The sequence below is a fragment of the Pagrus pagrus genome, assembly GCF_965226575.1.
Source record: "Pagrus pagrus genome assembly, chromosome: 11".
Lineage (NCBI taxonomy): Eukaryota > Metazoa > Chordata > Actinopteri > Spariformes > Sparidae > Pagrus > Pagrus pagrus.
The window spans coordinates 11757143-11899482 of NC_140195.1; the positions used below are offsets into that span (position 1 = coordinate 11757143).

At 41.2% G+C, this 142340-nt stretch overlaps 7 protein-coding genes across 16 annotated transcripts; 3 read left to right on the forward strand and 4 right to left on the reverse strand.

Annotated features, from left to right (window-relative positions):
- Positions 1-622: 622 nt before the first annotated feature.
- On the reverse strand, positions 623-60467 carry LOC311265325 (acid-sensing ion channel 1-like). Of its 2 annotated transcripts, XM_084366860.1 has the most exons (10): positions 59277-60459; positions 53057-53252; positions 8540-8690; positions 8222-8349; positions 7148-7298; positions 6970-7026; positions 6653-6806; positions 5810-5901; positions 5634-5713; positions 623-5275 (listed from the first exon to the last, which is right to left on the reverse strand). In XM_084366860.1, the coding sequence occupies exons 1-10, from the start codon at positions 59636-59638 to the stop codon at positions 5156-5158; spliced, it is 1491 nt and encodes a 496-aa protein (XP_084222986.1). In that variant the 5' UTR covers positions 59639-60459; the 3' UTR covers positions 623-5155. The 2 variants fall into 2 exon arrangements, with proteins under 2 accessions (XP_084222986.1, XP_084222985.1); XM_084366859.1 differs by having other exon boundaries at positions 5634-5901; positions 59277-60467.
- Positions 60468-64772: 4305 nt separating this feature from the next.
- On the forward strand, positions 64773-67873 carry spryd4 (SPRY domain containing 4). The gene is made up of 2 exons (XM_084366907.1): positions 64773-65006; positions 66897-67873. Exons 1-2 carry the CDS (start codon positions 64874-64876, stop codon positions 67436-67438), a joined length of 675 nt encoding a protein of 224 aa, XP_084223033.1. The 5' UTR covers positions 64773-64873; the 3' UTR covers positions 67439-67873.
- A 5-nt stretch (positions 67874-67878) lies between these two features.
- Positions 67879-82622, reverse strand: gls2a (glutaminase 2a (liver, mitochondrial)). Of its 2 annotated transcripts, none has more exons than XM_084366905.1 (18): positions 82160-82622; positions 80843-80930; positions 78432-78553; positions 75636-75765; positions 75470-75549; positions 75161-75324; positions 74669-74727; positions 72420-72452; positions 72267-72325; positions 72111-72177; positions 71944-71994; positions 70874-71050; positions 70655-70786; positions 70463-70555; positions 70276-70337; positions 69610-69686; positions 69440-69503; positions 67879-69319 (listed from the first exon to the last, which is right to left on the reverse strand). In XM_084366905.1, exons 1-18 carry the CDS (start codon positions 82369-82371, stop codon positions 69163-69165), a joined length of 1827 nt encoding a protein of 608 aa, XP_084223031.1. In that variant the 5' UTR covers positions 82372-82622; the 3' UTR covers positions 67879-69162. The 2 variants fall into 2 exon arrangements, with proteins under 2 accessions (XP_084223031.1, XP_084223032.1); XM_084366906.1 differs by lacking the exon at positions 82160-82622 and adding an exon at positions 81680-81739.
- LOC311265343 (uncharacterized protein) lies at positions 81775-113163 on the forward strand. 4 transcript variants are annotated; one of them, XM_084366902.1, is made up of 55 exons: positions 81775-81865; positions 83535-83566; positions 91771-91977; positions 93159-93175; positions 93312-93344; positions 94172-94204; positions 94388-94441; positions 95228-95320; positions 95653-95730; positions 96189-96233; positions 96382-96435; positions 96602-96655; positions 97035-97088; positions 97232-97285; positions 97396-97449; positions 97542-97586; positions 97729-97782; positions 97940-97984; positions 98121-98174; positions 98635-98733; positions 98868-98912; positions 99021-99119; positions 99221-99274; positions 99358-99465; positions 99573-99626; positions 99789-99887; positions 100073-100126; positions 101204-101302; positions 101435-101488; positions 101602-101655; positions 101769-101822; positions 101969-102022; positions 102838-102882; positions 103146-103244; positions 104056-104163; positions 104296-104349; positions 104506-104559; positions 104807-104860; positions 105677-105730; positions 105842-105949; positions 106057-106110; positions 106994-107047; positions 107168-107329; positions 107533-107640; positions 108367-108474; positions 108609-108662; positions 108751-108858; positions 108956-109009; positions 109125-109232; positions 109342-109395; positions 110020-110127; positions 110242-110530; positions 110694-110881; positions 110973-111215; positions 111312-113163. In XM_084366902.1, the coding sequence occupies exons 1-55, from the start codon at positions 81822-81824 to the stop codon at positions 111456-111458; spliced, it is 4446 nt and encodes a 1481-aa protein (XP_084223028.1). In that variant the 5' UTR covers positions 81775-81821; the 3' UTR covers positions 111459-113163. The 4 variants fall into 4 exon arrangements, with proteins under 4 accessions (XP_084223028.1, XP_084223030.1, XP_084223027.1 ...); XM_084366904.1 differs by lacking the exon at positions 91771-91977; XM_084366901.1 differs by lacking the exons at positions 81775-81865; positions 83535-83566 and adding an exon at positions 88584-89962.
- Positions 113164-113475: 312 nt separating this feature from the next.
- On the reverse strand, positions 113476-119841 carry aaas (achalasia, adrenocortical insufficiency, alacrimia). 4 transcript variants are annotated; one of them, XM_084365915.1, is made up of 17 exons: positions 119783-119841; positions 119325-119460; positions 118998-119125; positions 117885-117940; positions 117699-117790; positions 117560-117606; positions 116893-116991; positions 116364-116507; positions 115960-116080; positions 115733-115857; positions 115363-115423; positions 115172-115262; positions 114892-114988; positions 114677-114744; positions 114480-114561; positions 114301-114385; positions 113476-113720 (listed from the first exon to the last, which is right to left on the reverse strand). In XM_084365915.1, exons 2-17 carry the CDS (start codon positions 119433-119435, stop codon positions 113565-113567), a joined length of 1563 nt encoding a protein of 520 aa, XP_084222041.1. In that variant the 5' UTR covers positions 119436-119460; positions 119783-119841; the 3' UTR covers positions 113476-113564. The 4 variants fall into 4 exon arrangements, with proteins under 4 accessions (XP_084222041.1, XP_084222042.1, XP_084222039.1 ...); XM_084365916.1 differs by having other exon boundaries at positions 114892-114985; positions 119696-119810; XM_084365913.1 differs by having other exon boundaries at positions 119696-119810.
- A 1602-nt stretch (positions 119842-121443) lies between these two features.
- map3k12 (mitogen-activated protein kinase kinase kinase 12) lies at positions 121444-132629 on the forward strand. Its single transcript, XM_084366950.1, has 14 exons — positions 121444-121686; positions 122928-123451; positions 126063-126246; positions 126337-126528; positions 126620-126778; positions 127003-127161; positions 127328-127436; positions 128471-128580; positions 128780-128896; positions 129010-129144; positions 129260-129983; positions 130078-130145; positions 130254-130551; positions 131666-132629. Exons 2-14 carry the CDS (start codon positions 122989-122991, stop codon positions 131819-131821), a joined length of 2874 nt encoding a protein of 957 aa, XP_084223076.1. The 5' UTR covers positions 121444-121686; positions 122928-122988; the 3' UTR covers positions 131822-132629.
- Positions 132630-134920: 2291 nt separating this feature from the next.
- Positions 134921-142081, reverse strand: LOC311265829 (poly(rC)-binding protein 2-like). 2 transcript variants are annotated; one of them, XM_084367858.1, is made up of 13 exons: positions 141923-142081; positions 140976-141109; positions 140791-140814; positions 140667-140699; positions 140407-140523; positions 140175-140306; positions 139176-139304; positions 138962-139036; positions 138672-138713; positions 138239-138311; positions 138087-138142; positions 137781-137950; positions 134921-136155 (listed from the first exon to the last, which is right to left on the reverse strand). In XM_084367858.1, exons 2-13 carry the CDS (start codon positions 141042-141044, stop codon positions 136119-136121), a joined length of 957 nt encoding a protein of 318 aa, XP_084223984.1. In that variant the 5' UTR covers positions 141045-141109; positions 141923-142081; the 3' UTR covers positions 134921-136118. The 2 variants fall into 2 exon arrangements, with proteins under 2 accessions (XP_084223984.1, XP_084223983.1); XM_084367857.1 differs by having other exon boundaries at positions 138654-138713.
- Between the last annotated feature and the right edge of the window lie 259 nt (positions 142082-142340).

The window sequence follows — 142340 nt, forward strand, 5'->3', positions numbered from 1 at the left end:
CATGAGGATGTTATCAATTTTGAAGTGATTTCGTCATGAATAAAAGCATCAATGGCCTAATTCAATATGATTTCAGGTTCACATTTTTATCTTGTTCCCTCACAAGGAATGTGGGAGCAGTATCACAGTCATACACGTCACATGAGCAAAATGTACATAACATCCCCTAATATGCTGAGAAAATGATCCACAGAAAATATGTTTATGATGTTGTTTCAAAATGAGCACAGACTGAGGGCTCACCCCAGAGAAAAGCACACACAGACAGGCCCATCTTGTGCCGCTCCATCCCGTAATTGTTGGGACATTTCACTCAGATTCAGAAATGTGAACCTCATGGTGACATTCAGCCCAGTTGTGCTGATAAAAACCACTGATACGTTCAAATGTGTTAGTGTCATAGGCTACACTCCATATTGATATTTCTACAGTTTGTGTCATATCATGTTCACATTACACGTTTATGGCCTGACTTTAATATCCGATGGTGGAGTTGCAGTACATATTGTTGCCAAGCCAGTGAAGCCTGGGTTTCAACATTTGTAAGCGTGACACCACTGGCTTTGAGACAATTTCCAGCCGTGTTTGTAGCGACAAAAACATATATTTTGATGAGATCAAATCAAATCAAAACAATTTTATTTATATAGCCCAAAATCACAATCACATTGCCTCAGTGGGCTTTACAATCTGTACAGTGAACAACATCTTCTGTCCTTAGACCCTCGATTCGAGTGAGGAAAAACTTTGCCACGAGAGACGGCACATCTCCAGCTGTGTAGTATTTTAAGCCAAAACTCGATATTTCCTCACCTTAACTAGGGTTGTTTTTGTGTCTAAACCAAACCAGATCTTAAGCACAGTGTTGTCACAACATAAAATAGAAAACTGAACCTAAAGAAACATTGCCAACATTTATTCTGGCGACATTACAGGAAAAAGTCATGGGATGACCAAAGCTGGCCTAATTAGGATACACCATCTGGGAAACATGGATAATAGTAGAAAATCTCAAGGAAATTGATTTAAAAAAAAAAGTTGTTGTGATACCTCCATCCTAAAGAGGTAATTAGGAGGAAATCTGTACAGAAAATGATGCACAGTGAAACAAAGCTATTTCTACTGTAGACTCATCCAGCAGACCCTTTTTGCGGCAGACATTTTGACTTGCCGAAGCAGGAAAAGCACCGGTGGAGTTTATAACATTATTGATAGCCTCATTACATTTAGGCGAGCTAGTTCCTTGCTCACTCACTGACATGGCTTACTGGGGAGATATTTTAACGTTATTGGTCACAGCGGTGTTTTTCACATCCAAAGATGCCTGAAAAAGAAGTGCAGACTGGGTTTAAATGATGACGCAGAACACCTTGAAGCGAATAAAAGTTACATAAAGTTAGCATTTAATCTTTAATATAACAACTGCTTCATTAGATCACCAGACTAAAATAATCATCCTTTCATATTTTAAATGAAAACGGAGATTAAAAAAATGGAGGCAGAAATATGACAAAAGCATGAAAGCATGACTTGTTTTGAGATGCATGACCTCATGCAGTGGACGCCGGAAAAACAATCCAGCAGTTCATCTTCATTTATGGATACAGTATAAGCTGCTGTGACTGTAGCGATACAAAAGAAAAGCCATATACTTCAATACTGTCTTTGATAAATATACTTTTCATATGTACAGAAGAGTTGAAACACACAGCTAGTCTATATAAAATAAATACAACAGATACAACATTAGACGGATCAAACTGTTCTAATACAATAAGATTATTATCAATAGTCGTTGCAATATTTACAGTAAATTACAGTCGATGGTATGATTGTGCTTGATAATAACACCACACAGCTACACAATATACAATTCCCATTCTCAGAGAATAACATAGAGCTCAATGGGGACGAATGCAAGTAGATTATAACCAACAGAATACTGAAATATACTGAAATGGTTTGATTTTTGTAAACAGATTCAGAGTAGAGACAGCATATGAGACAAACCTTTAAACATGCACATGACATGTTTACAGCCTAACTGATGACAGATACAGTGTTCTGGATTTGAGGGCAGCGTTTCCAATTTCCCTTCATCAGCTTCTTAATGAGCACAAACGCAACTAAATACATGCTCACAAAACACACACAGATGTTGACACAAACTGCAGCCAGACGTGCGGGTTAACTGTTCATTGATGGACCACGTTTAAGACGCCCACTGTACAGCGCTACATGCAACTTAGAGCCCTAGAAGATGGAAAAACACATTCAAAAGTTTTATACTCATTTATCTTGCCATGTTAACACACCCGAAAGGAAACTCGTACAGTAAATGTGATGAACAACATCAACATGTAGTCTGCATGTAAAAATGTATGACATTCCCTTATAGTTATGTATTGGAGTCTGTTTTGTACTCTTGCCAGGAAAATACTTTTGATGTCTTCTGAGATTTACTTTATGCTGCGATTGTCACTGAGAGGAAGAAATACAGTATGTAGCGCCTGGCTGCCAGAGAAAAAAGCTTTTTAAATATTTGTTCATAATGTGTACATTTAATCTGTTGCTGTGTATCCATCTGTCGCTGTTAGATAAGAAGATTGACTCTGCTGTTATTTTGTTTGTTAGTTATGGTGCATTCCATTTGAACTGGGAAGTGGTAATTTCTGAGTTCCCAGTCGGCAATTTCACCTGAAACGTCCCCTAAAGTTTGATTTCTAACTTGGAAAAGTCAGATACACCTCATCAGCCCTGACCTTAAAGTCCAAGATGGCTGCTCAGTGCATGTAGATACTGTTTATTAGTTCTTCTGCCTTATTTATGTCTCATTAAATCATTAAGTCTTACACACAGTATTGTCCAACTTCTATCTGTGGACATGTTGCTTCTGTGTTTGTATGCAAAATACCACACAATACATTGTTATCAACTGGACTTGTTAACAGTTGATAAACCTGACTATCTGTTCGTACTCGGGTATGAAGTCCGTCAAGTTAAGTGTCACGTCCGGCTAGCTGAGACCTCTGACTTCCAATGTCAGTGGCAGCATCGCCTGCTTCCCTCTACAAAAGGCCTACGGGATTTTTCAATTGGATTTTGGATTATTGCAGAAAATAAGATCTATGACAAACACAAGTTTATGATACTTACAGGTTTTGTTCACAGATGAACACCACTTTTATGATTCTTGAAGCTGAAATGCAATCACCAGTTGTAAAAAGCTAACGTCAAGCTATAACTGATGTACATGGTGGTTGCATGACTTCCACGTCACGACCACCAGGCTTCCCTCTACGATATAATATACACACTTTACTATAAACTGATCAATGTCCAATTTGGAAAGTTAAAAATCTCCTAAGCGTGTGTTCACCAAAGACCTTATTCAGACATCAAAAATCCATTCAAAAAACCTAGCGTCTTCAACAAGAAGGAACCGGAAGTGCACAAATTCATGCAGCACTCTGTTGTCATTTCCACACTCGGGTTTGTGTACACACTAAACAAATTAGATCAAATGTGTTAATTTGAGCTTTACAGGTGCTGTAGGCAGATTTTCTTATCATTTTCAGTCTTTGTGCTAAACTAAGCTAAGTGGCTACTCGTTGTACCTTCACATATTACAGTTAGATATGAGAGTGGTGTGAATCTTATCTAACTTTCTGCCAGAAAACAACAATAAGCTTTGTCCCAAAAGTCGAACTACTCTCATTTAATTTCTATACAATCAGGGGTTTCGCCGCTACAGCGTTAGCTACTGTTAGCTATTCACCTTATTTTCAAATAAGGAACCAGACACGGAGCACAGCCAGTTTCTGTTTTATTGTGCGAGACTTCCTGCCATGCACTTCCGCCCACTGGCTAGCAATTAGCTAACTCACTTTTCATTGCAGCAGCTAGCACAACAAGCTAGTTAGCTCTGTTAGCTCTCATGAGGGAGCTGACAGAGCAGAAGTGCGGCACAATAACAGGAAGTTGACCAACATTTTACATCCACGTTAAGAAAATAAGGTGAATATGACGGATGCTACTTAGTCAATTTTCTGAATTTATGATTCTCCTACTTGTGAATTTTTAACACTACATACAAGTATTTCACTCTTTATCCTGGATTGTCACTCATTATCAGGGATTGTCCTTTACTTGTGGCCTTGTTCACAGCAGACACTCTGACTTGTTTAGTCAGGAAAACACAGGTGATACTTGTAATCTAGTCTCACAGTAACACATGGCAGTGAGCCAGCGTTCACAATACCAGGAGTCTCAGACCGAAGCAGCTAAATTCAGCCATCATTCAAGTTAAATTTACACCTGTGCTTTTCTTTCTTTTTCTGCTATGACAAGTCAAAATGACTCCTGTCGAAAAGGCCTGGGTCTGCTGTTCAGCAAATGTTAACGTTGCCTCACTTAAATGCCAGCTTGGTTCTTTCATCCTGCTCGGCTAATTTCCATAAAAGAAAATGACCTTTTTGTTATTAATTTGCTTGGCTTGTAAATTCTTCGGGGGGCTGTCACCCTTGCAAGATGAGGTAGTACAGTTTATTGGCAAAATGCTCAGGTTTTTAGCAAGGGAAGACTGTCATAAGATGCGGTTGGATGACATGAATATAAAAATGAAAAAAGGGGGGGGAGTCAAGAACAAAGGAGGAATGATGAAAGCAAGCCACCAAGGACAAAAGTGAAGAAGTGACATGAAGATTCCTCAAAGAAAATTTCCTCCAGAAAACAATTTGCAAGTGAAAATGAACGTCAAAAAAACTCCTTCAAGTTGACAAATGACACAGAGCTGCGATTTCAAATGCTGATTTGCTGAAGAGCCATATCTTAGTTTATGCCCCTATTTACTGTATCTGTCTCTACGTCTTGAAAAGCTGTTTTACAGATGACCATGCAGATATTCTGACATTTTTGAATTCATCACAACATGTTGATCACTGGTTTCTGCCGCCCCCGCTGTCTGTGTGGCTTCTCCTGATGTCGGCCACACGCTGAACTCACCTCGCCCGCTCACAAACCTTTAACCAGGCACAGTTCACACACTTGCTCTGTTGCTCCTGCAGTCTGAAAAAACTGCAACGAGCAAAGTCCACCAACACCGCTCAGAGACAAGAGAGTGCAGCGGCTCCCTCCCTCACACGGCTGCAGAAGCCTAGTGAAAGTTACTGACGTGACACTTGACGTCATCTAAGCTCAGCACTGTTCCCTGGTCGTTGTTGTTGTTGTGCTTGTGCTTGTTATCAGAGCAGCGACACAGCTTGTACTTGATCACCTGAGGAGATAAACACAGTGTCAAACAGTCTAGGTTTCAGAAACGCTGATGCCAAGTCTCCGCAGAACAACTTGAAATGTTTCTAATTATTTGGATTTTTCATATTATATTTAGCTTGTTCGCTTAACTCTTCAATTATATTTTCTGTAAGTCTTATTTCCAAACACCAAGGTCTAAATGCTGTTTCAAGGCCTTCTCTACAGTCAGGAATAAAACATTGGTGGGAAAATACTGCCTCCTTTTCTCTGTTAATTATTTGGCCTGTATCTCACTAGAGGAATCTACGTATAAAAATATAGAGGACATGATCACAGATAGTAGCTACAGCTATTATTCTTCTATCTAATCACTTTCTCACCTCATAAAGGTAGTCGAACAGCTCCAGAATGGTGAGTATGCTTGCCCCAATAAAAAGCCCCATCTGACCACCGATATCACCTGAAATAAGAGAATGTAAATGTATGAGAAAACATAATCTGCTATAAGGACTGAAAGATCGTCCAATGTGTGAAGAAAAACTCAATAAATCTCTACCTAAAAGTCCAGCCACTTCATAAGCCTTCTTCTGTTCAATAGTTTCATAGTTGAGAGCCTCAAAAAAGATGTCTAAAACCAGGATGTTCTCCCTGTGGAGGAAAAGGGAAAACATTGATATTCAATTTTAGGCCACTAGGGGTCTCTCTATCGAAACAAAAGGGATGTGACAGTGTTGTGTTGTGGAGAGAGTCTGGTGCAGAGCCAGACCTTCTGGAGGAATAAACACCAGAGCTGTTTAACAGGAGGAGAGCGCAGAGATTACTTTTAAAATGTTGGGCTTGAAAAGTGGATTCATCTTTCGCAACCTGACTACAGCAGCGATCCGCAAAGATGACCTCCACTGACGGGTGTTTATGTTTTACTTCATGAACGTAACGTTACATGGAGGAGAGCGAACCGGAGTCTCTGGTGAGTGCTGAGCTTAGTGAGAGGTTGACCTGCATTCAAACACATAAACACAGGTTGCTACCTAGTTTACGTCTAATGAACAGTAGAGTAATCCGTCTGTTTGGGGCATATAAACACTTGATAAACAAGCGGTCAAACTTGCATGAGTAAAGCATGACCACACTATTAAACAACTATCATAACTGGTAGAAAATCTATCTGGCATGACTCGGACAAGGGGAGTTTTGTTCTATTTTCTGTTTTATTTTATTTATGTTTTATTCACGTTGTGTTCCTCATTCTCTGACTTAATCCTGGAATGAATAATTGTTTTTAGACATTTTTTAATGCAGAAATCTTACATGTTAGATCTTTAATTAATGTCTTGGTCAACATCTACAACATCTAGATAAAGTAAATGTATACTGTACAGTCTGTATGGTTGATCCTTACTTAATATACTGCTCAGATTTGTTGTATTTCTTTGCCAGATATTTAGCCGAGGCCTTGCTGGGGATCTTGACGAAGGAAAGCTCTTTGCTGTATCTGGTCATGTTGCACGGCGTCTCGCACACACAGACGTCGTTGTCTCTCTCCACCAGGAAATCTGGAGAGAAGAAAACCAGAGCTCAGCCTGACCTTTTCAACGGATCTGTGCTGCTGTGACTTAAAGATGTCACGAGATGATGGTAATGTGTGTGTGTCTGTGTGTGCTTTCTGTATCAGTTCCTCAAAGATTCACACCACACGTGAACGAAGCCTTTTCTTACCAAGAGCTGGGTCAGCACATTCCTTGTAAAGCTCGGGGGTGCAGTAGGGCGCGTCGCCTGGAGCAAAAACAGCACACACTCACATCAATTAGCTTTCTTTGAAGTGCCTACAGTAGTGTTTCGCCGCAGCATCATTAATGTGAATGTGATACAACACACAGTAAGAGCTGTTTCCTACCAGGCATGTGCACCATGCGACAGTTGCAATTGTCCACCAGGTAGCGCGTTTCACAGTCGATGCGACAGGCTGTGATGCTGTAACTATCAAAGAAGTCTGACTCCATGGCCGTCACCTTACAGTCTCCCCAGGGTGGAGGAAGATATATCAGCTGCAACAACCACAAACCATACATCACATCGCTTATTAAACACAGCCACACTTATGAATAGGATATTATGTAGAAAAATAAACGTACTGTCTAATGTTGTTTTGACAACAGAAAATTAAGGAGTTTTTAAAGTTTTAAACATTGTACTTGTACTGGATCATTGCTCATTTATGTTTTAAATACTTTGTATATTTTATCATCAAAATCTGGACACATTTCTTTCATTTTTCCCCTGCTAAAGCGTTTTTTTGGAGTTACTTTCTCCTCACATGAATCAAAGGTCCAGGGACAGAGGATGTCGTACACTGTGCAGACTGTAAAGCTCACTGAGGCAATGTGATTTGTGATTTTGAAGAAGACACATAAAATCCTGAGGATTTACTGGGGAACGATCGAGGAGCGGTTTGACTTGATAATTGATTAATCAGACTGTATCTGCCAAAGCGTCTGCCAAATGACTAAATGTTAGTGGGCGACATTCGGTTGGAAAAAGGTTACATCATGTACGTCCTCGCACAAATCAGAATGTAGTTTGAAATGAAATAGGATGACAGTTTAACTGTTGTTGCTTATGCTTACCAAATCAGATCAAACCACACTCACACAGTCCTGATGAAGATTAATTGACTTTTTAACTGTTAAACTCTTAATAAATAATCAGGAATGCATTTTTTAATTGTTTTTTTAAAACAATATAACTTGGTTGTGGCTTGTTTAGTTACAAGCATCATGTGTAAAAAATAATTTAAAGCTCCTGTGAAATGGCTCGTGGAGCGCTGTTTGCCTCAATATATTTACGGACAATGGCAGCGTACAGGTGAGATATAGAGCAAGACGTGATAAAAACACTGAGTTTGACTTCATGGGAACTTTAAGATCTCAGGTGCTTTAACAAATGCCACATGTATAAGGATGATTTATACCCTCTGTTCCTGGCAGGAGACAAATGTCTGAAACCCGGGTGCCACTCCGAATCCGAGCTGGTCAATGAAGGACGGCTCGTCCTGACTGTGGATCTGAACTTTGACCCCAGCTTCGAAGGACGTCTCGTCTGCAGGAAATCAAAGAATGGGGGATCACAGCAACACACTTTAAACATGTGTTTCACCAACGAATCCAGACACTCGGTTCATGTCTCTGAGTTTTTCACTCTGAGGTATTAACACACCCACATGCTGCTAGAGCGTGACAGATAACCAGACATGGCAGCCACTGATTGAAGTGAATGATGTCCCCCTCACCTGTTTCTCCCCAGACAGGCAGGTATTCATCCTGCTGAATGTCTAGCATGAGCTCGAGTCCATTACCCATACCTCCCTTGGTGGTGATGAGGGGAGGGCGTCCATCTTCGCCGGAGTTAAAGGTGTAACACTTCCCATAGCGAGTGAAGACCTGAGAGACACGAGAGAGAGAGATTTTTTTTTAATCACAGGGCTGCAAAACTGCAAAGGGTTTCTTAACTACTCTTTTCCACTGGGGGTCAGTGTTTGACTCAATTTCTGATGTCAGTGTGTGTATGTGTGAACATGTGTGTGTACGACGGAGATAGCATGAGAGGAAATGTGTGACAGTAAGAAAAAAAAAAAGAGGTGAGACAAGGACAGTGGAAGAGAAAAAGGGGAAAGATGGAAAGGAGATCTTCCTTCTGGGTTTGTGTGTTACACAATCAACCCAGTGAGGTGATGGAGACTGGCAGACCGGAGATTTAACGTTCCCTCTCATGCTCTTTATTGTACTTATAATGGACCTGATGTTACCATGGAGACCAAGCATGCCAGCAGGGAAATAATTTAATTAATATTTTGAGACAATGTTTAAGGAAAGAGGCACAGATGTTAGATTGAAGCTGTGAGAATATCAGCGAAAACACACATGACATGTTTAATCAAAACGTGGGAACGTGTCAGTGTGGAGCATTTCTTTGGCCAAGAGTTAATCTTGCATTAGAGCGTTTAGTGCTGTATGAGTCACATAACCCATGCGGGGAGAATGAGAGAGAGTGGGAGAGCAGGGAGCAACGAAGATCAAGGATGCAAAGTGAAAGAGACAGAGGCAGAGGGGGGGCTTTAGCCGCTAACGCTTGGAGCAGGCTATTGTTCAGCGTTATGGCACGGGATGACATATCTATGATTAGAAAGAACAAACCAACCAAGTAATTGTTGAGAAAGAGTTTGGGTCCTGCCAAGGGCAGTTTAGACATTTCGGCCATCTATCAAGCAAGCAGCAAGAGATTGCTGGTTGCAGAAGCAGACATCAATCTGAGTTGGGAAAAAAAAACACTCAGCGCGATCAAGAAAAGGCAAATGAAAGGCACGACGAGCCACGAACGATATATGTGCACACATTTCGACTCACAGTGACAAACCCGAAGGTAGTTTCCTTTCTTTGGGAGGAAGTGTTTGTTTCATGTGATAAGAGTCAGCAGCTCTGTGAGGCTGTACCTGAGGCTCCAGTATACTTCATCAGAACTGCTTGTCGGACGGTTCAATAGCTTCAGAGCCTCTACCTCCCATTTCTTTAACTTTCTGAGACCAACAATCCAACATCGACAACAACTTCACACCACGGAGGGCCAGCTGTGTGGAGGTGAGAAAGGAGCCCGGCTAAGTAAAGCGAGGTCAGCCCCGTTATTCTTCATGACATATCTTATAGTGAGGAATCGTGGAGGCCGAACCTTTAAAATGACTATAAATTCAATAGTCTTACTACAAGAACAAATTCCCACCTTATAAAATTTAATGACTTGTTTTATGATAATATTATGCTAATAATGTTCACAGCAAAATCAAAGTCACTCCCAGACTGTGTACAAAAGTTCCTCTCAATACAGGAGAGCAAATATAATCTGAGAGGTGCTTGTAAAGAAAGATAAAAAGGCAAAAAAACAAAAAAAGGACATGCATTTCTATTGTTTGGGTTAAATTATGGAGTGAAGCCAATTTTAGTTTAAAAATGTGTAATTTGATTCTGGTTTTCAAGAGAATGGTTTACAAAGGGGGTGAATGACTTTTTTGACTCTACTTAATACAGCTGGCTTTGTTTCTGCTGTCTGTACTGTTTACATTTATTGCATTATGTGTGATGACTGACTTTATGACTTATAGAACATTTCCACAGGGGCATTTATCGGTGCGAGAGGTCACACTGCTTCCCCGTATCGATCAAATGAGAAAACACCCTCTTACACCAGATTTCATTTAGTTTGGAAGCTTTCTCTTAAATCATGAAAACAATTCACTGAAATGTGTTTCTGAAGACATTTAAGGCAAAAAAAAAATAAATAAAAGTAAGTCATGCAGTTACTCAATCTGTCTTCTTTTTAACTCAACAACAATTCATTTTGTTTTCGTTTTTCAGGAGTTTCCAGGGGCAGGCAAATCATGCTGGGCGGCCCTGATTTGCATTAAGTAGCTTAGACCTCAATTTCATGCAAATAAGGAGCAGGTAACGCAACAACCCTGCTCCTGCAAAGCAACACTGCGCTACCAGAATGCATTTCATGGCTGCTTATATTGACAATGAATAGTGAGCGTGTAAATGACAGATCCTGTGGACATGTACTGCTACTAAGTGAGGAATTAATCTCTTGATAGTTTACCGACTGGCTGTTGCTCTTTCAAAATGACAAAACAGTCTTCCACTGCTGTACCCCTTCAGGAGCACATTGATCACCTAGTCCAGTCCTTTACTATGTTTCAGCCTATTGTTCTTCATTTCTTGATTGGGGAAGTTGCAGTGGAGACGGGTCTCTGTAAAGATGTGGGCACAACAGTCGCTTTTCCAGCCCATTTTGTCAATTTCACTTCCCTGCGAGCAGACACTGTCCAGGAGAAGCCAAGATGGATTAGCATGGCTCTTATCCCAAGTCTCTTCCTCCCTTGGCTTGTCAGGCTGGATGTCCGAAAGATACCGTTGGCAGGCGCTGTCTTAAAGTCTGCTGCTGGGAGTCCAAAACTTGCGCTTTCTCCTCCAGTGCTGTTGATTTTTTTGCTTCCATAGGCAATACGTGTTACAGTAGTAAAAAGGTATGCTATCAGCCACTGCATCTGTATGCTAACTTGCTGATATTTAGGTGTTTGGCATGACTTGTGACATGGCTATTTTCTAGTAAGCACAGCTGAGGTTATTTGTGCATAAACCAAAGCATTGGACACAGTAAATGTTGACCCGGTCTGGCCTCAAGATGAAAACTTAGGAACACCAAAAGAACTGCAAGTCATCCTGAGGGGGGTATGCATGTGTGGATGGCAATCAGTCCAGTAGTTGTTGAGCCATTTAACTCAAAATGCTAAACCATAATCCTGGGGGCACTACAGGAAAAGTGAGAGGATCATTAAAGTCATTAGGATTCATCCTCTGAGGGCCACGAATGCTTGTACAAAATTTCATTACCATCCATTTTAGAGTTGTTGAGATATTTCAGTCTTGGCAAAGTGGCTAACCAACAGGCTGACATTTCTTGAGCTACAGCAGCGAGCATGACTTAAAAAATATCCAGTAAACACAGCTTTGGTTAAACTACACAGTCTTTCTGTTTCCTTTCTAACCTTCACTGAACATTCATCCTCACTTATTGATCACAGACTCTGTGAACTCTGCTGGTCGGTTTAACATCCGAAAGAACTTCCCGAGCTGTTGGAAAGGCGCTCCCTTTTCTTCACAAATGAAAGCATAAATGTGTCAGATCACACAGCGGCTGCACTTACTGTACTTCATAAATAAATCAATCATTACATAAACGTTAAATCCATACGGGGTCACGGTGTTTAACAGCATCTTAATCGATACACAGAATTGAGGTGATGTCAGGTGGCATGTGTTGTCTGTCTCTTGTTGAATTGTTGTTGCAGAGGTTGTAGGAGTAAAAACACTGAAGATGTATAATGCACAAAATCTGCTCAGTGTGCATGCTGTGGCTGCTTGTTCTGCTTCTTTATGAGGTATGAATAAATTATTGTGCACATATGGAAAAGGTTCTCCGCAGCAGAAATCATATCAAACATGAGTGAAGCTAAGTGCTATGAGAAAGGGAAATTCTGACCTCTGAGAGCGGAAGTGTGCGCTCCCAACACTCTTCTGCCGCTGTCAAGGTACTACAAAAACTGAAGTGATCCCTTTCCCGCTGAATTTAATACATTACTTACCGACTCCAGTTTACACAGGCTATAATCTTCAGAGCTTTGTGATCAATAAAGCTGTCACTCACGCACAATTTCCCATGTATTGAAAAGCACTCAACAGAGCTCTACTGTAATTAATCATTATGCACATAATTATGCATATCTGTTTTTAGAGACACATCAGATTTCGAAAAGAATCTCTAAATCACAAATCCGTGCACTTTTACCACCCACTTACTGAGGTCTTCAGTCTTGCAATCTGTGCGCCGCTAAAAGACGTCTCAGTAGGATGAGTTCAATCCATTAGTGCTCTGTTGTTTTATGGGAATGTTTTCAAAGACTTTAAAGCAGTCTTGGCTAAGTGCAAACACTTTTACTGTTATTATGCTGCAAGCTTAAACAGCTATCAGAAGGGAAACGCTATTTTAATGCAACAGCGAGCAGACAAGCAGCCCACGGTGACCAGCACTAAACTACTGTACTGTATGTGCACTTGTGTTGTATCGTATTGTGCAGCTCGTGTAATTAAAGACTGTAATCCTATTTCAGGTGACCTGGAAAAACTATACTAGATATCTTCATGCATGAATAAAGTCCAGGAACATAAATAAAGGGATTAATATTAATAAGACTAAGAGTCTTCAGCCATGCTAGCAGCTCTGTGAGATTGTACTTAGACACAGTAGTGCTTAAACAAAAGCACGCTAACATGTTCACAATGCTAAAATGGAGAAGTTTTACCATGTGCATCAAAGTGCCACAGGAATTAGTCCTAAAACCCAGAAATCAGTTCACATCTCTGCACGAGGTTTACTCATCTCCAACTCATTTGGTTTTTTGAATGGGTTTTTAGCAATAGCGATCCTTCCAGCAGAGAATTTTCACTTGCCAGTAGGACACCATGGGGACAATGAATATCTCTACAAAATGTCGTATCTATCCATCCATTAGCTGTTGAGATGTTTGAGCCTGAACCAAAGCGGTGGGATGACCAACAAACAGACCGGTACGGCTGCTTCTAGAGCCAAACCGCCAGCGTGGCCAAACTGCCCCTGCGTGATTATTTAGACAGCCTGCAGTGTGTTAAAACCAAAGGAAAGAAATCAGCACAGCGAAAAAGCCAACAAATTTGCCAGCATAGTCTGTTCTGTGAAGGTGACTGATTACAGTTAACAGTCACTGTGATGGGTGATCTTGGAGTCTGATCACAAATGTTGGCAGCCCAAAAGTAAAAATAATTGAGGAATAAAAGCATCAAAGCCAAACAATCCCCCTCCTCCGTTTGGTTCTGAATGAATAGCTGACTCACCACACTAATAACCAGTCTTGGGTGGAAAAGAGAGCCACTCCAAAGAGAAAAATAAAGTAAAGCAAGGGACTGAAAGCCAGAGGCACAATGGACTTTGTTTCTGTTTTCGAGTGTGCGTGTGTAATAATGATGCCCTGGACATGGAATCAAACCCTGAGTCACTGGTTGTCAAACTGAGTCACTGGTTGTCAAAATAAAGAAGTCATGACAAGAGGCAAACAACAATAGGTAGAGTAGAGGTGAACCACAGGGCTCCTTGGGGAGAACGGATAAATAAAAGGCTTAATAGAGAAACTCTTTTGCTTAATTGGAGTGAAAAGACCAGATGACGGCCTGTCAAAACATTACTGACATACTGCCCGCATAGATATCTGCCAATTTGTGCCTGTGGTCTGAGAAGTGAAAACATACAAGTGACTGCTTTACATTTATATTTTATCTGTATTTCCAGCCACAGTGCTGTAGCTGTAGCTCCAGGGATGGCTGTCGGTCGGTTGCTGCCTTGAAATATCACAACAAATATTGGATGATTTGCTATGAAACATTCATGGTGACCAGAGGACGAATCGTGATGACATTACCTCCAACACCACCAGCAGGCCTTTTTTTTCTCCCAGTGAAACATCCCTACAACTATCGGACTGAATTTGGAACAGACATTCATGGTCCCCAGAGGATGCATTGTATAAACTTTGATGCCTTGCCTTGACTAACTTTGTGATCACCTCTCATCCAAGAGGTTTCTTCACTTCTAACTAACTGGACGGGAGTTGCAGGCTTTTAAACTGTGTGGGAGCGTCCTAACAGAGTCATTAAGGATAAAGCACTTAGAATTTATGACCAATACCTGCAAATCCATTCCCAGCAGCCTCAGCGCTACGACTATAAGTTAGACTAAGATGGTGAACGTGGTTAAAAAAAAAAAAAGCACACTTGCTAAACATCAAGATGTTTGCATGGTCATTGTGGGCGTGATAGTATGCTAACATTAGCATTCAGCTCAAAGCACAGCTGTGCTTAGTACAGCCTCAGAGAGCTGCTGGAACAGCTGCGGAGTCCTTGTATCGTAATTCATTTCAGGGATTTAGCTCAGTTCAGTTTTGTTTATTTAGGAAGTGCTAATTAATGAAACACATGGGAATATATGAGTAAAAATACCAGAATTAGTCAAAAGGTTATTTGTCTGCAGACTAAATTATTGAATAACTTACGTTTCGTCATCTGCTGCCACTTTAAAATCTGATATTTCTTTTAAAACTGAGCACTGATGGAAGTACTTTTATTCTTTATCCAGTGCTTCTATCGCTTGTCTGTACAGTAATTGAAGTGTTTTCCGCGTGTCGGTGCTCGCCTGTGACCAGTCTGAGCAACAAGAATTCAGATGAGTGAAAATCACAGAATTAAGAAACGTCTTGGCAGCCTCTGTAGACATTTAAATTTCTAATGAAGTGAACATTTTCAAGATGAAACCACTTTACAGAATCATTTAACATGGGTCTGGAGGAGAGGTTAGAGTAAATTAACACCACAAGATATTTCAATTCACGCTTGACCTGTAATTCTTTCATCATGCTGGGTGTTTAAGAGATATTTAGTTGGAGGCAACACTCTTTCAGCCATGCTGTAACCTGATGAGCTTAGTCGCAACATCTGCTTTTCTTCTCTGCCACGAACAAATAAAGCTAGACTTATATATTTTAATTGGTTATTGTCCAGAAATCCACCAACAATGTGTAGTAATATGTTCTGACCTGCTTAAAATTGTTTGAAACAGGATTGATAACATGCCAGTGTTTCATCTATATACACAAATGAAATAACCTGCAATAGCAACGGACTGACACTCCTTAAACATGTGGATGGCATGGCCTTGGTGGCCTGTTTGATAGATGAGCACTCCCTGTCCACACACAGGCAGTTTGTGGACACCATGGCCCTCTGGTTCCAGAAGAGCTCACTGGAACTAAACATCTCTAAAACCAAGGAGCTGTGCAGCGGGCGGCATCTGACACCCCCCACACTCCCTCTGGGCCGCTCAAGCTGGAGGGGCAGGTGGTGGAACAAGTCGATGTCTTTAGGTACTTGAGCACTGAGATCAACCACCGCCTGTCCTTCACACATGCATGCACACGGGGTCTACAAAAAAGCCCAGCAGCGCATGTTTCTCTGAAGGCCGAGGCTGAAAAGTTTTAACGTCAGGCAGGACATTTTAACAACAATATACCAGTCACTCACTGAGTCAGTCCTTAAATTTAACATTGCATCCTGGTACAACTTTCTCACTGAAAAAAAGCAAGAAAAAACTCATCAAACATGCAGCTTAGATCACCGCCACCACTCAAATACAACTTTACAGTTGTGCAGTAAAAAAGAACAGCAGTTTGCATCACAGAGGACCCTTCACACCACCTTCACCACTCGTTTCAGCTACTCCCTTCAGGCAGCCGTTTCAGAGTACCGCTGGCTGAAAGGAGAACTCACAAGAACTCTCTTATTCCCGCTGCAATATGCATTTTAAACAAGGCAAAATAGACACTACTCTTTTAATGTAGCTTTGCACATGCGCTTCTATTGATTTATGGAGTTGTTGTGTAATTTTCTCTCATGGGTGTGAATGTTTTTCATGTTGCTTGAGCCCTAACCGAAGCTATTTTTCCATCACTATGTGATGGACAATAATGTTTCTTAAATGTTGAATAATATGACGTAACCACTATTTGTTGACACATTTACATGCCAGGGGAACAGTCAAGATCATTAGGATTCATCCTCTGGTGACCATGAATATCTGTGGCCAATCAGCTGGCCTAAAGAGGCTGAAACAGTTTTCAGCAATCGTACCTGAACTGGAATAAATAGTGTATTTGTATTTTCAGTATTTTTAAGTTATCTATATCAAGCTTTGTTTACACAGTCTACTCGTTAGTAGGATAAATTCTGAAACTTTAGAATAAAACCCATTTTTTCCTTTGAATATTTGACCGGTGTTCTGCAGAACTGTAGCGCACCATTTTACCAAATCATTGTATTTATACTGAAGGTCAAAGTCAGAATAAAGAGTGAGGATTGATCATGCAAATCAAGACCATTATGTCTAGTGCATTGATGTTTGACGACACCTTGGGGCGGCGCAGGTTGTAGGGGACAGCCGTGTAATGATCACCTAATCGTTTCGGACGGCCAGTCCTGCAGACATTATTGACAGCAGAGGAGAAAACCTTTGCAGTGCTTGAGGAAAGTTCATGTGTATCTGAAATCACTTTAAATGTGAGAACTCAATATTTTTGGGAAACTATCATCAGTCTCTATCCCGTGTTACCTGCTGCGTTATAGATGAAATATCATAAAACCTCCTCCACTGTTGTGAGGGGAGTTTCCATCTATCATATGTGGGATTTTAACCACCAGCTCCCACACAACTCTTTTCCCTCCTATGTTTCCTTCCTCCCTGGTCCGCACCGCTCTTCCCTCGCTCCCTTGTGTTTCCTGAACTCTGATGTTCATTCCCCTGTGGACTCCTCTCCATCTCCTGTCGCACTTCCCCACCCGCCCCTGCTTCATTTGATGAATATTTCACAGGCCAGTAGAGACAGTCCTCCTCCTCTCTCATCCTATTCCCAGACACCGTCCGTGCTCTCAGTACCTATCACCTTCAGAGACGATAGCATCGTAGTGCTGGGTAAGGTGCACCTCAGGAGACCCGAGGAGAGCGGGGAGCATATCATATGAAGAAAAGTGGAAGTGTGTATTCACTTAAGTTGTATATACCTCAGAGTGCTGCCTCTATCTAAAAGTCAGAAGTGTGCTGACCGGAGCACTATCACAGCATGCCAGAGTGAATGTGAGATACAGGTTAAATTGGGAAGGTGTTATCGTACAAGAAGACAGGTGAGAAGAGGTTGTTTATACCACGTATAGATGCATTATGATATCACCCTGTGGTGGAAGAAGCGTTCACACGAAAAATAAAATACCGATACAACGATTATGCTCGGGTTAGGTTAAGGCATGAAAACCACTTGGTTATGTTTAGGAAACATCATGGTTTGACTAAAAATACCTGTTTTGGTCAGCACCAACACGGCTGGAAATGTCCCATGGTCTCCTTCAAAACCCTGGTTCTCTCGCTACAAACAAGGCTGTGTAACATATCCGGTTTCGGTCCGAGTTCTACTTAAAAATATCCAGCGGTGGCACGTTTATAACTGTTGAGACGGCGTGGTCTCTCGTCAAAAATATGCAACAGCCGAAATTCAGACTCAGACTGCAGTTGCCCATTTGGCAGGTTTTCTTTTGAGCAAAAGGGAATACCACAGCTCTTTTTCACAGCTCGCAAGGGACATCTGTCCAGCAGTGAAATATGTCTTTAAGTAAAAGTATAGAAATTTACTTTTAAGTATCAAGTAAAAGTAGTCATTCTGCAGAAATATGGCCCCTGTGACTTATATATTACTATGGGTATAAATTGCATTATCGGATTGTTAATGCATCAGTGTTTACTTAAAGAGACAGGAGCTAAAACAGAGCCTTTCAGACAGAGGGCAAATACAGTGCTGCAGCAAGTATGAACAAAAAACAATGTGTTTTTTAAGCATTAGAGCATGTAAACCTATTTAAGTAGTTAATTGTGAACCTGAAAATGAGCATAATATGCCTCCTTTAGTGTAAGTTAAAATTAAAAATCAACGGACTGGTCCACACAGTAATGACAGTGATGGGAGGTGAGGGAGCATCCCTCCTTCCACATGCTCTTTGAGAAGACTATAGTTAAGTAGGCGAGGAAAATTACACCTGACCTCTCTCCTGCCATGCATACAGAATACAAACTGCTCCTCTCTGGGGGACAGTACAGGGCTCAAATCAAATACAGCCTGAACAGGTATAAAAACTTGTTTATCCCTCTATCAGTAAATCTCCTAAACTCAGGACATAAGTAAAGTGTGAAATAAGGGTCGTTGTTGCATGTACTGCACTTATATCTGCACTCGTCTGCTACAGTATAGCATACTAGTGTATGTTGGCCTCCTTATGTCTGCACTCTGCCTGTTTTTTACTGTATGTATGTATTTTCATGTAGCAGGATTTATGTCCAAAGCCAATAACAGGATAAGTGAAGTCTGTATCTTACTTACATTTTTTCTGCCATTACCTCCTGGATATGATGTTGAGGCTCTCTGTGACATCAATGTTTCAGTAGTGAAGCGTCTGTTCTTCAGCAGCCACATTATTTATATAGATGAGAATTGACTTGCTCACTTCCTTCATGTGTTACAAGCATTACAACACATTTACAGCTCATTTAGATCAAGTCAAAGATGCTTTGCAGCTGCACTGGGATATGACAACCTTCTGTTGCCCCTAACCTTCTCTGTCATCACTCTTAAACATCAATATAGCGGCTCTTATAGCGCTGCTGTTCAACATATTATGAGCCTCAATCAAACAAAAACAATCACACATCACTGACATGCTGATTTGTACGGTACTAACATTACCACATGACCTCTATGTTTGGTAAAATGTGGTGGAATTTTTACTTTACAAATTACAGATTAAGATCAGAGACGTCCACAGCAATTATTACAAATAACGAGAGGTCCCCAGGTAATACTAGTCCCGTGTGAATAGGGCTCAAGACAAATTTCCCTTGGGACAAATGAAGTAATCTTGGCTCCTGTATTTTCATAAACTCTCACTCTTAAGCTATTTTCCTTTGTTACTAAAGTGCATTTTTGGCTTTTTGCATGTCATTTAACACCCTCTGCATCAAGCTTTTCACTTGTCATTTGAAACACAAAAGTCATCGAAAAAATACCGTATTGTAGTAAGAAGAGTGGGAAAGTCCACACATGGAGGTGGATGGATGGATGGATGGATGGATGGATGGATGGGTCAAACAAACAATAAGGAGGATGGCGTTTGTGTCCTTGACACCAAATGTCAACGTTGACTTAGTTTTAACCTAGGTCCGTAAATAAACGTGTAATTAACTTCCCTCAAGTTATGTCAAATATTTAATGTAAGTTAAATCATTTTAACCCAAACCAAAATCTTTTCTTAAACCTAAAGTAGTTTTGTTGGTTAAACCTAACCAAACAGCGGCCTTCATAAAATGTTAATCACATTGTTATTACTGTTACCCAACCGTGACAACACCACATTAAATGACACGGGAGAAGCTTAAAAATGCATGAGATGACACGTGGAATGCTATTTATACTCCATCTCATGAGATCATGTTGCTTATAACAACTCAAAGACACCAGAACTCAAAACTGACACGTGATCAAAAAGTCACAAATGCTACAAAGTTAGAAGAAAAGAGGGAATTTGGGGAATTTATAGCCCACATTTTTAATCAGTAAATCAAGAAAATAATTGGCTTATTAATCATCTACAAAAATATTCAAATGAAAGCAAATTGCACCAACTTTCCCTGTAATTGTCGCTGGATGTGGCACACAGGCATCCCAATCAGCAGAGAATTAAAGAGAAACCCTTTTCTGAGGAAAACAACTGAGGAGATTCACAACAAAACAACATAAATGATCAAGCGGAGGCAGCAGAGCCTGCGAGCCACTATCTGTCTCTGAGGGCAATTAATTGTTGGGATAATACAATCCCTGGTCTCTCTGGTGGATGGACTTGCAGTGGTACCACGCAGTGAGAGGAAATAACACCCTGAGGGAAGGTTCCCTGTTATTCCCTCCACCTGTGTGTCTGCTATTCACTGAAATGAAGAGTGAGGGAAAGTTTAGTGAAGAGCTCGCTTTAATAACCACAGAAAAATGATACTTTCAGATTCCTCCTGTGCGGACCCTTCTCGGTGAATAATGGAAATGGTCTTGTGAGTTTCGATGAGAGACATAAATGTCTATTCTCATTTATTCAGAGCTGTTCAGCTTTCTATAGAGGCTCATGCAGTTTGTCGACAGCCTCTTATTCTCCACAAGTGAGCAGAAGTTGACTGGTGTGAGATGGCAAATGGCTGCTTGGAGGAATAAGACACTATTAGCTCCTGATATATAACTCTGCAGCTGTATTACTGTGATGCAGTTATCCAGTGCATTTTTTATAATATAATTGTATTTAATTAAATAGTTATATGGCAGCTTAGAAGAACTTGCACTGCTGGCAAATTGTGACTCGTAACATTAATCTCAGCATCGTTACCCCTCCCTCTGTCCTCTCTCTATCCCCTGAGCCGAACCTTGATATGCAGAAGATCCATATGGGATATAAAAACCTCCTCCTCTGCCCGCCTTTTCCCTGCATGTCGCAGCCATCACCGTCGCCTACAAATTTCCATCCCGCCTGTTTGTGCCAGCCATGTGGAGAGCCCACGCTTTGCTGTGAGAGAAACCCAGGCAGTCAGAGAGGCCATCACAGCGGCAGCTAGCTGTGCTGTATTACTCCAGTGGGCACCGCCCTCCGGTCACGCACAGCTGAGTAAACATCGAGGGGTAAACAGCCCCCGGCCCAGTCAGCGGGGCAGAGGCCTTATACAGCTGATGGAACCGTAAGTGACAGACAGCGGGGTTAACTAGGATTAAATCCTCATGTGTGAAGTATGGAAAGCAGTGTTTTACAATGTCTTATCTATCTATCCATCTATCCATCCATCCATCCATCCATCCATTGGACTGAGCAATTATTTGAAATCTAACCAAATCAAATCGGTCGACTGTGAAAGCAGCTTCTTACGACCCATATTTACGGTTCTTGTTAGGCGGCGACCTTTAGAGGCCACAGTAATTATTATGGCAGCAAAGGAGTCAGATGACGTTCTATAAAAAAACGACAAGTCCTCACCGAGACGAAGTTGGGGACGGATGGTTGGGTCAAACAAGCACAGGATTTTCATACCAGGAAATCGCTGTTTATGTCAGATATGAAAGCTGAAGTCAACTGTGAGTTATTTGGACTTTACTGTAGTGAAGTTATGTCACGTACATGATGTACCTGAACTGCACGATATTCGAAAAACAAGACATGTTTTGTTTGTTAAATTGTTTGAGAAGGATCGACGCTCACAACCATGTATCAAAGATCCATTAAATCGGACTAGATTATGCAATATTAGATGTTAGGGGGTTAGACGTCTAACCCCCTAACCCTAGCCCTAAACCAAACCACAATATTTTCCTAAACCTAACCGAGTAGTTTTGTTGCCTAAACCTAACCAAATGTGAGTGAATGTCTCTGGTGCCCTGCAACAATCATGTTGTTTTGGAAACGTTGCTATATGTTAGGGTAAAATGTGTCAGAACATGTCATTATAAATGAAGCATTTTGGTGCTACAGAGATGATCCAGCCTACAAATCATATTCTCAGGGCATACGGGAACATGCTTCTTTGAGACAGACCCCATATTGCAATTGCTATACCTGTCTAAATAAGTGCAATAAGATATTTCTTTGCATATCAGAGGAATCACCACTTTCAGCTGCTGCCCACAGGGCAAAGATACAGAGTCCCCTGTGCTCAGAAAAACATCTCTAGAAAATTGTTTGTCCCTGTTGCCAAAAAATATCTTAATGAGTAAGGACAGCCACTTTTTAAGCGAGCCAACTCAGCAAACACCGCTTTATATCCTACTTTTTCTGATTCAGTCGTAAATGTAGAGCACCTGGCGCTTTTTATTGTAGCTCCATTCAATCTGAATTGGCTTTATTGGCCAACTTTGTGTACATTTACAAGGAATTTGTTGGTAAGGAATGGTTTTACATTGTCCTCGGTGTACTCTGAACGAGGACAACAAGAATAATATAAGAAATGAAGAATAAAAGAATAAATAATGATGAATGCTCAGGACCATAGTATGTGAAAGGAAAGCAGGTGAACACCAGGACCAACACCATAAATGTCCGTGTGCTGATCTTTCTGTCGGTCACGGAGGCTACACCAACATCAATAACCATCGGGAGGCAGACAAAACAGGGCAGTAGCATGCGCAGACGCTTTAAGAGGCAGGGGCAAAAATGAATGAATGAAGGAAAACTAGATGATGAATATTAGTTTATGTCAGAAATTCACACAGTATTCAACATAAAAGTGCTGCTGCAGGGTACTAATTTATTTTCATTCTTTAAAAGTCACCAGAGTGCAGGAAACAGTCTCTGACACCCAGGTCCCCGCTTTGAAATCCATTCTATTTTTGAGATCTCAGGGTTGGCAGGTACTCAGCGAATGATGATATGTACAAAAACTGCATTTTAGACTTCCCATCCATCTGTCTGTTGCTATACTGCAGCAGTCTAAGTGAACTAACTATACTGTTCATCTCCGCGCAGATGGGTCTCTATGAATCGTGCCCGAGCGGAGCCTAATAATGACGAGTCATTTAGGGTGAGTTTAAATTAGTCTCTGGCGTTGGATGATTGGGTGTCTGTCTGGCTGCATAGACCGAGATGAAAGGTTAGCTGTGATTAGCTGTAATGGGGGTGACGACGATGATTGGAGTGTTTGGAAGGTATAGTACAGTATGTGTCTATACGTTGTGATCGCTTGAATGCATACATTTGTGTGGCTGTTTCCTCGGTGCATGTCAAATAATATGCAATGTATAAAAAAAGAGCTGTAATCACCTTCCAGCAGGATGGAGGAAAATTCATTCAGGAGAGCCAACAGCCTGTCACTGAGCATTTCACTCGGCACCTGACTTGAACTCACTAATTGCCCCAGAAGTCTCTCCAAATTGCATGTTTAACTTTGCAAGTTCATCCGGGCTCTTCTCATAATTTACACCGACATAAATCGATCCTGTCCTCACCCATTTAATGAAACTGTGCGTCATGATTAAAGTTAGTTTTAATTAGTTTTCTATGTCACCCGAATTGATCCAAATAAATGACATTAAAGGAACATTTCATCCAATGAATAGATATTGACTGAATTTTCATCCTTATACCTGGTCCCAATCTTTATGAATGTAAATGATTCATAATTACCAAAAGTTTTGTAATCGATTCAGTAGATCACCTCAGTCGGCAGGCTGTGCCACAGCTTCAACCTCAGTCAGTGGCAAAAACAAGCAGTTTGAGGACTGTTGTGCTTGTATTTTACTTGTGGTTGTTTAAGACAAACGTAAAGCAAATTGTGAGCTGTAGTTGCCCCGGTAATCTCACCACTATGACTGGCTGTCACAGCCGCAGTGTCTCTGGGCTCATCAGGTAGAGCGGACAGGCCAGGTGGCGGAGCAGTTGCAGGGTAGCCTGGCAGCTGTCCGCTCTACCTAACAAGCCCAGAGACACTCTGACAATGAAGAGAGGCTCAGGACGAGGATGAGTGACCCCGAGAGGAGCAGCAGAAGACCGGGAGAGAGGCCGAAGAGGTCGGTGTTCTTACAAATCTCATCAAACGCAAATCTACAGCTCAAAAACTGCTGAAAACGGACATTATCAGAGCTACTGTGTGAGTTAATAGTTTGAGCCAGGCATAGAGAACGCAACCAATGAAGCCAACCAATCAGAGGCATCCGTGACATAGCTGTGTTCCCCCTCAAAGGCTTGACACATAGTTGGCCGGCGACTTATATTCAGGAAGCTAGCTGCGCTATATCACTCCAGTGTGCTGAGTAAACATCGAGGGGTAAACAGCCGCGGGCCCAGTCAGCGCGGCAGAGGCCTTCGTTCAGATGATGGCACTTTCAGCAGATTTAACTAGGATTACATCCTCATGTGTTTAGCAGTTTTCCGCCTCAGGAACTTGAAACAAAGTTAGCCGGCTAGTTATATTGAGGAAGCTGAACATGAATAACAAGGGTGCAGTTGAAAGAACGACATTAACAGTGGCCAGCAGACAAGAAACACTGCAGCTGCCTATGTAACTGAGCATCTTCGGTTCACCTTACTGTGCAGGCTTGATTATAAACGAACATGGAGACGTAACATTTGTGTACTGAGCAGCAACAAACTTCTTTTGATTTTTGTCTCCCATATTTCACAAACACCAACAACTCTGAGGGAACACACTACTTTATTGTGCTCTCTGGTGAGGGGGGCCTTTTAAATCACAATGTTACGATGGTCAGGGCTCAGATTTTGATGACTGACAGCCATCTGCGATGGATGATGCCATCGTCTATTAGCCTAACCACGGTACTTATTCATCTTTCGCGCACCAAAACATGTAAAAATAGGATCCAGGCTTAAAAATACCAGAATTCCCCTTTCAATCTGATCCACAACCATTTTCCTCACAGTGTTGCCATTGTGCTGTGAAAGCTTAACAAAATGGACACCTCACAAGAAGAAACACTGTGGATGCAACAGTCAGACCGCTTCCGAGGAAAAAGCCACATTAATAAGTAAAGTGCTTTATGTTCTGTGGTGAGATGAAGACAATATGTAAGTATGAACATATGGTAATATGTCAGAAGGTTACAGTACTCATACTGAACATGCAGAGATGCACAATGGACAATGCGCTGACAGATGATGCGTGACATACATGCATCTCCGTTCCCTCTGGATACCTCTCATGGCCCAGTTACACAATAGAGTACTTGTAGATATATTTTAGGAGTCTCTCCATGATTCAACATCTGAGTGGCAGAAATAAAGCAGTTGAGCTCCTGAGGGGGATGAGCTGGGACCAGCTCGTATACTAGATCTGCCTCGGGATGGAGAATGGACAGCAGGAAGAGTCACTGCAGCCAGCCCCGAGCTTTTGTTTACTGACCATTTTGATCACCGGAGACTGCATCCCAACTGAGGAGAGGGAGGAAAGCATTCCCCTCATTAGTAAGGAAACATCAAAAGACAGATAGAGTCTCCGCTGGAGCATGCTCCCCTCCTGGAGAAGAGCACCTTGCTGCTTCTGTGCAGCTTACACACCCGACTTTCATCAACTGTCTTTCATTTTGCTATTCCCAGAACACCACCCAGCGAAGGTGGGACGAACCTCAATTAATGAATGCATTCATTACCGTGACTCCTGTCACTTTTTGGTGCAGTTTAGAGGGCGGGAAAACTGTCAGGAGGGAAAAAAGGCCCTGCAGCTCTTCCCCTGGAGTGAACCTCCTCCGTGTGACAAATTTCACACTCTGCTGAGAGAAATCCGCTGAGGCTTTAGATTTCCCAGCCTGTCACATGCTGTTGCTGAATACCAAGAGATTAATTCATTTCGCAGATGGTGCATGTAAGCAACTCCGACTTGCAAACACGCAGCGTTAACGCCATCACTACCTGCCCAATCTCAAAGCGACAACAAGGGAAGATCCAAGCTGGCAGGCAAGATAACAGACAGCGCACACACACACACACAGACAACATAAAGGTCAACATGTCGAACAAAATATCCTGTTTGTCAAACAAGTCCTGTGTAATATACAGAAGATTGGATGGCCTTATCACCAAGTCAAACTAATTTAATTACATTGAAATTAAATTATATGAATGAAGAATCCTTTAAAGCAGCTATTATCAATATTTTAATGATTAAATGTATCTATCTAATGTATCTACGTGGGTTTACAGCGAGTTTAAAGGTCACTAGCTGTCTTGTCTGAATCCTGTTCAGGACTTTCTCATCCACTGCACAGGAGAAAGTGCCGGATGGTTGTTGGATGCTGCTTGTCACTTCTGATACAGTTTAAATCTCACCTTTGTGTCAGTTGTCACTCTGTTTTTGGCTCATTGTTTCTCCTTGTGGCACCAAAGCCGTGATTCTCAGTGATACCCCGTTCACACTGGACAAATAAACCCACTGTTCATCGGCTCCAGCTCGATCAGCTGTGATGGCAACACAATACCTGGGGGGATGTGCTTATTTTTTTGCCCCTTTTCAGGCGTGATGCTATAATGTACGTTTGAGTTAAGGCCGCTGGCTTGTTAATATTTTTCCATCGTTCAGTCGGAAAGACAGACTAGAGCAAAAGATATTTCAGCAACTGTGGTTTCAACATCAGATGATGATGGCGACCGTCTCGACTGTTCTCATTAGGCTGAAATCCACGGGTAGGCATTGCTTTTCATGTTGTCATTCATATAATTAATTCTCATTGCTTAGTTATAGTTACATCTGCAAAACAGGAAGTACGTTTTACTTCATGTATAAGACCACATGTTTGTTAATGAATAGTTCATATTAGCTTGATCTTTTCTTCATTCAGTGCTGAAGGTCTGTACTGCATTTGGCACTGAGAATTAGTTGAACATAATTCAGCACTGTGCGTTTAATGTTTCGATTTAATTGCCCAATTTGTGGCCGTTCGAAAAAAAATGTTCCCCACCCCTGCATGGAACAGAATCTAACTACTGACCATCGCTCCTCTGAGTCCTCTATCAGTTGAAAAGCAGAGCTGAGGGGAGTTTTTTATTAAAGGCATCATCATGCAGAGCAGAGCTCAAGCAGTGGTCAAACTTTATTAGTGGATAAGTCCAAAAAGTCTTTGGTGAATGTTTCTACTTTTGAAAGATACATCAGTCGCCTCCATGTTCATACACTCTGGCCAGCTCTTTCCAATTCTCTTTTGGAGAAACTGAAAGGAAAATATGTGTTTGTACTGTAGCCGTTTCAAAAAGACTGAGCCAGCGTTCATTGGTTTCTTTGTTGTGCACAGTGTTTTAAGAATCAATTCTCTTTTATTTGCCTCACACTGTGTATTTCTTTGGTTGGCTGGATGGCTGTGAGTGCGCGTACGTCAGGAGGGCAGGAGGGTTGGTGTGTTTACTGTGAGGACAGAGAAATAAACACTCAGAGCGGTGGACTCGGCCACCCTGCTGTGTCCTGTGAGAGAGAAAAGGACAGCAGGCAATAACACGAGCACCACAGCAAACATATACTTCACACACACTTTTAAAGTCCATTTAACATTTGCAGGTTAGTTTATTGACTGTGTGCATTTCAAAGTGTCAGCGTGTGTGTGTGTGTGTGTGTGTGTGTGTGTGTGTGTGTGTGTGTGTGTGTGTGTATGTGTGTGTGTGTGTCACTGCCTGCTGTCCTTTTCTGGCTGTCAGGACGCAGCAGGGTGACTGAATTCACCATTTCAGCAACAGGGAAGTGCTCCATTTTTATTTTTTTTCCACCCTGAAACACAACTTTTTAAACATCGACCGCTGTTTACACCGTGATGCTAATTACATCAGTTCTCCGCCACATGAAGTATATATTATAGTTTATACACAGCTGGGTGAAAAGATGTGTTTTAATCCATTTTGATTGATCAGATCCGACACCAACAAAGGCTAAAAAATCTGGTTTAGAGAAAATAATGCCGGTAACATAATTACCTGCATCACTGTTTAGATAAGTTAACATCAGAGCTGTGTCACCATAGAAACACAATGTGAGCTAGTTGTGAGCTATACAGTGTATTGTCTCTTTAATCTAATGTCTGTGGTGTTAGGCTTGGCTGGACGTTTGTTCTGAACTTTTAGAAAAGAGTTTGAACTAATGAGGATCACAACGTCTCTCTTGTGGTTACGGTTCAGTACTAAAGACACCAACAGCAACCAAAGGTCAATATGCTATTTAATGTGCGTCCTGCGTCACACACGGAGTGTTTTGTGCCTGATGCGATACAAGAAAACTGTTTTTTGCATAACATTATGATGTCACAGTGAAGTTGACCTTTGACCTTTTGAATATAAAAAGTCATCACTTCACAATCTTATCTTGTTAGACAGTTTGGGAGAAGCTTTGTCACAGTTGAGACTCATCTATGCTCACTTTACATCTGTTTTCAAATGATATGACCGTCACTGCCCAACTATTTATATGCGTCCTTCATGTTAAGCAACAACTACTAGAGGGCTCCGCTTAAATCAAATCTCTCTCACACGGACCTCCAATTTTCCACTGTTTTGTCTCTGCGTTCGGGCGAAGTAACATCATACAGATGTTTAAAACTTCTCACCAACTTTTAAAACATCTTCCTCTTGTCCTCCGTCCTTGTGCGTATCCAACGTTGAGCATGAATAAGCCTTTTGTATATGAATTCTTGAGTGTTGTGTGAGGTCACAGTGACCCCCAAATTATAATCAATTCATCTTTGAGTCCGCAAAGATGTTTCTGCCAAATCTGAAGAAATTCCCTCCAGCATAAAATCGTCTTTTGGTTATTGCAGGCTTTTTCTCAAAGAAGAGCACATGGCATGCAATTTACAGACTAGATTTATCAGACTAAAAACAACTGAGTTGCACTTGGGCTAACAATTACATCTGCGCTGTCAAATCAGTCACAAATAAAGTCAGAAAAGCTGCCACGGCTGGTGGCTTAAAGCTGCAAACAACCCTGATGTGAAGTCACACTAACAAGGAGCAGTAAAAACAAAACGCCGCGGATGTGACTGTGCGTGAAAGACTGAGTGCAAAATAAAATGGCAGAACTCTCCGGGCCCATTTGCAGAACATTCAAAAATAATTTGAGCCCGCTGAAAACAAGAAAAAGCATTTCAAACAATATTTTACACAACCAGTAAATGATAGAGGGGAGCAATCACAAACAGAGGCGTACCAATCTGTGACAAATGGATCTGAAATAGATTTGCATCTGTAAACGACTGGCTCTTATAAATTATGTGTCCAGATTATTCTCTCCAGCTATTATGGATTTTAATTCTTTCCTTATCAGTTAGAAATGGTGGATAAAAATGCTTTCTGCTGCGGTGCTTTTATTAGTTTTTCCTTTTTTTTTTACTGGGAACTGGTTCAATTTAGAAGTCCCACTGAGCAGTAAGTGAGTTTTGCCCACGAAAGTTGAGGGTCAGCAGCCTCCTAACTGGGTGAGGTTGCCATGGTGACCTAAAAAAAAAAAAAGGGGACAGTGGGAGGCTAACAGCTTGTTCAGACACTGTAATCCTAAATAACTATCCGACTATAGATGGCATCTTCCTCTACAGACTCGTGACAGTGCATCCGTGTGCTGATTTTTTCATTTTCTGTGAGTAAACATGTTTTCAAGGTATCCCACAAGGACGGAAGAGAGAAAGAAAAACAAATACTGCAGTCATCTCCTTTGTCTAAGGGAAAACAGGCCGGGTCTGAGGCGGTACAGCTAATGAGAGGCATCATTCAAGGCGATGGCATCTTTTTTTTATCGAAAATACACGATGCAATCAAATGATGACTCGATGAGCGCCTCGCTGCCTCACAAATCAGTGAGAAAGCCTGAGACGGAAACACACACAGGACTCTTTCTGGAGCGGCATCTGCATATTGACATTTTGCAACTGCACACAAGATACCAACTGAACTGAGGCACGTCTGAAACATGGGGGAAGTTTGATTTTGGCACTTACTAAAAACACCGGGAGCCAACAGTTATATTGTTAATTCCAGCAGCGAGAAAACGAGCTCGGTACCGCTGATTATTGGATTTGATTTGGGGTGCGGGAAAAAAGAGATTTTAGAAACATATTAGCATGTTCTTACTGGCCTGGCTGCATATAAATCACCTTTAGCGTTTCCACTTCCAAGTGTCTCCTTGAGTCATGTTTGTATCATTAAAGCTGGTTGGTAAGATTGTAGAAGTCAGCGAGAGCAAGCTACATTTTTGAGGTATCCAACCAAAAGAAATCACACCCAACCCCTGAAGGCCTCAATCCACAGACACCGACTGCCCCGTAGCTCTGAGTTATTATGGATCCCACTCATGTTCTCACAACTGGTGAAGAGCGGCTCTGGATGGAGGATGAGTGAGGATGAGTGACCCCGACAGGAGCAGCAGAAGACCGGGAGATGGGCCGAAGAGGTCGGTGTGTTTACCCGCAAAACTCATGCTCAGTGAGTGAGTGGCGAGAGTGCGTAGGTAGGTATTTAGACAGACAGGTAGCCTGTCCAATCATTTCAGAAAGGGACAAATGAGATTATTGGATGGTCTTATTAGAGGCTAAATGAGCTTCTAGATGAACTTACCAACTCTAGCTGTAACTGTTCCTCACTTTCGCCACATTGCCATTCTGTGAGCGTTAGAGAGCAGCGGTGCTCAATCACCATCTCCCTGGTCATGAGCTGGTCCTGCTGCTTGTTTGAAAACCAGAAACTTTTCTGAAAGTCATTTTTGGACTACTGATAGGTGTTTCTTCTAAGAGATAGGTTTTTGTTATACATTCATGTTCTGTGCAGTATGGTGGCTCAGTGGTGCCTCACAGCAAGAAGATCCTGAGGGTATCACAATGCATGCTGGGATGTGTGTTGTGTCCTTTCTCTGACCGTGAATAAGAAAAAGCTGTTTGGATATACATGATTGTTCAGGCATTGTTTGCTTTCAGCTTAATCCTCTTTTTATGTAAAGGCCTTGAACACCTACATGTTTCTCACTTATCCTGGCTGGTGAAAACTCTCCTCTGGTTGAAGATTGGTGACGTAATGTTAAGAACAACCTCAGGACATCATACTCCATGTGCTGATGGGGTTGCAAAGTAGGAGAAGCTATTTTGGGTTCTGGAAGTAAAATTCCCATTAATTTTCTCTTTAGACAATGTAAGGTGACTCACAGTTGGGGAGTCATCAATACAGAAAATGGATAGCATTAGAAGATATCCGGCTCTGTGCACACCTCGTGCCTCTGGGTGGAAGTTAAAGATGACTTTGTTGAAAGTTAAAAAACTAAAAAACATCGCCTGCACTAAACAAATTAAGGTTCACTTCCACAACTTGATAATGGTGCGGATCGTTTCTGTATCACCAATTGTTTGGGTTTTTTGGTCTTTTTTTTTTTTGTCCCTTTTTCTTTCTCTTTTCTTTTTTCCCCTCACACCCATGAGGAGTGGGAGGACGCGGGCATTGTTCTTGTTTGCTGTCTGTATGTTTCTTTGAAAAAGTCAGAAACAAAATATTGGTGCAGACAGAAAATTCCCATCCCAATTATTTCTATGTCACAGTCGCTTCCTGTCCTGAACTGACAACACCTTTAATTCAACGTTGACCTGCGAATTCACACGACTCTCTAATGCCCAGCCAGTGTAAGAGAGGGTCTGGATTAACCTCTTAATAAGGAAATATTGTGTGTTTATATTCTTGCCTCATGACTGCATGGCAAAGGGAAGGATGACGCTTTGCTGCAAGTACAGTGACAGAGATTAATGACTAAAGTGTTTGATGAGAAGCTATTAAATTTACAAACTTTGTGGACTGCTCCTGTTAGCCTGCTGTGGCCTACTGAGCGCTAAATACACCACTGTGTTCTTGTTTAAAAGCACAAATCAGAGAGTAAAGTTCATGTTAAGGTAGCGTATCCCATGTACAAAAAGGTACAATTCCTACCTGCGACCCTTTGCTGCATGCCGTCCACTCTCTCTCCTCCCTCTCTTCCAAAATCTTTAGCTGTTTTTATCCAATAAAGGTACAAAAAGAGCCAAAAAATCTTTTTTTAAAAAAGGTAGAAACTGGATTTTAGAGCAGGAACGATCTAACGTTTCTCTCACTTCACTCCTCTCTCTTTGTTCTCTTTCTACCCGGCGTCTCTCCTCCATCCTCTGCTATTTGTTATGCAGCGTTTCTCCCCTTTTTCTATCTGAACCTGCGCAGCCCACTTTCACAAAGTGGAACTCATTTGTCTGTCTTCGAATGCTAATAGAAGACATAATGAATGCCACTCAAAATGATCTCCTCTCGCTGATATCAGTGTATAATTAAAACAACACTGTCCTTAATAAGGTGTCAGGGGTGATAACACAGAGCGCTGATAACTCTTTAAAGAAACACACGTACACACACACGCACCCAATCACTCCCTCGTTACCAGGCAACAATGGGGTTATAATGAGAGGGACCACCAGGCCAAAACTAATTTCCAAGTATAAGGACTAATGCTGTGACTGCTCTGTGCCCTTCCATAAGTAGGTTATTGTCTTTAGTTATTTATTATTTTTAATTAACCTTTTTTTTCCCTCCACACATAATTTCTCTGAAGCATATTTTACATTATGCTGCAGTTAATTGGCTCAACAGTTTAATTTTTAAGCTTTTTTCTCATGCTCTATATAAAGAGCTATAATCAGTATTTTTATGTTGACAGTAGATCACATGACTACTTGTACGTGTGCAGCCGCTCTTGGCTTCACTGAGCTTTTTAAGGATGCTTTCAAACCGAACCTGTTTGGTTAAACTGGACCCTGATTCACTTTCCTGATTGGTGCTGTACATTTGGGCTGGTGTGAAAGCAACAACCGGACCGAGACTGCTTCCAAACGAGCTCTGGTGCGATCCATTTGTGGTGTGAAAGCAGGCGGACCAATATTGTTAACAGATATGTGATGTTAGCATGAAAAGCTAAGTTGTGACTAAATCCATCTGCTGATCATGAATTCCTCAGTAAGTGAGCTTAGATAAACAGGATGGCGGCGCACACGCGGTCTCAACAGCTCATGGCTCCCAGTAGCTGTGCATTTTTTGTGTGCTTTTGCTAGTTTATCAATCATTGTCAAGCAAATATTTTTTCGGCTGTAGGCGTTCGGTCACTAGTTGTGTCTACTGAGGCTGTTTTTAATCCTGTGAGTTTTTGAGTTGTTGTGAGCTTTTACCACACTGATCAGGACTAGTGCTCCTAATTTCATTGTATTCTGTAAAATGACAGTAAATGCTTTCTATCATATTCTATTTTTTTTGCATTATTAATCTGTTTACTATAAGCCTGTTAGTATTTATGTCTAATAATGTTTCAGTAACATGTAGAGTATGTCAGCGTTTTTATTTTGCCCGACTAAATAGGTCAAAAGCTCTTAAAACTGCTTGTCATAATGTATGAGAGGCCTCTTTTTCATCCTGTCTCTCCCTGTTAGTCATTATTCACAACATGCGGTTAATTTGCCGTCCAATAATACTGCTAATGCTTATTTGCTTGTGAGCTATTTATGATACCGAAGAACATAGACAGCTTATTTACATCATTAAAGGAGTCATGCTTCTTTGTTTTTTCCTTTCCTTCAGTGTTTTATAGGTTCTTGTGCATGTAAAAGATTTCGAAAGTTAAAAAGGTCAAAGCCTGCGGCAACAGAAGCTCCTCTCTCCCACGGAAAACACTGCTCCTGAAACGCCTCGTCAGTAGTCCCGCCTTCCATTATTTGACTTGTCTTTGTGACATCACACTAGGTCACCATGTCACACATTTTTGCCCAGCGTTGTTAACAGTGCTGGGACGGCGGGCCTTTAAGAGACAGTGTGAGAAAACTGATGTGTTTTTTGAGCTTTAAAGCATGTAAACCTAATCTAGCAGTAACCCAACATAAAAGTATGAACCTGAAAATGAGCCTAATATGTCTCCTTAAAGTGCTGTATAAACTGCTGGAGACTTTGGTAATTTAATTTAAAAAAAAACAATCTATCTTATTTTATTGTTTGTTCAATAACTGTTTTTCAGCCACATTTAATGAACAGCATTTCCCACATGCCCCAGACCATCACAGGCTAAATGTCACGGCTCCATGGGCGAGTCGATTGGTTGCAGTTCAGCTCAGACGTGTCCGTAATAACAGAAAGACGGAGAGGACTGAACGCTGAAGAAGTTTTTAGACAGCAGAGATTACAGCTAGGAAAAAATAGTGTTAAACTTTATTTAATGGCTATTTCATTGTTAACAAACAATGAAATGCTTTATAAACCATTTATTAATTAACTGTTTATTGTAACATGTCAACCCTTTTTCATTGCGCCTTCCCAGTTCCTCCCGGGGTCACAATTTTCCCGTATTTCTCTCAGTTTATGACAATTTTTCACCTTTCAGTTATCTCAACCCGGCTCTGGCACTATGCAGTGTGGAGTCTGCTGTACTGTTGCACCTCGTCCACCTCAGTTAGTGAGAGACGCACAGAGAAATGGAGAGGAGAAAGAATATTTAAACAAATTTCAGACACTGTGGAGAGAAGAATTGCACATTCAGAGGCTGACAAACACAATGAATGAATGAATGAAAAGTGATGAATATTACTTTAGGCCTCAGATTTATTCAGTTTAGAGGGTGAACTTTTCTGAGTTTTCTGAGAATTAAAGGTTAAATTAAAATGACTTGACATAAAAATGCTTCATGTTGCATTTTACTTATTATTTTGTTATTTTCAGTCTTGAAACACAGTCCTTGAATGTCAAATATTTTCAAGGGTTGGACCTTGACAGAGGGTTTGTAAAGCATATCATTGTTTCTTAACAGCCAAATAACTATTTAATGAACTATACATTCACCATTTACTAATGATGGTTATTATAAAGTGTTTCCAGTGTTTTCTGCTTTAGTGGATACCGATTTGTCCTAAGTTATGGAAAGCAAACCTCAGGATCTTCCTTCACACAAAGGCTGATGAAAGACATCAGAGATTGTGTTGAGTTACAGAAGCGTCATGACATCATGACTTCAGTCCTCTATAACCTTCTCCTTTCAGGTCGTCTTGGGATGTGTGTATTTTCTTGCATCACCTTGCTGACAAACTCTTCCTGGTCTTTGAAGTAAAAGGCTGCTCACAAGAGCTGAAAGCAACAACCTGAGCCTGTCTGAGAAGTGTGACTTCACCTCCGTCAACCTTGTTTTCTGCTCGTCTGACCAAAAACATATTGCCTGTTCCCTTAATTGAAGCACTGAGGTGTCACTGAGGTAGAAAGGTGGGAGAGTGGCTGGACCGGCGAGGTCGCGCAGGGCAGACAGCAGCATCTGCACGCAGCGGAAGCTGACGACTGGAGGAGAATAGCAAGTTTCTGCTGCTACTTTAAACAGGTGTGTCCCTGTCAACCCGAGGACGCATGGAGAGAGAGAGCCGGGCCAGACAGCACGCCTGCCAAGTCGGCCGCAACTTCAACGTCAGCTCTGCTCTACTTATCAGAGCGGCAGAGAAACAATGACCATCAGAGAGTAAACAAAGAACGAAAAGCCAATTTACCTTTTAAGATATACCTGTCACTCTCCACCGTGGCCACACTCCACGGTGACGGATGTCCTCTCTTCTGGGTGGTTGTCTGAACATCACTCACTAAGTGGTAGTGCCTGTTTTACCTAATGCCCAACGAATAGCAGCATGAGTGATGGGTTTAATTTCATTTCATTACATGAAGAGGACGGTTTCATCATGTTTACTGTGAGTGTGTGGGAGGTAAACAGAGAAAAATGGTCATTCATCTTGTTTAATATCAAGAGAAAAAAGGACAGAGTCTTTTTCCTCTCTGTTTGTTTGTAGCTCACCTTGATGAAAGAGGCGATCCTTACCTCTCTGATGAGCCCACTCGTCAGGTCTGAATCAGCCGGTAATTAAATATTTATCCTCAGCGCCAACAGCTCTTCACATCTGACATTATAGTACAGCATGAAGTCGCAGGATAATCAGTGATATTAGCTTGTTAAACTAGCTGTACAGAGAGAGGTTAAGTGGCCTTCACTGTGGTGTTAACTTTCTGATACACATGATGTGATATTGAAACAAACAAGTACTAGCAATGATCAGAGTTAGAGTCAAAATCATCTTTGTAGAGACTTTCTCAGCTGCTCAATCACCTTATTGCATCTTATTTGCCTTTATTCAATATTGATTTTTGGACTTGCAAGCTGTAAACATGCCACCGACACAAAAAAAAGGTGTTATATCAATCCGGATCGATATATCGATTCAATGATTAATGATCCAACATCATGCAAAGTGAAAACATCGATCCATATCATCATCTTTAAGATACATCTTTATTTTGAAATTCACAGTCTCTGTCGTCTTTCCCATCCGAACACACCTCCTTCCTAAACATTCAAACGGTGCTGACGCCAGGCAGGTAATGACAAGCAGCCAACAACAAGGTAAGTGTGTGGAAATGTTTTGGACTTCGGCGAAAAGACAGACGTCTCACTCAGCGGTCCACTAACACGTTGCTACCAATATTTGCTCTGCTTTAACAATGAGGAAGAAACACCAACAGAGGCTGAAATTCAACCTTGTGATTCTGTCAGGAGACAGTGAACTTAAACCAAAGGTAAGAAAGAAAAAGTAAAAATAAAACATTTAATTTCTTGAGCTATGAGTAGAGGAAAAGTCCCCTGTGTAAAATGCCTAAGATATAATAATCTAACTCTCCTTGAGCCGAATTTTATAACTAAATGTTCTTGTTTTTAAGCTATTCTTTATGTATTTAGAGTAAACTCTTCTGCAATTAGCCAGTCACAATTATTTCTAATTATCTACCATATTTATGGCCTACAGCAAGAAAGTGCTGGCAGCATCTGCAAATATTGAATCATAGCCCAAAGAATCTATACAATATCGTAACAGGATGAAACTGGTGATTTACACCCCGAGGATTTGCACATCAAGCAGACACAGCGAAGCATCATCAGCATTTATTTGCAGTCCTTATTTGAAGTTTTAAAGACCAAAATTAACTATTTTTAGGCTCAGTTTTTGGTCTCCACCAACTCCTGTGTGAAATATCCATCACTTAAGACTCCACTGTGTTTACCAGCTAACTGCGAACTGTGTCTGTTGTCCGTTTGTTGCTGTGGAGGCAGCGTACGGTCAGTTTTGAGCTTTTCTTTGTAAACAGCCGCCTGCTGCATCAGAAAACAACACCAAAATCAAAGCACTGAGCTAAAAGAATCAATAAATAAAATATACACCAAACGGGTGTAGATTTGCATTTATACTCAAGGTGTATTTAATGATATATAATTTTTTAGATTCACATGAGGAGCAGTTAACACCAGCAAAGTGCATGAAGTCAGTCCAATTTTTCAGGTAAAGCTCAGTAACTTCGAGTTAATACCGTTTGAGTTCTGCTGCACTTAATAAATAAGAACATTTCTTTCTCGGGAGGTAATTTTTAATCGAGTCTATGAGTGAATTCCAGACGTTATTCACAGTTATTGAACAGTCTTGTCCTTTCTCTTCCCTCCTGTCCTCCTCCTCCCTGTCAGCCTGTAAATGTCTCTCTATCTGTCTCCCAGCTCTCCTGTCACTCTGCATCGTATTGTATTCTGTGCTGTTACCATAAAATGTCATAATGATAATCTTTCAAGAAAGTGGAGCATCCAGAGGAGCCAAGGTCTCAACAAATCAACAATGCACACACATCCACACACACACATCCACACACTATACATCAGCCAGTGAACTCTTATTTCTGCAGACGTGCCATTATTTCCCGCCGACACATTAAAAAAAGGAAAAACAACTGAAAGAAATGTCGCCTAAACTCAGGCTGCAGGCCAAGCAGGAGCCATCGCCGGTTAACTGATTAGCTCAGTAATTGCGATGGAAATGCCAGTCTGAGGTTGATATAAAAGTGCAAAGGCACATCCTGGAAATACTAATCAGTCTCCCGGCTGTTCTCCCAGGAGGCTGCTTTGTTGCTGTTGTTGCGAATGCCACTGCTTCCTGCAACAACACTTATCAGTGTGTAACTTTGTGTTTCCGTGCAGCCCGGTCGTCAGGATGAAATGTTGGCAGTTAGCGGTAAAACGTTCCTGCAAGCCACTGATACGTTCATATATCTACCTGTCGTAGGCTACGTAGCATACTGACATTTCTACATGACACCACCTGGCAGAAACTTGATTTTTGGGGCCGATTCTGATGCTGATATTACTGAGAAAACATTTACGATACCAATATATCTGCTGATACACACACATTTTATCACAAACACTTGTGACAAAGATATGTAGAGGACACAGCATCATTCTTCTGCATTATAATCTCAAACTAAAGTTTTTATATCAGCACATGTCGGACAACATATGAGGCTTATTGATACACATGTGCAGGACTTCCTGCTTGACGGTGCGTCTTAAACTTATGACGCACATGTCTTGAATCAGCGGGGCGGCTGTAAACACTCTTCCTCTCAATGGTATTATCAAAAAATAAGCACTAATAAAGTTCTGCTATTAGTTAGAACCATGTTTCCTTTCCTATAAATTCTTCACAATAAAAGTCTGTAATTATTTTCGTTATTTAAAAGCTTTTATTAGGAATCAGCAAAATCAGAAACCAGCAGTTACTTAACACGACTCCTGAACAGCTAAAAGCGAACATGATGAAATGAAAGGACAAACAGGGACGCAGGAGTGAAACTAAACTTCCAGCCACAGAGATTCAGTGAGAACCGTGGGCTGACTGCAGTCGCAAGACGTCAGCGAAGGCCCCACACTAAAGGGGGTCCATGTCAGGTGTGGATCGGCTCAACTCGCCGCGCTACAGCTGGTAATGGAAGTGCAAATCAGTGTGGCATGGACAAAACATGATTTTTTTCGTGGTCACAAGGAAAAATTCAAAATTTTATCTCAAGAAACATCAAGTTTCAACATAAAGAAATGTAAAGTTTCAACATGAAGAAACATTAAGTTTCGATATATCCGTGGTTTGAGGAAACGTCCTCTCCAAACATTAATTCCAGTGATTGGGTTGTTCTGTGTGTCTAATATTACTAGCAGGAAATTAATATCTCCAACTCTCCCCTTTGTTTCCCCTCAGACAATAATAAAAAACCTTTAATATGAGCAGAGTAAATTTGGGCAGGATGTTCCTGCATATTAAAATAAATGAGTCATTATAGCCGTGTCAGACTAAGACATGCAGAAAGAGCCGTCCTCGCTCCCTATTTGTTCCCCTCTCCCGCTGCTCTCTCCTTCCATTCAAAACCTCCTCATTATAACCCTCATTTTAGTTCTAACATGCCTCCAGCTCATTTCTTGTCTTCTCTCCCCTTTCTTTCATCCATTTGTCCTTGCCTCGTTCTGAGCGAGTTCAGTTCTACGCTGTGTTTCACACCTACAGTGATACAGCCCGCATTCCTCACCTGTCACTACAACTGCTTCCATCTGTCTTTTCTCACATCGTTATGCCCCGCGTCCATTTCTCCGACCCCGTCGCACACGGAGTCGAGTCTGTCTGCTCGCAGTTTTTGTGCGGTTTACTCCAAAAGGCAAACAAAACATAAAAGCAGGTTGTTTTGAAAGAAAGAAAGAAAGATGAGTGTAAACCCAGCAGGTGCATCGCTCTCCCTCTCAGTGTGTTTGTCTCTGTCAGCGCTGTTTGTACCGTGGCAGGATTATTTGATTGTTTACAGGTTTCAGAGCCTGTCTGCTATCATTCAGCTGTGTTTACAGTGCGTGTACCCTGACAATGCAGGATTATGAAGACGCGTGTGTGTGTGTGTTTCTTGGGCATCTGAGTGGATAACCTATTTTAAATGTTCCTTTAAAAGTCCAGTCCGCTTTCGTTTTTTACACTCTGTTTAACAATATCTCGTAGATTCTGCCTCTGCATGTTTCTGCACTTCATTAAAGCAATATCACACTCCTACTGAGTGAAATATTAAAATCCAATCTGTCATGTTTTCATGGCCGCATCGTTAACATCAAATGAAAAAGCACCCTGATTGTGATTTGGTCCGACATGGGAACCATGGAAACATTAAATCCTGACTTGAATTTAAAGCAACAGATGAAACTTTCTGGAGAAAGAGAGTTGATTGTCGAGTCTCATCACGTGGTCGTTAAAGATTTGACGCATGAAGCATCAGTATTTCTATTTCGACTGCGGGAAGAGACTTCCTACAGAAAGCTATGTTTTGCTTTTTCAACTGAATCTTCAGTGAGTTTAACTCCAACAGCCTGCACAGCACGACAACCCTCTCCGAGATTTTAACCGTCTTGATCCATTTGATAAAAACACACCACACTACCAGCAGTGTTGGAAGAAGTACTCAGATCTTTTACTTAAACTTGCATGAGATAACTTTTTTGCTTTAAAACAGCGTAGCACCTGTAGAAAAATGGCACCGTCCACGTTTAGATATCTTTCCTACGAACCTCTCTTGTCCGACAGTGGGCTAAATTTTTACCTGGAACAAAGAAGATCGAATGAGACACAATGGAACAGGAAGAAGCATTGTTTTCCCTGAACGCTTTCCCCAGGTAACGCTGGAACAACTGGAATAACTGTGGAAACTCTACACTGCAAAAGAAAACAGCCCCGCTGATGGAGGAGCAGGAGAAAGAGTGATTAAAAACTGAGGTAAATTAAGAGTGAACGGACGGGCATAACATCAGTGCTGCATTATCCACACAATATTATCATGTGTAATGTTTACACAATATCAATATTTCATTTTCTAACATCACGATTATCGTCAATACCTCTGGACATCAGTATATCTTGACCACCCTACTTCTGAGCACATACTGTTTTTTCATGATTTTAACTGAAACATTGAGTGCTTCAACTACCCCGGGCATAAAAAAGTTGTTTTTTCAGAACCTATCTGAGAAGTTCGGATGGAAAGTATCTCTTTGGTGGAAAAGCCAACAAATATACTCCTTTTCCACCAACATAAAACCAGTTCCGATTCTGTTCATGCATCTCATTTTAAAGTGTTCAGAGCATTTTGACAACAAAGAATTGCTTGTTAACCCAAACAGGTGGTTACAAGCTGGATCCAACAAAAACAGCAGGTTTTCCTCGGTCTGAAGTGTGAACCAAAGTGGGTGTATCATATTTTACAGGTCGTGTTTTGTTCAACACCCCCCATTGATGACATATCCTTGTTTACAATATGATTCACTGATTACTGAAGAAGGTTCAGAAGACTTGGACGTCTTATGCTGAGGCATTTTTCAAAGAGTATTTAACCTTTACCAGACTTAAAATACTTTCTAAGTGTCCAAATAAGGTTTGCTCTTCACTCACCGATACATATCTAAGGATACTACTGGGTTCAAACAAGAAACTGTGCTTACCTAAGTTAGCCAAAGTCACATTGTATGATCCTCACGTGTAATACACTCCAATAAAAGACAGTCTGTCTATCTGAGTGAATTATATCTCTTGGCCTTGATTGCCCTGGAGACAGATGTGGCACTATTGTGACAGCTGCCCTAATCAGTCATCCTTAGGAGGCACAGAGGTGAACGAGCTCAGAAAGAGACATCTTTAGCCTGAAGAAGGAAAAGTCCTTCACAGGTTCGCCAGAAACTACAGAGGTTCAAAGAATATTAAACAGAACCAGCAGCTATTAGTAAAACAACAAGAAGACTCACGCACGCTGCTGTGTGTGAGGAGTCACGAGCAAAACAGGTCAGGGAACTCTGGTTTGATCTTTAACACTGTATTTAATACATTTAATGTAAAATCTAAATTTGAACTTCTAACTCAAGCTGCCAGACAAAAGTATTTCTCTTTGAAACGTAGTAAAGGCACTTCAAAATTGCACTCAAGTAAAGTAATTGAGTAAATGTAATTACTTACTCTCCACCGCTATCTAACTGAGGCCATTGTGTCTCCCAGCCAACCTCGGGAAACACAATTACCCTGATTTGGGGTCAGGCCAGTGCAGCCTGAATGCGGCATCATTCCTCTTCTGTCTCTTCCTCCTAAACTCCATCCAGCAGTCTGAGTCACAGTTAGCTGTTTGCCAGCCTCCCTCCAGCCCACACAGAGCCCGGCCCTCAAGTCACCTGCACTAATCCTCAGGATAAATAAACCATGGGCAGAGCAGTGCAGCCAACCCGGCTATTTTCAGCCCCGCTGTGCTTTTTTTTCTCCCCCTTCCCCAGTCCGAAATGTCTTCATAAAAAGCGTTTCCCCCTCTCAGGCCCGGGCAAATAGAGCGTGCTTGAGCAGCATTACTGATCCGTCTAGAAACCAGCTGGAGTCATGGAGACGCTGTGTGGCTGTTCGCCCTTTAACAACATGGGAGAAGATATCTCCGGGGTTTAAGAAAAGCAGATCTTTGTGTGGGGTTATTAAAGTGGCCATTACAGTTAGAGCATTGCAAAGAGTGATTAGGCTATTAGTATGCTAAAACAATTGGTGATGTTTTGAAGCTCGGTGATCGCAGACGATCAATCTCCCAGGAAAGCTGATTTTTTTTTTTGTCTTTTGCTCCCTTGTGGCAAAACTGCAGCCCTCCACTCTTCTTTCTCTTATACCTGCAGTTAATGATCCTTTGAAATTACCCCTTACTCGTCCTAAAAACCCTCTGTGGGTCAGTTTCTCTGGTCTCAAAGGGTTGGACTCTCTAATGGCATGAAACAAAAGTGCTTTTATGCAATGGGGGGAAACAAAGTAAGCGATTAAGAGACAGAAATGGAGAAAGGGAGGCAGAAGAAAAGGACAGTAAGTGTGTTCCCTTTCACCTGTTTTTATCTGCATTTTTAATCTGCACGTAAAAAAAACAGTGAAAACACAAGAATTGTCTTTCAGGCTGAGGTGGAAAAGTGGGTGTATAAAAAAATGCATCTAAGTGAATGGAGAAAGGCTTAGCCAATAAATCATGATGTACTGGAAGTGTGTGACTGAAGGCCCAGACACACAAATCCAAGATCAGAGAGCTAGCGTCGACGAAAGCTGACCAAATAGCTGCACACCTCAAAGACTACAGCCGACTGCCAACTAGCTTGTACGTTCTGCTCCTGCTTGCTTTGGTCCAGCAGATATATAAACCATTGTTATGATAAAGCAGCTTTTTGTGACACCACTTCAAATCCCGGATATGTCTGATAATAAGTTTCAAATGTCACTGGTGAAGAGGAGGAGGCGAAAAATAATGAGAAGCCTCAAAAAATGGGTTAAATCATGCATAATACAGCGGCAGGCTCAGGGGGCTTTCCTTTTCTTTTTTTCCGTCACTCTTCTTCTGCACCGAACAGCCAATCAGAGTGATTTTTCTCACCGACGGGCACGGCTGCTGATTCAACACTCTCAGTCGACTGAACAGCAGCAAGGTGCCAACGGTGCAGGACACACTTCAAAAATTAGAGCCACGGACGTACAGCAATCTGTGCTGAGCGACGAGGAGACATGAGCTCCTTCAAAATCTTACGTTATCACCGTTATAACCTTTCCTACATTGTTTTTCATTGTTTGGGATTTGATCACAGGTGTAGTGCTGCTGGAGCACTTTTCCTCTGTGAGGAAGTGGGGAAATAAAATGTTCCCAATTCACATAATCCGGTTGAAAGTCATATACATTATAAGCGCTTGAAGATCCAATCATCACTAAAGAGTCTGTCATGCAAGAAAGTAAGAAAACAACAACAAAAACACCCGCACAAAAGGAATGGTCAGAGGTGTCACATTGACGTATAGCTAGCTAACATTGGCGAGCAACGAAGAAAAGCCAGCACAACATCCTCTCATTTTTTCGAACAGCTAAAAAGGTAAGTTATTATACAACAAGTGTGAATGCAATCATTCAGAGCAGAGGTTTTGACTGATCGCCACATTATATTCTCAACATGATGAAATCAGTCTCACATTTAATCGAGTCGTTCAATCATTTAATCATGTGGTCAGTAATAACTGACTCGTATGTAGGAACAGCGCTTACTTGTCCTTCGAAACGAGCCAGAACATAACCATGTGCATGCACACACGTGCTTCTTACGTGTGCTCCATTACTTAAACAAATAGCGCTCTAGCCCTGGATTTGACTGTTGTTCTGCGATCTTCTTCCAGACTGCACAGCTAGAGGCATTTATCAATGAACAAACTCCTAATATTTGCATGACAGTAGTGAATGCATTCATACGAATCTTCTTAGCTGATTTTCTGGAAATTCAGTTAAAATTTTAGCCACATTTTGATGGAAACTCGAGTTTTGGGTTTCACTGAATTGATTCGAGGCCTTTATAGTTGTGTGCATGACGATATGCGAGGGTTTAATCTTTGGGGGATGTAAGGGAGGTGAATGTTTATTAAAGTTCCCGCTTTGAAATACGCTCGACTGAGTTGCACTTGAGCTCTCCTGCTGTGTTTGGCAGTTTCACTGCTGACAGAGTCGCTCCATTATGAGCCCTGAGTATTCACCTGCTGATCTGGGTAATGTGGTTACTCTGCCCCTCAATCAGTCTTTGTAGGTGGTCAGCACTAAATACCCCTCGTTCAGCACAGTGGGGCGAATATTAATTTAATCCTCTAAGTGTGTTCATATGTTTATCGCAGTGGGGATACATTCAAGGGCTGTTTAAGTGATTTACTGTGCTCTTAACATCTCCACCGATCCTTTCTTTTTCAAGTTTTTTTGTTTGTTTTTTCTGTTTTTTTTTAAAACCAGCGGCTCCTAAGTCTGGGAGCGATGGGAGCAAAGAGAACAAAGGAGAGGGCATAAGAGTGAAGGAGGCAAAGGGAGATAGAGGGAGAGAGGCGAGAGCATGACATGAAAACATAATGAGGATTGTCATGCCCATGGGGGTTGATGTGAGGGATGCACTGCGCAGGGGTTGAGATGAAGGAGGAATGCAGAAAATCTCTCAAGAAAAGAGGAAGATGGGGAAAAACAGTGAGACTGAGAGGTGACATAACTTTGCTGCCTCAGCACAGGAGGATGCGACTGCTTCAGGATTCAGGATGAGGTGCGCAGCTGTGCTGACCCACAAGCTGCTGGACGATGTGGGTGGTGGCTGCGCCTCATCTCTGTCGCTTCAGGCCACAAAACCCAGAGGAAACGCAAGCTTAAGTATACTCTTGCCAAGGGAAAGAGGGGCTGCTCCGTCCCCGCAAAAGAGTCTGGTTGTTTTCCAGCTCCCAGCACGGCCGGAGATGTCAGAGAAATCTGAGCGCTGTGTCACCCTCTGGGCTGCTTTTAGAGACTTCAGGGTGGGGCACTAAAATCAGACCGGATGGTGCACGGGATGTGTTTTTTAACTGCAATGAAAACATCACAGTGCAGGAATAAAACTGTATCTGGGATTTCAAGGCAGCACAGTGGTGGTTTTGTATGATTTATTCAGTCCCTAGACAGTTTTTTTTTTACACTGCTGCAGAGCATTTTCCAAATCATATACCATACATTTTAGATTTCCTTCCTTCTAGACAGCCATTGGATTCACGTCATGCCTGCACAGTTTGAAATTCGACTTGGAGAAACTTTAAACCTGCTTGAGAGAAGTAATCCATCACTTGTAGCCATATATTTTTGTGGTTATGCAACAGTGACTGCTTTAAAACTGCACTTCTTTGGGAAATGGTCATTAGTAATGAAATTAAGACGGAGGATTTGAAGCCAACAGGCTAAAAAATGCTGAAGTTGTTTTCGTTGAGGGTTGCATAACTATTACTAAAACAGAATTTTTTTGACACGTTTACAGCCGCACAGCTTGTAAATGATAAAAGCGAGACAAAATGCAGTGATTCTCATCCCACCAAGCTGTCTCTTCTCCTAGGCACACCATGTTTTTACAGTTTGTCTGCAAAATCTACAAATGCACGTTGCCTCCTTGAGACATGACAGCTGCGATCAGAGTACAGAAATTATGACACAACTGTCACGACAGCAGTGTGCTGGGGGCTGGCAAACACACATCTATTCCCCGGGTGGAGCTGTCAAGGCCCGAGTTTGACAAACAAAAAAGGGCCGAGCATCAGACCACGGGAAGTGCTCGTTGGAGTGGGACTCTCGCTCCGTTCTTCTTTACTGGTGTTCACTGGTGAGTGGGTTTTTAAGTGAGCACAGTTTGCTGTCTGCTTCAGAAAATGCCTCAGAGTCCAATTAGCAGAGATGATTCTCCTCCGCTGAGGAGCAGAGGGGGAGCGCTGGGTGCTTTCGATAACTCCTTAATAACTGCTAGAGCCATTTATCTGTTTCTCATAGTGCTTCACTGAGCGAAGGAACACAGTAACGTCTCACATGAGTCTGATTGGTCTTCCTATTTACTGCCTTAGAAAATTAAGTCCATTAACCGAGAAATATCATGTAAAAATGTATGAAAACCACAACATCAGCAGTAAGAGAGCGATTCTGCCTAACAAAGCTGTAATGAGGTATACAGTAAAGAAAAGCTGGGCACTTCCTCGCAGAGAGTTAGATAAGAAGATTAATGCCACTGTCATGTCTGTACAGTGAATATGAAGCTACAGCCAGCAGCCGGTTGGCTTCCTTAACAAAGAATTTAGTTTTTTGTACTTTGGTCAGCTGCCAGGATAAAGTGTTGACGGTTAGCGCTGCTGCACACATAAAAAAAGAAAACTGGACCTAAAGAAAAGTGATGTTGCAACATAAAGAAATATTAAGTTTCAGCATATCCGTGGTTTGCCGACATTCATGTTGGCGATTGGGTAGACTTTGGTTTAAATTAACATGATATATAACATGTTATGTATTAAGTTTGAGAGGGGCTAGCATTATTTATGTTATTATTTAGTGAAGTAAGACGTAACAAGTGAGAGACACAATGAGGAAAAATGACAGGATAAGCACATTATGGGAGGGCAAACAAACACTGAATACAGAGACGGCAACATTTGTGGCAGTCTGTGTGTGAAGGTGTGTGTGTGTGTGTGTGTGTGTTGGAGAACAATAGGGGGGAGTAGTTTAGACAGCCGGAAAGCGAAAAAATTTGGAAAAACTTTTAAAAACAATTATGGCAAGTCTGAAAAAAAGCAAACAATCAATAAATACATAAATAAATAATGATAAAAAAAGAAAAATATATAATAGGTTGAGCTTCCTTGCCAGGGAGGTGAACTACTATTATTATTATTATTTTTTCCTTTTCTTGCAGCAAGATTTTAATTTAAACTTGATGATAACTCCGGCTCGTCCTTACCAGAAAAATAGGCTGTCTGAGCAGCTGATTATGACCCATTTTTACGTTTGTTGTTGTTAGACGGAGAGCTCGAGCCGCTGTACTAATATGGGTGAATGGGCCAAATTCAACCAAACTGTCACCTCAGAGACGCTCGTGTCCAATGTGAAACCAAAAGCTGATGTTGCATGAGCAGGGGGAGGAGAGAAAGTATTACAGTGACTGATGTTGTAATACAGAGCTATTTAACACTTAATTTAATGCTTACAGCAGCTTAAACATGTTTTGGTGCAAGTTTTTTTTAGAGAGGTATTGTTATATTCAAAAGAAGCGATGCGGTCAGATCAGTTCAGATTCAGACTCACTGAATCTGCATTCTCATCACAAACGGCCTGAAAATAGTTTCTTATCAGCTTCTCTGTTTTTTCTTTAACACGTTTGATCTTCTCACAAAGAACGGTCAGTTGGGATATTCCTCTTTCCTTATTCATCAAGCACTTTACAATGAAACAATGAAAAGATTAACAATGCGATGCATCAAAGACGGTCTTCAAAGGAAGTGCATTTTCCAGTTTTCTTGAGCTGTGCGGTGATGCAGATAACAAAGGGAAGTTGAGAGGAGAGAAATAAAGGCCTTAAACCTCTCCAGGGGAAACACCTCTCTGCTGCCACTATGTTCTGGCCAGATGCAATTTCCTGAGCAGCGCACTGCTCTTCAAAGAGAAGAGAAATTGCTCTATCATAGTAGGCACTGAAGAGAGTTGAGAGAGGAAACAGGACTTGGACTGGTGAGCTACATAAATTAACTTCTGCATAAATTATCTTTCCCCCTCAAACTAGAGAGAAACACGGAAAGGTCAATAAGATGCTTGACTGGGTGTCAGGACTTAACAAACACACATAATCAGCTGTTTACAGGCTCAACATGTGTGCGTTACGTATACCAGCGCTGAAATTAATTACCGAGGCAGCACTAGCTAAAATGTTTAGAAGCATGTGCCTCTCGAATCATAGAGGGCGAGCCATGATGCAATGTTTAGGTCGGGGAGAAGGGCACTCAGCTCGGCCAACAACTGCTGCATCATTAAAGCGCCACAGAGCGACAATCTTCACCTTGTTCGGGGAACTTTATATTTTCTCCTCTTCTTCTTGAGCACAGCAAACTCATTAAAGGCTTTGTTGTGTGTCTGTTTGCAGTCTGAGGGCAGGTGGAGAGTTGATCTTAACTTGACCTTTTTCACAGCAGCAGTTTTTACTCATCATTGTGTGAACAACTTGTGAAAGCGCCCCCGTCAGCGACCCAGAAACTAATACAGCTAAGTGTAGTTCAGCCCTCATTATTCTTTTTATTCATACCTATGATTTTCCTCCTGGAAATGGGCAATTTTCTGCTGTGAAAAAAATCTTGCTGCATTTTTGTGTGTTCGGTAAAACTTCTCTTATAAGTTCTCTATGATTGGATGTCTGCTCTAATGAACAACAGGATGTGATGAATATTTATAATGTAAAACATATTTTTCAGACATATCAACTAAAAGATGACATAGTACTAAATGCTTATTGCTACATTTTGACTCAATTTGACTCTATTTGTATTGATATATAGATCAGGTCTTTTTTTCCTGTTTTGGAAATGTCTTGTCTTGTTATGTTGTATTGAACAACCACATGTGGATGACATGTAAGACTGTGTGTAATACTCGTGCCCTTGACACGAGGCTAAGATGAACTGTTCTTTGTATTCGACCTCCGGGAAGTATATATATATATATATATATATATATATATATATATATATATATATATAAGAAAAAGAAATACTAATACATGCTGCACTAAATACAATGCTTACTGTGATGTCTGCTCTCCTCATTCTGATAACATCAAATCTGTGTAAAGCTGCCTTGCTCATGTGCTAAAACTCACTGGGATAAAATAACATTTATCTGATCCCCAGTAGAGCAACGGTACCCAACCTGCACCCATCGCAACCCCTTGTGACCCAATGGGCCGGGTTCACACAAAAATTTAGGTTAGGCCTACTGTTTGGGTTGTCGGGTTGAGTTCGGTCACATCAGTTCACATATTGCTTTCTACTGTCTGTGTTGGGGCTTTTATTATTATATGACAGCAGAACAAGAAATCTTTTAAAGAGGAAAATAAAGCCCTATTTAAAATAATACATACGAAACAAAGAGAAATGAAATGACGTTCGATAGTAACATGCACTGTATAGGCGACATAGCTCAGCAGCCGACTGTACGTTATCACTTTACGATTATTTTTGTGGTTCCTACATCTTTAAATGACCTTTTAATGAGGGAATAATTTACTGTGAACCACTGCTGATCTGACATGGTGCTCTGAGGGGAGCGCCACTGCTTAAAGCAATACAGACTCATTAGAGTAGGTTCACTTTAAAGATTTGATGTTAAAGATTTGTTTGTATTGTGCTAAACACTTCCACCCTGCAGGGATTTTTTTCGTGGTAGAGTTGTGACTCAATTAGAGTCAGACTGAATTATTCTTATATAAGTTTACATGAGGCTGTAGCTATACCTAAGCATAACTTCTCAACTATAACAAGCACTATAGAAGGTGTATTTCCCGACCAATCAGAGTGATTAATAAAGTAATTCGTCAGGAGACAGAATCTCAAAGCCAGAGTCTCCTGTAGTTTCAGTGTGTAGGATTCAGGAGGATCTATTGGAAGACATAGATTCATTATTATGCTTTCATTGGTGTATAATCACCAGAAACTATGAATCTTTGTGTTTTCCTTTCCTTGGAATAAGCCTTTTATACAGCCGTCCTCATCAGAACTACAACCATACAGGTCGACTGTGAAAGCAGCTTGTTCTGATCCATATCTCCTTTCCTGTTTGGTGGCGGCCTCTAGTGGCCGTAGTAATTTTCAACGCAGCAAAGGTGGAAATCAGGTGGAGTGGTATGAAGAACGAAAAGGTCTGCATGAAGAGGAGTTTTGGGATGGATGGTCGGGTTAAAGAAGAACAGGACTCTAATCCAGGAGACTGCTGCTGCATGTCCAGTGTGAAACCACAAGTCGAACAAAAAAATTATAATTTTTTAGCGGCCACTGTAAAGGAGGGTGCATGTTTGATTTGTTGCAATCTACAACCTCAATACTAGATGCCACTAAATCCCACACACTGGACCTTTGAGCCAGAAGTAAGCGAGCACCGATGAGGAGACATCAACCTAAAGGTGATCTGGCGTGGTGGTAACTCTCGAATGTAGAGACAGGTGTCTAATCATGCAAAGTGATCCAAAATTAAACTCTAAATGTAAAGAGGAACCATTGTAAATTAATCATCATTCATCAGATTTGCCAGTTGTTACCAAAGAATGTAATAATTGAGGTAATTTAGACTAATCACATCACTTCAAACTGCATGTGGAGTCAGATAAAAGGCTTCCAGTAGTTTCCCTTTCACTGGGATAGTTGGAGAAATAATAAAATTGCCCATAAGCAGAAATATCACTTCAAAGCTACTTCAATGCAGCTGCTGCAGTAAGTGGCTCATGTAGAGCTCCTCTTTGGTGTCCTTCTGTATAAATGTGTGTATCAACGCTTCGCTGCAGAGAATAAATCTCTTAGGCCGACACATACAAGCTTATTCTTAGTCAACTCTCCTGGTTAAATAAAGGTGAAGCCACACAGTTCACACTGACATGTTATTGATCACACAGCGGAGGGAATATACAAGAGGTTCCTCCACAGACATCCACAGAAGATAAACGGGAGTCCTCTTAGGGGTGAAAAACTACCATTAAATTTAATCTAATCAATTCAGTGACGCTGCGGTGTGGAGTGATCAATGTTCAGCTCCAAATTAAAAACCTCGTCCGATGCCAGTGGCCTTTGGCAACAGTGTCCGGGTACACCAGCAGCAACAGCAACCGCAACAGCAGGGCTCAATAGCTGGGACATTATAGAGAGGCAGCTCTACTTTTTGCTGCAGGGAAAAACTTACACGAGCATCAGTCAGACGCACAAATACAGTAATTTATAATGACTGCGGACTGAATAGATTTCTTTGACCAGCTCCACTGTGTTATTCCACATCTATTCTCCACAAGGGTTTCATTTCAAAGGATGCCGCCCCTCCTCCCTTGTTCTGAAGAAGAAAATGATAACACTACAAAGATGAAAAGGTAGATGTAAACATTTATACAGAGCGCTGGGGATTAAACTAAATAAACAAAACGCTCAAAACAATGTTTGATCATAAATTTTAACAAGACTTGTCGGCAAAGATTCAAAACACACTCTGACGTTGTCATCATAAAACAATCAATAAGAGAAGTGTAAGCCTGACTTTGCTTTGTAAATGTCTGCCTGTGCTTGTGGGAATAACACACAAACATGTTCACACAACAACGTGCGCATGTTCACCGGAGAAGGTTTCGATTCAGAGGAAAAAAAGAACGCAGCAGGTATCCTCAGGTCAGGAAACGACATGTCTTTTCCTTCAGTTCACTCAGAGGTTCGCTCTTTCTCTGCTGTGGGGGGTTCATCATTCTTTTACTCACTATAAATAGATAATCCTATGATTTATACAGTGTCTGTTGTCTGCACAATTGAAACACCACGTAAAATGCACTCTATTTTATAAAAAAAAAGGTACCTTCATTTTAAAGAATAAGCATGAAAAGACCAGGAGCAACAATGTGTTAGTCCACACTTCCCAAACTGATTTTTTCCTTCTGAAGACAAAACAAGTCACAAAAATGCAGTTTTTTTAAAGGCAATAATTTCCTAAAACACCTGGGCACTGTGTTTCAAATTATTTACTTATTTATTTATTTTGCTCAAACAGAATTAAGTAGTTAATTTGTTGGGGACTATTTTTAATGGTGGATTTGCCGGATGAGTATTCATGGCAGCAGGTTGGTGTCTCAGTGCACATGTTCATTGGCTTCATTGATGTATTTTTTAAAAGTAAAACTGCAATTAAAATTTATATTTGCTAGGAAATTGTTTTAGCATAAATTTTCTCTTTCTTACTGGAGTGCTTATTTAGTCACAATAGTAATTACTGACAAGAAAGAAATGGGTAGGCTTTTATTTATATTTTGACATTCTCCATGGGGCATTGATTTTTGGTTCCAATATCCGTGTGAAATTAAAATAGTTTGTCATATTATCTCAATTACAGTGGACACACAGGCGTTTACCAGCTGGAGGACTTACTTTGTCCCAACGTTACTGCATTAATCAACATTACCTCTGCCAAGGAGGTTGTATTTTCACCCATTTGTGTTTGTTAGTTGGTTTGTCAGAAGGATTAAACAAAAACTCCAGAACGGATTTACACGAAACGTACACATTTACACATTTTTTAAAAGGCTTAATCAACATTGTACAATGCGTCAATCGACTACTTTTCAAGAGCATTACAATAACTAGCATGTTCCTACAGAGCATATATTGATATGAATTCACTATATTTCCGTGGTGTTGAGCTAAATACCCTGAGCTACTTTGAATGCTGGATTATAGCTCATGAATTCATACACTATAGAGATTATTGTTGCTTGCTGAAGATGGATTTGAGGGGGTGTCTTGTATTACTTTTAATAAGCTTTACAGAGCTATGACCATGACAATTGACAGTACATCTTCTGGCAACGCCCGCTCTCAAATTTCAGTCAACTGTTGCTATGGGAAATGTCACCATGGAGCCTGAGGCTTAGATGCTGTTTCACAAACGTGCCCAGTCCTTTTCTGGAACAATGTGCACAAGAGCTGCAGTTTCATAACAGTTTATGTTTAAGAGAAATAAGAGAAATTTGTGAGAAGAATCAAACCATTGTTGGCAGAATATTGGCAGATTTGTCCGATAACTATGATTTTCTGGAGACAACTCACCACTTTGAAGTCCTCTGGTCTGCACTCGGTGCCGTGAAAGTGGCAGGAGAGCAGCATGTCATTGATGTCGTGACCAGTGCGGTCGTAGAATTCCCGCATGTTGAAGGGTCGTGGCTTGAAATTGTGGAAATTGGCTTTCACCTTTAGGCTCTCCAGAACGCTCTCCTCCACAAGATGTATGTCTCTGATCTCATACCTGGAAAAACAGGCAGGCAGAGAGGTCAAACCAATATTTCATACATTTTAAAGGCAGATTTTATGGTGCGGATTGATGAACTTCCTTGAACGTCTTCACAGTGAATAATCACTGTCTGATGATGAACTAGACTTCATAAAAAAGTGAATTTCAGCCTTGAAACATTTTTCGCACACTTCAGAAAGGTTTATGAATCTTTATCTGTGAACTTTTTCTTCCATTCAACCAAAGCTAAAAATAATATAGTCCCGAATGAATCAAAAGAGACAGAAAACAGAGAGTGAGATGTTTTTTTCCTGCCATCTCCTGGCCCTGAACTGATAGCATCAGCAGAGTGTAACGCTGTATTGTACAGTACATAATAAAGTTCAGACAGGAGCTGTATGGGCCCATTAAGCCAGCCGTCCATTCATTGTCAATGCAGTAGCTTAAGGCTACACAGTACTTCAACTCAAGTCTCGAGTTATCTGGATACCTGGAGAAAAATATGTTTGTGTTTATGTTGATTGGATTGTTTTGGTGCCGAGACTTTTGAAATTGACTAATAGCCCCATTTAGGTCAGCGAGTCTGACTACAAGTTTCTCGGCTCATTATTTTTGTCAGAGTGAACTTGTTTTTTTATGTTTTTTTGTTAATCATTAGAGATAGACTTGACAGATTACCACTAAATTTGGTCAAAGATCTCACTTACCCTGAGACGTAACTCAACATCAACTACGTGGTTTAGCACTAAATTTGTAGCTTACAGGCATTTACGTTTCCCAGAAGATGAGGGTTTCTCATGACTTTAGTGATGCCTTGACTTTTCCTCTGCTGTCTTAAATACCTTGATCATACCTGCCAACACTGGGCTGTAAAAAAGAGAGAGATTTTCTGGAGGAAGCAGCAAATGTCCCCCCTGCAGAGTAGTGGCAAGAGGACGAGCAAGTGAGACAGGAGGCAAAAAAAAGGGAGGGTCTGGCACCAAGCTGAGTGAAATTGGGGATTGTATTTCTTCTTCTTGGCATCTGTTTCATCAGTTTTCCGAAGCAAACTTGGCTTGAGCGAGCACAGGAACATGAAAGTTCATGAAGTCAATTGAAGTTCTCTTATTAATTTTCTTAAAAACAGCTCCGGTATATATTATGCTGACGTCATTTGGTAATGTCTTATTATTGGATGAATGATCAGAGGAATTTTGTCCAATGTCTAAGCGGTAAGAGACATCTCAAACTGGCCTGTCTGGTCTGATAGTTATGGTTGTTGCTGGTGTATACTTCTTAGTCAGAAAATTACTGTGCAGTTACCAGCAGTTATGGAGCATTCATTGGATTTGTGTTTCCATCGATCTGTCAAATGTAAGGTCCAATACTCACTCTAATAGCTGCTAAGCTCTCCTCTATCTAGTCGCTAACTTTTGGCGTTTTGCTGTTTGATGCTGAGCAGATAGTGTACTGTGAGTTTCCAGCTTTTCTAGCTTGCTGCAGCCAAAAAAGATGCTATGAGAGCAGTGAGATCGGACCATGACAGTAAAATTGCTGAACATACAACTAAGCAAGGAGCTGAAACTCACTCTCAGCCCTGTAAAGCTGAGGGGAGCTGCAGATGCTAACATGCTAAATAAAGATGGTACGGTAGCCTAAAAATTACACCAGCATGTTAGCATTGTCATTGTGAGCATGTTAGCTGAACTAGACCAGTCAGCATAGTGTGCATAATTTTACATTTTTCAACTGTTTTTAGTGTTTGGTATCTATATTCAATATACTGTATTTAGTGTTTGTGTGCATGTGTGTCCATATATGGGCTGGAAAAGTCCACCATTTTTTGATATCTTAATATTCAGACGTTAAGAACGTCTCTTCCTGGTTCTGTGAAGCAGTGCAATGATCTAAATTTATTAGATTGTTCAATGAAGTGAACAATGAACGTCTCTTCAATTTTCATCAGTTTCTTATCACTAATGGTTATGTCTCAACCATTTTCTTGCAGGGTAATTTCTCAATATATGCGCATTATTGATAGCTTGGTATTCACAGTTACATGTCTGTGATATGTAATTTTCTCTGTATCAACAGCTGTAGCCTTTTTTAAAAAAAAAAAATTTAACCACATTAACAATAAAGGCCGCAAGTAACTGGGGGGCGAGACAACCCACATCACAACCAGGCTTATCAGGGGCACTGAGGAATTTCTTTTCATTTAATGGAGCTCACAAAAATGTGGCCACGCTGCCTTGTATTAAAAGAGAGCAGAGTAGCTGTGAATGCACCCACTCTCTACCCTCGCTGTGATCTCCCACCATGCTATTATTAAAAATGTCACAATTTTAATGGACTCACCACAGAGCAGATTGCTTGCAGTTTTTTCCCGAACCGCCTCGAATGAAAAGCCTTTCTAGAAATTTCTCGTATGAATGTAGCCACTCTTATATGACTATGATCTTATATTGATCTTTTGTGTCGCATATTATTGATACACCACGTGTGTTGTTATTGCACGACGCGAAGAAGAATCAGACTCGGGGAACAAAACTTGGAATAAGGTGCAGTGATCCATTTGTTTTTCATTTTTTAATTAGAGCAAAGGAACATTTAGCACTCTAACTCAACTCTTCCAAACATTAAATCAATAATAACTAGCCTCATTTAGATTAAAAAATTACTTCATAGACTTTTTGTGGGACATCAGGATTAGGCAAAGCCCCGTTTCAGACGGGAAGTGTTTTTGTTTGATTGAAGAGAACTTAATTGAGGAGAGGCACCGGCTCCCCGCTGTTTGTGTAGTCGACAAACCTGCCAAGAAGGCACTTATGAGATAAAATCCCAGAGGACCAGCCGACGGGATCGGTGAAGGCTGACACTTCAGCATGTGTGCAGCTTAAATATCATGCCACAAGACATTTCCCAGACCAGTGACTCCAAACATGGGAAGTAGGCGGAGAACAGCCTTAAATGGATTTCATGCCCTGAGCACTTTCATTTCTGGCCAGGGGTATAACAGCTAAGTGTGCCGTTGCATAGCCTCACTACCTTGCCAAGGGAGGCAGGATAATGAGCACTAAACCTACTTCAGAGTGTAAGAGTTGAGATGAGTACATGGAGAAGGAAACTTGGTGGGAAAAATCAGCCCAATTTACGCTTTGGTCTCCAGCTCAGAAGCGTCTTCCTTGTGAACCGCTGCCTGGAAATGTGAGATTAGGAGAAGGATTCATGTAAAAATGTCCAGATGGCAAGTGTTGATTATCAGTCACACCAGCGTCACAGAAAAATTTGCTAATTTTAGTGTTGAGCCTGGGATCTTCATTAAAGATTTAGGGTAGAAGCTGGCTGTATACGCTCAAAAAAGTGATGCCACCAGAGGCCCTCAGCGCTGTACAGTATGCTGAGCCCTGTCCTTGATCTCTGTAACTGACAGCCTGTCAGAGTGCACTTCATTGGAGGTCTACATTTTTTAACTTTCTTCATCTTCTCGATGACACTCTCCTCTCCTGAAATACTGTCCGCCACTACTGTCAAAACGCAAGACACTCAGAGGCCGGCAGGTAAGAGAACAAAAAGCGAGGAGCTTAAATTTAAACCAAAGCTGCAGTTCATACATTTCAAAAGGTCAAAAAGCAAAATCCACAATTCAAAATCAAAATCACAATGCAGGCAAAAAGGTTGGCAACAAAAAAGGAGTAATCCGCAAGCCAGAGGGGCGTCGCTTGACACGAGGCCACGCAACGCTTTCCAGCTTTGCACGCTTCACCAAAACAGACTGCGCCCTCCGACAACCACACAAAAACTTTCTGGCTGCATCCGATTGGACGAACGCCGCTCTTGGGCCGCTGGTCTGGCATTTCAAACCGGACCAACATGGCGGCTCGTTTGGAAACTTTCTTTTATATTACAAAAACAGCTCAGCGAAATGTGTTTCTGAAGACATTTTAGGCGAGAAATAAGCCGTGCAGTCTTCATTTTAACCCAACAATGTTTAGTTTTTACAGTTTTTGAGGAGTTTCCAGAATCATTGCACAGCTTAATATATAGACAATGAACGGGAAGCGTGAAGACGACGGATGCTGTTGACATGTACCTTCAAAAAAAAACCCACAGGCTTAAATACACTGGGAGTGATTAACTAATAGAACACAGATGAAAGCAGACAAAGCCAGGAAGTAGAAAGTAAAACCTGTAACCAATGACGGATGAGGATAAACTCTCAACACAAAACTAAAACTCCATGACAACTGAATCTGGTAAATGACTGCGTCTTGCTGATTCTTTCATTATCGCTGCCCCTGTTGACATTTGGAACAATATTACAACACCGCAGGGTTTAGCAACATCTGTGGCTTTCAAAGCCACAATAAGTCACAGTCTGGCTCTGTGAGATCTTTCCTCATTCTCCTCTGCTCTTTGGGCAGCTCCTTGCATGATCTTCATCACTGAAACACGCTATTCATTTTCTTTAACTATTATCTCTGACAGCTTAGAAACAAATTGGATCTAATGCGCAGGAGTGTTTGATTGCAGCTTATTTAAACGTATAAGTGACATTTCACTTGTAATCAAAAGGAGCAGACTCTCCACATCCTTTCCTCCCGTGCACACAGCGGTACATGCCGTTGCCAGCTCCAGTATCCAGAACCCTCAGCTGCACCAACAAGTCGGCTGGCGCTCTCTGATTATAATGCCTCAGTTAATTCAAGCCTGACAAGCCTGCTCTCCGAGCGCTGAACGACTCAACAAGGTAGAAACTATTAGAGCTTGTCGGATGAGTGAGGCGCAATTGCCAGAGGTGGATTAAGTAGGTTACTTAGATCATTTACAAAAGTAGACGCAGAAATACAGCAATGTCGAAATACTTCACTACGTTGCTAGACGACTAAGTCTTGCAATGTAAATATTACTCCAAAGTAAATATCCTTCTATCTATCCATCTTAAATAAAGATCGTTATAGCTAAAGCATTCATTCATTTTGCAAAGGGAAGCTGAGGCTTCTGCATTATTTCTACATTTAGAAATCTTTTGGTTCAATGTTTTGTGTTTTTATTTAGTAAAATTTGATGAAAAAACATTTTTTGTATTGTTTTTTAATAAAAACCTATAAGCATGGGTTGTACAGGTTTTATGGATGTGAAGCATGTGAAGATCTCCAAGAAATGGCATCACAAGAAGCAAACATACCAATATATTGCAGAGTACAAAGGGTTAAATATGTACTTTATACGAACAATATTTTACAAGAACATCATGGGCGTTTTGTGAATCAATATTAAAGGGTAACTCCACTAATTTTGCACATTAAAGTGTGTGTACAGGTCTTGTGTACAGGGAGTACTACTGCATGTGTGAATTAAGTAGTATAACACCTTTTGTTGCTCCAGTGGAAGCTGCGTGTAATCTGATTAATTAATAGTGATGTCACTCAGTGGCTAAGTGGCATTGTGGGTAATGTAGGCTCCAGGTTTTGAAAGAAAGAAGAATGCATTGAATTAAAAAAGCAATATCTCTGGTCCTGCTGTATCGATTTTGATTATTCATTTTAAAACTGTCCAAAATCAGTCCAACTATATGCCTACATTACCCAGAATGCAACTTAGGTGCTGAGTGATCACTCGTGGCAATTTATCAGATCACATGCAGCTTCCTCTGGAGACAAAAAAGGCTTAATACCACTTTTTTTTCCAAACATGCAGTCGTACTCCACAAGACCTGTGAACACACTTTAATGTGCAAAATTAGTGGAGTTACCCTTTAAAATGCAAATTATTTAACTTCAGCTATCTGAATTGTTGCAGGGTAGAAGTGTAAAGCATCATAAACTAGAAACGTAGCAGTTAATTTGAGTGAATGCAGTTAGTTCAATTTCATTTTCGCGATATGAAACAAATTGATATAGTTTTAATGTCAGGCTAAAAGGAAAAGGGTGGAGAGTTTCCACAAAGAAGTGATTTGATATTTAAGGGACTATAAAATATAGATGCCTGCAGTAGAAACAGATTTAAAGATGGAATTATGTGCTTCATTTGGCACTTCTTACAAAGTGTGGTCATTACCTCTGGTTGAGCAGGGCCAGCAGCTCCCCTGCGTGGTACAGGTCATTGCGCGTCACCCGGCTGAAGCGGAACGCGTTCAGGTTGCAGAAGGTGACCGCGGGGAACGTCATGATCGGGGTCGTGACCTCATCCAGTTTGGTGACGTGCGGGTACTCGAGGTAGAAGTGGATCCGGTCCACGCACACGTACAGCAAGAAGGTGAGGGAGCCCAGGAAAAACACGACCCACAGGCAGCGCTTGATGCAGAACCGCTCGTACGTGAAAATGTGAGAGATGCCGTGCAGTGTCGAGCTGTGCGCAAAAACTTCTATGGGCGGCGGCTGATTTGAGTCCATTTCCTCGCTTTCTACTTTGAGATCCATTGTCACTGTGCAACAAGCTCGATCTGAATGCCAGAGTCGGGGGGGAAAAAAACAAGCTTCAAAACAATTCAAACTGACCTGGTTTTCATTCACCTGTGGCACAAGCTGCAATCATCCACCCAAACAGGTGCAGACGTGTAGATAAGCACTCTTGGACTTGGCGCGGTGTGGTCGCCATCCCTCATGCAGACTGACGGAGAAACATTTCGAGCATCCGCCGCTCATTAAGAAAGTCAGACGAGCAGGAATTGTGTGCAGAAGCGATGCATGTCACATGAGCAGGCGTGCGGGAGCAGGGGGACTCAAACGCGTGCAGAACCAAGGTGTCAAAACGAAGGTCCATCACCGCTGCGCTACAGCGGTGTTTGCAGGTCTCTCCTCGGGTTGCAGTACAGCAAAGAAAGCGGGTTGACAAAGTGTTTCATCAGCCTGCGAAGTCGGTGGTCGATTATGAGTCCAGTGAAGCACGCATCATTCCTGCACGCCAACAAGAAGAAAACCCGGAGACCGAAAAGAGAAAGAAATCCTTCTGACACTTCGGCTCATTTACTAAGAGTTCCTCTGGAGCGCAGCTTTACGCATGTCCTTTTCAATCCGCAGATTTTCAGGTCAAGTCTGCGTGTTTTTTTTCTCTCTCTGCTCCGGGATCTCAAAGCGTGCCTGAGAGTCAGACTGGCTGGTTATTCTGGTCAGTGGTGAGTCGTGAGCTTTCCTCCGCTCTCCTGGTGTCTGCCCGCCTGGCTGTGGTCGGCAGAGGAGAGGAGAGCGCTCTGCTGTTCACCTGTGAGTTACTGTAGTTTCATATCTTCACTACACAGCACCGCAGAGAGAGAGAGAGAGAGAGGGAGGGAGACTCCTTTAGAGACTAGAGCATGTGGTGAGCAGAACTTAAAATGTCCTGTTTGGGTCATAACAAGGAGAGAGGTGGACTGAATCACATACAAATTGTAGCCAAAGACATAGAAATTACCACTGAATATAAACTCAAATCAACCTCTGTGATATGTTTGGATCTAAAGAGGAAGAAATTGAGCAAGACACTAAAAAGGTGTACAGGCAATTTAGTATATTTCTTCAGTAAAGGTGGGGGTCTCACATATGGAGGAATGAAACTGCCAAAATCAAAAATAAATGGCTAGATTAATAAATTAATATGCCATTAAATGCATGAAATATAATATTAATTTATAATAATGTGACAAACTAATAGTTCTGCTTTAATTTGCCTCGTATGTTTGTAAAAACAAAAAAGAAGATATTTTACGAGTTGGGAATGAGACTCAAAAATCAACTTTTCATACAAATAGGTCCTTTTAATTTTCTATTTTATTTATTTATACATACTCACAAGCAACAGAGTAGGAAAAGAAAAGGTCAATTTTGATGCAGCAAAAGCAGAGACATCTTAACTTTTAGTCCGCCTTTTATGAGTCAAGCGCCATCCTACATTTCCCATAATGCAACTCCAACAGAAGTCATGCTGTCATGTCTGGGCGAGCCTTTTTCACAAGCATCTGTAACTCAGTGTAATTTCTCATTTCTCATTTTTTTCATTAATCTTTCTGAAAAAGTAAGCGTGTATAAATACGCATGTACAATCACCAGAAAAACATTTTGGCAATTTACTCTTCTGCAAACCTGTGATGTGTTGAAACTGGACTTGGTTCAGCAGCAGAAATCACATGGCGAGGGTTTGGAAAAGACCATGTTTTGGCTTAAAATACCCGTTCTGGTCGCCACAAACGCAGCTGGAAATCATTCTATGAAAAATATCCAGGGGAAATTTTATCCTGGCCTCTGGGCTGACAGGAGGCGGTGGTGCTTGTACCGCTTTTGTCCAGAGGGGTCGCCAGAATCAACAAAAAAAGACTGTCTCGTAGCAGCTTTAACAAAGTTAAACAGTGATTACCTTATGAACATAAGAAAACCTGAATGTAGTGATGTGTACGGCTATGAATAGACATATTGATATCTATGAGGCTACGTTCAAAGGCTAAAGTTTTACTTATGTACATCATTGATACATTGTTGATACCAGGAAGCTCCCTTCATTAAGCCTTGCCTACCTGCATCTTTCACACTCCACACCCAAAGTTTGTAACTCAGGCTCTCTCAAGCTGAGATAACCCTGATGACATCACCAGGGTTATTTATTTTTTCTTTGAAAAAGCTCCAAGGATTAATGTGACATTTGGTTGAGTGCCCCTTAAACCAAATACAGACTGAGTGACCACTACGACCACTAGGACTGAAGGACCCATTCAAACCTGGCAACCCAGAGTAAACTGACTATGCTGATGTGAGCAGCTGATATCAATTGACAGTCCCAGATAATGACAGGCAATTATGAGCGAGTATGAGTGAGAGGAACGAATGAAAGGATGGTAAAAGAAATAAACTAAGGACTGGGCATGCAAAAGAGTGCGCAGAGTCTTCCCGTCTGAACTTTCACTAGAGCTCCATTTCTGGGGGTAGAAACAGAATAACACTCGCTGCAGCCTGAGCAGCATAAAGACACAAAATAAAACTCAAATACCGAGAATTCAACTCACTGACAGATCAAAAAATAATTCAGTATTTACTGGGTTTAAAAAATTTATTATATTGCTGTGGAATCAAGTTTTTCAGAGCATGTCAAACCCTCAATGAAAACGCTCCTTCAAAGTCTGCCTCCTCTGTATGATTTTTATTTTATCTGTTTTCTTCTATGGTTCTCATCATTGCTGTTACATTATTAAACTATATCTTGTCTTATAAAATATATATATTTGATAGGCCTGCTGAAATTTGGTCCGTGGAATGTCTATAAAATAAAAACTGAATAATGCCGCCTCGCAGTTTCTCAGAGCCCAAATCAAGTCAGTTTGTTTTGATTGATCAACAGTCAAAAACTCAAATATAATCCATTTTTTATTACAGAAGACAAAGAAAATCTAAGAATGCTCTCATTTGAGAGGCTGGAAGCAGAGAATTTTATATCTTTGATTGAAAAAAATGATCCGTCGATTGTGAGAATTGCAGATTAATTTTCGAACGCTTCACTTATCTTTTAATTAGCTAATTATTTCAGCTGTATTTTTTTTTCTTTCCTTATGCTATACCACGGAGAATAGTAATGTTGTGCAGTATAGTTCAGAGGTAAAGGTTTTTTAGTCACGAGAGTCATGAGAGTCCAGTAATGTACAATCAATTTTCCCGTCCATTATAAATTAAAGTCAGACTTCAAGAACAGAGAAACAAATATTTGAACGAATATTCACCAACACAAACTTTGATCAAGAACCCCGCATTTCTAATAGAAAACTCTCCAAAACAAAGCCATTTTCAGGCTTCAGGAAGAAAAATAATGATATGTGCCAGGTTTAGATTGGACCATGAATAAACAATGACATTTAGTCCCCAGCTGGTTACTGGCGTGAAGAATGGATCTGGCTGTGCACCCGGGCTGAATCAAGCTTTGTAAGTACAACAAAATATTTATTACATGTCATGAAAGATGCATTACTCTTCAATCTTAAATGCATCAGCACGAGAAAAGATACTTATCTGTGACATTAAAGAGTGACTACACTCACCACTGTGCCCGGGGGCAGTTCTGATCTTAAAATCCAGCATAAACAGCTATAATGTGTATGGCATTTGATATATTATGGAGCTTAAACAAACCTTTCCCTTATGGTGTATGGTTTTAGACACGTGATTGTGTGATAATGCTCTGTAGGGAGGAATGTGACCAAGCCAGTCAATCAAGTACCGTATCTTTACTTATGTAAATGATCTGAATACGTCCTCCTCCACCAATGAACAGCTCTAACTGAGCGATATTGCAGAGACGAAAAGCTGCTTTTTTGTTCTCAAATCCAAATTTGAGTTTGTAGTTTAAGTATTCAGCAACTGTCCTAACCCACATTCCCTTCATTTGAAGCTGGCACTTAGTATGGATCCCCACTGCTTTGTGTTTACAGCCAAACAGTGAAAATCAACTCTGTGTGAGTTTGAAAAATTAAAGTCATGAGACTTTATGCAGCTGGCAACAGGACACTGAGGTCGGTAATTTTCTGGGATCGTGGGGAGGTCTTTACAAAAAAGGCAAGAGAAAGACAAAAAATTAAACGGCAACGACAGATCCAGATAAAATAATATTGGTGAAAGCTACAATAAGATTACAAATTGAATATACAACAAAAGGCAACATTGTTAATGATAATAAACAAATGCAAAGCAATCCTCTATTTTCAATCTTTAGTGGAAGTGTGTTTGGGTCACCACATACAGTAGCTGTATAGTGAGGCCTGAAGATAAAGCATATTATCTATCGGGAAATTGATAACAATGTTAATTTTGAGACAATTATTTTAGTTAAGAGTTAAGTTAGTTAAGTTTATAAGCAGTTGTTAATTTCCAAAGTACTGATCAATATAGCCCCTTCACATCCAATCTCCTCCATTTTAGTTCCCATCAAGTAGATTTAAGCCTGTGAAAATCTTCTGACTCCACACTGTCTGTACGATATCATGCTAACATTTCCTGGTCCCAGCTTCTCAGTTTTGACAATTTCCTCTTTTAATTTTGTAAATATATTTACACCCCTTTTTCAGCCAGAGTCTTCACTGTAGCTGCTTAGGTAAAAGCATTAGCACGCACCCTGTCTGAAGTGGGCGTAGGAGCTCGACGGCACACCAAGGGTGTAAATAATGTTTGTTTTTTTTTCAAATCATTTTTGTGATTCGGGGCCTTCTGGGGACTTAGATTACGCTGGATGAGCTGTGTGGAGCCATTTTATATTTGTTTTCCTTTTGTTCTTTTTACGTTTTAAAACAAGTCCCCAGCTACTTTAGCTGTTTAGGAGAACGCTGTTTTGCTGTGAAGCTCCTGAAATGTTCTTTGGATGACACAACTTCACCTGGTTGACCATTAGAATGAAGGTGAGTAGATAAGGACTGAATTGTTATCTTTGGGGGGAACTCATCCTTTATGGCTGCACCATTTAATTGAAGGGAAATATTATGTATGTCTACTAGACTTTTTAAATAAAGTTATGTGGGTTTTAACAATGTTTGAATGTGGGCAGACTGGCTGCTGTCCGTGGTGCTGATGAGTGTTACTGGTGTGGCTGGTCTGCGTGTTCCTCTCCAGGCCTGCAGGGGGCAGCAGAGCGCGCTGCTGCTGCGCCTCCGGCAGCAGAAGGAACTGAACATGTGAGCAGCAGCAGCAGCAGCAGCAGCAGTAACAAACATGGCGACTCCCGTCACCGCAGCTCGCCTCTGTCGACTGGCAGGACGGACAGTCACCTCTCTGTCAGTAAGACACAGGCGGGCCGTTAGCCTGCCACAGAGGAGATGCTACATAACATCCTCGACGGGGAACAGTGAGTGAATGTTTTTATACAAGATAACTAAAGAGATGTTAGCTGAGGGTGGCAGCTGCAGCTCAGAGGTCAGTGCTCCCCCCCAGACACAGAGCCTGACAGCTAATGACTAATGATTGTTCTGGACTTTTCTCTTTGTTTCTTCTCAGAACAACAAACTCTGTAACTGGACTGTAGTTAAACTAACAAAGTATCTGTTAAAACATATTCATGGTGAAACAATAACAATGTAAAGCTGAGGAAGTCGAGTTATCTCTGGTTAAATCTTCGTAAACAAACCCTTTGTGGTGTGATATACGTTCACATCCTGGCTAAAACTTGATTAATAGTAAGTAAAGATATAACACATTACACAGGAGTGGCTGTGTGAATGTAAGTATATTTACAAAAGTATTGTACTTAAGTACAGATTTGTGGGAGGTACTTGTACTCAGCTTCTTTATTTGAGAGAGAAATATTGTATTTTTTACTCACCAAGCTACATTTATTGGACAGCTATACTTTAGTTACTGGTTACTTTGACACATTTTAATTTTTGCAAGTGAAAGTCCTGCATTGAAAATATGAATTAAATTGCACTTAATGTATTAAAAGTACTGAATCCAGAAAGACTGACCTTTAACCTTTATAATATTCAATATTAAACTACTCAAAACTAGTTAGTGATATTGGGATTTGGGTGCACCTATACATGTGCATGGATATGCAATAAAAGTCAAATGAAATGTGTCGCATTATTTTTGGGGATCAAAAATATTCACAAAACACAAAATAAAAAAAACACATTACAGAATAAACAACTGAAACACTAAGATATCCCTAATTCATTTTGAGTAGTGTATTTAATAAGGGCATAATTTAATTAAATTGGATTGTAATTACTCATGTATGAATTTAAAAACAGCATTTTACTATGTAATTTGCTGTGCTGGAGCAAATTATCAACTACACTACTCAAAATGAGTAAGGGGTATTGGGATTCTGAGTGCTGTATCGTTTCAGTTTTGTGAAGACGTTTCACTTCTCATCTAAGAGGCTTCTTCAGTGTATTGTTGTGTAATGATTATTTTCTGATGATGATTATTATTTTCTCCAAGCAATAGCAATTAAAAAATAAAGAAAATCAAAATGATTAAAAACCAATTATAAAATTACAAAGAGCAAATCCTCACATTTGTGGAGCTGGAACCATGAAATGTTTGACTTTGATGTCATCAATATAGTTGCAAAACATTTTATTTCAAAGGCTTTCTGTAGGCCTTGTATACAGAAGTGTGGTTTTAGTACTTCAGTAAAGGATCTGAATACTTTATCAACCAATTATTTTTATCTGAACCATTAGCACAAGTTAGTTTAGTGTTTTGTCTGATAAATTATGCACTGTGAGTTTCCTATCATGCTGATCTCCACATGCACTTTGTTTGCTGGAGTTTGTTCCTTTAATCATCTCCAAATGATCGTGAATTGAAATGTCTAACTTTACCATTGTGCGTAGAAGCTTATTAATAGCAAACAAATGACCCTAAATTCTCTGTTGATAAGTCTTCATTGCTTCCTAAAGATACATTAATAAACACAATGCCACATCAGATAATCTCACTGAGATCAAGATCTTTTATTGTTAAAGAGACTTCCAGTTGATAGTAGAGGGTCATGTATGTTTATAGCTGTTGCTGTCGAAAGGTGACTGTAAACATAACTGAAAACACTGGTGGAGCTGGTAACAAGAGGAACCAAGTTGAGTTTTACATACATAATGAAATGATAACATTGTTAATAATGATGATGATCAAGAATATGAACAGATATAAACAAAGAGTCAGATTTGTGCACCAATTCAAAGGAGGCATCTATTATAAAATATCTGTTTTGTCGTCTTATTCTCTGTAGATCTTCAGTTCAGACTCGACGAGCGAACGGCTCACAGCAGTCTGGACCTCTACAAGAAAGACACCGGCGTCATCTACCGCATGCTGGGTCTGGACCCCAGCCACGTTCAAGACAATCCCGAGCGTTTCCGAGACTGGGCTGTTGTGTTTGGTGATCAGAAGATCAGCAGTGGACGACATTACTGGGAGGTGACGGTCAAAAAGTCTGGAGAGTTTCGTCTCGGTGTGGCTGACGCTCAGATGTCCCGGGAGGACTGTGTGGGAACCAACAGCTCCTCCTGGGTATTCGGTTATGCTCAGCGCAAGTGGTTTGCCATGACCAGCAATAAGATTGTTCCTGTGACGCTGGTGGGCAAGCCGGACCGCGTGGGCATCCTGGTTGACTACGACGCGGGCCTTCTGGGGCTGGTGGACGTAGAAAAACCCTCCATCATTCACTCCATCAGGGTCCAGTTCAAGGCTCCCCTGTGCCCTGCGTTCGGACTTTGGGACGGGGAGCTGCTCACACACTCGGGTCTGGAGGAGCCTGAAGGCCTGAAGTGAAGCAGGATGAACTGTGATGGCCGTGAAAGGCCGTGGGCTTGATACAGTGGCAACATTCATTATAAGGAAAAAGGAAGCAGTATCTATGTGGGAATCATTTACAGCTCTATCGCAGGTGATGGTTCATTTCCAATGGTCCAGTTGGTTCATAATCATGACTCTTAACAATGCAAGTTCATACTTTGTGTATGTCATTCAGCCTCAGGCATCATATCACAGAAGCTGTCTTTATATGTACCTCATGTATTACCTCTCAGACTAACTGATGTGAAGAGGATGTGTGGTTGTTTTTGAGAGGAACCTTAACTGCCAGGTTAACTTGCAATTTACTCTGGCATTACGCACATCGTTACAAAGCTGAAATCTACACAAAACTTTTGCAGTCTCATGTTCATACTGTATATTGTTTAATAAAATAACTTCACAAAAACGGCTTTTACATTTCTCTTTTATTTACAGCAGGATGATACATATTTACAGTGACATGCTCAGGAATCATTTCACTGAGTTAAATGAAAAGAAACATAATAAATAAAATACATTAATTTGAGTTGATTAAAGAGAATACAATAGTACATTGTATCACATGAATTAGAGGCTCATTAAGCAGAGTTCAACCATTTTAAAATGGTGGTTACATTCTCAGTACACTGCATACTAACAAGCAGAAGCTCTAATTTTTCTTTTTGTCAAATAGTGAAAAAAACATTTTGCTCATTTTCAGGTACATACTTGTATTTTGGGTTACTACTAGGATAGCTTTACATGCTTTAATACTAAAAAACCATCGGTTTTCTCATGCTATCCAGTTCTGCAGCACTGTTTTCCCCCATGTGGGAGAGAGGAGCTTCTGATGGTGCCGACCTCGACCTATTTAACTTTTAAGATCTTTTACATGCACAATAACCTTTAAAACACTGGAGGAAAGGGAAAAAACAAAAAAGCACAATAGGTCTCCATAAACAGTACATTACATATGTCTGTACAACCCAAATGTGCACCCTCCAGCGTCTGAAACGTGCAGATGTCATTAGTAACTAATAAAGAGCACACTCTCATAAAGGTAGATGAAATCCTCCAGAAAGAAAAAAATAACAAAAGGTATCAGCAGGGAATAAACATCAGGTCTATGAGCCTTGATGAACTGGCGTGAACTAAAAAATCCTCCTACAAATCCACCAGAATCAACTTCTATTGAGGTAGAATAATTAATGAAGCAGCTTTGGGAATATTTATACAGTTATTACACAGGAGGCATAAAATCCCCTGATTAAAGAACATACTGATGAAGCAAAATATATTTCAATATTTTAACAATAAATAAGCACAATATATATGATATTTACATCTCGGTGGCATTTTCTAACGGAAGCTAAGCACAAAAACAATTAATATTGCAACAAAGGCCAAATCATGGCTTAAATTAATGTTATTTTTCTCAGCACAAGCAACACATCGCCTGTTTATATAGTGCTTTGTTGATAGTTCACATTGTTGTCCCCCAGTCTGTAGAAATGCATTGAATAGGGATTAAATCCAGCATTGTATAGCTTTTCAATAGTCTAAAGGATGATTCCCACATTATTATACTACATCTATTACCATATTTAAGATGAACTCATTCATTCATCGTGTCTCTCTATAATCTTTTGTCCTTTCCGTCCTCTCAGGTGCATAATGAAATAGATTCATCTCCATTACAAACCCTCATGTTCCCTTGTGGTTTAAACGATACTCTTCACCGTGTCCAGTGTGGTCTTCTGCTCCTCCGTGTCGCTCGGTGGGTCGATATCAGCATACACGCGCTGGTACTCTTCCAGTACTGAAACAATAACAGCATGGCCAAACTGCATGGCGTCATCTACAGGTGTGTTCCCCCATCTGACAGATAACACAATATAATATGGAGATGGATGGATAGTTATGGTTAGTAATATGGAGATGGACTTGCTTTTTTTATCTTTTAATATCAGATGAATAACTTTATCTTTAAATCCCTACCTGTCTTTCATGAAGGGGTTCACTTTACAGATTTCAGTTAGGAAGATAACCGCGTCCGCATGACCTGAGAGAGAAAAGTGAGCAGCCCCAGTGTCAGATTTAATTTATTCTTGTTTGAAAATGAAAGTCGAGATCATTGAAGAATTAATGCAATAATAGTGAAGTGTCACCTTCTGCAGCAGCAATGTGGAGCGCTGTCCGAGAGTCGTAGTCTGTCTGCTCCATGTTCACAGCTGAAAGGGCAAACCTGGAGGGGTAACAAAGGAGCGGAGGAGGGGAGAAGTAACGCACAAGGAAAGATTTATTTGAATCATGAGAAGTGTACACGAGTAAAGAACTTGTTACTATGAAAGCATACTTGGAAATGAGTCAGCATTTTGGGGAAGATGCTTCCTTTTTTTACATAGAGTTAGATGAGGAGATCGATACCACTCTCATGTCCTTACTGTAAGTACGTATGAAGCTAGAGCCAGGAGGCCATCAGCTTAGCTTATCATAAAGAACAGAGGTAGCCTGGCTTTGTCTGGAGGTAACAAAAGCGGTCTACCAAAACCTCTAAAGATTACAAATTAATACGATCTATGTTTGTTATTATGTTTATGTATGAAAACAGGTTGTGATTATATGGGGGGTTTATGTGCTGGACTCTTTCTGTGCTGGACTCCCCATAAAACTATTTTGCACTTCAAAGTGCTGGAGTGCTGGTTTTGATCTTACCATCTAAGGTGTAGCATATAAATGTCAATTGATTGCGTTATCACTGCAAGTATACTGTTGTGTATTCGTCTGGCGTCAAAGCTTTATGATGAAAACAAAGGGTTTCTGTTAATACTTACCTCCTCAGAGCAGAGAGGTCGCCGCTGTAGGCTGCAAACATCAGGTTTACCACTGATTTGTTCTAATGGATCAAGAAGTAAACATTACTGTATGATAGTGGACTGTCAATGCTTATGCATTAATTTAAACCTGAGGAGGGATCAGTGTTTCTTGTTAGCGCGAATGAGATGGTTGTACTGGACTTACTGGGTCATCATCTGATTTTCTTCTGGGGTCGTGTTTCTTAGTGAAGTGTCTCAGGTTGTCGTAATTATGGAAGTTGAAGTAAGACACCAACTCCTAGCGGATTAAAAGTTGATTGAGATGGAAATAATTAAAGAATGCAGATACAGACAGATTAGATGAAGAGAAATCATTAAAACTGTGGCGACTGATTACCTGACAGAAGTGAATGCCACGCACACTGTTTCCAAGCCTGTCTAAAGGTGGGGACCAACACATCATACCCATGACGTTGGGGACCACAAGCAGAACGGCACCTGAGACGCCGGATTTTGCAGGCAGGCCCACCTGAAGAAAAAGAAAAAACTCATTTAGAAATTGACATAAGCTAGAAGCCTGGATTCTGCACTTTGGTGCAACAATGCTTTGACTCACATGGAAGGCAAACTGGCCCGAGAAGTCGTACATGCCACAGGAATGCATGAGGCTGAGGGTGTTGCGGACAGCTTCAGCGCTCAGAACACGCTCCCCTGTGATTGGACAAATACCTCCATTGGCCAGTGTGGCAGCCATGACACTTCCTGATTCACAGGTCACCTCAATAGAGCACAACTGAAACGGAAAAATCAAGAACATTTTTGAACTGGAGGGGCATATAGAACAGTTTTATAGAAATACTTCAACATTTTAGGCAATACCGAAGTGTAACAACAAGACCTACTGTGACCCGGAAATCAATCTAATTGTGCCATATCAAAAGAGCAAGGAGGAGCTATAGGCAAGATGCACAGGTGTATCTTTTTCTTCACCCATCACAGAAAAGAGGCACGCCATACAGCTGGAATGTACAAACAATTGTGGGAGCAGGACTCTATAAATGTTCCTTTGTATTCATACTTTGTATTAGTCCTTTAAGATGATCACTGTTTATGTAGTGCCGTGCTGTTCTAACCGCTGTCCTTAATGACATTTCACTTTGATATAATATTATTGTGACATTCTGCCACATTCTGAATTAAATGTAAATAAATGTAAATAAATATGAACGCTGTTCTGCACATCTGATAGATGCGGCTGTGACACATCATCATATTTAATTGACAACGCTCTAAAATGCCACTCTGAAGCACTGATGTCTTATTTTATTAAATGCCTGATGCCTCGACTTCTCTCTTCTCCTGTGTCTATCTGTCCACCTACGCTCAGAAAAGAATCGAGGATGTACAAATTGAGAAATGAGAAGAGGGATATTTCTTGGCTGGGTGCACTGACTTGCTGGAGTCTTGTCATCACCGTGACCAGGCAGATAGTGGATGCTATACGCTTAACTAAGCTAACCTGCTCTGACTGTGGCTTCATATTTATCGCACAGACATGATTTGCTATCAATCTTCTCGTCTAACTCTCAATAAGAACGCAAATAATCTTAATTTAACTTCCAAAAATGTGAGCTGTTCTGTGAGAGTTTCATCCAATACAACAATGTTAAAGACAAAGAGTCTTACCTGAAAGTAGAAGTCAAGGGCTGCCATCATATCTGAATTGTGAGGAAAGCACTGCAAGGATTGAGATCAGAGTCAGCACATACTGAAGATATTACATTTTTCTAAAAAAAAATCTGATCATTGAACAAGGTGATCCTAATTGATCACACAATACCCCAACAACTCACTTTTTTCTCTTTGAGGTAATAACCAATTGCATAATTCCGGTCACCAGTTTCTCTCTCTGACTGGAAACTGCAAAAACACATCCAGTATTAGAAAGTTGCATTTCATGTGACATAAAAAAAACAATACGGCTGTATTTCCTGAAGCACAGCACTCACGTTGCATTGCTAAAGCTCACGTACTCTCTACCAGCCATGCTCTTCAAGAACTCCATCACCTGCAAAAACATCATATTTACACTTGGGTCAGTACAGAGACAAATAAGTGAAATTAAAAGTAAAAAGGTTTAAAAATGAAAAGTATTTACTTACAAAGTCGAACCTTTCTGCCTGATTGGCATCCGGCTGTCAACAGAGGAGAAAAATTCACATTTAGATGCCAGTTTTACGAACGCCAACAGTCAGTGAGTCCCTACAGATGGCAGTGTTTCAGTTCTACCAAAGCATGTTCCAGTCCTGGGTGGGCGTCGAGCTGGGACATGTGCATGATATTTTTTTGCCCGTCAGTCCATGTGGCAATGCGCGTGTGGTGTGGGGTGTTTATGGCTGTGCTTGAATTTCATGGACCAGTAAAGGCTCGTTACCAGGTTGTAAAGCTACCAAATAGGGATGCCAGCCACATTCACATTTAATGATTCTACCTACAAAGGTTAAAGATAGTATCAAAGATTACTGTGAGATGTAGGGATGACCCGAGGCTTCATGGCCAATAAAAGAGTTGATTTCATGTCTTTCCAGGAAGTTGCTAAGCCGACAAGTTTTTGAATGAAACATATAAATTTGTGACATTTAAATTGCATTTGCCGGTACAACTGTTCCCACTGGAGCATAAATACTGCAGAAAGTCAAAAACAACTTTTTCATCAAGCTTTCATGTGTATAACCTCCTCAGTGTGTACATAAATTATATGTAAATATAATAACAAACAATACCCCCGCTCCCTCCACCCACACGAACGAGGGTGGCTCACACACCTTCTGTTATGTGGGCTGTGATTGGCCAGAGGCACACACACGCCCATACACAAAGTCCCTCCCTCACTGCTGAACCTGACCCACATATCATTACAGATTTGAGTATCTCTTCAGTCGGCTGGGAACACACACAACCACATACAGCTAAACTCCACCTCTTCATGTCGTATATTGACACCACTGCTCACAGTCAGTCAGATGTTGGTGACCATAGTCTAACCACTGAGGGCACTGGGTGACAAGCCAATAGATGAGATAAGATATCTAAAGGATGACGTCACGCTTCAGGAGTAAGTTCATTCACCGAATTCGACCCAGATTGCATCAACATGTTGTTTCTTCACATTTTTTGTGAATAGTACAACATCACCAATAGATAAAACTTTTTAAAAAAGGTCCAGTGTGCAGGATTTAGGGGCAGAAAGCGAAATGATATTCATAAATATGTTTTTGGTCTGTAATCACCCTTACTTTTAGAATAAGCCTTTAATATCTACAGAGGGAGCAGGTCTTCTTCCACAGAGTTCGCCATTTTGCACCGCACATGTTTCTACAGTAGCCCAGAAGGGACAAACAAAAAACTCTGGCCCAAAAGAGGGCCTTTCGTTTTCCAGGTAGACATTCCATTTAAACCAGAGACCATAAACTTGGCCATTAGAAAATGTTGGGTATTTATTTAGGATTTTAAGCAAAGCTGGCAGGGAGGCCCTAAAACCAGACATACTACATACATTCAATTAGTCTGCAACAGGACCAAGTTTTTGAAAACTTACCCTCTCTTTTATAGTGATTTGATTGTTTTGGAGGCACACACTGACAGTTTTGTTTACTATTTTTTATTTACTTTTATTGACGTTTTTTGGTCCTTATCCAGCCTTTTACATGATTCGCGTTTTAAGCTGCCTCCGTAGGATAGGGTGAGCGGGGGGTGTTCAGTTGGTTGGTATCTGCACAACAACACTAGCTGCCTCTAAATCACAGAGTACAAAGACAGTATAAATGCCTTTATACTGTCTTTGTACTCTATGTTCAACTGAAAAAGTACCACACAATTTGCTTCTTTTAGATCAGTGTATGTTTCACAAAAGCAATTTGCGAGCACTGCTGTCACACAGATTGCAAACAGTGGCAGTGTCACGTTTCACAACGGTCTTTGCTAGAAAATTTAAAATAAACTGAGTCCTACCGGGCACTCAAGTTTGGCATTTGTTTTGATGAGTGAAAAGTGCTACAAAATGAACTTGTGCTGGGGATTTTAAAAAATGACAGCATTATTTTTGGTGGGAAATGAAGCATGTCTGAATATTCTGCTTGGTTTCTTGTTTTTTGTTATTCCTTCTGAAGGCTTACATGATTGCCCATTTGAACTGTGTTTAAGCTCAGCGAGAGGCTGCAGCACAAAGCTACGCCGCACAGTAATAATTCAAGAAGAAAACTATTTGATGAGGTCTGGGTTTGAAAACAGAGACCCTGGTTTTGGGCATGAGTAGATACTTTGTGAGATTTCACTCTCCCTGACAGTCAGCGGTTTAGTATGTTTTGTGTGTACATTCTGTATTTATTGCAGATAAGCCATTAGATTTTACCTTAATTAAAGAGGTGACGACGATGGCTCCGGCATTCACCATTGGGTTGTGTGGTTTATCTGCACAAGAAACAAGCCGTTATTACTCATTTTCCCCAAACCACAGGAGCAATAAACTGAGACTGAGATCAGAGGGGATATTTCATCAGAAGTAACATCAGCTAATACACTGAACACACACAGTGCTGTCCTGTTTGCTTAAGAAGTGTGTAATATCAAATTGTGAAGGTGAAGGTGAGGCATTTAGCTTAAAGTCCATCAGGAACCTTTTTTCCAGTAAAAGGAGGACTTGCACGACCTTGCCTAACAACCAGAGTCTGTTGAAATTACTGATAAAACAAGAGTTGCCAAAATTTCTCAAGGCGAGTTTCCTGTAGTTTTGCTTCTAACAAAACTAGGATTAATCACATGTACACTCAGTATTGCTGTCACTGCTTGTTCTTGTGTAGAGACGAGAACTGGGGTAAACATCTTGATTACAATATAAACTTACCATCCTCATTTAATGACAGCTTGTTGAACTTGAATCCACTGGGCTCTTTGCCCACAAACTGGTGGGTCTTCTCAGTGCCCAGTTCGTGCACAGAGATGGCGTACTCCAGAGGCTTCACACACGACTGCAGACAGAAGGGAACTTTTGTGTCACCCACAGAGTGTCTGCATGGCATGATGATGTGATGGAAATGTGTGGAAACAAAACAAAACAAAACAAAAAAAAATGGAGGAGTGTTAGTGAGGCAGTACACATGGAGGAGGTGGAGGTTTTCAGAATGGAAACATGAAAGCAAAGATGCGACTGTACCTCTGTCCATCGATTGTGCACAGAGATACACCCCAGAGATCAGGGCTGAACTTAGCCAGCTGGGGAATGTAATCAGCTACCTGCATGAAGGATCAAACATGTGTGAGTGTTAACTGTGATGAATGAGAGGACACTGAATTAGTATGTGTGTTAGTACGCTACTTACTTGTCCTGCTTCCTGTTGCTGTGCACTGTCATACATCCTGTCGATCTGCTGGGTGAACTCTGCAAACTCTGGGATGATGAACTTTTTTTTGAAAGCCTTGGTTAGCAGCATGATGTTGTTGCCAACACACCTGTGAGAGGAAAAATGAATGAACTGATGTTGTGAGGAGAATTACAAAGACCATCAAACAGATGGTGCATTTAGCTTTATAAATAGTTTTATGGTTTGTACTTCAAACACTATGTTTTCATAACAGAACTGTAATTGCTGGAAAAACATGCACACATTATACATTTCTCAGATTCATCTGTACAAAATGTATAATGTGCTCTGGGATAGTTTATTGCCTTTAATGGTTGTTTTTTAATTAAAATAAACAAACAAATTCTCGCACTTTAATTTGCAGTGGCAGCGATATAAATTTAGTTTTTGGTGCTTTCAGCCTTGAAGACATTGCACATTTGAAAAAGAAAGAACTCAATAGCAGCACGTTTTTCCACAAACATTGCTTGGTTAGTCTGAAGAACACAGCTTTCATTTAAACTACTATCTGGTGAAAAATCGTCCCCATAACAACTGTTAACAGCGCATCCTATCTAGAGGAACATGAACACTGTGAAAGGAAAGACATCATGCTGTAGTATTTTTAAATTAGATTTCATTCACTTTTCAATCTCTAAGACAGATATCTCAAACATCTGCAAGAAAAAAACACAACTATCTGCGTGTCACGACTCCAGAAGGGAGACAAGTGAGAAAACCTTCAAACAAAATGTAACAGGCAAACTGAAATGGCAAAGATTGAATCTGGTCATGATAGTTTTTTCTACTGCAGATATTTTGACCTGTCATAGCAGGTGTTCCTGGGGCTGAAGCAGCTGATGCTTTTCCTACTGTGACATGTCAAAATGTCTCTGGCGTTTGGAGCAATGGGAACACTGTCTCTGCAGATAAAATAAAATTGCCTTCACATCAGCTGCAGGATGATGGCAAGAATCCTGCCAAATAAATGGCTTCCATGTTAGGTACCACTAGGGTGAGTGAGAAATGTTTTATTTGGCTAAAAACCAACCCTTTCATAGGAACAAGCAACAACAAAGTCAATTTTTTAACTGTAAAATATCCAGCCTCCATTATGTACATGGAGTAAATAAAATTATTTGTAAATAAAATAATGGGAATGTTAAAGCTGCTGTTGTCCGCAGTTATCAATCCCCTCCATCCTCTCCTCCCACCACATGAACGCCTGACATAGCAGCAAACAGGAGGATCCTGCTCTCTGTGTTTTCAGAGCAGAAGGACTCTGGACCTTGATTGGTTCAAGTGGACAGGGATGCCAGAATATGTATTTTCTCTTTAGCTGTTGGAATAAAGAGCTATTTAACATATCTTAATAAGAAAATGTCACTTAAAGCAGCTTTAACTAGCTAACACTCAGTTATAATTATAGTAGTATGGCTAAATACCAATTGTGCCTATGATAAGCAGGAACAGGCTGTGTAATATAAGCCTTGTGTCTTAAAATGAAATGTACCTTTTTTCCCTCTGGTATTCAGTCAATTTATACAGAAAAAACACTTCAGTTTCTTTAACTCAAACATTAAGGCCTCAAGACTGTTTCTCCCTGACAAATATTATATAAAACCTAAACTCTAATCAATTTCGATTCATGTGAAATGCTCACTGGATTCAGAGTAACTTGCTTTGGGCTAATAAACATCAAGATAAAAGGGTAAACAAATGCACCTGCCTCTATCAGCAGATCCTAATATAATAGATTTTATAGGTATAGATTTTTCTTTGCTATAATTGGTCGGCAGTGTTGCATGCTCTCAAGAAAAGGTATGTGCATTCTGTCACAGCTGCTCTGAACTAAAATATCTGGCTTGCAGCTCTCACTAATCCAAGGCGATGCTAGCGTGAGGTTTTGTGCCACCAGGAGAAGAGAGTGCAGAGAGGTTGCATTATTCATTCGGGTCATTTCCTAAAAAAAAATGGGAGATAGCGCTTTCTTCTTCTAGTAGCATATTTATAGTGAGCTACTGAGTGGAAAGGATAACCTCATAAATGTAAGAAAACAAGCGAAGAAAGTCGGACACGGCCAATTAAGTTTGACAAAGACAACCAGACTGTGTAACCCTCTACTGTTCCAGGCCGAAGGATGAGACTGAGTCAATTGCGCTCACAAATGATACTGTTTGGACAGCAGTCTGCATGGAGATAACAGATCTGTTGAGTCTACTCGTGTAAATGCCACTGTCTGGAGCTCAACCAGAATGATGCCCTTTCATTAACACCCCAGGAGACCCTCTGTCTTCCTGGACTCTCAACTGCTTTAGTTGGCATGTGTGCATGTGAATTTAGTTAGTAGCAGCTGTCAGCCATAACGCGCCTGTCTCTGTCAGTCTCTCTGACTTAAATAGCGCTGACCACAGATTACCTCTCTTATTACTTCTTTCTGTAAATGCAAAAGACCATTAACCTTAACTAACCTTGCACCTTGTACAATTTCTCCCTTTTTCCAAGATGTTTTTTTCTAACATCATCACACATAATTACATTTTCATCCCAATCACATCGCAAACTAATATGAATATGTAAATTCTGAGTGGGAGGAAATCTATTCGAAAAAATACACTTATTATGCAGCAGTGATAGAGTTTTATAGCGTATTTTATGACCCTTTATACAGAGGGTGTCCTGTTTACTTTTCACAAGCAGGTAAAAGTTGAGGACTCACATTTGAAGAATGGTTTGCATAACAATGTCTCCATAAATAAACAAAGCTTTTCACACCTTCTGAATAGCGTCTTGTCCATCATGACGGGCCCAGTAGAGTCACGTGTGGATTTTCGCATCTGATGGACACAGTCACGCAGGCGAGGGTCAGACGTCAATAAACCTGTTTTTCTCAAAGCCTGGAGTGGAAGGAGATGAGGTGGGTTTGAGCAAATTAGTACACAGGGGAGAAAAACACGAAGTTATAGATGACACACTAAATAAACACTTTGGATCATACACAGCAGTATTTGTGTAGGTCAAATAGCAGGATATCAGACACGTGTGGATGGGACATAGTAATGGGACTTTAAATGCTTAGATGTGTCCACATGGAGCTCAGCAGGAAATACAGGCATAGAGCAGATCACTGGAATCCCCCTCACAAGTCACACCTCGGGCTGACAGTTACCGTATGAACCACGCGGCTCTATTTCTGGGACACCATGTGCACGACCCTCCTGACAGGGTGAGTGAACAGACATGGCAAGCACATGGCTGCAAACCTGCTGTTGCTGTTATGGGAATGTTTGTGGGTGATGACTGGCTTCAGGGCAGGAAATGCTAAAGTTGGGGCTGTACTAATTGTTTTTCGTGCTTATTTTATCCTTCAACTGACTGTGTGGGAAGGTTAGAGCTTCACAACACGGTCCAAAAATCATACTGGAGTTATTTTGACAGGTACTGCGATTGTGATTTATTTCACAATTAGCGGGAATTATCATTTTTGCATCATAATTTCTTTTTTTTACTGTAAGAACTATTACTATCATGATGCCATGACATTTGCTGGGGTCTGTACACATATCTTACATTTAAAAAAAAATTGCAGTTTCTTGCAATCTGGATATTTGCCATAATGTTTTTGTTTCTTTTTTGATTGATTGTGCTGCCTTAGAAGATATTCTCTGTAGGTCTGTGAGCAGTTTTGCCTTCAAAAATGGATGAAAAAAAACATAAACATTTTTTTAAATCAATTATTTTGTAACTTGAAATCTAACCTGATGAAATAAATAAGTACCCTATATGCCTGGGTCTGTATGATTAAAATCAACTGTTATTTAATACAGATTGTCATTTAGAGCTGAAATAAGTAGATTAATTAAACAGTCAATCTGTGAAAAGTTTCAATAATACATTCTGTAAAAGTAATTTTATAAACAAAAATATAAATAAAAATTCACTGGTTCTAGCTAACTGGTGAATATGAAAATGCTGGCTGTGGGAAGCTGTTAAGGACTTTTTTCTTTATTATTTTCTGGTGTTTCATCGATGAAACAATTTCTAAATTATAGTGTGTCAGGGTGTTGTATGTCCATTGAGAAATACAAAACATGCTATTTAAATGCTTTAAGTTGAGAGCTACACTATTTCTCCTCAAATTAGCTTTGTGTCCCCAGCTTTCTGAAATGAAGTGTCATCACAGTGATTTTCCATCCTATAGTAACTAGTATTAACTTCACTCAACTTTGGCTTTTAGAAAAATTATTTCTTTTTTTAAAATTAAACCTGTAGGTTAACTCTGAGTTAGGATAACACTTTTTACAGTTATCTACATTCAATATTATTGACTAACACTTTCAACATCGATGTCCTAACCCAGTCATCTATACAAACACATCCAGCCATCCGTGGCGTGACAAGAAGCCACCTGTGTTGACACATGTCTCTTTTCCTAAATGCGTGCTTTTTAAAATTACCGAGTTGCCATAGACACTGAGGTCACCAGATGTCCAAGTCTGCCTTTTTTTATGTGACTGTCTAAAAGCTTGCACCACGTGAAGCTAAATGTGGGCGTGATAGTTTGCAATTGCTCGCCACACAGTCTGTCTTGTTCATCTTCTGAGATATGCTTGGTATGGTATACTGTTTGTATGGCCCCTAACAAGGTTTTGAGAAAATGAACTTTGACACAAGTTCCCAGAAGTTTTACACGTCTTCAATAATATGTGTAGGCTCATGTATAGGGAGGCATGTAGCTTACAATCTACCTTAGTCACTAAGTCAGCTCATATAGGTTCTGTTGTTTAAATGAAATACCTTTAATGAGATTATCATTGAATCTTCTGGTACAACCAAGATTTTATTGTAATTAAAGCACCAAAATAATTCAACTTCAGTGTAAAAAATGCATGTTGCTCTGTGATGATTACCTCAGCACCCACTATATTTAGCCGTATTACGAAAGAATATCCTTTAACACCTTTTAAACTTGACCCTGCATTCAGCTGGAGACACTCTGGATTCCTCTTGTGGGCTCCAATGTCACTCTCCAAGGTTGATTTAACGAAAGTCAAGGGTACTTTTAAGGTAATACAATCCTGCCAAGGGCAGAGTGTGTTGATGTGTATGTCCACATACAGTATGCCATGGAAAGTCAAAACAGCGCACAGCGTGACAGAGGAAGTGTGAATGTGTTGTTGACTTACAGAGATGAACTGGGAGAGCGGGATCATCTCTTGGCCTTCAGTGATGGTGTAGAAAAGCAGGTCCTCCATACTGGACATCAACCTGCTTCTGTGAAAACAAACAACACACCATGTATGATGTGAACTTTACATTTGGACTGGCTCCAATGTGTCAAAACCTACATGGTCAGTGGTGAAAATACTGGCTAAACATCCAGCTACTGACCTCCTTCTTTACATAAACTGTGCAATGCGATGACATGCATTGCTGAGGCAAAGTGTTCAAGGTGTTTTTGTTTTTCTCACAAACATGTTTATTGTGTTATAGAGCACATTTGATTTTTTTTTCTTCTTCTTTTTTTTCTTCTTTTTTCACGGAGAGCTGAAAATTCTGTCTTTGGTACTTGTAAATGTAATCAACTACTCCTTGCTAATTAATAACAACATCTGTGAATAATATGATTTTAAAATGTGTTGTTCCAGGGAAAATGCTAGAGCTACAATAAAGTTAGCTTAGCATAAAGAGTGGAACAGGGCGAAGGCTTCCTCTGCTCAAAAGGCTTAATTTCACCTATCAGCAGCTATATAGCTCACCAATTAACAGATTATATGTCGTTTGTTTAGTGTAGACAAGATGTGATTTCACTGGCAGCCGGACTATTTCTTGGCTGGGCGCATTAACTTTCTAAGGATTTGTCATTAGCCTGATGTTGCTGGGCAACGAAGTTACTCCTTCAGATGACTACGCCAGCCAAGTCTCTCACATAACCCTTTTTTAAACGTAATTTAAACTTAACACTTGTTTTTGGCAGTTCAGTTTGTATATGAGTTGAACAAACACAACATAATGTTAATTACTTCAGTGGTTCGTTTTTCTTTTCTTTTTGGACGGAACCAAGCTAGCTAGCTATTTCCGCCTTTTCCCAGCTGTTGCTAAGCTACCGTTCACTGCCTTCACTGGCTAACGTTGGCTTCATATTTAGCTAGCAGACAAAAATGAATGTGGTATGGAGCTTCTCATCTCTCACAAGAAAGTGAATACCGGTAAGAGTATGAGTCAAGGACGTTATATTAAATCAGTTTTGTACCAAAGTGAAACTTAAAACGTGAATTGGTGCTACACTTAAGAAATAAACTAACTTAAAAAAGTTTTTTACTGCACAACAATTAGCTACTAGCATGAATTAAGAGATGAGCACAGCTCCCCCTGATATATATATATATATATATATATATATATATATGGGAATACTGTGGTCAAATTATTAAGAATAATACACAATATTTTGACTAATTAATGGAAATGTATTCGTTTAGAGACAGTCTACTGTGACCTACTTTGAGCGTCCTTGGTCCACATCAGGGGCCTTCTGCTCATGAAAGGCTCTGTGGGTGTGTGGTGATGCTCCGGCCCAGCAGGGGAGTGAAACAGCTTGTTGCGTCCTGGACAAAACAATGTTGTCAGCTCCAACTCTGGCGGAGATCCCTGCATTTTTAAAAAGCTGCAAGATTCCCGGGTTAGCTGTCCTCAGACTTTTCAGGCAATGCATTGTGATAAGTAGGGCTCAGTCTTTAATAATTCAGAGGATTTTATTTTTTCCCCCAGTAGCTGATCTCGAGAGATACTTGTGACCAGTACCCCCTTGGTCCTCAGAGTTTTAATAGCTGCAGCTGTCTTACAGACTGGATCAAGTACAGGCTGTTTCACGGGGGCGGGGCTGTGACACCGACAACACGTTGGTTCAGAGGCTGGGGTCATTAACCAGATGCTACTGGACCCAAGCTTGTCGCTGTGGCTTTCTCCTGCAGCTGCTGTTTCCAAAAGGGGAAAATCACTTTTGTTCTTCAATTTAAATTCCTACTTGAACTAAATATGATTATCAGCTCGTTTTCACTCAATGATACATAGACAGCATTATATTCTAAATCCAAAGTATAAAGGACACATTAATAATGTCATTCTGCACTGTATGGGCATAAATCACTGTAGTGATAACTCTGCCCCAAATTTGAACACAGGCTTGAAATTAAGTTTAAAGGCAGGGAGAAGCTCATATGACCTTACATAAGCTTTATTTGCCATCTAGTAAAGTATTTCACATAGTGTGGCCTTGAACAACTGGGCATACGCCAGAAAAGAGGTTTGTTTAACTGTTACCACAGAAGTGAGACACTCAAAGCCTGGGATTATGATAAAAGTTTTACTGTCATTTGTGTACTTTTATATTTTTTCCTTACATTTCATTAATACTGTATTTTCCTGTGTACCGTGTGTTTTTATGTGCAGTACTTTACAAAACTTTTGCTGTAGCAGAACTACTATTACCTCCACAAAACATTTTATTTTCATGCTGATGTTTCCATTGTTAGTGTTTATATAGATGATTGATGAGGGTGCTGATGAAACTGTGACATTGACTTGTTGATTTAGTTGTAGGTATTGCATCATGCATAAATAAATCCTCTATGATAGTGTGTTTTATCTGATATTAGCTAGGTTTTATCTGTTATTAATCTTTTATTCTGACCATGGATGGATATAAATGATCACAAGTCCACTATGTGTTGTTATTCAGTCTGTTAAATAATGTAAATAGGTAATAAGTCAGATTGCCACCAGACTAGAGAATCCTCTTTACTGCTGTTAAATGGTGACACCCCATGGTGAGTTTCCCACACTGACACACTAAAATATCACTGTCTTGTCCTCTAGGTGGCGTACTCACTCCAGGACCCTATACCCAGGTCAGTCTCTGTTCGCCGACTCTGTTGTTTTGTTGAGAGGACACATCACAGTCATGTGTCTCAGATCCTTCCTCTCCATAGGGTGTTTTTTGGCAGATTTCCCGGTGCTTCAAACACAACTCATTGAATAATTTGTGATTTCTTGAGTTTGAGGTCTGGCTTCCTGTCTTTGATGTCAGCTCCTGGGTGAGATGCTCCTCAGTAAAACAGTGGCTGACTGTGATGGAGCACTTTAAAACATAGAGGGAAATCAGTTAAATTTTGAGCTTTTGCTGTTTATCTTAAACTAAAATAAACGCTTTCTCCTGTTCTTTTCAATGTGGGTCTCATGAAGGCACTATAAATCATTCAAGAGATGGTAGAGGAACCTGGTGATAACCCACCATGCCAGTTTTTCGTTTCATGGCACATGCTAAACATTCACATTCTACCTTTTTTTTTCATGCTTGCAGACTGTAATAATAATTCTCAAGCAGACTGAAAAGGGTCACTTGATGTCATCTCCATTACCAATTAAACAAGGCCTCACTAGGTTCTGGTGGTCTCTTCTGCATTTCTAGGCGTGTGACTTCTCCAAAGGGGTGCATGCTAACCCATGGCCTCTCTGCACTACCTCTGCCGGTTGTAGCTTCTCTGTTTTCAGGCGAAAATGTTTTCCATTCCTGGGCCAATGAATGCCACCTTTGTCCCTTCATCCTCCATCTTGTGTGAGAAAGCCCCCCTCACTGCACACACCAAGCTTGCACAAACTTAACCTCTCCCCCCTCCACCTCACACAGGAAAAGAAACATACCGGGTCTGGTGCTTTGATTCAGGCTCAGTAATCTGGAGGTCTGGATAAAGCCCTGGCTTAGAGACCACTTTGGACAGCCAGTTTCAGGGACTTTAGGAAGGAAAAGGTGTAGTAGCTGTTGAAATTTGATTGGAGCTGTGTTTGGATCAATCAGATGAAAATTCTACTTTGGGATCATAATGAAAATAAAAGTAATGGACTGGTTAACAGCATCTGAGAACTTTAAAAGAGATGGCCAAAGATGAGAACTATCGCTCTTTATTAAAATTATATTTAGCACAGCCAAATTATGCCAAATGTGTGGTAATGAACATTACTTCTCCTAATTATCAGCCTACTCTGGCCACATTACACCAATTACACTGCCATTTTCATAGGATTGATGCATGCTTATTTTTCCAAATCACTCAAAACCCCCTCTGGACCTTTAAACAAATTCTACTCAGACTGCTCTACACCACTGATGTTGGACGGTGTGTTTTATTAACACAGAGACAAAGTGCCTACAACACCTTAATTTAACCCATTCACGGTTTCAGTTAAGCCTAAAATCCGCTTCACTGTTAAAAAGTGACTGCCTGCATGGTAATAATGTGAGATGAAGTAGAGTCACGAAATAGGAACAGTGCATGGTGAGACGAAGCTCCTTATTAGAAACTGTTAAATGCTTGTAGAGATTTAATGCATCGTTTAATGCATCTCTCAAATTAAAGGATAAGGGCCATTATCCCTGCACCACCCAGGGTGAAAGGAATTCCATCTCTCCTCTAAGTTGACCCTCACCCACATAGTCTCTCACACACAGAAAGAGAGCGATAAGGTCTGTCCATCTATCTAATGGCAGATTTATTGGCATATTTAATTATCAATGGAAGATTATAGTCCTCAACAGATAAATTTTTTTTAAAACTAATGAACAAATTTAGTGTATTTAATTAATAAGTATAATTGATATTTTCACAACAATGTGGGAGCTCTAGATTTTGTTCTGGAGCTGTAGGTTCATTATTCAGATGTTCGTCACCAAATTTACTGTTTCGGTTAAGCCTCACCGAAAATAGAAGATAGAGAGCTGATTTCCTTCAGGAGTTGGTAGAGACCAAAACCAGAGCTAAAAGAACGTGAATATTGGACTTGCCAGGTGGACAAACACATGACTCCAAATGAATGTCAACTTAAAAAGTAGTGATATGTTGCCACGTTCAACAGTGGCCAAAATAATCAGTCATTGCAGGTTTAATAATAACAAAAATTGAAATTCAAGTGAAATTCTAGATGGCAAATGGAGCCAATAATATGAAGCCAAATTGCTTTCAATGACTTAACAAGATCAGCATTTATAAACAATCCATTAGGTAGCTGTTCGCACCTTGAAAGTTGATTTTTCATCCACCAATAAACACAACACAGAAGAAAAAGACAAAGAAGAAAAAGAAGAAGAAGAAGAAGAAGAAGAAGAAGGAGGACAAGAGGGAGAAGGAGAAGAGCCAAACTTGTCATTGGAGCGGATATTTTTTAGTTTCAGAGGATGACAGCATGATTGCATGATTAAAGTACAGTTACAAGTACGGCTAATGCCGTGCACTGGAGGCTAACAAAGAAAAGCTTGAGCTCCTGAAAGTTGAGCCAAGTCTGACAAGGTAAAGCTGAGGCTGCCAAGCTAAGTCTGAGATGTCCTAAAGTGGGCATTGTACAGAAAATAAACTCTATTGATTTAAGTAATACCATAGCCCTTCCTTTGGCGCTGCCCTCAGGCCAAACTTAGCATTTTTTGCCACACCTGTGTGGCAAGAGTTACAAAGTTTTTTTTATTCAACAAACCAATTCATTTTGATGTGTAATGAGCATTACAGCCTCATGGGGCTGCTGGTGAAGCTATTTAGTCCTGATGGATTGGTAATTAAATCACAGTTATTAAATATGTGTTTGTCAAAATGTGGTTTTATTGCTCTTTTCCTTTAGCGACGATGATGATTTTACCACAGTAATGATGCACTTTGACTGTATTTTATTCACTTGTGTCTTATCTGTCCTCTGATGATTCCATTTAGGTTAATTACAGCTTGTACATCTTGTACATAGTCAGTTTTTTGTGAGGGACAGGATACATTGTGAGCCGCTTTTAGCCCTCAGGGCCTGTCTGTCCTCACTTCTCTCCTAGGTGGGTGCTGACTACCCTCCCATCACCAGTTTGTGTGTACACAGAGGACCACAGCCACCCCTCTGCTGCGGTCACTGTGCCGAAACCTAGACACCCTCTAGACCCCTGGAGCCTCTATGCGCCTGTACAGTTGTGAGAGGTCAGCCCCCCCATCACCACCCTCCGTCCGTCACTGCCATCTCTTCCCCTTCCCCTACCCTCAAACCAACCCCTCCTCCCTCATCCTCCTAGCTTCCACACCCTTCCTCACCCACCAACCCCCATCCTCACCATGCAGCTATCCCACTGCCCTGCCATCTCGCAGCATTCCACGGGCCGTGCACACAGAGGCCTATTGTGTGTGCTGGGAGACGGCAGAAGGCAGTATACAGTCAAGCACCAGAGAAAAGAGATGTGTAGAGCTAAAATGAACTCAGTATTCCTGCTGTACATTGATACAGATCTGTAGTTAAAATTGCTCTGGTATTCAGTGACATTGCTGCAACATTATTTTAAAGAGAGCAGTGGCAGATGAATGTTGAATGATTGCTCTACAGCTCTCAGCTGCGCTCTTGTATTAAGATTATTCACCCTCAGCACTTGTATGATGCTATAAATGGCAGCAGTAATTGCTTAAGCATCTCTAGATTCATCTTGATTTCTGTTTTTCCTCAGTGTTGCTTCTTCCGACTAGGCATAATCAGCTGTTCTTTGTCGTCTCTTTTTTCTTTCTTGCATATACCTATATTTGATTATAGGCTGATTTGGTTTCTCTGGTTTAACGATTTTTCTGTTCTGAAGTCTCAGCACTGTTATGGCCTTCCTATTTTTACATCTCTAAAATAACAGGATCTCAGTCATTCATTGAGTTAAAGCCACTTTCAGCAGAGCTGAAACCTCTTTCAACTTCTTTTCCCTGACTCGACACAGCAACAATGACTTGACCTGACACAGCAAACTATGCACAGAGTGGCACTATATACTCCCTCTATAGTCCCTAGGTCACAGATTATTGATTCAGCTGGGCAGCTGGCTGTTTAAATTCCTGAAATGTTTTTGTTTTGGGGCTCATCAGCATCATCAATGGTTGTGGTGTCCTTTTAAACTTGAAATGATTAAACCAGAAGATCCTACAAAACCAGGATCAACTTACTATGCTGTGCTTACCCAAGCTATTATTATCACTCTTGATGATGAGGACAGCAAGAAATTGGAAAAGAGGAGATGCCTGAGGTTAGTTAACCAAAATCTGCCTTAAACTTAATTCCAATATAGCAAACAACTCATACAGCCGATACACTGGAGCTAAAATGGTGCGTTCAAATCTTTCTTTCCTGTATGTGGAATGAGGGGGGCTCTCTAAAAGGTCGTGACCCTGGAATTACTGTGCCTCTCTTCTGGACAAAGACCCCCTTTCAAGCCCACTCACCTGGGCCTATCTGAAAAGAAGTACATGATAAAGATCACACAGACGTTTCATCACTTTTCTGGCTCAGCTTCACAATAGATAATTCTGGCATGCATGTGCTATTTTGTTGGGAATGTAGCTATGAAAGAATATTATAGACATTTAAACTGCATATTAGCAAGTGATATGCTGACTTGAACATAATACTGAAAAGCTGAATGTGGAAAATTTAGCTCTGTCTCAGGAGAAATTTTCTTTTACTCGAGCCAGAGTAGGATTGTTCTCTTAACTGGATGTCACAGGCTCTCGCCAATGGTCTTTGTCCAAACAGACAAGTCTCTCAGAAGATTTGCCTGCAATGTGAACGTGACATAACTCTGTTGATTGGTGAGCTCAACACTTTAAGGTTGTCTAAGGTCTGCAGATTAATCCATAATCCAAGAGAGTAGACTGAAACAAACAACCTTGCTGACCCAGAGTTGAGTTCCCATAACCTGTGAGTTTAACTGCAAGTGGCACTCCTTATTCCAAAAAAAGCCTTTTTTTTTTTTTTTTTTTTGCCCTCACTAGACTATTTGAGACCACACACCCATGCTGATCGAAAGTCCGGTGAAGTTTTGTATTGTACAAATCATTTCTGGAGCTTCAGAGCAAAACAGTGTTGCAGCATTCGCCTAAACAACTGAAGTAGCTAGGGACTTTTTACAGCTTGTCTGGTGTGATCCAAGTCTCCGGAAGCCCTGAGATCACAACTTAATTTGAAAAGACTTCATTTACTTCCTTTATTTGAACTGAACTAAAATTAAAGCATTAACGTGCACTCCGTCTGAGGTAGGTGCACAAGATTTACCGAGTGTCGAAGGTGTACATTTTTAAATCAATTAAGGATCTCAGGACATCCGGAGACTTGGATCACACTGGATGAGCCATTTTCTGTTTTCTGTTTTAAAAAAGTCCCCATGTTTCGGAGAATGCTGCAACACTGTTCTGCTGTAAAGCTTGAGAAATGTTTTGTGGACTTTGAAACTTCGCCGGACTTTGGTTTGACATGGGGGTAAGAAGATAATGACAGCATTTTCACATTTAGGTGAACTTATCCTTTAATAGCCACATCATTAGAGAAAGGACTTCCAGCGTAGTTACACCACAATTAAAGTTAAACTGTTGCTTGTGCTTTTGTTTCTTTAATAATTGTATCAAGTAAAAACAGACTTGATAGGTTTGTTTTTCTCTTATATATACATACTTTTTCTTTATACATAGTTTTGGTTCCAGTTATGTTGTTTGAGCTTTTTAAGGTAAATTAGAGTTTTTAGAGTAGAGTCCGACCTTGGACTGTAAGACCAGGTTCAGCCCAGGTATGGAAATCATCGAGCATATGGATTTCAAGAAGTTTCCTTGTATTAGATTATACATCCGTAATTGTTAGACAGAGAATGGCCCTAAAATGTATCTTAGTTCTTCTAACAGTTATAATTCACTGACAGGCAGGCATGTGCTGGAGTCAAAGCTTGACCTGTGCCCAGCTGCTTGTAGCTCCCTTTTTAATGTGAAAGTGAAGGTGCATCTCTTGGCCAGGCGAGGCCAAGCAGGTCAAGAGAGGAAGGAGGGCTCGTGTTAAAAAAAAGTCCATGGGAGAGTAGATGTTGCTGGATTGAGGGGAGGGAGATGAGGTTCAGGTTTCAGCCTGACAGGGGGTCTGGGGGAAGGACTGGTATTTTGGAATATACGAAGATCCATACAAGGCACAGTGGACATAAAACCGCGGTGCTTGCCCTGACGCGGTGGGTACAGAGTGCCAGCTGGGGCCCCGCGTTGGATTCCACTTAGATTTTGGAGGGTTTGACTGCATGGTGCCATAAGTCTCTGGGATCACACACTTAACACACGACTGACTGAAGACCTGGTCCTGTCCATCCCTTCACTTCTCACCCAAGCTCCTGCATGTCTAATATTTAGACATGTTCAGCTTTGTGGATTCAAGGACTGTTCTGCTACTTGTAGCATCCCAAGTTGTTTTACTATCCGTGGTCAGATGTCAGGAAGAGGATGACCGTAAGTTGCACAGTTTTTCTTGACTTTTTTCCTTTTACTTACAGAAAATGTGGATTGTTACTGACATTACCAACTTTATGTTGCTTTCTCAGCGTTATCTACCTGATGTTTCAGAAGAATAGTGAAAACGAATCAAAAACCAGTGTGATGTCAAAGTCAAAATGTCAAATGAAGACCATGAAGAGCACAATTTTTTTGTTGCTATAGCTATTTACATTACATGCCATTTACAATGACGTTAATTGCTTCTAATGATGTGTGTGTATAATGTCAAGCAGGCTATTGATGTTCTTTTCAATTTAGGCAACCAATTTCTTTCTGTAGGATAGGTGAGGCTGTCAAGGCACATCTGTGTGAGATGGAGGACCAGGTGAACAAGAGTTTGTTTGTCCACACCTGGGTCCTGCTGCTCAGCCTTTCCTGCTCTGTTTGCTCATACTGTATAACTAGTTTTCAGCAGGAAATATGCTCAATCGGGCTTAATGATGACTCAAATGCTTGTCAGAAAAAAACGGAATTTTCTTGAAAATTAGTCTTAAGCAAGTTATGAGCAAAGTAAATGTGGGTTTAACTGTTTTAAGACCTGCAGAATTGTAAACCTCACCCAAAGGATTAGGCTGGAGCACACTCAGGGGTTTCATGATGTGAAGTGACAGGGTCAGACTGTGCTTGACCCCAGACTAGCAGGCTCAAAGGGGAGCAAGAAGGGAGCAGGACAGAGGACAGAGTGCACAGCAGGGAGACAACAGATGATGGACATATAGATGTATTTATAGCAAGATGGATTTTACTGCTTCCACTTCCCTCTCATAGCATTAATGAGCTTTTAGCATAAGCCCAGAAATTTTAATAAAAAGGCAAAGGTGAAAAGATTTCATCAGTAAGTAGCCAAACTTGAACTAAACAGCCTCGTAACTTGCATGTGCCAAGTATCACTTCACAAATATGCTTAAAAGACAAACAACATCTGTTAGTAGGCCCAGCCCTAAGCTGTATACATTAAACAAATCACCCATTCTTAATTCCCCAATGTGTTTGCTCTGGCGCTTAACACAGCTATGGGATCCAGCTGGAGAAATTTAGAAGGACCCTGTGTTTACATAAGGCAGCAGCTTGTCAATTGGGCACAGTATCCCTGTAAGAGAGGTTCATTCATACCAGCCGGAGAGCAGGCCTGCAAGTTAAATAGACTCAGCCAACAACGTGAAATACCTCAACTAGCCCTTCAGACACAACTGTTAACTGTGGCTCCTGTTGACATTACATTTTATGCGGTTATAACATTTTCAGTATGATAACTTGGAGCATTTTCTTGCCTGCTGCATGAGTTATTTTTAAAACTGGTAAATTATAGTTGAGCTCCACAGCTATTCAATTTCAGTGTCAAACCAGCACCTGTTCATCAGGAACACTTACACACCATTATTACTTAATCCTTTGTTATGTTGTTTTTATAATTACATTTTTTGTAGACCTTGACTACTTTATAAAGTGTTCAGAGCTTTTGTTTGACTCAGGATAACTTTTATCTTTCTCCGTCTTCCTTCTACATCCCTTCCCTTAATTAACTAATCACTCCTCCTCCATCTTGCCCCCATAATGTCATTACTCCTCCTACTTCCCCTTTCATCCTCTTACTCCCACTTCCTCCCTCACACCAACTTTTCTTAACCTCATCTGCTTTACAAACCCACAACACTCTTAAACTGCAATACTGTCCTCTATCTAATCCTCTCTCGATCCAAACTTTTTGTCCTCTCATTGCTCTTCTTCTCCACCTGCCGCTCGCCCCCTGCTGGCCACCACAGAGGAGACAGGTGGCTGCATCCAGGACGGCCAGCAGTATAATGATAAGGATGTGTGGAAGCCCGAGCCGTGTCGTATCTGTGTGTGCGACAGCGGAGCGGTTCTGTGTGATGAGATAATCTGCGAGGAGATCAAAGAGTGTGCCAACCCTATCATCCCATCTGGAGAGTGCTGTCCCATCTGCCCTGCTGATGCCAGTGCCCCCATTGGTTGTAATTTATTTATTCAAATACCCATAAATAAATTACTCTTCTAGCTTGCATTTATCTCACCCTGAGTAACACTTTGGAAAAAGGGAACTGCCTCAGGATCCAAGTATTCTGCTTGATCATGGCTGCTGTAGTCACTGATTATATGTAATTTTAATAGTTTTGGCTACTCTAAAACATTTAAGTTTTATGATTTGGTATTAGTAATGTTATTTTACTCAATCAGTGCCTGATGTTCCCTGTTTCGAAAGTGGCCCTCTACATGCTTGGTTTGTATGGAGACCAGATGATTATCAGGATGATCTCATTCCCTATTCCATGTTGAATTGGATGGATCCTGAGATGTGTTGTCTGGTTCTAGCCTAAACCAGCAGAGATGCTTCTGCTCACTTTAACTCAACACTAATATGAAGCCTAAGTCATACTGAGCCTCAATTCAATTATTTATTTGACTCATTCTGAGGTCTTCTATAAAATTTAGATGCCCTCAGAGAGGGATAGAAGTTTTCCTAACCTTTTATGTATGAGGCCTTATGACAAGACTCTAGATGGACCTGTCAAAGGTTCAAGGCCTTGTAAAGAGCCACTGTACTCCTGTGGTGTCTCCAGAGGCCTCCTGATATATTCCATTGATTTGACTGTTTAATCTAACAAAGGAGATGACAAACTTCAAAAGAGAGAATATGTATAGGTGTGTTTTATATTGTAGAAAAGAGTAATGTCATCAAAATCACAAATTGAACAGACATCTGAGTTCCTTCTCACTTATATGTCCAGACAATCAGAAGTTGAATAAGTTTAAGATCACTTAAACATAAATCTGGTATAAACAAACTAGGCTTTGTGAGGTCCATTGGACACCAGCTATTACAGCTTGCTTACCTTTTACTTACTTACATTACTTTAATTGTTGAATCTAAATACTTGATTCTCAACTCCTAGTCCATGCTTGCTTCTGCTTCATCCCTCTTGGAATCTCACCATTAATATAATCTGGATGGGTCCTACTCCTTTTGGTTTGGTGAATGGTATTTGATCACTTTAGCATTGATAGATTTCCTTGCAGGTCTCCTTTCTCAAGAATCACTGACTAGAATTAAAATCAGTCAAGTGTCTGAAATGTTTACCTTTTTAATGTGTTGTTCTGTTCTCCCTTTTCATACATCCATCTGCAACATCAGAGACAATCGGCGCTAAGGTGAGGCAAAAGATTGTGGGGAAAATACTGATAACCGTTCACTCAACAAGCAACAATTTGAAGCATCAAAAATAACTTTTCGTAAAACATGTTGCATTAAGTGTTTGTTTCTTACTAATGTTTTTTTATCAATCAGGGCCAGAAAGGTGAACCAGGAGATATTGCAGATGTAAGTATGAAACATCTGCAGTTCCTCATATTGAAGCAATGCCTGAAATAAATGTTACTCCATTGCTGAACAAAAATATGCCACTTCAAACTGATTTATACACAAACTCATGAATGGCCTGGGTGTAAATTCTGCTCAGAGAGCTAACAACTGATCAAACAAACCTTTTTTCTTTTATTTGGAATGAATAATTACAGAATATTTTGTTTTCTCTTTTGGGAACATTAATTGTCCAACACTGTGCCTATTCATGTCCAAAACAATCACCTACATACTGCACATAATCCTCAGGCTCTTGCTTTGTTGAATTTGACATTTCCCTAAGCGTTATCCTCAAATCCTGTAAAAGTATCCATTGTTTTCTTAAGTTTTTAATTCATTGTTTATCCCAATCTTCTTTAGTTAAAAACATTTTAATAAGTAGAGGGGCGATTACTAACTACAATGTCCAACAATCCCTCATTGAACTTTGTATTAAATTAAGAAAAACCCTGCATTCCTTGGACATAATGAACCCAATCAAATCCTCTTAGCTCCTCTCAGCAACTTTGCTGCAAGTGCACATGTCAGGTGAACAAAGTCAGCCAAAACAGAGGTTAAGAGGAGGTGATGTTGTTAGCAAAAATTTGTCCTGTCAAACGAAATCCTCATCAGATTGTGTTTTAAGCCTGATGTCTACCTCCTACAAAGTTGGAATGTTCTCCTCTAATTTTAGGTGTTTGGAATCTGGTACAACCGGATACGACACGAAAGATTGTTCTTGTAATAAAAAGTCATTCATGACCAAGCCACAGACACCTGACCAAAGCCCTTTTTCCTTTATGCAGGTTGTAGGACCAAAAGGACCACCAGGGCCTATGGTAAATACGTTTGTATTAATTTTATTGAGATTTTTAAAGATGCCACAAAAAACTGTGTGTTTTCTTATCCAATTATTGCTTGAAGAGGATGCCTACAGGCACATGATAATATGATTCTTTCTCTGAATGAGAGTTGTAATCATTATGGGAATCTTCCTGAGACAAAAATCTTTGATTTTGCAGGGACCCCCAGGTGAGCAGGGAGCACGCGGAGAGGCTGGCGCTAAGGGTGATAAGGTGAGAGACGACACACAGAATCCAACAAACATCCCTGCACCTATCTACTCTGTACATCATTCAAGGATTATTACATTGGGTCAACCAACAGCAGCTGTGATAATTATTATTATTGGGCTGGCAGAGTTCTGTATAGTTAGAGACGTCAGTGTAAGCACTGCTTAGGGCTGGGCAATATATCAATATTATATCATTACAGTAAGTGTTGTAATTTAATTTTTGTTTTTAACATACCAGACTGTTCTACTTGTTCTAAAACTTGTCTTTAACCACTTAGACATTATATCCTCATTACTGATGATTGTTTATGCAAAATCTCATGGTATTAATGTATATTGTACAAGTACCTTCAGTCTCCCTGCATTACTATTGCAATATCAATATTGAGGTATTTAAATATATTGTGATATTTGATTCTGTTGCCCAGTCCTAGCATTTATGAAGTGCTATTGAGAGTTTCAAAATATTGAAAAATATATTGTTTATCTAATACAGCCTAAAAGTATTATGATAATATTTTAAGGCCATATTATCCAGCCCTATTACTACTGAAATATAGAAACATCCATATGTAATCATCATGCTACTGATAACAACAATCAGCATAACCACGAAGAATTTGTGAAAACAGCTTCATGCACCTGTTTGGGTTATCACCAGAATTGAATGACGGAAAAGGTGCTGTCCTGCTTCTCTCTGTAATACAATTATCATGTTCTGGCTTTAAACCTTCTACTTCAGGTGACAGGTGACTCAGAGAAAATAACCCTCTTGATTTTTCCCTAGGGAAATGCTGGACCACGAGGAAGAGATGGTGAGCCTGGCACCCCTGGAAACCCCGGACCCGCCGGCCCACCTGGACCACCAGGACTTGGAGGGGTGAGTCTAAGGGCACTAATGAAACACATGGCAAAAACAAGAATTAACCAAATCGTTCTTTACACTTCAGACCTTCACTGCAATATTCTTGTAAAGTTTGCTTTCACAGAATTAAAAAGGGTGGTAATGTTGCTTTACTTTAGCATGGAGCAGGTGCAGACACAATTTTCTTTATGCCTTCTTTCATGGTAGCTGAACTTCCATTTAAGTCAGCAATTCAGCTAATGTTGTTTGCTTGCTGCTGTGTATAATGACCACTTAGCTCAGGCAGCTCAGGCAGGATTAACTACATAGACTGACTCTCAGTCTCTGTCCGTTTTGTGTTTTTGCAGAACTTTGCTGCTCAGATGGCTGGAGGTTTCGATGAGAAGGCTGGAGGCGCTCAGATGGGTGTGATGCAAGGACCAATGGTAAGTAGTTCTCTGTACAGCGGTCATATCTTACAGGAAGAGTGTGTTTGTATGTTTATGGTATTGAGACAGTTTATCTCTCACAGTGACCTCATTGTTGACATTTAGCTTGTCTGAGTTGTTGCTGAAGAAAAATTTTAAAAAGTAAACTGTAAATGTTCACAGAGGTGATTGCAATGCTGCCACCTTTTGGTTGAGTAGTTTCACTCCAATACACAAACATTTCAGCTGACTTTTTTTATTTCATGCTCGCTGTTTACACTGAATTGGGGCAGAATTTCCACATCACAATATGCCTTAAGAGTCATGTTGAAAGAAATAAATTACATTATTAGAAATACCTACAAACAGATTTTACAAAGGTGTTTTACGTTTGCAAGGGGATAACAACTTTAAACCTGCTTTTTTTAATAATTCTGTGACACTATGTTAACTAATGCATTGTATTTCTCTTGCAGGGTCCCATGGGTCCTCGTGGTCCCCCTGGACCTTCTGGAGCTCCTGTAAGTACATTCATCACAGCACTACATCATTATGTGATTGATCGTAATAATCAAAAGCTAATGATAACATATATACCACCAACTCATGTCTACTCTAGTGCGAAAATGAACTAGCCCTAACACATTGTCATGTCCTTTGCACCTATAGGGCCCACAAGGTTTCCAAGGTTCCCCTGGAGAGGCTGGAGAGCCTGGTGCAGCTGTAAGTATTAATACCTAACAGACTGACTTCTGACTTCAGATTTTAGTTAGATCAAAGGATGGACAGAATGAAGTGCAGTGATTGCATGTTGCAGCACACAAGTCTATCTAATTGTCTTTGGAGTATTTAGTTAACTGTCACTAATAATTCTTTGTTTTTATAACAGGGACCAATGGGACCTCGTGGACCATCTGGACCTTCTGGAAAATCTGGAAGTGATGTAAGTGTCGAGGCTCCATCTTCATATAAATCCCACCACTCATCAAAGCATAAGAACAAAAGCCAATACTAAATCAAGGTCAAAGCAAACCTCAAGCTTGAGCGAGGCATTTCATGATAAAACCCTTTTCCTTTTTCTTGTATATTCCGAATAACAATGCAATGATTTCACTTTATTGCATTATCGTTGTTTCCCAGTGATGTTAAGAGTCAGTCTCTCACGCTCCCTACGCTCTAAACCACATGTACCACCAGGGGGAGCTGTCTATCTCCTAACAATACTGGAAAAATGATGACTGCACAAAACACAATTGAGTGAGTGCAGCTACTGTACACTGCTTTGGCTAATGATCATTCCACTTCCTCTTTTTTTTCTCTAGGGTGAGGCTGGCAAACCTGGAAAAGCTGGTGAGCGTGGACCTGCAGGGCCTCAGGTGAGCATTCATCGATTAATTCATATATGAATACAAAGTAATTTCATCTATTGCTAACTTCAGGATTACAAGTCAAAGTCAAGAGAAGAAAATAGAAATGAGTTAAGAATTCCTCGAGCTAATATTTTGTGTTTGTATTTCAGGGAGCTCGTGGATTCCCAGGAACTCCTGGACTTCCCGGAATCAAAGGACACAGAGTGAGTGTTTCAAACAGAAAAGCAGGATAACTATTCTTAATGCTCAGTCATTTCACCTGAAGACTGACTGATGTGCGAGTCCTAATGATTCCTGTCATGTTTCTCTGTAGGGTCACCCTGGTCTGGATGGAGCTAAGGGAGAAAATGGAGCCGCAGGAGCCAAGGTGAGAGAAATACCCAGATTTACATTGTTTAGTAATTGTTTCACTTCATTCCATTTTCTTCAAAATTTTCTGACCTCTGTCTCTCCTGTCAGGGTGAATCTGGTGCTGGAGGAGAGAATGGTGCCCCTGGACCCATGGTAAGCAATGTTATATTGTTTTTTCCAATATAAAATAGTATAATAATCGTTTATTAGGGGAGATGAATAATAGTTTTATAAATTCAAGCTATGTGTTTTGTAATGATCAAGATAAACTGACCGAGTGTGTCTTCTGTCACAGGGCCCACGTGGTCTGCCCGGTGAGAGAGGACGTCCCGGAGCTTCTGGATCTGCAGTGAGTAACAATTTCATGTTTGCTTCAATCCACTGAGCATCGATATGTTTTTAGTTTGCAGCACTTTGTTACAACGTTGAATCATGAAGAAACTTATAATTTCATTGTCTTCATTATGTTGTACACAACTCAACTATCCTGTCTTTTTACTTCTCAGGGTGCCCGTGGAAACGATGGCTTGCCCGGTCCTGCTGGTCCACCTGTACGTATTATAATTCCCACTTTGCATCCTAGCTCATACAATTGATTTTTCTTCTATAATGTGATTTCCTTTGATTACACAGCAACAAAGCGCTGAGACATGAACCCTAACATTCAGATTTATGTTCTGTCTACAGGGGCCTGTTGGTCCTGCTGGGGCCCCCGGTTTCCCAGGATCTCCAGGAGCCAAGGTTTGTATAAATTGGATTATCATGAACCAGTATTTTTCTGTAGCAGATCTTATGTAACTAAATAAAGCAATAAAAGCTTGGTGAGTGAGGCTTGAACAATTTTTGTATGACTACATCTTTGGTTTCTTACTTTGATCACTCAGTGAATTTGTCCTAAAATACTCCCAGACAACTGATCACTCTTTATTCTGTCTGGTTAGATGGAATAAAAACCCAAGAACACCTTAATGCCTGTGTTCTTGTTCTGTTCTGTATTTCATACATCAGCATTATTAGTTCATGTCATATTCAGTTGACTTACTTGATTTAGTAAAAAATTATGTGGGAACATGTAAGAATGGACAGAACAGGTGCAAAACACACCATCATCTTAAATCAGCTAAATTCACAGGTGAATGAAATATAAGAACAAATTACTTTTTTTCTGTCTTTTAATGATCGATTTATTTTGCCCTGTCAGGGAGAAGCTGGTCCAACTGGCGCCCGTGGAGCTGAAGGAGCACAGGGACCCCGTGGAGAGGCCGGTACTCCAGGATCTCCCGGACCTGCTGGTGCATCGGTTAGTTTGTCATCATTCGCCTTGAGTGATATTTTTTACTCATTAAACAGTACCATTGTTACACTGTGTTCATTATTTATTAGTGTATTGTCTACACAGTGTGATGCATCTCTTCTTCTTCTCTGTCTGTATAGGGTAACCCTGGTACTGATGGTATTCCTGGAGCTAAAGGATCTGCTGTAAGTTCACTCTCTATATTCATCATTTCAGAGTCCTCTAAGCTTGTGTTACTTTATAGTTCAAAATATTACTGCTTTACTTTATTCTGATTTCTTTCTTCCTTAAAGGGTGCTTCTGGTATTGCTGGTGCTCCAGGATTCCCCGGCCCCCGTGGCCCACCTGGACCCCAGGGAGCAACAGGACCTCTTGGGCCAAAAGGACAGTCTGTGAGTCACTTCAGATTAATCTAAAACTCTGTCAAACATTAAAACTTGCTTGTGTTCTAGTTATTAATAGTTGTGTCTGTCCTCTCTCTTTCTATATTTAGGGAGACCCCGGTCTTCCTGGATTCAAAGGTGAAGGTGGACCCAAGGGAGATCTTGTAAGTCACTCAGTTTTGACTTTGAAACATCTTTTATAATGAGACTACAGAGAAGATTTACTTACATATCTGAATTTCTCCAGGGACCTGCTGGTCCTCAAGGTGCCCCTGGCCCTGCTGGTGAGGAAGGAAAGAGAGGTGCCAGAGGAGAGCCTGGAGCTGCTGGACCACTTGGACCTCCAGGAGAGAGAGTAAGTTACCGGGATGTACAATAATACTGGCAAGAAGTGACATTATGAATGAGATGTTGCTATTTTATGTACAATCTAATCAAATTTATCTTTGTGATTATTTGCAGGGAGCTCCTGGTAACCGTGGTTTCCCAGGTCAGGATGGTCTTGCTGGTGCTAAGGTGGGTTGTGTTTAAAATGGCCTTTTGATTTCAGTTCACCAACACCGCAAACATTTTGACTCTGGCAGCACAAGAAAGATGCTGTTATGGTCAGAAAACTAGCTGCCATATTTCTACCGGACTGATATCTAACTGGCTTCTTTTTGTTCTTTTATTCTTCAGGGTGTTCCTGGTGAACGTGGTGTTGCTGGTGCTGCTGGGCTTAAAGGTGCTGGTGGAGACCCTGGACGCACAGGAGAGTCCGGCCTTCCCGGAGCCAGAGTGAGTGCTGCCTCTTCATTCATTAACAACTCAGACAGGATTGCTCACATGAAGCCTTCTTAGTCTTAAACCAGATGGATTTTTAGTATGGTTATTTTGATATGATTGATTTTATTTGATTTGGAATTGTATGTATTTTTACTTTCGTGAATGATGCTGAAGATCACTGTGTGTGTCTTTCATAGGGTCTTACTGGTCGTCCCGGAGATGCTGGTCCTCAAGGCAAAGTTGGACCCTCTGTGAGTACAGTTTTTGTCAAGTATGTTTTATTAAAGCAAATTTCCAAGATGTAGGACAAAAGAACGCATTCCACATTTTCATTTAAGGAAAACCAAACAAGCTAATACAACAAATAGTATTCAACAAACAACAAAAAAAAAGAAAAGGAAAACACTACCCTACCCCCCTCCCTCTCTGCGCAGCACTTAGTATGAGATAATAAAGGTTGTGATGGAAAATAATATAGACAAAAGATGAAAAGTAATAATTGACAGTCAACTTCATGAAGATCATCCACTATGGGCTGTTTCTTAGGTAACAGACCAGGGACAGACAGATCTTGTTGAAGTGTGACTCTGTATTCTTTGGAGAGAACCATATTTTCTTGAGATGAAGGGTATTAGTCTGAGTACAGTATTAATCCTTTGGCAATGCTTCCTGTCATGCTCACAGTATTTCAGCTCTGAAATGGTATATAGCATGTGAAAAGATCTCAAGAAAACATGCATTTCATTACTATTGGAAGTAAAATAAAAATTCACAGCTTGATTATTTATGATATGCTGGCATCACAATTTATATACATTATAGTTGTTAATAGCTGACTCCTTCAAAAGGACTTTCAGCAGCATTTTGACATGAAAAACAGCACTATAAAATCTGACAATACTGCTCTACATATGCTTACAAACAGAGGAAATGAGTTTCTGTTCTAAAGTTAAGGTCTTGTATTGAACATGACATACATTGTTGTAGGGCTGGGCAATATATCAATGTTATATCATTGTCATGATGAGACTTTATATCATCTTAGATTTTGGATATCCTTAAATAATGATATGGCCTACATTTAGTGTTTCCTGGTTTTAAAAGTTGCATTACAGTAAAGTGATGTATTTTTACATTACCAGCCTGATCTACTGCCTTTACACACACTTATGCTTTATCAAAAATCCTTGTAGTACTAATAGTCATCCCTACAATACTGCCACAATATTTGATTATGTCCCCCAGTCCTAGCATTTATGAAGTGCTTTCAAAACATACATTGTTGTGTTTCTGTGCTGTTTGTGATTTCCACATTGTGCCTTTGACAGGGTGCCGCTGGTGAGGATGGTCGCCCCGGCCCACCTGGCCCTCAGGGAGCCCGTGGACAGCCAGGAGTGATGGGATTCCCCGGACCAAAAGGAGCCAATGTGAGTAGAGTTCTTGTCAGATCCCATAAAATCATTGATACAGCTTTTTAAGTATTCATTTATCTTTAACACTCAAAGTTAAACTTTCTGTGGATAACTTAATAACTTATAACTGTGATATCTCTTCAACAGGGTGAGGCTGGAAAGCCAGGAGAGAAGGGTCTTGTGGGTCGTCCTGGTCTGAGAGTGAGTACATTTTCTCCATAAATCTTTTTCTTTCTTTCAAACTTCTCATTTCTGTCCACAAATCACTTTCTCTATTTTTTTTTCTAATAATTTAAATACTCCTCTCTGCACAGGGTCTGTCAGGAAAAGATGGTGAGACTGGTTCTTCTGGACCTTCTGGCCCTGCTGTGAGTATTTCAGTGCAATTATATGTTGTTAGATGTGTATTCCAGTTAGTATTTCACTTGTTTTTACCAGCTCTTTGTCCTCGACTGATCACCTGTGTTTCGATCTATCATAGGGACCTGCTGGAGAGAGAGGAGAGCAAGGACAACCTGGACCTTCTGGCTTCCAGGTGAGTTTATTTTCTCATCAAATCCAAGTTACACCAGTCTGGAAAACCACAATGAAATAATACAGTGTCCATTCCCCAAAGGTGGAATATTATAATGATTCATTTTGGGGGTTCATATAATTAATCCCTTTGCTGTTGTTGGACAGGGTCTGCCTGGACCACCTGGTTCCCCCGGAGAGGGTGGAAAACCTGGAGACCAGGTGAGTGTAACAGTACCTGTTAGTGGGGATAGTTGTTTCATCTGGAGCTCTTGTAGAGGTTGCATAGTACCACATTGTATCAGAGTATTCTAACTTTACCTGAAAGTAAACAGTACATTTGTAGAATTAAAGCAAGTAAAAGAAAGAAGTAGTTTCTGGTTTAAGAAAATTTGAATAACGTGTTGTATTTCACTTTAAAGGTAACTGCAGCTTTTTTATCAGTCTTGTTTAACCATAATGCTTTACTCTCAGCAGCAACAATAAGCTACTTAGATATCCCAGTGGTCCCATGGTAACTGGTAACTTCTAGTAGTTTAGTGTTACAGATGAATTATTTTTATGATCCTATCTTGACTGTTATAACAAAACATTTTTCTATAGGGTTTAATAAAGGAAAACATCTTTGTAAAAAAATAAAAATGCTCCAAGCCTAAACAGTCCCTTGAATCTAATCAGTTAGGATTTCTTCTTGCATTGGATTTCTTCTGAGCTTTCTCAAGTTAATCCACAACTTAATCACTCTGCTGTCACATATAGGAAATCAAACTAAAAGCTAGAAATACAGTTTCTTTTGTGGAGGTAATGAGGACCTCCCTGTAAAAGCCTCATTGCTCACAGCAGATTGCTTTTTGAACCCAGATGAAAGACTTTCATTACATTGCAACATAATGGATTATGGTGGTTATACTTGTAAGATTAATTGTTTTAACTTTTCAGACAAGGACTTACAGTGAAAGTTTTACCAAACAGAAGTCGAGATGTGTCTAATAATTAAAAAGTACATGAATGAAACGGGGTCTTTTCTCTCTGTACAGGGTGTTCCTGGAGAGGGCGGAGCTCCTGGTGCTGCTGGAGCTAGAGTGAGTTTACATGTTAAAGCTTTGTGTCTTCATTTATACACTATGTCTGTACACAAACCTTGTCACATGCGTTACATGCATGAAGGGTATGCCTAATTTATTGACATTATTGGCTTCATACATGAAGATCTTGATTTCATCACCTTGATACTACATACAATCCAATAAGTACTCTCGTCATCACATAACATCACATAACTGTGCAATTTCTTCAATTCTTTTTGTTTGCTCTATTAATTCAGTGTCTTTCTGTCTCCTAATAGGGTGAACGTGGTTTCCCTGGTGAAAGGGGTGGTGCTGGAGCTCAGGGTCTTCAGGGACCTCGTGGACTTCCTGGAACACCCGGAACTGATGGACCCAAGGTCAGTAGATGACTCAGGGACAGATCTTGTGTTTAGATTCAAATTGTACTGCACTTTAAAGTGTTACATTTACCAGGCTATTTGACAGCAGGTGTTTTAATTAGTCACCATCTCTACACCAACATAGATCTGAGTTAACTACATTTATGTTTTGATTCCAAGAGAACTAAAGATAATAGTCCCCTAGATGTTCTTGAAAGACTGAAATATAAATTACATCTCATTGTAGTTTCAGAATTAATTCTTTGCTTATTTAATGAAAAAGTATGAGACATGATGATCATTAAGATTTTTTCTCAGCCACTTAGGATTTTCTGAGGATTTCTTGGCTGACTTCCTGGGGTCTCTGCTGGTTGCCTGGCAATTTCACAGTGACAACAAGGAAGTTAGTCCAGGAAGTTACTGTGCTCAGCCAAGATACTGTCAGTCACATAACCCCCTGTAAAATAAACCCTTTGGTTTTTGTACAGTTTAATCAAATAAGATGTAACGTTAATTGGTAAGCTTGAGAGCTGCTGGTGGGCACATTTTATTACCTTTGGACAGAGGCAGGCTAAATGTTTCCCCTGTTTCCGTTCTTTATCCTTTCAGCTAACCAGCTTCATATTTACTGTACAGACATATGAGTGGTATTGATCCTCTAATCTAAATCTCAAAAGAATTAATTTGTGATTTTTAATTGTTTTCATTTTTGTATGGACTTATGTGTAGAAGACAGCAACCACTTTGTGGAAGCTAACATGGTTCTGAATAAGGAAACTAGTGAAATGAAAGAATATGACTGACAAGTCATGTTCTGATTGTAATTCAGGGAGCCATTGGACCTGCTGGTGCTGGTGGACCCCAGGGACCCCCCGGCCTGCAGGGTATGCCTGGAGAGAGAGGAACCGGTGGTATCCCAGGACCCAAGGGAGACAGAGTGAGTGATAGATTATTTTAGAAGGTGTTGAATGGATTATTTCCCTTTCTAAAATGGTACATTTAATATAACAAATGTCATGACCAGAGGCCTTGTAGTTTCATGTAGGATTAACATGCAGCCTTCCAACAGGGTGACAACGGACAGAAAGGACTTGAGGGAGCTCCTGGAAAGGACGGTTCTAGAGTGAGTTCATAATAAATCCCTTGTTCCTTATCTTGCCGTTACAGAGTCAAGCTTTTCTGACATCACATAAAAAAACATTCCATCAAATCCAGACTCAACTCTTTATATCATCTTTCCTCCTCTCATCTCTCTGTCCATACTCTTTTCTTCTCTTAGGGTTTGACTGGTCCCATTGGTCCTCCTGGCCCATCTGGACCCAACGGCGCCAAGGTGAGAATAACAGCATTACCCTTTGGATTGTTAAAGGAAAATGTCATCAATTGAGTCTGAATGAGTACAGGCCCAATTCATGTCCAATCAACCAGTGTGTGTGTGTGTGTGTGTGTGTGTGTGTGTGTGTGTGTGTGTGTGTGTGTGTGTGTGTGTGTGCGTGTGTGTGTTCTATAAAAAATCATATATTGTGTTTGTTATGTGTTTGTGTTTGGTTGGTTTGACTGACTGGTTCTCTCCTATCCAGGGTGAGACTGGACCTACTGGCCCTACTGGTGCTACTGGCGTTCGTGGTGCTCCTGTAAGTACCTCATTTTGTCATTTGTCACAGTATGCAGTAAACAACAGAGTAATCAGCTGGTGTGCGTTTGGGACAGAAAGAAATAGAAATTGAAAATACTTTATTTTCTTTTACATAGAAACACAATAGGTGATAATTATAAACAGCACCAGGTATTTGTTGTTTAGGTAATTTTGCTTGACTATTGTGACTAGTAAAAGCCCCATCTTAATGAAATATCTCCCAGCAGACAGGAACTTAAGAAGGTCTCAAATGTAATAGGTTTCTTTCCTTGGACAGAGTATGATGCAGTTGCTCATATATAATTGGCATTACAATAACAGCGGGGATCACTACGCTGAGTTTGGACAGTTGCTTGTGACTATTGAACTCACATTAGACTATGATTTTGTGACTTGATATCAGTGGCATGAAATGGTCTTAAAATGAATTTCTGGGACAGTATGTTGTCCAACTCAGGCCTAAATGGTTGTGAATATGCAGGGAGAATAAGATGATGATGATAAGTAATTACTTATTATATTTATTATTCAATTCAGCTTCAACTTTATTTGTTTATAGAGCATCTTTCATACAAACATGAAGCCCAAAGTGCTTCACAGAGCAAGATTAAAACAACATAGGCAAAAAGTTAAAACAAAATTGCAACTGACAACTGTTAAAAAGATTAAAAAACAAAATTAAAGGCAGTAAAAGACGAAGAAGTGAACTAAAACCAGTTAATATTGTGTCAAAGAAGTTTTAAAAAAATAAAACATAACAGATAATAAAAACAACATCAATAGGTCACTGAAAGTCTCCTCTGTTGTCCTGCAGGGTGACCGCGGTGAGGGTGGCCCTCCTGGTCCTGCTGGCTTTGCTGGACCTCCTGTAAGTAAAGTCACAATACATCTGTTCAAATTAAATACTGACAACTGTATTTTATTTTATTTTCATTCATCGACATTCTGTCAATATCTCTGTTCTGTTTATAACATCCAGGGTGCAGATGGTCAGCCTGGTGCCAAGGGAGAGCTTGGTGAGGGTGGACAGAAGGGAGAAGGTGGTGCTCCTGGACCTCAAGGACCATCTGGAGCTCCTGGGCCTGTGGTAAGTATTTGACTTGAATTTGAATACAGTCCTGGAACAAGATCTCTATGTCTTAGGTCACACATCAGTGTAATATCAACATCATTAACTGTGATCCTTTTTTTCAGGGACCTACTGGTGTAACTGGACCTAAAGGAGCACGTGGTGCTCAGGGAGCTTCTGTAAGTAACTCCTACTTTTACTTTATCAAATGAACAATCCATCACACAACACTAACTGCTGATACAGACGATTCACATAATGTTACATACACAGTATATATCAGAGGTCTGGACTTTTATTGATTAATTTCTTCACTCAGTGATCGATTCATTATTTTATTGACGAAGAGTGCAACATGGGTGCAGGGTGGGGAGTGTAGAGCTGAGATGATATGTCAAATAATTTATAATTAGTCTTGCTTACTTTATATTAATCCATGCCTTCAATTAAAAAGAGGTGTTGTTTTTCTTTGTTGTATTTATTTGATAGTAAGTTATAACACATTTACATTAAAAAAGACTCTGTTTTGCCCTACATAAACATATTCACTGAGCGAGCTCCCCTAACTGGGCGATGCATGGATGCCTCAGCATCAAGCAACAGTAGAGTATGACTCAATGTCTATGACCTGATTTGAGTCTGACTCATCCTAAGCCCTCAAATAAGATAGAAAAACTCCAGAGAAGAGAAAAACCTTGGCACCTTGAAAAACATGATAAAATCAGATAAATATATGGAAGAAGAACCACACAATCAGCTCCAACCTATATTGTCAGCGAGACAGGTCTTTTTCACAGATGACATTCTGACTTGTCATAGTGAAAATATAAACACAGCAGTTACATTGTACCAGACCTCTGTGAATTGAGATGCATAATTTATATTTGGGACCCTCCGTTTTATCTCATAACATCCTAATACATCTTAGTCATTGATGACAGAGTGAGGGGGGCATTCAAGATGTTTTGGCTTCAGTCTTGAGGAGCTGTCATGACGTCCATCTTTATATATGTCAATGGTTGGTTATGTTTATCTTTACTGAATTGTTTTTCTCATTGACAGGGTGCTACTGGTTTCCCTGGTGCTGCTGGCAGAGTTGGACCTCCTGGCCCTAATGTGAGTGTTTCATTAATAACAAATTCCAAGAAGGGAAATTAAATTACTGAGTCGATCTTAAATGATTTGGGAGGACATTTCTTCTCTTACCCACTGAAATTCTCTCCCTTTCCATCACAGGGTAACCCTGGCGCTGCTGGCCCTGCTGGTTCTGCTGGTAAAGACGGACCAAAGGGTGTTCGTGGTGATGCCGGTCCCTCAGGAAGACAGGGAGATGCTGGGCTTCGCGGCCCTGCTGGCACACAAGGAGAGAAAGGAGAGGCTGGAGAGGATGGACCTCCTGTGAGTTTGATTTTAACACTAGAGTCATGTTCTGAGACAAAATTCATTCTCAGTCACCTGCTATTTCAGTCCATCATTCGCAAATAAACTGAAGGAAAACTGCACCTGACTGACATGAGAAAATCATCTCTTAACACCTTGAATTTAGTCTGCTGCAGCTAAATAAGTAGTACAACTCAGTCTTGTCTTTCTTGACTCTGTAGGGTGCTGATGGGCCTTCAGGTCCTATGGGTCTGGCTGGATCTCGTGGTATTGTCGGTCTGCCTGGACAGCGTGGAGAGAGAGGCTTCGCTGGTCTCCCCGGACCTTCTGTAAGTGCTCATGTCAATACGTTCATACGTACAATATGTTCACTGATATACATATATGCACTTTTCAAGCTTCTATTTGTTTCCGTTTGACAAGTTCAGCCAGGTCAGATCTGTCTGACATGTAGAAGCAAAGCACCTTAACCTTTTTACTAATTCACAGAGGCCTTAAACGGTCACTAGTTACATTATCCTCATAATAATAAGAAGCTTTATTTATGTAGAACTTTTCTTAACAAAGTTTCAAATATCTTCAAATCAAATCAGACACGGCAGTTAAAATGACACTAAAGGACATGACCATGAAGGAAGTAAAAACAATAAAATAAATAAAAGCAGTACAAATAAGAACAAGAACATGTTTGAAACAAATGTTTTAAGGAGAGATTTAAAAGCAGCTAGAGACCTGCCTGAGACGAGCCTCATTAGCCTTTGTCACTAACCATAACTTAGAAGTAACCAGCAGGGCTCAATCAATAGGCGTGAAGGTACATATGAGGTTAGCAGATCTGAAATGTATTTAGCAGTAGGAGTATTTAAGGCTTTTAAAGTAAGTAATACCATTTTAAAATCAATTCTAAAACTAACGGAGCCAGCGTAGGGAGACAAGCACCTGGACAATGTGGTCATGCCTTTTTTTCCCGGTAATGAGTCACGCAGCAGCGTAACGAATAGAGCAACCCTAAAGGAGCTTCTTAACTGTATGAATACTATTTTCTTTGTGTTTAGGGAGAACCTGGTAAACAAGGAGCTTCTGGCTCTGGTGGCGACCGTGGACCTCCTGGACCTGTAGGACCCCCTGGACTTTCTGGACCCGCTGGAGAGCCTGGTAGAGAGGTCAGAACTACACAACAATAACAACAACAAAATGTTACAGATCACTTTTATGGCTTAATATTTGCAATATACTCAGGAAATAATACCTTCAACTTAAAGCCATGTGGAGTTAAAAATATGTCTCTGTATCTCAGGGTACCCCCGGATCAGATGGACCTCCTGGTAGAGATGGAGCTACTGGAGTCAAGGTGAGTCTGAAACTAATCCAACACATCACACAGTTTGACAAAAATCTCCCGTCATTACCCTGAGTAATCACCATGTGTCCTCCTGTAGGGAGAGAGAGGTAACACTGGTCCTGCTGGCGCCCCTGGAGCTCCTGGTTCCCCCGGAGCCCCCGGACCTGTCGGACCCCTTGGCAAGCAGGGAGACAGAGGAGAAGCTGTAAGTTATACAACACACTGTAGGGACCAAAGACACAATGTTCAGGCACTGATTCATAGTTCTGAAGTTAACATTTTAATATTGTTTCTTTCTTTAGGGTGCTCAAGGACCTGGTGGACCCCCTGGACCCGGTGGAGCTAGAGGAATGGCTGTGAGTATCATCATCTCTAAGCGCAACATTAGGTTTTCCAGGTTTGATTTAGGTAATTAAAAGTGCCACACATTTGCCACCACGCATTTTGATACATGTTAAACCTTTACGCCAGGGACCACAAGGACCTCGTGGAGACAAGGGAGAGGGTGGTGAGACTGGAGAGAGGGGACAGAAGGGTCACCGTGGATTCACCGGTCTGCAGGGTCTTCCTGGACCTCCTGTAAGTAATCCAAATCTAGTAGTTCATCCCTGCAGTGCAGTTTTTAAATTTAACTTCCCTTCATCTGTCTGTTCTACCATCTAATCCGCTATTGTCCTCGTCCTGACAGGGTCCCGCTGGAGACAGTGGATCTTCCGGACCTGCAGGACCAAACGGAGCTAAGGTGAGAAAACTGAGCAAAAGCAGAAAGCGACAGAGAAGAAAAACTCCTATTACATTTCCATCTTGCAGCTTTAACATCCAAGATATGTGATGGTAATGAAGGGCACAGGTTAGTCTTTTTGTAATTCTCCAATCACCTGATGAAGACGGGGACAGGAGAGGCCACGCTCTTTAATTACCCACTCCTGTGATAAGATGGGCAGCTGAGGCATTTTATAATTACTCTCCGCGAGGAAAAAGAGACAGACAGACAGGGAGGACTGTGATTTGTGAAACCACTCCCGCTGAGATCGGAAATAGACTTCAGTATCTAGATTAGCTGAGCACTGTGGATGATAAGAAAAATGAAGGGAAATGTCACCATACAAATATTCTTCATGCATAATAAGGGAGAGGGTCTGGAGGTGATTGGATAGGTAATGGAGAAAAATTGCTGGCACATTTGAATTACATCATCAGATTTTTTTTCTTATCCAGACTGTATGAAGGATCTAAAAACATAACGTTACTCTGAACTACACTTTGAATAAGAAGCACAAATTCAGTAAATGAAGTTTTGTTTCATATTGAGCAGACATGTTAGCATCCGCTGATCTTTTACTTTCAATACTCACCGTTTCTGTAGGGACCAGCTGGACCAACCGGACCTGCTGGCAAAGATGGATCAAATGGACAGCCTGGTCCCATCGGACCCCCTGGACCTCGGGGACGTTCTGGAGAGTCTGGTCCTGCTGTACGTAACAAAGCAGAAATAAATCCATAACCACCGCAAGCATTTCTTTTGTGTTTTTTCATTTTTGTTTCACTACACTTGATTGACCCATTTCCTCCTCTTGCCCTCCTTCAGGGTCCTCCTGGTAACGCCGGACCCCCTGGTCCTCCCGGTCCTCCCGGCCCTGGCATCGACATGTCTGCCTTCGCCGGTCTGGGCCAGACTGAGAAGTCCACCGATCCTCTCAGGTACATGAGAGCTGATGAGGCCTCCAGCTCCCTGAGACAGCACGACGTGGAGGTTGATTCCACACTCAAGTCCCTCAACAACCAGATTGAGAACCTGCGCAACCCCGATGGCTCCCAGAAGAACCCTGCTCGCACCTGCAGAGACCTGAAACTGTGCCACCCTGAGTGGAAGAGCGGTAAGTTGAGAAAAATCTAAATGATGTTCGCCAATGTGTTTGTCTGAACTGTGTTCTTACTTGATTGTTGCAGATCTCTTTTAGAAATTTCTTTCTGGAATAAAAAAGTTTGCCAGAGTTTTAGGCTTCACTCCTCATCAACCCACTTCTCTCATCTCTCCAGGTGACTACTGGGTTGATCCCAACATTGGCAGCACAGCCGATGCCATCAAAGTCTTCTGTAACATGGAGACAGGAGAGACCTGCGTCTACCCAAGCATCGCCAGGGTACCACAGAAGAACTGGTGGACCAGCAAGAGCAAGGACCGCAAGCACGTCTGGTTCGGAGAGACCATGAATGGAGGATTCCACGTGAGTGCACTTTTACAAAACAACATTTCAGATCATTTCTTTGTCTATAAACTCGATCCTCAATACCCTGTCCTCTCCTGCAATCATACAGTTCAGCTACGCTCAGGACGGCCCTGCTGCCAACGCTGCAGCAGTCCAGCTGACCTTCTTGAGGCTTCTGTCCAATGAGGCATCCCAGAACCTCACTTACCACTGCAAGAACAGCGTTGCCTACATGGACCAGGCCACAGGCAACCTGAAGAAGGCTTTGCTGCTGCAGGGCTCCAACGATGTGGAGATCCGCGCAGAGGGCAACAGTCGCTTCACATACAGCGTGCTGGAGGATGGCTGCAAGGTGAGGGCAGATGGCTGAAGAAAACATAATCTCTCTGCAGTTTGGTTTATGTTTAATGGTTTGTTGCTCACACGTTTCTCTGCTCCCAACCAACAGAAACACACAGGCCGGTGGGGCAAGACTGTCTTTGAGTACAAAACACAGAAAACCTCCCGTCTGCCAGTCGTGGACATTGCTCCTATGGACATCGGAGGAGCGGATCAGGAGTTCGGAGTGGATGTAGGCGCAGTCTGCTTCTTGTAAAGTGGAATATCACAATGGCCCCCCAAAAAACACAGGAAATAAATAAACTCAACCATGAAACACTACACACACCACACTTCCACAATAAAGAAGACTGGAAATTGTAAAAGAAAATTGATACTTTTTCTCTCACAACGAAGTGCTCTCCAAGTTGTACTCCCTGGATGTTAGCACTGAAGGGCACCGGCAATATCTGTACATCACACCAGCATTCTCTGTCAACCCGCTTCCTGAGATCCAGTCATGTTTCCCATGGCCCACAGTTGACGAGAATGAGAGCCAGGAGGAAGAGGGACCAAGCGAACAAGTTACGGAGAACAGAAACATGACTTGATGTCACTTATTTATTGTCTAACCTGAATGGGCAGAGTTGAGGTAGGACTGGGCGGGTTCACTTTGTAAGTAAGACAAGCCCCCTTTCCACTACAGAACAGCCGCACAACCTCTGTCCCAGTCCTACTCCACCTCCCTCCCTGTTTCCCTCCTGACACACAAACACCACATTTTGAATCAGTGTAGACAAAAATAAATATTCTCAGTAAGTAAAACCAAATCCAGGCACTCCAGGCCTTTCCATCGTGACCAGGAGCAGAAAAACCTTTACTGTGTATTATAAATCCTCGGTTCTATTGTTGTAAAAGTCTGTGTTTATAAACAACCAGATGGTTTTATATATATTTCCACATTATGTGTGTACATGTGTCTATATGCACACCAACACTTTTTGGAAAGTGAGGTCACATTTGAAATGTATGTTTCAGTGTCCTGTACCCCTTGACTGCCCATCAAAAGAAGGCCCAGTTCTCATCCAACACAATTGGTTTAGAAGAATTTTGAGGGAAATTTGTCTTGCTTTTTTTTATTGTAGTCATCCAGATTGTTTAAAGCTACCTCACGCTGAAAAACAAAGTGAAAATGTTGAGTTTAAATCTGAGCTGACCAACAATTAGCTTTCAGATGGATCTGGGGCTGAATGGCCGTCTTTGCTTTGGGTTGCTCTCTCTTCAGAAGGTGCTATGAGTTCTGTAATTCAGTTTCCGCCAAACGCCAACCCCCGACCCTAATTCCCACTAGCCTCACACCACACACTCACACTCCACCCTGAAGGAGGGGTGCAGTCGGGTTAAGACAGGGGAGACAGGGGCTACTTGGAGGCCTCCTCTGGAGTCCAGACGCCCACAGCTGAAGGCAGGACTCCGAGGGTGGTCGCTAAAAAACAACCAGGGTGGGATGTCTTTGTGTGTGTGAGGGCGTGTACATTTTTTGAATTAATTTTATTATGATCATTTTTTGTTTTTATTTTGTTACACTTCTAATTGATGTAAATTGGAAAATAAAAGGAAAACCGAATTAAGAATGAAGCTGATTTTTAATTGAGTTTTGAATAAAAACAGAAATGGCGTGGGGACGTATTTCTTCTTTCAACAGAACCCTTCATGTGTGTTTAAATGTTTTTTTTGTTAATCTTGTCTTTCATGAGGTCAGTTACTCTTGACTGTGAGTGCATAGACTGTGTGTATGTGTGAGTGCGTGAAAGCTTAAGACTGTGATGCAAGTGTGTATTTTGATATGAGAGAATCTCATAACAAAAGGAACAAAAGTACTGTATTCGTTCTGCGGTGTCAGGGTGGGGCTGGGCGTAGTTGGCTCCTGTTTGTTTGAACTAATAAGCATAAATAAAGAACATTTTGTTGACTGGAATCAAGTATTTTGTAGAGTAATGATGCATCTGAGCAGCCGCAACACAGTATTTGTCTGTGGCCAGCTTCCTCTCCAGTCTGTCCTGAGTAATAAAAGTTTCCTTAATCTTATTTAAAATAAAATGTGCATTAGTGATCCAAACAACAACTACATAGTTACATTTAAGAAATGCAAAGAAAATCCCAAAAATAGCTTTTAGTGAACCCTCCCTGATGAAATTAAGATTAAATAAAAGAAAGTTTGACTTCTGGAGCACAAATTCCACATTTCATCATTACCTCAGAATAAAGTCTACAAATCAGAGAACAACCAAATGTTAGAAGATCTTTCAATACATTTATTAACATTTTTTAACAATCCATGATTACAAAGACTTGTGAGTGTGTGATTGTGAATGAGGGTCGGTCAAGACATGAGCTCTGTGAAGAGCGACTGATTGGCAAAGTCTGCAGGAGCGGCCTGAGTAGGCGGCAGTGACAGTCTGCTACTGAAACCACAGTGAGGGACGCCGGCACTCAGGAAGTAGAAAGGCACGTGGGTGATTCTTCCACTGGACCAACACTGTGAACACAGAAATGTTGATGTGGAGGTGGGAAAGTATGATGAATAACCAATAAGGGTGAAATGGCACCTTATGTTTTAATCATATCGCATTTATATCAGTACTTCCCAGCAGTGTAAAACATATAATTTCTGATAATATATTAATATGATTTTGACCTGGACAAGTCGAGGAAAATGGATGGATTGATTGACCATTTAAAAATGATTAATTAATTGAAGTTCATCGAAGTTTTCTGAAAAAATCAACACCTATCATGTGATGATGAGCTTCCTAGTTATTGTAGTTTTACCCTGTGAAGATAATCTTCTGTCAAAACAATCATAGTTGTAGTTTATTAGTGTACACCTCCCGCCAGCCCGCAATCAAATACGAAACCATTTAAAAACTAAAACTATTGACTACGGAAGGCAAGAGAAAATATTTTGTAAAATAATTTGAGGCCTTTTAATTCCTTCTAAGGCTTTTTGGCTGAATTCAATACTTTTAAAATACCTTTAAAGACCTGCAGAACCATCATATTATTAACTTAAACATAATATGAGAGACAAAACAGATAATTTCTTGGGTGGTACTGACCACAGTGAGCAGAGCCCCGTGCTGGAAACTTGGGTGGAACTGCATCATTCTCGGCTCTGCACCGCGCTCCCCTTGAACAAAACCACTAAACAGAGAAACACAAGAAATATTCAGTACGTGCAGAGAAGATATGCAGCACTACTGCACGAGGAGATGCAACCACACACAGAAGTACAAACCATGGCAAAAGCTCAAAAATAGGGCTGGTTCTTGTCTTGAACACGGCGATGATTGCAGGCCGATCAGCTGTGTGTGGATCACCTGAGAGAACAGAAGAGACGGAGATGAGTTATTAAAATGTGTTATTAATAAAAAATAACACAAATCTAATACTGATAGGGCTCATCGGGGTGAACAGAAGAAAAGTGAGAAAGACCTTTGAGAAGCACTGCAAGCCTTTCTCCTGTCGGGTCCCAGGCTAAAGACTGGATCTCTCCACCGACACTGGCAGACAGATGAGACAGTGGTGAGTTGTGTAACATGCAGACAGGAAGTCAAGCAGCACTGAATACTGCCTGTGCTCAAATGCTGGAACACATATTCAAATTTATGTTTGTTTAGCTAATGAGTGAATTAATTTAGAGCTCTTACACGATGTTTCCATCTGGTGTGTTAAAGGTTGTCTCTGATAGGTCGGCCACCACTGCTGCTGCCTGTGGCCCCTGTGATGTGCTCGTAGGCACGCCTGCTGAATGACAACGACATCACACAGGCCAACTTGTTTTACAAAATGCTACCCTAAGTAACACAAGTTTTAAAACTTTCTGAATACTTTTCACACTTTTCATCCAACAATTCAAGCTACAAATGAATTATGAACGCGGCTGAACATTGTGTATAAATATTGGGTTATTTGAAGACTGAGAGTAACCTGGTGTATCAGTGAAGGTCAGAGCATAGATGACCATCTCTCCCTGCACGGAGAAGAGAAGTCGACTCCCGTCTGGACTCCAACAGCCAGACTAAACAAAACACACATAATTATACAATAAATACATGATTTAGAAAAGGACTTCTTTTTTAATTGAATGATAACTCTGAAACGTGGTGATAAGTTTTCACCTGGCAGCGCCCTTTCACACTTGGCCAACGCTCACACGTCCACATCCTGGTCTCCCAAACTCTGAAGGAATAAACTTGATTATCCATCTGTGAAAACTCCACTTCCTGTCCATTCATTATCTCTTAACACCTGCTAAACTCCGACTATGTCACTAATCCTTTACATGTTCATTAAATATTCATGAAAGATGAGCGGGCCTCGATTATAATACAGAAATTGGCCATCGTCTCGACCCCACACACTAATCAGGAGAGGAATTTCACACATTCACTAGAGGCTTTACATATCTTTCACTTGAAATGTGCTATTGTAGCTGTAAAAGGAAAGAAGGCAGATTAGAAAAGCCTTGTGAAACATTCAATCTCTTACCTGAACAGGGCAGACGGTGTAGAAGCCAGGACGTGGCTCCCGCTAGGGGACCAGGACAGGAAGGTGACCCCGCCTCCTCCGACACGCTGAAGCGGCACACAGCTTTCTGAAGCTACATCCCAAACCTGAAAGATGCGTCGACAAACAGCTCATGACCACAGGACCTCAGTAAGAATTTCAGTCACTTTGTGAATCACTTCTTAAAAGATGAAGCGGCTGCCTCGTACCATCATTGCCGTGTCCATGGGTGAGGCCGACACGAGGAGAGATCCACTTGGAGACCAGGCGATGGAAGTGACGGGAGAGTGACCAGGATGAGACAAAACTTGAGCACAGCCAGACGAAGGCCTGGATGGGTGGAGCGGAAGGAAAAAAAGAACGGAGTATCAGAGTTTCTGTAGTGGTCAAGTTAAATTTTGATCTTTTAAGTACACAGAATGGATGTACATGTAATGGATAGTGATTATCTTCTGTGCACTGTCGTCTTCCAGGTCACCATGGTGGAGAGGAGGTTTGGCGACACCTCGTCAGGGATCCACACTCTCCACATATATTTTATAAGCCTACTTGTGGCAGATGTTTTTTTCATTGTAATGAATCACTGAATTAAAGGATTTTGGGGTTTACGTACCGGGTTGACAGTGAGCAGGGGTCCACATGCCAGACCAGTAAACAGTTTTGACAAGCGACAGCGAGGGCAGATGCACACAGCGGTTTCCACTGCACAGCTGCAACGCTCCTCTGTAAACGATGCTTCAGTGTGGGAGTCGTGGCGCTGAGAGACAGAGAACAAAAGGAGACTGAGCCGTGACAACACTGTCACTGAGTGACAGACAACGGGGCTGTACGAGGCAGACATGCAGTCATGTTTGTAGCCTGTCCTTGAGACATTCAGCTTTGTTGTGATTGAGAGCAGAGCTTCATTGTTGCATCAGAGTGTGTCTACAGACTAGCAATGAATCTCTGTCTGACTCTGTTATCATGGAACGTGAACAGATAAACACACAGTGGACAACAACTCTGCTGTTTTGGACTAATCCTGTTGTATTAATGTTTCATGTTAATGTTGTTATCTTGCACTCTAAAGCTTTGATCAGCAATCATCTCTTTAAGGAAGGGTAAGCAGTCAAGACTTGTATTCCCTGAGCTGTCTTATTCACCTTTTGGGGTTGTAGATCTTAATGGAGTCGTCCAGCAGGGCGACGGCAAATTTATCTGTATGAGGATGCCAAGCAAAGGCTCGCACCACGCAGTCAGACCTGATGAAGCAAGAGGGATTGAAGCAGAAAATGGTCCCTCACTATTAAAGGAACAATTTTCAGACAAAAACAAGCCACTGCTTAAAATCACTGCAATTGTAATCAAATATCCCATAATTTTGCAGTCACTTATGAAACACTTCAACTAACGATTGTTTTCATGGTTCATTAAACTGACAATTACTTTAATCGTTTGGTCTATAAACATCAGACAACAGTGAAAATATTCATCATTATGTCATGAAATATCTTTTTTTTCCAACCAACTGTTCAAATCATAAAAACATTCAATCAACATTCATGCAAGTCAAGAAAAAGCAGCAGATCCTCATATATGAGGACCGGGAAATGTCATTATTTTTGCATTTTTGTTTGCAAACAAATTAAAAATGAATTAAGAGTCAAAGCTGTTGCAAATACATTTTCTGTTAATTGGTAAAAAAGATTACTTTATATTAAACAGTTATATTAAAATTCAAAGCCCTTCATCAACATGACAGCTTTCCACCAGTTTCTTTACAATAAATATCTGCTATAATAAACTGCACTTTACACAGTCGGCACTCACCAGTTCAGAACCTGTGAAAACTCTGCAATCATGTCCTCACTGCTCAACTATGGAACAAAAGACAAATCGATAATAAGCATTTCAACGCAACAACAAAACTCTGGTTATTACGTCTATTTAATCAGCAGACACTACTTACTGTGAGATGAGGGAACAGGGAGCCGTGAAAGGAGGAAACCTTTTGGAGCAATGCCAGGATACAACCAGAACTCATCGACAGCCATTTGGGCACTGCAGGAGCACAAGATAAGATGTACAGACACTTACAAGTGGATCAAGTCATTGTGTGTTAAAGCTGAACACGAGATTGTGGCGTCTCACTTACCCTCTGTGTGTGAGTTGGTTATTTCATTGAGTAGTCCTGTGAGACCACCATCCCGCCTGAAATGGAAAGAGAAAAGTTGCATAAATGTCTGCGATAGATAAAGCTTTAACCAAGCTTAAACCACTGTTTTCATTATGGATTGATCTGATCAAATCACTTTTATGTCCAAGATAGTCCAAAACCTAAAGACTCTTCAATCACTATCATAAATGACAAGAAAAGCATCAAATCCTTACATTTATGAAGCTGGAAACAGCAAATGTTTAATGCATTTTTCTTGAAAATTGACTTATACAATTAATCGATTCAAAATAGTCGGTAACTCATTTTCTTTTGATCGACTAATCTTCGACACATAAGTAGAAACAGAAATGCCACAGATATGTTCAAACATCGTTTGTTCACCAGAGAGCATGGACAAGTTTATTTTTTCCTCTGTGAAATGTCCAACTCAGTAGATTTCTTGATCACAATTCTTAAGAAAATAGATTTCAACCTTTAAGAAATCCTTTCAGGTTACAATACCATAAGTATTGTTATCATAGACAAGATGTCAAAGTGGTATTATCCTTAGTTGCTAGTTCATTAGGTGCACCTAGCTAAATCTAATGCAGTCTTCGACAACAGTCCTCCAATAAATTCTACCTATATGAGGGTTTTCTCAACAACAGACACATTGTGTAATGCAGGAAAGTCTAATAGCACCACAACTACATCCTCCAAGAACGATCATAAATTTGAATCAATCAGCCTCCCATTCCTATGTATGTGTCCTCCTCAGTACCAGAGCTTTGTTACAGGTGTGTTACTTGTTCTGAACTTGGCAGCCTAGGACGTAATCACATGTTTATAATTGGGTTTTAACAACTTGGGATGCCCAACAAGAAGGCTGAGGGACTTGCAAACTACTGTGCTTCTCTGCTATCATCAATAGCCATCATATATGGCGGGGATGCTGCTACTTTTTCCCCTGAGGAAAGCTGTTTGCTTTTTATTGTGAAGATCCATGCCACTGGTCCATGATCTTGTGAATATACCCTACTGCACCTCCAATATTTGTGCCCTGATGTCTTTTATGTGGACGTGAATAGATTGTTAACATGTGTGACCTACCATGCTGCTGCACTCCTCATCCACAGTGTCTCAGAGTGGTCCAGGAAGGCTGCCTTGCTGCTGCTTTCTGTGCGACTGTGGAGCTTCAGAGACTCTCGGGGGAAATACAAACTCAGAGGACTGGACTCCTGCAGAAAACACACAACCATGTACTGATTTTAACCTTTACTAGGTCCAGCTCATGGTGCGATTCTGAATCACAGCCCACAATCACGTCTCGTAAACAACTGAGCACACGCATTTTTATGTAGTTTTCAGACAGATTATTAGCTAACATATATCCAAATGAACATGCTGTATGGTCACCACAGCAGCTTTGACTCAGACCTGTTTCAGCTGGTCCTCGGTGCCGGTTCTTGACAGCAGCTCGTTGTTGGACTCGCACAGAGTGGTCTGTCCGAGGGGCAGCGGAGGGGGGAACAGCGCCAGAGAGCACATCTTCAACACGGAGAAAACCCTCACACTGGCCTCGAAAAAACAACACACCATGGGTCAGTCAGGTAAATACAGCAGCGGCGATTGTCATGTTTACACCTGAACAGCTGACTGTAGCTCTACACACGTGGAGGACAGTGGACAATCAGCTGGTTAGCTAACGGTTAGAGTTAGCTAGTTAGCTGGCTTTAGCAAACAACTTTGAAGTCGGCCTGGTTTTATCAGCAACAGCTACTCCGCGTTTAACATGTCGTTCGTATTACCTTGTAGTGTTGTCAGTTATCGAGCGATGTGCTTCCGAACAACAAATTAAAGTACGTTACGTTGTTGTGACACTTTCAGTTCCTTACTTTAAGTCAATCCCGCCGTGTGGACTACGGCAAGCCAGAGGAGCAAACAGAGCGAGGTTCAGTTTCACAGCACAAACCGGGACAGAGCCGATGTGCTGCCCTCTGCAGGACACTGGGCGACACTACACACACCACACTGAGCCAAACCAGTACCTACTGTTTGCTGTTGGAGTTGATATTCCTGAAATACACGAATTTAAATTTTACAAACACAGTCTACACAGGAATTTTCACTGTGTTTCATTTACTCCATGTTTACCGTTCATTATCATGTTACTGACACGTTATCTGGGCCTCCTTGCCACTAGGGGGCGCAGACAAGAGGGGAATAGAACATCAACTACCTTAAATCAGATGTTTGTAAACATTTAATGGAAACATATTTTAAAAATATACTTTATTCAAGGGTTTCTATATTTATTTATTCATTTAAGTTACTTTAAATGTGCTACAGGTGAGAATTCTTGTTTAAGGCATTCAAAAAATGTGCTAAAATTATCAACAGTATATGAAGAAATAACAGTTTCGATATGTCAAAGATGTCTCTGTATTGTGTTGCAGAGATATCTATTGCTGGGGGCTAGCTAACCAGCTATCCCCCAGCCACTGTAGGGTGATAGTCTGATAGTAGACAGCACACACTCCCCCCTCCCATACAGGCTACCTTTATTATTCTTACACACCTGTTGTCAGTTCTGAAGCCCATTCACATCACAGTTTTATTTCTTAATGGAGGCTGGCTTTGGGGGCATATGGTAGGAAATGGCTCTGGTAAAAAGTATTTAAGTGATTTCACCCCATGGAAAGTCAGGAGAAACGCATCTGTAAATTTAAGTTTCTCATTTTAAATATCAAAATCTGAATGAGTGATTACAAATTATTTTGCAGCTCTGTCTTAAACAAACATTCTGCCATCTCTCCCGTGCATGACAAAGAAAATCTGCTACACTTCCTCAAGCACAGCTCAAGTTTTTCATAATCATCCAACCCAAGAACTCAGCATAGCAAAGAGAGTTACAGTTAACCGTTCTTTCCACGTGTGCCCGGTTGCAGACAAATCGTACAGTGACAGCGAGGTTTATAGGAATCCAATGTAAACACCCATAGTTTCATTATTCTATATCCATCACATTGTGCAATCAACATTTACTTTGTAATGATAAGCTGAAGCAGAAAACTTGTCCATTGCCTGTCTAAGTTTATTTTGTGTACCAAATATCAAAATGTGCATGTAGAGGGGCCCAAAACACAGTCTGCCCTGTGCCATCTATCCATGTAATCCGGCCCTGCACATTATAACAACTGCAAGCATCTGAACCGTGATTATAATAAAGATAAAGCTGCTGTCTTTTCCTGCTCACTATGAACTGCAAAGTGCATGGTCAGTTGCACAGCAGCATCCCTGGAGCTGGCGTGGAGTCAGTGTGTCTTGCTCGAGGACACATCAGCAGCAGCAGCAGATGTGGGTGCTGGCTGCTTGAAGCTCAAACATAGAAATCAGTGAATGAAAGGACTCATTTTAGGACTGGAAATGATGGCTGTGATGATGACAAATTGGTGTGTGTGTGTGTGTGTGTGTGTGTGTGTTTGCGGAGGGAGGGTGCAGCGCCCCCTCGCGGCGCAACTCGCATTTCCGTGACGTCAATTCAGCACTGGGAAGGAGACAGCTCCCTCCCCCAATAAACCCAGCGCGCCTCACGTTGCATGGGTCCCCGGTTATTGATAACACAATTTGCCCGCTGGGATCCATCCCAGTAACGCGAAACTTGTGGATACAGGGGACTGGGAAACACAAGAGACAAGCCCGGACCCGAGAAAAACAACGATCCGCTCGCTACCAGCGACAAAATAGAAAGCCGAGCCCACCCCTTCACTTGACAACGCGACATCAACCGGGCAGAAAGGTATGGGAATGTCACACTATCCGGTTTAATGCTGATTGAATTAGAAATCAGGTGGCACGGGACGGGTAGGTATGATGACCGTCGCTCGGTGCGGGAGCGTTCACGCCGCTCACACTGCACCAAGCGACTGATGCTGCCAAGAAACGAATCGCCGTCGATGAGCGCTGGAGGAAAAAAAAAAAAAAATCATATTTGTGCAGCCAGAGAGCCCCACATCACGAGATATGTGTGTGTGTCTATGCCAGCGTTGAGTGAATGTGCGGACGCTGCGGCACTTTCACTTGGCATGGAGCATAGTAGGCATCGGGCTCGCAATTCACGCACGTCGGCTGTGATGCTGCTGAGTGTCATCATCGCATCCTCGGTTATTTAAAGATTGATCTCCCTGCGTTTGTGTGCGTGTGTGCACGGCTCCCTCGCACAGGCCCCTGTGGTGGTGGTGGTGGTGGTTGTGGTTGTTTATCGCGTTTTTCTTTTTTCTCTCTCTCTTTTTTTTTCACGCTCTCATTTCGCTCACTCCACCGTGGCTCCTCTCATGCAGTGGTGCAGAGCGAGAAATGGAGCTGGTGGAGGAGATGTGGTCTGGATACATGTGCTCCCTCTCCCTCTCTCTCTCTCTCTCTCTCTCTCACGCACGCACGGACGTATACGTACACATCCACACGTCGAGGTTATGCAATTCGTCATATTGTCCACTTGCACACAATGCTCGTCACTTGACGCACGACGATGCACACATATGGGAGCTGCTGAGGGAGCTGTGCTGTGATGCCGCCGGACACTGATGTGCATCGGGACAGTGAGAGAGAGCAGGTGACAGTCAGGGCTGCGGACTGCACAAACCTCCCCTGGTCGATTCATTCATAAAGCCCATCTCCGCTCTTGGTGATGGCTCCACTGGGCAGGCTTTGGTTCTCCCATTCATGAGGCTTCACTGCATGATTCAGACAGGATCTCTGTCGTAGAAATGGAGGGACTGAGTGGTTAAACTGGTGGACTGGCTGGATGCCAAACTCACAGCAGACTCCGTTGTTTTGGTGTGTTGTAGTAAAAGAAAAGTTAAGTGGGAACTCTGCTGATTTGTGAGAAGATGAAGGTAGCAGTCGTTCAGCACTGGACAGCTCCTCGGTGCAAATGGAGCTGTCCAGTGCTGAAGTCACTCCTTACTGTTTGCTTATTAACACCCAGATGAGTTATGGCCACACTGACATGCATTCACTATCATGAATCTCCTCCTCCAGGCTTACTTCTCATCTTCCCATCCACCATCCACCCTGACCTGCCGTGTTGGGGAAACCCCTGATGAGTGGGACCTGTATCCATGAGCCCCGTGCCCCTTCCCCCTCCCTGTCAGGCTTCAGCACCCCCATCTCAGAGCCCCCCTATCGAAGACTCGATGGAGACACCCCTGCCTGCACCCCCGAGACGGACCTGACCCCCACACAGTGTGTCCTCCGTAACGTGCTGTCCATCGACACGGGCGGACAGGTGGCGCCGGGCGGCAGCAGCCCCACACCCAGTGATGGACCCTCAGCCCACTTTGACAACAGCGTGCTAAAACTACATGAACATGAGGCCTGCCAGTGTGGCGGCGGGGCCGAGGCCGGGCACAGTCCGGAGGCTGGCGCTGTTCGGAGCCAGTCGGACAACATTCGGCTACAATCAGGAAGTGGAGGTTTTTTGGAGGGACTGTTTGGCTGCCTAAAGCCGGTCTGGACCATGATCGGAAAGGCCTACTCCACTGAACACAAACACAGCCACGAAGGTATGTGAAGATTACAGTCAGTGTTTCACTGCTTCTGCTGTGATGTGGGAGAAGAGAAAGCCTGACATTTATTCATTCAGTACATGAAATTATTGTGGTGACCTCTGAACTGTGGAGTGACACCAAAGAAAACTAGAATGGCAGTCAGTAGAGCGTATACCTCAGTCAAGGCCCAACACTCTCCTTTAAGTCAGGCAAGCCTAATCCATTATCAAACTCTATAGTCCTGTATCAGTCTAAAGGTTAAACCACCCATAGCTGCTAAAACACAATTCAAGCTCACCAGATTTAGTATGCGGTAATGAATATCTGAGCTTTATGCATGAACTCTTGCCTCCAGTCACTTCCTTTATTTAAGCAAAACTGTCAATACAACAATCTAAATTTACTCCATCACAGGTATAAAGTTCAGCAGTATTACTATCAAAATTTACTCAAAGACTCAAAAGTTCTGCAGAAAGATTGCACCTGGGACAGACGTATGATTATACAGTTCATCATAGAGCTGCACAATTAATCAAAATATAATCGATATGACCAATATGGCCAAGCGCAATATCCAAATCGTAAGAAGGTGCAATATTTTGTAAAGGTTAAATGTTCGATAAAACAGCATCATAACGAAGTACAAATGGTACAGACCCCAACAAATGTCACATCATCGTGATTTTATAGTTTATTCAGTGAAAATGAAAAGTGTGATGCAAAAATAATAATTCCCACTAATCGTGACTCTGTCAAAATAATTGCATTATGGGTTGTTTTGTTTTACCATATGGTGCAGCTCCTGCACATTATGAAATAGTTAGTGATGCATCAGTGCATAAGTGGCTGGCAGAGGTAGACAGACTTCATCTACTTTATATAACTGTTGTCACCATACTGGAATTTCTAACAAGGATACAACACCTTTAGAAATATTTATATTCAACACCATGTTCAGTACCATAACATTGAGGGCATTACATTTTTATTTTTATTACAAGATAAATATAACAAGGCTTTTGACTGTGTGTTATGAGCAACAGCAGCTAAGTGAATTGACTTCCTGAGGAGGCGGGGCTATGTTGGCACTACAGAGGTGCAAGTGTCGACTCGCTGAGAGCAAAAACATGCAGCTACTACTACTTTATATTAACTTAGGCAGTTTTGTTCAAACGGAGGGTTAGGCCCCCCTGAAAGGGTCGCAAGATAAATGTGAGTGGTTGAGAGATTACTGGAGTAAAGAAGAGAGAAAAATCTGCTCCACAAATGAGTATTTATCTTTGCTTTTTTGTTTTGTTAAGTTCTGGATAATTTGCCATCCTAAGTCCTCAAACTGTTATCTTAATTGAAGCATCTGAGAAGTTTCGAGGGGAACTGCCAACAACTCAAAAGTATCGGCAATGTGACAAGAGGCCACAGCTACACACATATTCTTAAAGGGTCACAACAAACGCTCGGGGATCGAAGTGGGACCATATGTAATTTTCATGTCGTGATTATCCTGGCCAAAATAATTGAAGATGAGGAAATCATCCAGATAACCATCAAACTATGCCTAAAAATCTTAAAATAGCACTAAAACATGCTGGAATCTCTTTACCTTATTGACATCATTTACATTATTTCCAAAAATCCTACATAACCTTTTTTGTGAGGGATACAAGGGGCAACACAAGCTTTAAGTCATGGTGATGGACTTGTAGCAATTCAAAATAAATCAGGTAAGCCATATAAGACTGTACTAGTAGCTTTTCCAAGTCACTCATTTGAGGATATTAACGATAATCCCGGTTTATGATTATTCTAAAATTAGAGAGAAATTCACCATGATGAACTTATCTCGAGTGTTTTTATGGGGATCTGTGATAAAATCTTTTATCCTCCCATAGGGGACCAGGGGTCTATTCTTTAACAATGCATTGTATTTTATAAGCTTACTGATTTCTTAATCTCAAAAGTAAGTATAACCACAGCTGTCAGATAAATATCTTCCCTTGAAAGAACTGAAGTGCAAAGTAGCAGAAAACTACCACGCCACCATGTCCTGCTGGCAGCTCGACTGTGTTTAAAGGCCAGTTCTCACAGCTGGTAGCATCGTGTGCATCCTCCTCTGCTGCAGCAGCACTCCAGAGATCTGGACACTTCAGTGGACCTCATGAAGAATTGATCTGCCTGTATCTTTCCCTCTGCCCATCTCGTGACTCTTTAGTGACCGTGCTCTCACAGTCATTTAAGCAGAGTCAGTATGACAGATGACAGATTAGACTATGAGTGGCTTGTTGTTTTCCCCTCAATGTTTCTCTTATCTCTGGTCAGCTGGATAAGCTGTCAATATGGCATTTATTTGAACATGGCAGGCACTTTCTATGATGTAATTGTGTCCTGCCAGTCCATTCTGACGTGTAGCATGGAGCGAGCATTTGCTCAGCGCACCTCCTGACTCCTCCTTTTCCAAACCGGCAAGAGCACATTCTGGCATTTGGAGGCTTTGCAATGTGTGATGGATATTATTTAAGTAATTACTCAAAGAGTGCAGAGTCCATGCTCATGTTGATTCTTTTTACACTTGATAATCCCACATTTACTCACAGACGTTGTTTCTTTTGGCTTGTTGGTCTTCATTTAGAGTCCTGGGAGGTTCCTTTTGAGGAAATCTCGGACCTGCAGTGGGTGGGCAGCGGGGCGCAGGGCGCTGTCTTCCTCGGCAAGTTCCACGGAGAAGACGTGGCGGTAAAGAAAGTGCGGGACATCAAAGAGACCGAGATCAAACACCTCCGCAAACTCAAGCACCCCAACATCATCACTTTCAAGTGAGAGAATTCCTGATATCCTATAGGGTCTCTTATCATTTAACTGCATAAATCACACTTTGAATATCTGAATGCTGTGTTTCCTTCCAGGGGCGTGTGCACCCAGGCTCCTTGTTACTGTATCTTGATGGAATACTGCGCCCAAGGCCAACTGTACGAGGTGCTGAGGGCGGGCCGCAAAATCACCCCCTCCCTCCTGGTTGACTGGTCCATGGGCATTGCAGGTGGCATGAACTACCTCCACCTCCACAAAATCATCCATCGGGACCTCAAGTCCCCCAAGTAAGCTCGATGAGAATTTCAGCTAACAAGAGATCTGAAATATTTATGACCTTATTCCTGATTATTTCCATGTTTCATCTCACGTGTGCAGCATGCTGATCACACACGACGACCTGGTAAAGATCTCTGACTTCGGTACCTCAAAGGAGCTCAGCGACAAGAGCACCAAGATGTCGTTCGCCGGCACCGTAGCCTGGATGGCTCCTGAAGTAATTCGGAATGAGCCAGTGTCAGAAAAGGTGGACATCTGGTAAGCCTGACAAACATCGACCCATCTTCCACTGACATGTCTGGCATGTTTTATTCTCTGAGAGATCCAAGGATGTACTTGCTGATATTTTGTGTGTGCGATGACTTCTCTGTGTGTCTGAGCCGTCTCGTTGTTATGTAAAGCTTTTCCTTGGCCTCTTACGTTTAAGCAATCTTGACCTCAATGAGACTTCTTGAATGAATAAAACTCCACTTAACTTTAAGGTCATTTGGAGTGGTGTTGTGGGAGATGCTAACCGGAGAGATCCCTTATAAAGACGTGGACTCATCTGCCATCATCTGGGGTGTGGGAAACAACAGCCTTCAGCTGCCCGTACCTGAGAGCTGCCCTGATGGCTTCAAGATCCTCCTCAGACAGTGCTGGTGAGTGATGCCAGGAAATGGACAGCCAAAATGAGGAAAGAGAAGCAGAGAAGGAGCAGATTAGAGGAGTAGAAGCAGCGCACTGGGAAGCTGTGGTTTAAGGATTTCATTGATTTTACAGCCGTCGTAAATGTACACAGCTGTCTTTCCCATCTTGGTTTTGCAGGAACTGTAAGCCCAGGAACAGGCCCTCTTTCCGTCAGATCCTTCTTCATCTGGATATCGCATCAGCTGATGTGCTGTCCACTCCACAAGAGACGTACTTCAAGTCTCAGGTATGGTCGCCTCTCTGGCCCCATTTACACCTGGTATTAAAATGTGATCAATATCCAGACACGTTATCCAGATAATGAAAAATGCATGTTAATGCGAGGCGTGAATGCGTCGTGAGGGAATGTGATCGGATCTGCATGACCACATCTGGAGGTAGTCTGACTTCATCATGTTCAGATAAATGCAATCCGTCCAACGTGCTAGCATCTGTATGCATCATAACATCGATACACATATTTGTTTTTAGCGAAGTAAAACAAAGGTTGTTGTTGTTCAAATTGAGTAGAGTGTGACCAAGCAAGAGAACTGAAAGAAACACGGCTCTAGTTACTTATCAAATGTCTTTTCTGTGCCATAAAGTGCCAGAAGTTGTGTTATTTAACAGAAACAAGTGAAAAATGAAAGCGATGCGGTTGGAAAATGAATGATACACAGTAAGAAATAACTGTGCGCAACTCATCTGTGCAGCTGATCTGCTGTTACCAAAGCACATACTTTATCTAGTCACAGAATAGCCTACACGCCTGTTCTGCAACAAACCAGGACAGTCTGACAATATTTTTATACGCAAAAAGGAATAACTGAAGCTGAATTTACAAGAGGGAACAAATAATGAAGAATTTGTCGCAGTCATCTTTCATGAAGTTTATAAAGTTTCCCGTAACTCAACAACCCACAAAACTCTGGGATTTTTTAAGGGAGTCTGGGGCTGATTTGCAGCCGCCTCAAATTCCTCACAGAGGACAGATATCTGATCTTGGTGAGGATAACGAGATTAGGTTAAAAATACCAGGTATAAACGCAAAGGCAAGATCGTTTTTCATCCAGATAACGTATCCAGACACAGATCCCTTTTTAACACCAGGTGTCTGAGTCTGAATATGGAAGATCTGTAGATTTATCAAAATATACAATCATACACAAATAAACACGTGCTTGCACAATAATCAAACACGAACTGCCATTCAAAAGAGACCTGTTTTTAAAGTTAGCTCTGGCTAGACAGTACTCGTTAACAGAAATGTGCTCTCATCAGGCTGAATGGCGAGAAGAGGTGAAACAGCACTTTGAGAAGATTAAATCTGAGGGTACTTGTCTCCACCGGCTCGACGAGGAGTTGATCAATCGACGCAGAGAGGAGCTCAGGTCAGTCCAACCAACTGATGATGGTACAATGGTAGCCTACATGGATGAGGCCACTTTCACACTGTGTCATTTCTCAATGTCGTTCCTTTGTCCGCCCCTGTTTCGTGAAATAAATGCCGTGAGTGCACGTCTTTTGTGGAGGATTTGGAAATCTCTCATGCGGATGCACAATGACATCAGCAGCCTCTTTTTTTCTTAGGCATGCTTTGGACATTCGCGAGCACTATGAGAGGAAACTGGAGAGGGCTAACAACCTTTACATGGAGCTCAGCGCTGTCATGCTGCAGCTGGAGCTCAAAGAGAAAGAGTTGCAGAGGTACAAATAAATCCATGAACGCGGGGTCTGTGTTTGCAAAATGCTAACATTCATTACAAATTAATAAGCCACAGTGCACGCGCACATTGATGTCATGTGGTATTTCCTCCCAGGAGAGAGCAGTCTCTGGATAAGAAGTATCCGGGCTTGTTTAAGCACCACAGCTCCAGACAGAGCAGCTCCTCCAACTCCATGGACAAACTCATCAAGAAGAGAAATGTCCCACAGAAACTGCCCTCAGGAAAGAGGTATGAGATCTCATTTCAGTCGTTATTTCATAAAAGATTGATGCCAAAGTGGATAAATGAATATTCATTAGGCTTGTGGATTGCAGTTGTTGACTAATCCCTCCTACTCCTTCAGGCCAGACATCCTCAAGTCTGAGGTAATCATTCCCAAAATGGACTCCTCCGTGATGCAAGTCACTATCCCAGCCTGCCCCAACAGAAGCTCCACTTCCCCCAGCCGGTCTCGGAGGGTAAAGACCCGCCATCGCAAGCCCGGTAAGGGCAGTAGTGGGGACCTGGCTGGACTCAAGGCGAATCAGTCCTCCCCTAACAGGGACTCAACTGCCCAGGCTAACAGTTCTACCACTAACACCTCCAAGCAGCTGCTGGAGCCCTCCGCAGCCCTGCGAGGCCTCAGCCATGAGCAGCAGCAGAGGCAGCTATCCTCCTCCAGCCCTGACCTCATCTGCACCACGCTGGAGGCAGAGGGCCAGGGAAAAGGGGAGGCCTCCGTGGGCGGCCTGGAGAGAGGGGGAAGCCTCAGTGCCTCTGCAGGGTTAGGGGGTTCGGAGGGGGGGGCGGCTGGTCTCGATGATCTCACAGAAACTCCTCCACGCAGCGACACGCCAAGCGAGGATGCTGCATCGTTCCCGTTCTCCAGCAGCCCAGACTCACCGTGTGGGAGGGGGGCGGCAGCGGGGCGGGGTTCTCTGGGATCTCCACGTCTGCCTCTTGATGGGGAGGATAAAGAGGAGGGAGCTGGTGCTGTGAGGTTGCCCCGGGGGGCATCAGGGGGGATTGGGAGTCAGCACCTCACTCCTTCAGCCATCCTGTACCGGGCTGCCATCACACGCAAACAGGTACACAGTCAGATATCTGCTCATTCACGTCACGGTCCCTCTGGTGATACTTTGATCATTTTCACTTGTACATTTTCCCTGTTTCTGACTACAGAGGCGTGGGGTGTCATCAGAGGAGGAGGAGGGTGAAGTTGACAGTGAGGTTGAGTTGCCACGGAGACGGTGAGTAACTTGCTGTCCTTCGTCGTTGGAAAATTACCTCAAGCCATCTTCCCTCTCTTTTATCAGAGAAGATAAAATGATTGTTGTTTCTTTTTTTAATCTCTCCAGACGTCCGACCAGCATCACCAAGTGCCAGTCGGTGTCTACCTTCAGCTCAGAGAACCTGTCGGTGTCGGATGGCGAGGAGGGCCACACCACCGATCACTCTCACAGCGGCACCCCGGACGTGGTCAGCACCAACACGGACGACAGGTTGGACGACCGCAGCGACGACCTCCTCTCTCAGGGGTCGGAGATCCCGGCGGACAACACTGACCCTGCGCAGGCTTCTGATGGCCTGTCGGAGAAAGACGGAGGCCTGGGCCAGGCCAAAGCTCAGCTGGACGCCGGGCAGAATCCAAATGAGGTAAAGCATCTCCACAGAGGATTGCATGTGTCAGTTTGTGTCAGTGTCTTAGACTCATGTAACAGAACTTACTCCAAGAACCAGAGCTGGAAAGTATATTGAAGAATTGTAACTGAATATTAAGGTACTTGTACTTTACTTGAGTATCATTGAATATATTTTATGTTACTTTATCCACTACATGTACTCCATTACATTTATCTGATGAAAAGGTCCGATTAAAGGTCACTTGGCAATCGGCAGCTCCTTACAAAGCTGAAAACGTTCCTAATGTACAGCGGTAAGAAACAGCCAGAATATTTTCACATCTGCCTCCGCTAAAATTGCTGTTTTTTGCAATGGAGTCTGGTGTCATGAGGAGAGCGATATCACAGCGGTTTCTGGTTAGAGGGGAGGTGTGGCTGACGTCACATGCCCATTTGTTTTGATCTGAGATGCTGGTGCTGTAGTCTGACATTGTGGTTGAAATCTTCCCCAACCCTTCAAGACCCTCATACGTCATCGGTTGTCATTAATGGCGTTTATATAAACAGATGCGACTTCAGCTGTGGTGATTTCTCTTACGTTGCTCTTGCAATCTTGGTATTATCACAATGCTATTTATCATTTATCTGATGGAGAAAGAAAAGCTGGACACTTGCAATTTGTTCACAACTTTACACTATCAATCAAGCCATCAAATAAAAAAAGAGTACTACTTCATTACGGGACTGTCATGCTCAAATCAGCAAAAACAATGTAACGTTAGATAGCTAGCTACTTAACCACTAAGACATCTGCAAACCAGTAGTAAAACCAGATTGTTTTATGCTTGTTATAAAGAAAAAAGACTATGATACGTGGAAGCGAAGGTCCTTGTAACCCTTAGTTTGAAGTGTGCCTGAAAAAGCTCAGTTTGGAGTGCCATGTAACCCGAACACTTCACCCTACTCCTCTATCCTAACAAGACTCAGGACTCCCTACCTCGGGACGTGACCATGCAAAATGGAAGGGATAGGGCTAAGTGGTCGGGACAAGGGGTGTATTTGTACTGAGCCTTGTTCCACCTTTGCCAAAAACACTTAATGTCTGCTGTAGGTCACGTTCGACATTGTTTTCCTCTCTCTCTCCACAGAGTCGGGCCCTGTGTGATGACTCCGACTGCGACAGTGCTGAGCTGGATCAGTCAGGTAGTGGAGAGCCCAGCCGTCCTCCCAGTGCTGGAGCATGGGTGTCGCCGTCTCAGCCCTACCAGGGGTCACCACAGGCGCCTCATACAGGACCTCCATAGATCACTGGACACTAATAGACCTCCAGTTACCCTACAGTGAACAACCATCACAGGCGTACACCAATCTGTCAGTGCAGTACATTACTGTTGTCATGAGGGATCACACCTACTACACCACTCAGACTATGACAAGTTGACTTATGGTGTCTCATAAGTTTGTTGGCTGGCAAACCTACATCAGATGACATAGGGCATTTGTCATAACCTGACATCAGATATTTTGGCAGCTTGTGACATCAGATAAATGTCATTTAAGTTTAGTAGGGTTTTTTTTTTAGGCAAGATAGTTACCAAGGTAACCTTAGCCACTGCTCCAGTTCAGCAAAAACCCTTCCACAGATGCACACGCACGCACAAGATACCACACTCGTTGTCCTTTAAACACTCTAATCCTCACTCTGGGAGCATCCTCCATGATACTCCACACACTAATGCATCAAATATTAATGAATAATAATGTAAATATCCATTACATACCACATGAGAAATATCTAACTTTATTTTATTTGTAAGATAAAAATGTAAGACTAAACGGTATGCAGCCCTGTGAACAAATGCATGATTACATGTTTATAATTTATGGTTCGAATGTGTCAGTTTTATATTTTGTGAAAGTTTACACTTTTTTAATCCTGAAAGTATTACTTCAGTTATTTTATTTTATTTTTTTGTTAATAAATGTCAGCACTCAAGAAATAAAAAAAAAAGTCTAAATGGAATGAAAATCTCACCAAGACATCGATCATGATGCATAATTAGGATTCTCAGTAGGTAATATATTATTTTTTTTAACCCTACTACTGAGTTTCAAATACACATGAGACATTATTGAGGTTTTTTATTGAGCTTATCAAATGTGTAATAGGTTGGGAGACCTTTGAGTTCATCCAAATGCAATTTGTTGGCCTTTCGAATGTCTTTGATTTGTCGGTTGTGCATTTTAAAGGTAGTGTGTGTTCGTGGAAATAATCTCTGACATGTACTAGCCATGCAAATGAAGGAAATCCATCTCATCAACGAACACTGATGGGATGCTTTAGTAAAAGTTTGCACTCCTACAATATTGTCAGGGTTACGATGGGCATTTTAAAAAAGGTTTAACAGGCCAGAGGCAGAAATGCAGCTTGGACCATATTCACACGGCAGCCATTTTCCTCAGGATGGGAAGCTCAAGTGCTGAAATAATGTTATGCTGCTGTTTTCATAGGGAATCTTACAAATTATTATCACATCTTCACATTTGACAGCTTCCTGATTGATCAATAACTGAAAAGATCATGAATATTGAAAATCTGGAGGGACACTGGACCGTATTTCAAGGTAAAACAACATATTTGCTGCCCCGTTAGCAACGTTAGCAATCAACCACTTCCGAGCTAACATTACCGTTAGAGCACATCCAGTGCGTTTCACTTTCAGGCTTAGATAAATGTGTCCAAGATGTGTGTCGATATTTTTGAATTAATTGACACCATTCCTAATGTGTCATGGAGCAAATTCAAAGCTAGGAAGAGGCTGTATGCTAATAATTAATTAATTAGCTGCTAGCTGCTTTACCTTGAAATAAGGCCAGCTGGCCTTCCAGATGTTCATTATCCATTGTCTTTTAAGTTGCTGATCAATCAGGAAATGGTGAACTGATAATGATTCGTAAGATTCCCGTCATAAATACGACCTGCAACCTGGAACGCAGCAGTCCGCTACAACAATTGAGCTTCCCAACCGGAGCGTAGCGTCAGAGGAAAATAGCCACTGTGAGAATATTGTCTTCTTTTTTCCATTCTCCTTTCTTTGTTCTTACAAAACCTGCCACCTACATTTCCCACAATGCAACGTCTCCAATGACAGTTGTGTCAAAATTGGGGTGTGTTATGCTAGTAGCAGCTAATGTAGCCTCAAGCCGCTAGCCCGGCAGATATGAGGAGGAGCTATAGAGGTCTGGTAGCTTCTTAACCTCTTTAACCTCACACTCCAATATGTTTTCATTTTTAAATTTGTACTCTTTAGCCCCAACTGACGCTGACTCAAATGACATAACTTGAGGCAGTTTAGCTGTGCAAAAACAAAATAACGCTTTATGCAACTGTTCCTGCATATGCAGTAGTGCTCCCCACGGCCTGTGAAATCGATCGAGTTCCACGTAAAGTAATGAACCAAACGGACTCCTAAAGTTCACGATGTTGATAAGCTTCTTAAAAAAAAAAAAAGAAAAAAACCTCAACTGTTCCTTTTACCCTTTAAGATAACTGCAGAAGTAGCCAGATAAGGAATAGAGCACTTCTCTGTGGTGGTTACTAGTAGAACAGTAAGTATCCTTTGGGTTTGAATAGAAATGTTTTGTTTTTATACAGCATTGCACATTGTACCTGTAACATAGGAATTATATCGAAAGCAAAATACTATGATCAACAATAAATAATGTATTGGTTAAAAAAAAAGAAAAAAAGTGTGATGTTTGTTTAAAGACAGGCCACGTCAGCTGCGTCACAAGACAGCAAAACTAGAAATAAATGTTTATTTTCAATGACTTTAAGCATGTCCAAACTGTGCCGGTGTCATTTCTTAACTTTGCCCTTTCACAGCTGTACATCATTTAAAATAGACCCTCCAAAGAGATAAGGAGACATATTATGCTCTTTTTCAGGTTCATAATTTTGTTTAGGGTTACTACTAGATTGGGTTTACATGCTCTAATGCTTGAATAGCACATCAGCTTTCTCATACTGTCCAGTGCTACAGCTGTTTATTCCCCTTCTGTCTGAAACGCTGTTTTAGCTCCTGTCTCTTTAAGCCTGAGCCAGCACCACTAACAAGAGAGGCTTCGCTGAATTGATTCTTACGTACGTGACGTAGTATGATGTCAAAGTGAGAGAGCAGTGTTTTCTGTGGGAGAGAGAAGCTTCTGTTGGTGCGGACATTGACCTTTTCAACTTTCAGGATCTTTTACATGCACACGAACATATAGTAAACAAAACACTGAGTGGAAGGGGGAAAAAAACAAGAGCGTAATGGGTATTCTTTAATAAATCGGAGTTTGATAACAAGTCTCGTTAGCATCCTTCGTGAAAAACATGGCAACATAAGAATGACAAACAAATGTTTAAGCATTTCACATCTTTTTATTTCTGCATTTCATTTCTTCAACAATTTAATTGCACCCAGATCTACAATAGTTTGAAAACGTGCACAAAAACGTGTTTCTTCATCCTGCAAAGAATAATAAAAAATAAAATCTGACCCAGGCAAAAAAGGATAGCAGGAAACTAGTGTTAATTCTATAATTCTCCTTCTAGTTAATCATAATTTAATACCTCAGCATAATATACTTATAAAGACCAATATGTCTTGTAGTTTTGCCCCTTGCAGCATTCCCCAGCCCTGCAGTTAAAAAAAATATTTTCTCTATTTAAAACAAACATTTCAATGTTATTATTATCATCATCGTCATTACTATGGTCTTAGTAATTTCAGAGAAAAGAAAATATTTTCCTCTCATTCAGGCCCATTCCTGGTGACCAAGGCCCACCCACCCTTATCAGAATCCAATACACAACAATGCTCAAAAGTCCTGATCGAGAAATAAAACGGATGGAAACACAGGAATGACACAAAACAATTACTCAGCAAATTAGAGGTGAAATGTAACATAGCTTAAAATTCTCCTTTGAACCCACACTCAACAAGGGATAAATCGCCTTCAGAGTAAAAAGGTTTTTCCTGCATACGTCTTCAACCGGAGATCATTTACACCCACTGAAACCCGTTAAACCCACAATGCCTCTTTCAGAAAGTACAGCTTCAAATAGAAGATGGCAAATATCATGATTCTACTCTTACAAGGAGCTGTGTATTAAATAAAAATAAATAGATATTTAAAAAGGAAGGGGAAGAACAGTCCATCTATAATGTTATTGTGTGTCTTTTTTTCTTCATTTTTACATTTTCTAAGAAAAATCTGACATAAGAAAAACATTATTTATGCCTTTTCAGATTTTTCTAAAACTTTACTTATATCAAGAAGATCATACAGATATACAGTAAAATAAGAGGAAAAAATACAACAGAAGGAAGTCTTTAAAAACTATATGCAAAGGGAATTTAAAAACATAATAAATAAATAAAATACCACTATCATGATATGATAATGGTGTAATTACAACTGAGAAGGTTTATAACCAAAGCAGAGGAGAAAACAGTGAGTTTAGAGTACTTGGTTTTTGCATTAAGTTCAATAAGGGACCTCTTGGTAAAAAGTAGGGGGAGGGGTTACATTAGGTGCTGATGAAGAACCTCCATATCAGTTGGCTGCGAGTCCAGTAGCTTCAGAAGACAGCCTGAAGAGAGCGACAAAAAACAGGAAAACTTAACTCAACATTCCTGTATCTCAGTCTCAACAGGTGCAAAGCTGCATTTCAGTTCTGTGAGGCTGACCCACTTTCCTGCAGAATATCCTGGACAATTATGAACAACACGCTACAATTTCGCAACCGCTAAAAATGGCACCCAAAAGTCTGAAGTCAGGTAAGTGAGGAGGACGACTAACGTGTTATAATCCACTCGCTCATGGAATTTTTATCATCTCTGAATTACACTTCCTGTCTGTAAAAGCGGACCTAGCCAATTAATAATGATAAATACATTAAATCTCTTCCCACTCCAATCTGTCAATTGCACTGTATTAGTGCCATTTATAGGGCTTTATAAGATGTCAACAAAAATGTAAACTGGGGATGCATAGTACAGATTTTTTTTTCAGCTGACACCTATAACCAATAATTACCAGCTTCTCGTGGCCTATACTAACAAGATAACTGATATTTTCACATTTTTCTAACTTAAATATAAGTTCCCAACCTGTAGTTTAAGCACACCTGAGTGTAAGACGGCTCAGATGTAGTGAGCAAAGATAGGTGGTTTAATATTCACAGCTCTAATAAGATCTGTTGAGTTAAAACAACAACATGTTTCCTCCTCTGAACCTTCGGAGAACACGTATTGCATGCTGTGCCCGTTCTTTTTGTTGTTCTTCTGTGTTTACTGGCTGATTGTAAACCAACTGTAAAGTTGCATAACGCTACCTGCTGTACCAGGGTGTGTACATACAGTGTTTGCTAAGTCAACAGAAGCAATATGGCTTTGTATTGTCACTCTTCAGCTATAATTTACCAATTACAATATATAGCAATGGGCTGATAAAGCCTGATATATATTGTCCATATAATGCTTATGATTAAAAGAATAAAACACTAAATGATAAAATCAATAAATGGATACATTTAAAAGTAGAGAAAGTAAAATAGGCCAACAAAAAACATGAGGGAATAAAAACATTTTGAAACTGAATACAATCACACAAACGGTTGTATTAAATTGACAGGTTTGAGGTTTACTTAAAGTTTCCCTAAAGCCTCTCTACCTATCCAAATCAGACTAATTCCATTATGATACATTTCAAAGTTGGAAGTAAGATAATATGATGTGAAAGCGCGTCATTTCCAGCACCAGACAAGATTTCTCTGTCTTTTACCTCCACGTACAGTAAGTGACCAGTTGAGACTGTCTTGAATAATAGCAGCCCAATGCAAGTAAAGCTTTGGTTTTCAAATTTTATTTCCCAGTCTTTCTCTTATTATTATTATTATTATTATTATTATTATTATTATTATTAAGCATGGAGGCACCTGAAGAAGTTGTTGCCCCTTTAATATCTGACATAGTTACAGGCCAAATAAATGTGTTAAGAATATTCCAGAATCGGTTAAAAGCAGCTCATTTTCACGTTATTGTCTTGTTAAATTTGAAAAGCCTATAAAATGCTTCCTAAAATCACATCACAGCTGACAAACTGCACTCCAGAGTGTTTTACCACTTCAGATACAAAGTAAACCGTCAAACACTGCTGTGTTCTGTCAACTTGCTGCTCTGTAATGGATGTGTCGACTAGCATGGAGCCTCTTACCGAGCATTGATCAGATACTCAGCCAGGCTGATACTGGCATGGGAGCCAGTGATGGTGACCTGTCTGTCAGTTGAGCCCTCCACAGGGTTGGCAATCTTGATCTGAGCCCCTGACATCTGACGAATCTCATTGATCTTTGCACCCTGACGTCCAATGATGCAACCAATGAGCTGAGTAAGAAAGAGAAAAAATGTGAGAGCATGAGGAAAGATACAAACAGCAAGAAAATAAGCTTACTAAAAATGGCACATCTTTTTTTACAAACACAGTAAAAAAAAAAGCAAACATGAGATAAATGCCACTTACATCGTTTGGAATGGTCAGCTCATGAGAGCCAGTTTGTGCAGAGGCATCCATCCCAGCTGAAGAAATACAAAGAAAGCCCATGAGTGTGTTGACTACACGGATTATTACAAATCTACAGCAATCGCATTCCCTCTTTCAATCTGTCCACCTACCCTGGAAGCCCTGGTTGCTATGTGCAATGGGGAAGGGGCTCTGCTGCATGGCCAGCTGGTGAAGTTTGGTGAGCTGTTGAAACAATGGAGGAAAGAGCGTGGAGAGGAAAAACAAACAAACAGAAATTACGAGTTAGGAATCTAGCAGACATTTCAAAGCTGAAATTTTGTAATTATTTCCCTTTTGTATAATGATAATGAGAGGAAAATATGAAATGGAACATGAAGCCCATGATTTAGTCTACAGAGTAAAAAAAAAAAAAATAACGGTTGAAACTTTAAATGAGTATAATCTTTGGTAATATTAAATGAATGTGTTTCAGGCAGTGGTTGGAAAAATAAGAGTCAGAGGGATGAAATAAGAAGGTGGTATGGCTTCCCAGGACCGAAGTTGCAAATATATTGGATCACTTACAGAGGGCCCTTCACTTACATCAGGCTGTGGAATGGCGTGCTGCCCTTGGACAGCATAAGCCTGCAAGGAGAGAACAGCACTTAAGAGGGTGTGGCAGTGTCACACACAGTGAAGTCCAATATCCATCAGACCTCTGTCCTTGGTGTGTCACCAGAACAAAGACAGACATGCTACAGACACACCCGAGACTAGAATGATAGCCCAACTATAATTAAATTCTTCTGACCATTTTCTGACAAACACAGGACACTGCTGGGTCAAAAAGTACCAGTCATACATCTACAGAAATAAATGTTTTCGTTGTTTACCTGACCACCTGCAAAGATGACAGGAGAGCCTGAGGGTTTGGGTCTGTACGGGATGGTCACTCCCTTTGGTGGAGACTACAGAAACAGAAACATCCATTGTTAAGTGCTGACGCAACATCAACAGTAGCAAAGAAAGTAATACACCAGCAAGGGTATCAGTCATCACAATTTTACAAAAAGTAAAAGCAGCTTTACAAAGCAACAGTGTCTGTACCTCAAGCATGACGACACAGATCTGCTTGACACACTCGATAATGGACTGTGGGGTCCCTGCAACGGTGATGGCACGCTCTGTGGAATTGGGCAACATGTCCCCTGCTACTTGTACCTGAGCTCCGGCTGACTGCAAAGACACAGCAACAAACAACTAGGGTTAGGACACAGCAGGTGTAAGATATGGGTTCTAGGTGTCCATAACTAGAAAGTGCTTAACATTGGATATATCGACAGTGGACAAACTCTTTCCTCTTTAGCGTGGAAAGAATTACCTTTTCTATTAGACTGTAACAGACGATTTTAGAAAAGATGTTGGATTGTGTACTTAACAGCAATACAACCATCATTTGTTTAATATGAATTACTCTCCTTTTTTTCCCTTCCTTGTTTGGTTTTATTTATTTATTTATTTAATTTCTACATTTATCTGTATTTTTTGTTACTTTCTTGAACCTCATTTGCTTCTGTGTTATCTACTTTAACTCAGTTGTACTCCCGTTTGTTACAACCAGTTAAGACGGGTTAAAAATGGCCATTAAAAATGCATCCCAACACCTAAGGCATCATTTGAAAACACCTCCTAAAGCCTGAGGGCTTTCTGAAAAACTTGACAGAATTGTCAGCATTCACTAAAACCTTTTTTTTCTCAGCCTCTGGCACAGATAGAAACTTGAAATAAAAAAACAATTGCGACCATAAGAGTTTGACTTTAATTTAAAATGATTGCCTTTGCTCTAACATTCATTAACGAATGTGAATGCATTCTTCAGTTACATGTCTTGAAAGTGAACACATCAGGCAAAACATTTACGTTGCACCAGGCTCTAAAAAGAGAGAAACACGAAATGTTGCACCTGGTCTTGATGGGTTAAAGAAGGTAGTTATAGATGGGGATATTACATTACATTGTTTGTACGGACCTCGGTTGAACTCAATAACAAGAGAATTAAAAAAAAAGACAAATTTTACAAAAAGAAATAAACCTCATGTGACAAACCTCTCTGATTTCCTTGATCTTGCATCCGCCTTTGCCAATGAGAGAGCCACACTGGCTGGCAGGCACAACAAGGCGCATGGTGACCGGCGGTTTGCTGGTGGCCGTACTGTTAGTCATTGAGGTGCTGATGTCCTGGAAGGAAGATGACAAAACAAATGGGGAATCTGTGTCAAACAGTGTCAATTCCATTGCTATAAAGTGTCTGGTTTAAGATGTAGCAAGCAGATCCAACCTCCTCCAGTTTCTCAATGATCATGGAGAAGGCTTTAAAAATGGAGGTGGTGGGTCCCGCGAGAGTTATGATCCTCTCCGGACAGTTCCCCTCTGAGATGTTGATGCGAGCGCCACTCTGCACAGACAAAAAGAGGAAATGCCTAATCAGTCGCACCCTTATCATATGATGCATGAGTCAGTGTCACCGACGCTATGGACATGTGTCTTCTTGTTTGCTGACATATTTATGGGAAGAAAAAAAAAAAAAAATCATCTTACCTCCTCTCTCATCTTCTTCACTGACTCTCCTTTCTGTGAGGAAAGCACAAATACACAATATTTACAAAACACAGCACAGGGGCAAGGTGTAGATAGCATCATACTGGCAGTAAAAACAACTCACCTTGCCAATGATGCTTCCAACCTCCTACAGAAGAGAACAAAAATTCACATTAAAGCAAATGAAAGCATTCTTCACAGTCACAGGCAGAGGAAACAGTGAGTGGCGTGTCTTCACTTTACTCCAAGCAGAGAATCAGTGGAGTGACTTCAAACTTATTATCAAACATAGCATGCAGCCACACTCACCTTCCCATGCATGAGTAGCCTGATGGTTAAGGTGACATTAAGTCCTCCTTCGACCAGACTTGAGTCCATTGCTGCAGCTGAATATGCACACTAAACTGGCCAACAAAGTGGGTCTTTGGTCACTGGCTGAATGTCTGCAATAGAGAGGAAAATGTGACCATCAGGGACAGTTGTACTTACTGGAAACTATGAGGACATCTTTACTAGAAAGCCTTGTTTACTAAAAAGATGCTGTCAGTGCAGCTCAATGAAGTGATGCAGGCATTTAACATCTTGTAGACTCGAGCTTGCACTGTACTTTAATAACGTTAGCTAGCCACTCCGAAAGAATGAGACGTTTCAGTCCAGTAATTCACATTAGACTGGCCCGAGTCCACTCATTCACGTTAGCACAATGACCCACTGTCTCTCTGTGGCAGTGGCTATTTCCTGGCATTAAACAGCTGTGGCGACATAGCTTTTCGCTATTTTATAAAGGCTTAAATGCAAGCTGCCAATGGCCCTCATTGTACTAAAGCAACTTTATGTCGAGTGTGCATCGTTAGTAACAACAAAAGGCCCGTGGGATAACGATAACATCGCAAATCCAATTTTGGAGTGAGCATCACGGCTAGTCACGCAAGCAAGATCTGGAGGCTAAGTTAGCATTTCTGCCGTAACTTCCCACATTCGTACCCACAGGAATAACTAACGTGCTGGAATAATAAGCAGCCCAATCTGTACAATTTCCACCCACGTTTGAGACCCACTGACTAGCAACAACCTCAAGTTGAATTCAGTTCGGTAATTTTCCATCCAGGTCGCTAGCGTTAGCATCATCTAATCCAGGAAATAGTCGGATCCCGCGGCCTACGGAGCGCACTGAGGCACGCCGAGTTATCCCCGTCCTTCACTCTCAAAGGAAGGCGAAGAGAAGGAAAACAAAGCCGCAGCTCTGGAGGTCTTACCCGAACCGTCCCTTGAAGAGTGTTCAGGGGGTGGGTAGGGTGGCAAGGGTAGAAGGGGAGAGGTTCGGGAGGGAGTTTTGAAAGGATCCGGGGAAGAGGGAAGAGACGCCGCTGTTCGATCGGACTCCACTCTTCTGCCTGGCACAAAAGGCAAAATGAATTCAACTTTGACCTCTCAACTGCCCCGCCCCTCCAACCGGGTCAACCCCGCCCACTCGGAGCGCTGCCATGGCTGAAACATCGAACACCTCCACTCCACTACATCTGAGAGGACAGGACCTGCAGGTGGATTCAGTTACTCGTTACTTTTCTGATTACATTTTGTCATTACCCTCCTGTCCATTGAAAACCACTTATCTGCTAATTTCAACATGGATTTTTTGAAAACTTGACGTTTTAGAGACAACTTGGAGTTGAT

Excerpts from the sequence above, each read along its gene's own strand:
- map3k12 (XM_084366950.1), top strand. The coding sequence starts at position 122,989 with ATGAGTGGGACCTGTATCCATGAGCCCCGTGCCCCTTCCCCCTCCCTG. Across the intron at positions 129,145-129,259 it reads AAACTGCCCTCAGGAAAGAG|GCCAGACATCCTCAAGTCTG; the intron begins GTATGAGATCTC and ends CTACTCCTTCAG. Across the intron at positions 129,984-130,077 it reads CTGCCATCACACGCAAACAG|AGGCGTGGGGTGTCATCAGA; the intron begins GTACACAGTCAG and ends TTCTGACTACAG.
- LOC311265343 (XM_084366901.1), top strand. The coding sequence starts at position 89,869 with ATGTTCAGCTTTGTGGATTCAAGGACTGTTCTGCTACTTGTAGCATCC. Across the intron at positions 108,475-108,608 it reads CTGGAGAGCCTGGTAGAGAG|GGTACCCCCGGATCAGATGG; the intron begins GTCAGAACTACA and ends TCTGTATCTCAG. Across the intron at positions 110,531-110,693 it reads CCACCCTGAGTGGAAGAGCG|GTGACTACTGGGTTGATCCC; the intron begins GTAAGTTGAGAA and ends TCATCTCTCCAG.
- gls2a (XM_084366905.1), bottom strand. The coding sequence starts at position 82,371 with ATGCATTGCCTGAAAAGTCTGAGGACAGCTAACCCGGGAATCTTGCAG. Across the intron at positions 75,766-78,431 it reads GACAAGACGCTATTCAGAAG|GTGTGTTGGCAACAACATCA; the intron begins GTGTGAAAAGCT and ends TTCCTCTCACAG. Across the intron at positions 72,326-72,419 it reads AGGCAGAAAGGTTCGACTTT|GTGATGGAGTTCTTGAAGAG; the intron begins GTAAGTAAATAC and ends ATGTTTTTGCAG.
- spryd4 (XM_084366907.1), top strand. The coding sequence starts at position 64,874 with ATGGCGACTCCCGTCACCGCAGCTCGCCTCTGTCGACTGGCAGGACGG. Across the intron at positions 65,007-66,896 it reads AACATCCTCGACGGGGAACA|ATCTTCAGTTCAGACTCGAC; the intron begins GTGAGTGAATGT and ends TATTCTCTGTAG.
- LOC311265325 (XM_084366859.1), bottom strand. The coding sequence starts at position 59,638 with ATGGATCTCAAAGTAGAAAGCGAGGAAATGGACTCAAATCAGCCGCCG. Across the intron at positions 6,807-6,969 it reads ATGTGCTGACCCAGCTCTTG|ATTTCCTGGTGGAGAGAGAC; the intron begins GTAAGAAAAGGC and ends TCTTCTCTCCAG. Across the intron at positions 5,902-6,652 it reads AAATCTGAGCAGTATATTAA|GGAGAACATCCTGGTTTTAG; the intron begins GTAAGGATCAAC and ends TTTCCTCCACAG.
- aaas (XM_084365915.1), bottom strand. The coding sequence starts at position 119,435 with ATGTGCTCTCTGGCGCTGTTCCCCCCTCCGCTGCCCCTCGGACAGACC. Across the intron at positions 115,858-115,959 it reads CCATGGACACGGCAATGATG|GTTTGGGATGTAGCTTCAGA; the intron begins GTACGAGGCAGC and ends CGCATCTTTCAG. Across the intron at positions 114,989-115,171 it reads GACCTTCACTGATACACCAG|CAGGCGTGCCTACGAGCACA; the intron begins GTTACTCTCAGT and ends GTTGTCATTCAG.
- LOC311265829 (XM_084367857.1), bottom strand. The coding sequence starts at position 141,044 with ATGGACTCAAGTCTGGTCGAAGGAGGACTTAATGTCACCTTAACCATC. Across the intron at positions 140,524-140,666 it reads TGAAGAAGATGAGAGAGGAG|AGTGGCGCTCGCATCAACAT; the intron begins GTAAGATGATTT and ends TTGTCTGTGCAG. Across the intron at positions 136,156-137,780 it reads GAGTATCTGATCAATGCTCG|GCTGTCTTCTGAAGCTACTG; the intron begins GTAAGAGGCTCC and ends CGCTCTCTTCAG.